General features: G+C 42.3%; 5 protein-coding genes and 2 long non-coding RNA genes across 9 annotated transcripts in view; 3 read left to right on the forward strand and 4 right to left on the reverse strand.

Annotated features, from left to right (window-relative positions):
* Positions 1 to 8,957: 8,957 nt before the first annotated feature.
* Positions 8,958 to 43,228, forward strand: jam3b (junctional adhesion molecule 3b). The gene is made up of 9 exons (XM_064351065.1): positions 8,958 to 9,082; positions 36,387 to 36,455; positions 36,620 to 36,733; positions 36,975 to 37,127; positions 37,984 to 38,193; positions 38,741 to 38,833; positions 39,224 to 39,353; positions 39,818 to 39,872; positions 40,106 to 43,228. The coding sequence occupies exons 1-9, from the start codon at positions 9,034 to 9,036 to the stop codon at positions 40,139 to 40,141; spliced, it is 909 nt and encodes a 302-aa protein (XP_064207135.1). The 5' UTR covers positions 8,958 to 9,033; the 3' UTR covers positions 40,142 to 43,228.
* Positions 13,034 to 39,340, reverse strand: LOC135263271 (uncharacterized). 2 transcript variants are annotated; one of them, XR_010332422.1, is made up of 3 exons: positions 39,188 to 39,340; positions 14,755 to 14,953; positions 13,034 to 14,337 (listed from the first exon to the last, which is right to left on the reverse strand). It is a non-coding gene; the product is annotated as an uncharacterized LOC135263271 (long non-coding RNA). The 2 variants fall into 2 exon arrangements; XR_010332423.1 differs by lacking the exon at positions 39,188 to 39,340 and adding an exon at positions 17,097 to 17,346.
* On the reverse strand, positions 43,227 to 70,793 carry ncapd3 (non-SMC condensin II complex, subunit D3). 2 transcript variants are annotated; one of them, XM_064351064.1, is made up of 35 exons: positions 70,593 to 70,793; positions 69,659 to 69,813; positions 69,342 to 69,508; positions 68,714 to 68,885; positions 68,265 to 68,438; positions 67,760 to 67,821; positions 67,554 to 67,641; positions 67,234 to 67,367; positions 66,307 to 66,379; positions 65,864 to 65,989; positions 65,023 to 65,275; positions 64,740 to 64,778; positions 64,359 to 64,454; positions 63,971 to 64,044; positions 63,496 to 63,630; positions 62,614 to 62,834; positions 61,941 to 62,132; positions 61,563 to 61,660; positions 61,322 to 61,431; positions 60,360 to 60,473; positions 59,767 to 59,875; positions 59,007 to 59,105; positions 56,813 to 57,051; positions 52,954 to 53,033; positions 52,672 to 52,809; positions 52,182 to 52,315; positions 50,272 to 50,471; positions 49,598 to 49,708; positions 48,974 to 49,168; positions 46,704 to 46,825; positions 46,289 to 46,413; positions 45,838 to 45,918; positions 45,275 to 45,337; positions 44,811 to 44,871; positions 43,227 to 43,491 (listed from the first exon to the last, which is right to left on the reverse strand). In XM_064351064.1, the coding sequence occupies exons 1-35, from the start codon at positions 70,642 to 70,644 to the stop codon at positions 43,419 to 43,421; spliced, it is 4,365 nt and encodes a 1,454-aa protein (XP_064207134.1). In that variant the 5' UTR covers positions 70,645 to 70,793; the 3' UTR covers positions 43,227 to 43,418. The 2 variants fall into 2 exon arrangements, with proteins under 2 accessions (XP_064207134.1, XP_064207133.1); XM_064351063.1 differs by having other exon boundaries at positions 59,767 to 59,881; positions 60,366 to 60,473; positions 70,593 to 70,792.
* A 1,020-nt stretch (positions 70,794 to 71,813) lies between these two features.
* On the forward strand, positions 71,814 to 77,941 carry vps26bl (vacuolar protein sorting 26 homolog B, like). Its single transcript, XM_064351067.1, has 6 exons — positions 71,814 to 72,452; positions 74,752 to 74,908; positions 75,227 to 75,391; positions 75,869 to 76,044; positions 77,014 to 77,156; positions 77,562 to 77,941. The coding sequence occupies exons 1-6, from the start codon at positions 72,230 to 72,232 to the stop codon at positions 77,694 to 77,696; spliced, it is 999 nt and encodes a 332-aa protein (XP_064207137.1). The 5' UTR covers positions 71,814 to 72,229; the 3' UTR covers positions 77,697 to 77,941.
* An 11,959-nt stretch (positions 77,942 to 89,900) lies between these two features.
* On the reverse strand, positions 89,901 to 92,844 carry LOC135263274 (uncharacterized). The gene is made up of 2 exons (XR_010332424.1): positions 92,022 to 92,844; positions 89,901 to 91,617 (listed from the first exon to the last, which is right to left on the reverse strand). It is a non-coding gene; the product is annotated as an uncharacterized LOC135263274 (long non-coding RNA).
* fez1 (fasciculation and elongation protein zeta 1 (zygin I)) lies at positions 91,330 to 101,215 on the forward strand. Its single transcript, XM_064351068.1, has 9 exons — positions 91,330 to 91,631; positions 93,695 to 93,794; positions 95,788 to 95,874; positions 96,079 to 96,247; positions 96,799 to 97,073; positions 98,688 to 98,768; positions 99,948 to 100,023; positions 100,336 to 100,401; positions 101,010 to 101,215. The coding sequence occupies exons 1-9, from the start codon at positions 91,330 to 91,332 to the stop codon at positions 101,024 to 101,026; spliced, it is 1,173 nt and encodes a 390-aa protein (XP_064207138.1). The 3' UTR covers positions 101,027 to 101,215.
* Positions 101,216 to 102,628: 1,413 nt separating this feature from the next.
* esama (endothelial cell adhesion molecule a) overlaps positions 102,629 to 144,179 on the reverse strand; it is a 42,046-nt gene continuing 495 nt past the window's right edge. Inside the window, exons 1-7 of the mRNA XM_064351069.1 lie at positions 144,144 to 144,179; positions 109,443 to 109,585; positions 107,745 to 107,946; positions 107,382 to 107,537; positions 106,999 to 107,121; positions 106,345 to 106,474; positions 102,629 to 106,035 (exon numbers count right to left, since the gene is read on the reverse strand). The exon at positions 144,144 to 144,179 is cut by the window's right edge and continues 495 nt beyond it. Of these exons, the coding sequence (XP_064207139.1) occupies positions 105,597 to 106,035; positions 106,345 to 106,474; positions 106,999 to 107,121; positions 107,382 to 107,537; positions 107,745 to 107,946; positions 109,443 to 109,585; positions 144,144 to 144,179 (1,229 nt within the window). The 3' untranslated portion in view covers positions 102,629 to 105,596. The remainder of the gene's footprint in view (positions 106,036 to 106,344; positions 106,475 to 106,998; positions 107,122 to 107,381; positions 107,538 to 107,744; positions 107,947 to 109,442; positions 109,586 to 144,143) is intronic.

The following is a 144,179-nucleotide window of genomic DNA, read 5'->3' on the forward strand; positions in this document are numbered from 1 at the left end:
AAATGTATATAACTAATCTACAGAGTAGAGAGAGTTGGCTTTTCAGTGAGAGAGGTGGGCTTGCCAGGAGGAAGTATGCTTCAGGACTGTTGTTTGTAGCATAGGAGGGAAAAGAGTGGCATGGCACACTCAGGTGCTACACAGCATCTGTCAGCCTGGCAGGCTTCCAGGGCATGCGCTCCTTCGCCCAGCCCACTCCCTGCAGATGTTCCCCACACGCTACCCCGAGACCCAGCCCTGGCTCCATGCTGTGAAAAACTGAAGTCGCCATCTCTTCATCTGTGCCTCGCCCAGCCCAGCCCAGCGTGTCATGCACGCCTGGCATGCGGGGGACAGCGACAGCTGTGCCCAGGATGGGAGCCACTTGGCCAGGCCACGCAGGGGCCGGTTGGACAGGTGGGCGGGTTTCATCCTGCCGCACCCGCCCACTGTGTAAGGGGTCGCCAGGGCAACCTGTTCTGAAGCCCGTCTGCCTGTCTCTCTTAACACCGCACACCAGAAATCCCAGGCTTGGCTGCCCTGGCTACTTGTTAATCCACTCACGGCTAATTCCTGAAAGCAAAAGACAGCTTTTAGGGGGAATGGGGGTGGGGGGGGGGGCATGAAGCTTGTTCTTACGGCCCGACAAAAATTATTTCTCACCCAGAGAAACCATTCTCGCTGGACAGCTCTCACCACACTTCTGAAACATAATACACCAATAACAGGAATCTGCCACAGAACCATGAAATTGGTGCCTGCAGCAAAAGACATCAATCTTATTGGAGGAATGGTAAGGAATGCAAAAAACACACAAAACGCCATGAGTCTCTTTGCATGAAGAAGTAGGGAAGAATAATACAGATAGGGGCATCAATGCTAAAGTTCTAACACCTTCCCTGTATGTAACTGAGAAAAAAACTTGAGAAAGACTGCAGGGAGATAGCCAATCTCAATTAGTTAGTCACATGAAAAAAAATCCCAACACACAATCCTACTTCACATTAAGAGCTTTAAAAGAAAGGTGTAAGAGGTTTAGCGCTTTTAAATCGCTTCGGAACTGCTCCGCTCATGTTCTCCAGTATCAGCGCCTAAGAGCTTCTGTGGCTTCGCAGCCACACAGAACCCTGATCCAGACATAATCAGCCGCTCCCTAATCCGTTTCAAATTAGACTCCTGTAAAGCAAAGGGAGCTCATCGTCCCTGTGACCCTTCCGGGCCGACCTTCAAACTGATTCCACTGTGACACCTAGCCTCTGAATGTTAGATGAGTGGGAGGCACAAGACGTCAACTCACACTCTCCCTCCATCCATTTTTGATGCCCGCTGCGACGTGCACACATCTTACCTCTGACTTCTCCCCCCTCCCCAAGACAGACCGGAGGTATCAGGCTCCAGATGCAGGCCCTTGTCTGTCTTCTGGTTTGTCTCTTTATGCCAGGGCACTGTCAGCTCCCATTACATAATTGAAATTGAGATTCAACTGGACAGGGTTTTTCTTTTTTTTCTTCTTTTTCATCTGAACTGCACTCCTGGCTTAGGAACCACTCGCACACCCCCTCCAGTGCAGCCCCACGCGCAGGGGCAAAAGTCGCCAGTCTTGACCCATTTACTTGCTCACCTTCCTCACCCACTGGTTCTCTGTCCTCCCGTGATCTTTCGGTCTCCCCGAAGCCGTCGCACTTGGCAAGGTGCGGATCCACAGTTTAAGCACATTCTGCGCAGAGAGAAATCTGACTCTGCCCTCAACACATCTCCAGCAATGCGGCTACTCCTTAACACTGGCTGGAGAATTTAAGCAGGTGCTGGGTTTCTCAAGTGCTCGCACTACATTTTGAGGTTAGCGGTTCGCCGACGTTGAGCAAACAGCAATGTAAGGGGAGGGCGAGCCACTGCCTGCCATTTTAACCATTCCCCCAATGTCTCATCAGCAGCAGACAATCTGATTGCTATTCTCTGATTGGATAGCCTTTGTTTTTTTAAAATAGCCATACATCTGTGCTACATTACAGGACATTATTGGCATTTGGCAGAACCTATCCAGAGCGACTTACAATAAGAATACAAGTGCATATATCGGGGTTAAGAGGAATAGTAACCCTAGAGGCGGGTGGTAAATACTCAGAGACCATGAATGTGAAAACCTAGGATCGACTGTGAACTAGTTAAGCCTGTTAGGAAAAATACAAAAAGATTACACAAACGTAAGATGTACAACTCACCAAAATAACAAGATGGCAATTCAAAAAATACCAATAAAGCTGTAAAAGCAAAACAGAAGCACAATCAATTGAAGTGTAATTACTCACGACCGCATTAGTCATGCTCTTGGCAGAAGTGCTATAGAAAAACTAAAAAATGTTTTGTTTTTTGGTGTAGATGAATATGGGGCTATACTGTTGCTTGGTGGTAGGAGAGAAGCTGGTGTCCAACATCTTTGTCAAATATGTAAAGTGCGGGGGACTCGCTCTAAACGTGGGAAGGATATTTGCACCCTACACCCCACCCTTCTGCTGGGAGACTAATTACCCCATAATGGGACACTACCATTTTTGAGTGTTTAATTATGGGAAAGCAAGCACAATAGCATGAGAATAGACAGATAAACAGTGCAGGGCCAGCTGCAACAGATAAGCTTACTGCTTTGTTGTGTCCACAGGGACCTGTCTCTGTCATCTAACCCCTGAGATGGGATGCAGTCTCCGTGTGAGCCTCAGGCGAGTGATTCACAGTTGTGTCCGTTACACAGAATGAGAAATGCTACGTGCTTGCCGGTGATCGTTTCCACTGTCCACTCAAAGCTTTCACTCAACCCCTGCCCCAGGCTTTTACTTCCCCTCCCAAACTGCACGGAGCTTTAAATATAGAAATGATAGACGGCACTGCATCATGCTGTAATAATTCAAACAAAAATAGTGAACAAATTAACCCCACCCCAAGGAAGGTGAACTGACTGCGAAACTGATCAAGTTTTTCCTTGAAGTACAGTATATTATCAAAACATTGAAACATTAAACTGGATTTTTTTTTACTATTTTCAATTAATTATACAGAGTGGATAACCTGCCAGTGACAATGTTGCAGCTCCACTGGCATTTTCTGTAAAATATGATTTACGAAGCCATCAGTTTGGAAGAAATTCCCCCATCAGATCTGTGATAAACAGCTGTGCTGTCTCTGCAGTCACAATTCAGAAACAACCTGGGATTACTCACAGGGACAACTAACCCACATTTAATACAGAGACAATACAGGGCAGCAGCTTAGTCTGTGTTTTGTTGGTGATAACAAGGGGATACTTGACCCTTACTAATTTACTGACAAAGAAAGCACCACTGCTCGTAAAGCACAGGTGCAGTTTTGGGTTGCACACAGATGTTTAAGAGGTCTGTAATCACACAGCTTTTTTGAGGCTCCTTTACAGTCGAAATCTGCCTTTGATATCTAGGTAGCGTTTGTTATATCTATCTCCACACTCACATTTGGTGCACCTAACAGTCTGACTGACGTGAAGTTATATGGCCACCCCAGCCAGGTTTGTGACTGAGTTTTTCTCATGAGTGAAGAACACAGTTGCCGGAGCACAGGATTCGGTTTGTCAATGTTACCAATTGACCTTGCCACAGGCCGGTGCGACACCCCTGGGGGGAAGAGACAGCAGTTCCGGGTGTGCACCATCATTCGCCGTGTGGAGAGACAGAGTGCAGCAACACAAACACAAACTAAAATAACCAAGACAAAAATGTACAATACAGCAACAACTTTTCAGCTCCCGCTGTCTCAGCTGGCCAACTTTTCAGTTTCCAGTTTCTGTGCTGGAAAAAAAACACAAATGCAAACTCAAAACTAGACTTGCACTCTCTCAGTCTCGGTCTCATACCATAGAGAAGAACACACCTTTAAGCACCTGGGCTGATTAGTTAGCACAACCCAGGCGTGTGTCTTCTGTCCACCAGTAGGCGTGGCCGAGACAAATCCAGTTTTCCGTCGGACCGAATGCTACAGACCTACTTCGTTTTCCTCTGTTAAAAATAAAAATGCTAACACTTCCTTTCCTTAAACAGGAAAAGAGTGCATCATGCTGATGGCTCGGACAGATGGAAGTCACACATCTGGAGGAAAGGGAAGTGATTGTTCTTACCATGTAAAAACATTTTTTTTAAAACGTATTAACCCCACATGCATAGGGTTAATATGTGCTGATGGAACTTTGTAAAGTTTTAGCTATGGTGTTGTACTTTTTACAAATTAAGGTGGAAAGCATGCTTTTTCTTCACTTCATCTTGGCTTGATCCCTCTTGCTTACTCAATAAAACATTCCAAAGCTGAACTGTTGAGTAGCAGTCCTCAGTCTCATGCATTTCGAATTAAAGTAAACAATATGATATGAAACAGTTTTTGGGAGTTTCCTAATAATACATTGCTAATTATTTGTAGGCGTTTTACTCTAGTTATAAGGATTCAGAGGCTGAAGTTTCACCATAAACGTCAGATGCTGGAGCACATCCTACCTCATATCTAAACACTAGCTTCCTGTGGAAAGTGAGTAATTACTTGTTATGTTGCAGTGGGGAAGCGGGAGTCATCGGTAGTGCCAGTGAGGAAGGAGTAGTCATTGCCATCCGCAAGTTGGTGTTCCATAGAGAATAGCAGGAAGACAGCAGGATGATGAATGTGCCAAAAAACTGCTTCTGGGCACAGGGACTGGACTGCATAAAGATGGCCAGACAGGAAATGCAAGATGCAGCAAAACAAGCCATGCATATTTCTGGAGAAGTATCCCAATTCATTATATAGTCAAACTTCTGAATCAGCACAAAGAATATAGATCAACTTTATATATGCTGGAGAGCATCTATTGATGATTGGCACCACTCAATGAATAGATCTGCAAAAACCGATTAAGCAGCAATGTCAGAAGTCAGCAAGGTCTCTTTGGAATAGATGCCTTTTAAAAAGATGTTCAGCTAATACACTGTATTAATACACTGAATTGGCATGTCACTATGACCAGGGTGGTAAAATCAAACTGCTGTGAGTCAATCCTTACCTAAAAAGTGACTTACACAACATTTTACTCAGTTATGGTCACCATCAAAGTCATGTTTGGTCATCTAACTGCCACTGAACTTTCATTCCAGGACAACGGTCTGACACTGTGACTTTGCCTGTTTTGGATATTGGATATCATTTTTGGCATATTTGGCAGCATGGAACTGTAATCCTTCAGACCTAACTTTGTGCCTCCCTTTAGGAATAAGTTGCCCCATGGCCCATGGAGAAAACAGGAAGCATGTGCCCATAATCTCTGAATTTTCTCAGGATATACTAAAATGAATTATGATTGTGACACATGATTATAGAAATGACATACACACATTGTGTCCCTTGTTCCCTCTCTCTCTCTCTTTTATTATAATTTATTAAAAGTATTTTATGTTGTTTTCCTTTCTTCTTTCCTCATGAAATTTTAAATATATTTCATAAATTTATAGTGATGTGTTAAGTTCCTTGGAAAAGTAAATATATTCATCAAATAAAATACATTTGATTTTAAGTACACATGAGAAAGGTTTAGTCATTTACTCAGGGGTATGCAGAGAAATTTCAGTATTTGTATCTATATCGATATCTGTCCAACCAACAAAATATTATCTATCTGTATTCAGAATGCCTGTTTAATTTGCGCACAAAATAGTTGTTCTTTCATTTTTCCTTTCAAGCTCACTTTTCCCACTAATCTCATTATCTCAGATGTCACTGGTCCAACTGTGGAAAGACAAATTATGCATATAACGCATTACTGTGCATTTTCAAATGCATCCTCATACATGCAACCTCACACACCCTCCAGAAGAATGGACATGGAGAAAATAAGGAAGTGATGCAAAGGAAAAAAAAAAAAGAAATCTTCACACAAGCCATATGGCACCATCAAAGAAGAACAATATCCAACTGAATGTTTTGTCATCTACTGCATGTTTGAGATCATTGTTGTTAGCCTCAGTCCCTCCTCATTGTTTTTCATGTTGATGCTTTTTGTATTTATGTGTTATTTATGAGAGATACATTTATTGGAGATTTCTCTGCTGTCAAATAGAACTGGAGGGCCATCTGGAGCAAGCATTAATGATGGCAGCATCTATTTATCTTATGACAGATTACCGTGTGTCTCAAGCGATTGCAAGAGATGTATGTGGTCCTCTCGGAACAAAATTAACTATTTAATTTAATTTGACTGTCCTGTTTCTTATACAGTACTTGTCATTTTTCTTTGCTTGATCCAACTGGGTTCCAAAAAGAAAACATAAATATTGAATTATGTAAAAATTGCTATTTATTCATTCATTTGTTTGTTTGCACAAAGAAATCCCACTCAAACAGGTTTAAAGAATTTCATCCAAAAGACAAACACCCACAAGTACATGAGGAAGCTGTCTTACCTCGGGTAATCTATTTGTAAAACAGCGATATAAATACACTGGTTTGACGCCCTTGTCTTCAACATTCATCCAATTAGCTTGGCCTTTATACCTCCATACAAATCCATGCAGTGCTGTAAAGAGCCGTTTGCTTGGAGGACTTGTGCGGGTCTGACTGAGTCACGTGAACGCCATGCTAAACTTCAGACTCATGGCTGTCCTTGAGACTGATAAACACGTCACAGTTGCTGTGTTCTTGTTATGGACTGAGGATCAGTAATGAGCACTTTCCATTTCTGGGGAGCGTCCTACACAGCCTGTCTGGACCAGACAGACACAACAGAAAGCATTATCTAGATTGTTTTCTTCCCTTTATATACTTGTGATATAAATTCACTTGAATTACGATAATAACATTAACACCTAGCAAAAAAGGAACTTGTATTTTATTGTCCAAGTTAGGGACGAACTCACTTGTTGGAATATTTTGGTTCTGAGTTAAAATGTAGGCTGAGAAGATAAGATGGGTTGTCATCATAGTTTCTAACATTTTTACACAATAAATGCAGTGACCAGCTTGCCCAAGGCTAAATAATACCAAATGTCATGGTAAATGATGGTCTGGTGGTACATATCTCTGGCCATAAAACTGAGTCCAGAGATTTAAACCTTTTTAAAGTGCTATCAAGGTCATACCCAGGCACAGAGCAGCTCAAGGCTATAGCACCGGTGGTGAAGTAAATCCCTGAGACAGCCACAGTGAAACCGCACTGAAGCTAAATGCTAAAGATGACCCCTGTTCGTTTAGCCAAGTAACTTACAGCACATGAACAAAAACGACAACAACTGGTTGACAAATGCTGGTATAGTGCTAGGGTAGGCTAGCTTTCATCAGTGGCATCATGGATTTCATGCCTAGTACATTAAAATATTTGACCGTGGGATACAATTTCAGTGTGCCACTTGAACTAGAATATGTAGAGAGAGCAGTATTGTTTTCAATTTGTGTAACAACTTTGTCTAGATTTTTGTGTCATTGCATTTACATGAGATATACAATGATACCTGTCATTAAATCCATGTTTTATATGCATTTAATTCATGTAATTTGTATGCTTAATAACCAATTATTTCTTTGACATAATTAATTAACAGAGCATTAAGTTGATAAATTAACACAGTATTTGTTTCTGTATGCATTTGTGAACCTACTGTATGCATTAACATCGTAAAACTTTTTTTTTTTTTTTTTAACAATTGGTTGGTAATGGCCCAAAATGGAACACTGTGCATACAGCTTCGTTGGACACATGATGGGGTCTATAAAACCTGGTGGAGTGCATTTACTTTCTCATGAGCTCACTGACCATCCACCTTCCTGGACCTTGCTGCAAGGAGTTCTGCTTTGAATGTGACTCAGAACATTGCAGTTGCATATTTATAAACAAAAACAGTTCAAGCAGGGAGAGTGGGAGATATGTAAAACAGACTTGAGGGCAAAACCCTAAAATATATATATATTTTCAACCATGAAAGTCAACTTTTTTCCATGACCCCTTCTGTCTCATTCTAAGCACAGTCTAAAAGACACATTTCACATCCACCCATGTAAACTGGATGTGATGGCCATGACTGCAAAGCAGGCTGTGGGGCCAGATGATAAGGCTTTGTATTATTTTAAAAGCAGGATTGTTCTGGAACCATTTTATACCTTTGATCCAGAAATTCAGTTCGAAAGCTTTAGATGGTTAGATAATTAGCAAGCATTATTGCAGTGTTTTCTATTGTACATTATTTTAAACAAGCAATATGAGTATTGGACTCTAAAGTAAAATTGTATTACATTATCATCCCATTCCAATGTGTGCTACCACAAACACGCATTAACTAAATTTGCAAAATGTAAACAAACACAACCTTATTATTGTCTGGCATTTTAATCCAGAAATCCACCACTAGAATATAAGAAAACTAAAGCTGTTTATTATAGCAACCAGCTGCCACACGAGGCATGAAAATCTTATGATGTTGAATTTGAGAATTTTTTTTAACCAAGGCAGTTGGAACAATTTTCATAGTAAAATGTAGATTATAGATGCTATATGAATATAATGTGCTTCAAAGCCACAGAATGCAGAAAACAAATTGCTCAATGTTCTGTATATATGATTGCATGTTCATCTTCTCAGTTGAAGTGATGCCAGATTAAGGAATGAATGAATGAATACTCAAAACTTCACTCACCACAAAACTCAGATCATGAACAGAAATACTTGGCTAAAGGCTACACCTCCAAATCAGATACAGTAAACCCAAAAAGAGAAATTTTGTTGATCCACAACAAAATTTTAAAGAAATACAATGTGAACTGGATATTCAAATAAATTGGTTGGCTAATACATTGTCAAGACAAATATTCATCCACACATTAATCTCCACAGAAACGTAAACGGTGCTCTTTTGTTTTGAACCCAAACCGCTGTCATTTTCATAGAAAAGATGCTCACTGTAGCCATGGAAACTCGGTACAACAGCTTGATCTCCACCTCTCTCCCTGGCCTGTCCTACCCATCCTCACAAAGCGCTGTAATTTGCGCATGTACATTCAGACAGAACATTCACTGGCTCCAAGATGGCGATAACACGACTGGCTGGGTTTCTGGTCCTCCTCTCTACTCACTGTGAGTCAATCTAACATTGCACTATTTACGCGTTACAGTTCTCTTATTTTTGCAATCAATAGCGCTTGATTTAGGCCTATTTCTCTTTTTCTATGAGATAGCAAAATATCCGCTTGACTTAATCGATGTGGTAGGAGAGAACCTTGCCGCTTTGAATCAACCAGCTAAACTTAGCTTGCTTAGGAGGGATGCTTACTGATCGCAAAAAGTCGCGTTAGTCCGAAAGATGGCTGGATAGTTACTACACGTAGTAAGTGACCGGTTTTCTTCCAGAATGTACAAAAACTTTTAATATTTTTTTACGGTCATCTAAATAAACAGAAGGCTGACACATGTCTAGTAAGTGCGCTTGATGCCACAGTCGTACCGGACATCGTAGGCTGCTAGCAAGCGAGCTAGCGAACTGTTTTGGTCTACTTAGAAATAAATCTCAGAATTCCCTAATTTATAAATCCGATGACCAGTTATCGATAGGCAGTTACATGCTTGTTTGTTGACCATATTTTTGAACACAAAGCCGGAGAGATTTCATAACTCTCGTTTATAAATGTAGGGGATAATTAATTGATATCTGAGAGGAGTCCGTTTCTTTGTTCGGAATCCAGCGCTAAATAGCATACTCCAAAAAGTTTTTTAATGTTGCAAATAATTTAGTTAGCAGGAACCGTGGCTATGAATACTTTGTGCTTATAATGTATGGATGCCAGCTACTCTATTTCTTTGTTTTTTCTTAAAAGCCATTAAGCAGTTCAGAACGAATGGGGAAAAGTTAGAATTCAGCGTAAGCGAGATAGTGGTTTTATCATGTGGGAATTGGACGCTGGTGAAGAGGATTGGAGTCGTCAGCGGACAGGCGGGCGAAAGGCAGCATGCGTCTGCCGCTGAGGTTAGCGAGGCTGTCACACTTAGAAGTTCTAGTCATGTTTGTTCATTGACTTGGATGTTGTATAAATGTTTACAGTTCGCACATTTTAAAAGTTTAGGTCAGTTAGCCTATATAATAATAGCGCTTATTGTGCACTTATTTAAAGCCTTTTAAATGCGCGATCTAAATGATGTTGATAGACAAAAAATGCTAAAACGGTCATAAACGTATCAAAAACTGTTGTTAGCCACATTGACAAATTGCATTGTGTCGTTTACTCACAGGCTCATGATTAATTCGGTACATGTAAAATTAGGCAATATAGCTATATAATGTATTTTGCTATATTTTACTATTCAAATGAAATTAGTTGGTTTTTATATTAATTTATTGTATAGGCTATTGATTTAAAAATTAAAAACAATTTGAAAATGTTGAAGGCATTCAAATAACCTATTTTGAAATTAAACCATTTGCAAGATGACAAGAACAAAAATAATAAAGCCGAAATAAATCGGCTTCTTTAAAATCGGATTGGCACAAAGTCTTTTTAAAGCCAATTAGAAGTTTAGTTAAAATGTAGCCATGTTTGTGTTTACTGTCGTTTTTCATACCATGTGCGATCGTGTATGCTAAATAAAATTTTATTCGGCCCCCTAAACCTAAGTTAAATGAATATGCGCACAGGAAAATCATTAATAACCCCGGACCCACACGAATAAATCTAAACAGGATCAAATTCGTGGAATAAAGGTTGGCGTTTACCCAGAACTAACTTGTAGCTTGTAATGCAAATGAAGACAGACTGCAGAACAAAAGAAGGCATAGCCGTCGGATACAGTGCCCACAGTCCTTCTGATCAGTCAAGTGTACCAGCAGGCTTTCACCGCGGGGTTAATTAGCGTTTGCAGTGGTTTAAAACGCTTTTCTTCCATCTTAACTGGCCTATATATAACTTTTTTTTAACCAATATATATAACCAGCTATATAACGCACAAATGCGGTTAGTTATGCGAAAATAGTCTAATACATTAGGTGGTCTACTGTGGTTATCAGTACAATTTTAAAAGTAACTGTGATGGATATTTCTGACTTAAAAAAAAGCATAGATAAATGACAAGTTTACAGTTTAAAATAAACAGAAATAATCTTTATAGAGAGATAGATGGATTTGCCATTTAAGATGATTTTTAAAATTTGAGGCGTTTTCCCGTGTTAATTGTGATTCTGCAGAGTAGTGCCGCAAGTGAAATGTCAAACGTGTTTGCTCATGTTCGGCTATCCTTTCATGCGTTCGAAGGTTTTGGTGGTGAACTTTCTGTTTTTGGTTAACAGGAATGTCAGATCTTGATAGAAGAAATCAGTGTTTTTTTTTCTTCGCAGTGGAAGAATTTAACCGCAAATGAATGTAATTAGACTACACGCAATTGATTTTAATCAAAGACTAAAATGAATCATTTAGTATTATTGGTGTGCCACATTTTAAGCCAACAACGTATTTGAACCACCTATGAACCTAAATTCAATGAACTGGTTAAGCTCCCTGAGGCTGTTCTGTATTACATACTCTACAGTATGTAGCCTACATTCTCCCTGTTTCCATTCCGAAGCCTTTGTTGTAGACACTTTCCTTAGTCTACTTCATATAACACAAATTGATATACATAGGCCTATATATATATATATATATATATATATATAGAGAGAGAGAGAGAGGGAGAGGGAGAGGGAGAGAGATGAAGAAACCAAATAGCAGTAAACAACCTTTTTTTTTAAACTTCAATTCCTTTATCCAATGGGAGGGAAATGCTTATTTACCAACTAAAGAATATTTCTGCCAAAGCCAAAGTGATGTTGTGCCAGAAATATTTTGGTTCTGTATGATTCAAAATATGGAAAATTTCCAAGTTTGTAGAAACATACAAATTTATAGTCTCAGAAGAAGCATCTGGACAAATGTGTCCCTGAAACTTCAGTTCAGTTTTTTGCTGTCGAAGTCCAAGTTTTCAGCTCTGTTTTCCTCAGCTGTATCCAAATTTGGTTGCTAAGGGTGTAAAGCTGCCACTCAAAAATAACAGCAGTATGATTTGCAAATGAGAACAGCTGGTAATAAAAGAACACTGCATGGCTGGCAGATTTTTCTGTCATTTTTTCTACTGAATGTTTTATAGGTAGAAACGCTGTTGGTTAACCAGGAGTGCTTCCATTGGATAACATGTTGTGTGCTCAGCTTTTAGCATCACATCAGGGTTTGTTATATTTACAAACACTGGAGTCATACGAAAGAAAGAGGAGGGTTTTGTGTAGCTGTGGGCCAGCTGCTGTACAATGGTAAATATTTGCTCATGCAGTGCTGCCCAAATGTTGGAGCAAACAGAAGCGGAGGCCTCGGGAAAGCCTTACGCTGAGGCCAGTGGCATCATTACCGTCACATATGGGAATCACAGATGGCACCAACATGGTTACCTGCAGATGTATACCTCGGGCTTTGAAATCAGACAGTCAGGAAAGACTGTGACACATTTCTGAATGGTTCATTTGTTTAATCTGTGGTTGAGACACACTTCATCAAGTGGTTTTCTCTTTGCCAGTCATTCGCGGTGTAACGAGCCCTGTCTTGGCAGCGTCTCCGGTCGGCCTTTGGGAAGCAGCGGTGGCATGCCTGTGGGACGTGCGTGCCATTGAGACGCCTTCCGCCCCTTCCAGGGCTCGCGAGCAAACGGAGGGGTCAGGGTGAAAGGCCCGCCGCGGGCCCGTAGGATCCGGGTGGCACTTTTACGGCGGGCTCAATAAAAAAAACTTCAAGAAAACCGCACACGGAACACGGAGGGAGGGCGGCTCGGCTCCCCTGTTATTCACGCAGCTCAGCACGGGAAAAGATTCCGTGCACGAAAAATATTTTGTGTGTTTAAACCGCCGAGGAATTTTAGATGAAGTTGTCAGCTGCCTACTGTATGCTTGGGTTTTGAGGTGGAGACGTTTATGGGTTTTGTAGAAGGTATGGCAGATTTCTTCCCTGGGGAAAACCTGTTGTTGACATGCAGTAGGAAAGGGAGGTGGTGGTGGTGGTGGTGGAGGGAGGGGGTGGGGTGCAAAGCTGGCAAATCGAAATGATCTCAGTGTTTTTGTGGATAAAGATGACTCTGCATCGAGACTTAGATTTCAGTAATCCACTTGCGCACAGATTTGGAATGTATGCATGATGAAACAGTCGGAGGCTTTGGGTAACACTGAGCCACAGAGGCTCTTGTAGGGCAGTGGTCAGAAACAGTTGAGCAGAGATGCGTGGAAGTGACCATAGAGGAGGCGGGTGCAATCTGAGGGCGTGCCCTGGATCTGTATGTCAAGAGCTAAGGTGACATTTGGCCCCATGCATTCCTTTAAATATGAGAACCTTTCAACAAAATATGGTGCCTCCTGTCTGGAGATGGAACGGTTCTGTTTATTTAAAAATGTATATTTATTCTTTCTTTTTTGCAAAGTTAAGATTTAAAAAAACAATTTGAAGACATTTCTCATGTTTTATGAAAGCTCAAAAGTGCTTAAAACTGTAATGATCTAATGTTGTTTCAGTGGGAGCTGAATTATTTTTTTTTCTCAACATGTCCTAAACATATTTAAATTTGCAGAGAATTTATCTTCTCAAGATAAAGGTCACAAACACATTAGCTGTAGGACTTACGAAGAGAGTTTTAATGAGCTTTCATGAGATGGAATCTTGATAAATTCCTCCTCAGTAACTTGAAAGACTGGGATTCATTCAAAGCTTTCCTGCTTTCGTGAATTTTTTTTTATTCGTGGCAAACAGTAGCAGATGCAGCGGGAAAGGCCTAAAGACTGAAGTGGTGGCATTTGTGGAATGGAAAACATGTGCATTCCCTGAATGTCAAATAGACTTCCATGTGCAAGATGGGCATATTAAAATAGTGTGTGACCACTGTTCCGAAAATACTGGCCAAAGACTTTCAGCTGTGACTGATTCACCAGAGGAAAATGTAGTCTTGTGGATCATAGGAATTTAATTGGAGCCTGATCCGAGGAGTTTTATTTTAGTCTTTTTTATTGTTGCCATAAGTCCATAAGTATGCTGGTAAAAGAAGGTAGCCTAGGTCTAATAGATAACAAGTAACGGTTAGGATAAGTAGAACAAACTGCTATTTCCTGGTCCTATGCAAATGAAAATTTGTTTTGCTTGGAAATCGTAACACGATGTTTACTCAGTGTCAGGATGGCAGTTTGTAAAAATGCAGTTTTACCGTCAGTTGAGGATCAGTTGAGGAACACGCTGTGGTTGCTTCCTGTCCGTTATCCATTTCCTCTGTCATTTGACCGGGTTGGAAGGCGGAGATGGATCTATATTACCTCCGATAGTTTCTGCCTGATATGGCAGCTGAAATTTAGAGAGAACGCGGATAGTTCAGTGAGGGACGGCCATTGATCCAGAGTATCAAAATACAATAATTAGAATTAGCCTAGTCATACGGGAGCTCTGTGTGTGCCTGCCATGTGGCTATATTGAGTGAACATTAGTGAAACCCGAAAAGGGGAGAGCCTGCAAAATTCCTGTTTCATGCTTCATGGCAGAGCAAGATAATTTCTTAGACTAAAAGAGCATTATTTTTAGAGCCCAGTCACTGTGGCATTTGCTCTTTCATATGACAGAAATGCACAACTATTATCCGATTGGCCGTCGTGCCCAAGTCCCATTTGTTTTAAATTAGCACTTAGCTTTAAATAAAGTGCCAGTAAGTAAACAAGCCAGCTCACATTCACAGGCAATGAATTGGAATTAAATGCAACTTATTACCATGCTGGATGTGGTGTGCCAAACCCAAAGTTGGCAAGTTGACAAGGGCACAGAAAAATGCTGGCTGTTGGGAGTGTGCCCTTCATCCATTTTTGCTCCAGTTCTCATCTTGCTTGCTGTGGCGATGAAGGACTTATATCTTAAATCCATTTTTCATAATCCTTACTGGTGGAATTCTCCACCTCCTCATCCTGGCCAGCTGTTAAAAAAGTAGAGGGCCAGTTAAGCTTGATGCACACCATGCGTCCATCATGTCTTGCCTCCCTAAAAGGATTATTTAGGCAGTTTCTGGAGCTTCTGGAGTTCATCCTGGAAATACTCATGAACAATTACAGCTGACAGTCTACTGCTTAATTTTTGCTTCCTGCCTTTAGTCCCTTCCATTACACCTTTTTATATTATAGTCATTTGACAAACAGTTGTGATGAACTGTCCCTCCATATGTGTATGTGTTCACTTGAGCATAGGTATGTGCCCAGGCTACTTGCCTGTATACATTAATGCAAACAAACCAGGGGATTTTTTCATGAAGGACTGTTTTGTACATACATTACTATGTATTTCATATATTTTTCTCCTTGACATTTATTTCATGTCTATTTATGAAGGGATGATACATGTGTTGTTGGAATCTGTAGTTGGATTAAACTGGAGTTTTATTTAAAGTGGGGAACAGAGAAGTGAAGAGTAAGCAGGTGGGCTGGGGGAGGGTTGCACCACTCTGGATTTCATCATTCCTCCATTTGACACCAGTGGTGTGACTAAGTAAGGACTGGAACACCTCTGTTTTTATTACCAGTGCAGGAAACCTCTGTATCATTACTCATCTAAAGGAAAGATAACTTTGTGCAGATCCTCCCTTCACACTCTTAATCTCTGATGTTTATACCTTTATTCTTTTTTTAAAAACACTTTGGTTTGTGGAAAGATGAGTGAGCAACGATTAAGTACATTATTACACAGTGCAGGAAGCATCTTTTCTGTGAGAAGACTTGAGTTTGCTGCTGATGTAATGTATCCCTGCTGTAACAATTTTTTTTGTTTTTGTTTTTTATATAACAATAGATTTGATTATTTTTATTAAAGGTTATTGGTTTGTATTTAAAAAAAAAAATTGACAGACCTGTATAGCTGTTCAAGTTGTATGCCTTGGTCAAAGGGTTCAACAGCTGTGTAAAACACCAGATTGAAGCTGGCAACCACCTGGTTACTGTAAGTATAGTTCCCTAACCTCTACTCCACACTCGTACTGGAGGTCACAGTTTCTGCTTCTTACTTTAGTTATCACTGGGCTTTGTTATAAATGTACTCATCCAGCCTCCACCTCACAAAGCCATTATTGCAAAGATTCCAAGACTGAGCATAGAACAGCTACACAAGGGGTAAGCAACCTAGGTCCTGGACTGCCAGAACTGTTCTTGCTCCATCCAAGCATTTACCTGCATAATTGTGTTAATTATTTGGCTTAATGAATGCAAGTGACCATATGCTGGAATTACACAGTAGTTCACAATTCTGACTATGAACAATCAGGCTTAGAAGCTTAATAAACCATCAAACTCTTGTGATTAAACTTGGATGGAACCGAAACCAAAACGTTATTAAAACTACAGAAACCAGGGCTGCCTACCCATGAGTGAGAACTTCCTGGGCTGGCTTCAGTACACACTTTGGCCCACCTGCAGGTGCCAGGAGGCAGATTGCGCACTGAAGGCAGCTCCGCTCTGGGGCTGAACCTGGAGCCCCATGACAGTGTGAAACCCACCATGTGTGTCAGATGTGCAATGTGCATTTAGCTGAATGGTTTTACACCGACCAATCAGATAGCAGTGAGACCATCTGGCAGTCCGTGGTTTGAGCAAAACAGACCGTGCTAAATACCGGTGGCTGAGATTGCATGGTACATGGTAGGAAAAGTAATATCCTCCTAATACCCAGCAGTTAATTTGTCACATTTTTGTCCCCTGTAGGGGACATGAGTCTCTAGTCTTAATCTCAAGAACCATATTTTCAACTATGTTGAAACCTACCTACTGAAAGACTCATTCCGTTAAAATAAGTAATTTTTCAAAATATTTTCACTTTATGTAATCCAATTTTTCAAGACACTTAGTATTATAATTTTAGAAATCTAAATAAACATTTTTATGCTGGGTCTCAGGAGGACATTGCTTCGCTGGAAATTGAGCTGAATTTTAAACAAGGCTCGATATTTTTCCAGCTCAATAAATTAAATGCTTGCTTGAATAAGCAGGTTTACATGCCAACATGGCGAGGACCTCCCCCCTCTTTCGAAACGAAAGACAAAAGATGAAGATGGAGTAATTTAGTCGCTGACTAACCTGTTGACGCGGAGAGCTTTAGCCGCCTTCTCGAGCAAATTTAGAAATGAGGAGAGCCTAGCGAGGAGAATGCAGAAAAGGTCAAACGTCTACCACGGGTACAGGCCTGCACTGCTCTGCCATTAAAAGCATTACGTAAGAAAATTAAATGTCTGTCGGAGAGGCTCGCTCACGGAGCCGAGACCGAATATAAATATTTGTATTTTTTATTGAGAATCTGGAGACACCTGTGGTGCCTCCCTACCTTGGACAGGCACAGTGCGCTTGGGCTTGGATAAATAAAATGTGAAAGTTGTTTTTATAATCGTGTGTCATGCACGCATGTGACTCTCGGGGTGTGCGGGCTGCGCAGCTGCCTCTGGCCGGAGTGCGTGCCCGGGTAAGAGCATGCTTGGCATTTTTTCGTCGGGGTGCTGCCGGTAGCGTGTGGCTAATAGAGAAGAGCGACGCCGTTTCCCCTTCCATTTCCTCCAGCAAAACAAAAGTAGCGCGCAAACCGTTTAATAGCGTTTCCGTAGATTCCGGATTCTTCCGCGGCATGCGACGGTGACTAGGGGTTTTGTAAGAAGATTCCTCCGTGTTCTAAAGCGGGAGAAAGGCACAGGGTTAGCTCGCTTGGCTCGTGGAGGGATGAGGGTAATTTTAGTAGCACAGCCTTGTGCGGGGGTACTGTCGGGACGCTGCATGAACAGATGACAAGGCCAGATTTTTCTTTCCTGAAAAGGCCAAAGTGAGGAAGTGCGTTGTTTCGGGAATACAGTTTCGTAAACAGTGCAGCGTCAGCTGGGCAGCTGTGGAGTGAACGTAACGTTAGCACGAGAATAAATGGAAAACAAACAGGGGAATCTTCTTTTACCCACATCAGGATTTTTCCTCTCATCTATATGTTAAAGTTATTTAGCTTGCTAGTTCTGATGTTCCCAGAGGCCCCTCAGTTTGATTTAAAATGAGGTAAAAATACGGGGTGGTGAGGATGTAATCTTATCCCCCCTCCAGTGGAACGACAGTACTATCTTTCCCAACCGAGTTAAATATGTTCACACAATGGCTGTTATCAGGGCTAACAAAATTACCTTAAAAGGAGCCGCTAAGGCCTACGAGATGTCTCATTTGGGACAGTAATTCCAGTAGGAGCTTGGAAGGTCTATGATCACTATCAGATCAATTACCATTATAGGCAGAAATAATATTTCTCATGGTATTTGCAGAAGTGGGATTTTGATGTTCCAGGCCTTTTGAACTTTTTGCTGGCTTTTATCAAACTTGGCCGTAGATAGGGCTTCCCCAATGACAAATGTGCTCAACCTCTTTGTTGCCAACTCCCGACATGTTCATTGTAGAGCAGCTGTGTGGATGTCGTAGCATTGCGGATATGATTTTCTGACGTAATGGGGTGTGTTCTGGGGTAGCAGAAATGCTTTCCTTTGCTACTGCTCATGGACATCATGAATGTAATTGGCAGCGCGAGCGCTTGAGCAAGGAGAAGCAAAATGCAAAGGTAAATTTGTGGTCCTGAGAATGATCCCTTCACGGAGCACGCATAACATGGCAACAACAGAGATTAAGATGAAGATGGATTAATGCTGACTTTAAAACCTATGTAATCCTGACTGAAGGAACAATGTTTCTGAAGTCAGGATTACCGTAGGTTGTGTCAGAAAATGGGTTTCTGCTCCTTTTCAAATTTCCAGTGTGGGACAGTTCCAGATCCAATGCTTCTGCAGTTTCACTGCTTTTTCCAATATTTTGCTCCTTTCTATTAAACATTTAGAATGTAGCCTATTAATTACAAATTAATCTTTCCCAGTTGTGTACAAGCAACAGAGCCATATCCTCTTTTCCCACCACTTGGATTTTATGTTTGACCTCTTTATCAAACACATAGACTGTGCATGACGTCTATGCAAAGTAACCTTAGGGATGCTTTGCTTTTATAACTGTGTTTTTTCAAATGGCCTGTGAGGATTTGTACTGCTAAAATAAATCATTTTGGCTGTATGCGTCAAATGGCATATCAAAAACGGAATTTAATTTGCAATGAAAACATGAGCCTTGTGGGGCGTTCCAGTGCAACATTATCGCCTTGAGGTTATGTGGATCCTCATGGATTAAGGCATAGATTAATTTAGAACTCTGACCCGCCCACTAATGCCAAACATGATATTGACAGCAGATTGTTCCGAGTTGGAATGCAGCCGTGTTACTGGAGAACCATCATGTATGTTGGATTCAGATGCGTTTCTGCTCAAAACATTGTACAGTTTTGAATAAAATGGAAACCTGCTTCAGCTTTATGCCATTGTTCAGGTCTTAGTTTTTAGTTTGAGCCAGAAAGAAAGCTGAGGAATAGAAACAAAGCTTTCTGAGATAACGCTATTTGTGCTGATAGAAAAAAAAAAAAGAGTAAAATGGGATTGAGTCATCCGGATCACGCGCTGACAACCCTGTGAAATCAGGCCTCTACAATCGTAGTGTTGAAGCAAATCTGCACCCGCCTTACAAATGGAGAATTTTCCACGCTCAGGGAAGTCCGGACTTAGAGAACCTTTTTAGAAACAAGAGTCTCCTGTTTGGCATGGACGTGTCCACTTCTCTACCACACCGTGAAAATGTGACTTGTAGCTGTTGAGGATTTTAAGACAAAGAGAGCACAGATGTGTAGAGAATGAAATATTAAAAACCGAAAACACCAGAGACATAAGGCAGGCAACAAATAATTTATTGGGAAAATAAATCAATCCAACTTGAAGAACTCAAGAAGAAAGGCTTTTTAGTTGAGACCACCTAAGTTTAGGGCGGTTGCTTCCCAGAGGAACTGGGATTGTGTAGCCTGGAGGGTTCATAACAGGAACAAAGAGAAAAGTTCGCTTGAGGCCAGAGCTTTTTGAGGGTGCCTTCAATGTAGGCTCCTTTTTTTCTGCCTCTTTCCAGTTTTGGCAGGAAAGCTAATCTTAAAGGCTCTCCGCACATCCATGGCTCCTTCCCAGTGAATCTGCAGTACCTGGAAAAAGGCGAGTGGCGGGAAAGCATCCGGGCGCTTGGCGGTGAACCTGCGTGCCTGAAGAGTTGTTCATGCAGAAGTGCCCAACCATGCAGTTCTGTTTCACATCGGCCTCATTCCACACTCCGCATCAGCCTCCATATGTCTGTGGGCAAGATCCCGGGGCTCTGGGGGCAGGGGTGGGGTTGGAGGGGCAATGCTGGGCCTTTGCCCCGTTTGCATCTGCATGTCCACGGGCCCAGATGTGTTTGGCGAAGGTAGCGTATTTAGGTTAAAACCAGCGAAGCCGCCTTGAATTGGCATCTCTCCAGCGTCAAATTGGACCATTTTCAGAAAATCAGACGAGCAATTAGCCAATGAGCTGGAGCCAGAGCCGTTACTGACTGTGCCGCTCATCAGGGGTGGGGCTAATTGCTCTGCGCAGCTGCGTGGGTTCCATCAGAATCTGGGCATTCCGTAAGTGGGGCAGTGGCTGGGTTCTGATTTGCCATGTGAGGCTACTCTCATTTTAGCTTTATCACAGTAGATGTATCGAAGCAGCACCATTTTAACCACCATTTGTGGTTGAGTATCATGAGATTTTCGTGTGTCTCTGCAGATAAAGAACTCTTAAATTACTATCTCAGAAGAAGCAGATATGGGCGAACGACTGGGCTGTGAATTAAGAACAGGAATTAAGAAGCAAAACTGGTTTCTGGAGATCTGAATTTGTCTTATGGTTTAAACTCCAGACGTGTGCTTTTTTATTGTGATTGCAACTTAGTATGCAGTAATTTAATGTCTGTTAAATGAAATGCGACTGATCTGTAATGCAAATCTCTTCAACTGTCTTGAAGGACAGAGAGAAACAATTTTGAAATGTCCTTGGCTTGCAGTCTCAGTGGAATTGAAAAATAAATTCAGTGTGAAGCACCCTATTGTTATTAAAATGAATAATTAATTTCTTGCCTGTAGAAATATTCAGAGTGAAATGAGAATTTTTTTTTTTAATTTCTTCAACTACAGAAGATAAGACTCTCTTAAAGCTCAGATCTTAATTAAAACACAGGCCACCTCATAAGGGAACAATGATTGTCAAAGTGGATTTGGGGCAAATCTTGGAAATGTTTTTCCTTCTGGAATACATCGGGGACAAAAAAAAAGGTAGACAGCCGGAACAGTAATAAGGTTAACAGCTGCCTCCTATTCCTGTCACGCAGAGGACTTCCGGTAATTTGCCATTGTTCTCCCGTGGAACGGGGCCCACACTCGGTGGGTGACGAGACGGCCCGTGCTGGCGAAAAAAAGCCCACGGCACGGTTGGAATGGAGCGCTCAGCGCTTTTTCGGAAGTGTTGTCAGAAGGAAGCCGGTGTTTCCCACACCACGGAGTTCCTTCTGGAGCAGGTGACCGCAGAATGCTCTCCCGGGGAGGTCAGTCCCAGCACTGGGCTCAGTGCCCCCCCCCCCCACCACCCCCACCCCACCTGTTACCCGGCAACATTCCCCTCAGGGGGGTGCTCAGACGACCAATGCAAACTATTTGAGTCTGGAGTATGCCTGCGTGCCCATTTGTTGTTTGGGAGGGATGTTGAGGGGGTCACTTTTTCCTGGCCAGTCTTATTGAGGGGAGGAACCTGCCATCTTCACTGGTACATGAAAAGCATTTTCCTTGTCATTTAGTTAGCTATGCCTGTCAGACAGTATCTTATTATTGTCCTTCTGAAATAGTCTCTTCATTCATTTAACACTCTATATTGTGTATGTGGAATGCTTTCCTCTCAGGAGGCTATTCAGATTAAAAGCTCTCCTCTCTTAATGTTGGTCTAGCCAGGACTCCTTTAGCAAAGCCACTGCCAACTTTGTAACAAGGAGATCTTTAAAAATGCATGAGTTGGAATTTACTGCAGAGCCAATGTTAAACCCACTCGGACAGAGTACGGTTTACTCTGAGAACATTTGATCCCTGTTGGACTCATATAGCCAAAACTGTTAGAGTTGAATCACCAATGAAGATTTTACTGTATTACTATTTTCAGGCATTCTGTTTTTTGATAAATGACACCACATTATGTCAGTGAAATGAAACAGCTTATGAAACAGAAGGGCAGAGCTTGTACAGCAGCAGGGCAGAAGGCAGATGAAGAGGCGAGGCCGCGAGTGCCGCGGTAACCCGATCTTCCCCCGAAGGTGCCGCTTTCTCCAGGCGAGAACGGCTTCCGAGTGACAGCGGCAAGCTTGGAAAGCTACCCTTTCCCCTCCGGTGGCCCGACAAAACTCCGCATCACCTGTGACCCACTGACCATCCGAGGGACTCTCGCTTTCAGAAGCCCCTGTGGCGTCATCGCGGTGCCCGGTGGGGCACCCCGCACTGCTGCTCGCGTACGGAGTCGCGGTGGGGGGTGGGGGGGGACGGGGTGCAGGGAGGACAAAAATAACCATGCATTTCAAGCCTGCCGCTCATCTGGAACTCTTGGATGTCCTTCTGTCAGAGCGAGCCGTTTGTTGAAGGATACGCCCCGGTGAGCGGATGACTGCCCCCACTCCTGTACCCCACCCCCGCCCCACTATGTGAGGACAGTCTGAAGCATGCAGCAGCCTGTGGCCCCCACCCTCTGGAGGAATGACTCAGGACCGTGGCCGTTTTTCATGAAATTAGTTAATTTTAAGATGTTTTAAGACCGTTTTTGTGAATGCATGTACATCTCAACAGCATGTATGAGGTTGCCTAGGATGCTGTTATTGCTGTGGAGGTTACTGTACTGTATGAAGCAGTCATGTATGAAAAGCATTTATGGCTGACTTCCGCATAATCAAAACAATTACAATGCAATTACGTAATGCATATTCTACAGTGTGAAACATTGAATACAGTTTCCAGTCAAAAATGCTGAATTGCTTTCATTTTAAAGAATTGAAAATATGGATTTAAAATATTCATGCATCCAGTAGAGAATCTGCGGAATCAAGTGATCAGAGTGAATGAGAATTTCAAATACAAAAGTCCCAGGCCAGTGAATTCACTCTTGAGATTAAATGATTGGCAGCCAAACTGCCAAAACCTCCAGTGAGCTTGGCTACTGACCTAAGAGGGGAGACTCATTGAACAGACTTGTTCCACAGACAAGTCCCCTGCATTACAATTTTCTACTTACAACATGAGTTTTGTCCACTAGTGCAAAGAATGGGCAATTAATGGAATCTTTTATTGCGAAAGGGGGCGGGGGGGGTTTGTCATACACAGGACAATGGAAGTGGCATAGTCTCCGCCAGGCCTGCTATTCCCCTGCACTGATACGATCTCCATGTGAACACAGACGGCTGCGAGGTGAATTATGGACTGCTTCATGAGCTTCCTACTTCTGATTTTCTGATGGGTTCCAGGCAGCGTATGCTACAGGAAATAAAGGGACTTATTGTGGGCACGTGAGCCCATTAATCACATTTTTAAACCTCGTCACAACCAAGGCTCGGGCCGCTCAGTTGTCGTTTAGCGATGGCTGTACTCGAGCAGCCTCACTCCCCCTCGTCTGATGCGAGGAGGTAAACACAGATTGTTTGTATAATTGGCAGCAATCGAAGACGTCTGCGACTGTCTTGTTGTGACTGTCCCAGTTTTTATTTATGTAAATATTTATTTAACCTTTAATTAACCAGGGGTCACATTGAGATTGGCATCTCTTTTGCAAGCCAGCCCTGGAGCCTACATGTCTTTGGACTGTGAGGCGAAACCAGAGTACCGGGAGGAAACTTGCATGCGCACGGGGAGAACATGCTACCTCCACATGGAGAGAATCTGGCCGGCCAGGACTTAATCCCAGAACTGCCATTTTATGAGGCAGCATGCTAACCACTGCACCACCGTGCAGCCCAGGTAGCGAAAAAAACCTTGAGTGTGAATGGCGGAAGTCAAAAAAGCAGCACTCCTCACAAAAAAAAACACACCCAAAAGTGTTGATGGCTATGAGATATGGCAGTGACCTCTTCCACTCAGCTCTTTCCATTGTAGAGTATCATTTGGAGCAGGAAGTGAGACGGATTACTGCTCTGCCCCTGGCTAAACTAACAGTCCCCTCTGGCTGTGCAAGGCTGCATTATTCAGCTGTCAGTTGAGAGTTACCTCACCGGTGTCTGCCACACCATCAGTGCTTTCAACGGGATGCTTATCAGAGGACAACATATCAGCACTACGGACTCAAAAAGATGGCAAGCTTTGTGCCGCCACCCCAGACCACTGAAAAGGCTGCGGGAGAAACGGACGCTATCCCCGAGTTGGCAGGGGCGGGGCCACAGCGCTTGAATGTACGCACATGAAGAAATTCCTGGATTGGAATTGCATAGGAAAACGGATTTATGAAAGAGTTAACATCGGCCGCTCTACATGTCCTAGGACCACGTTGGGGGTGAGCGGGGGATTACAAGCTCACGTTCTCCAGACTTTAGCTCTCACTCGCAAACCCACACATGGATTTGACCCATATAATGTGTGATATTATTGTATCACCTTGTTGCCATGAGCACTGATCTCAGGTTTATACATGGCTAACATCCCCTCCATCAAATTAACTCTAAACCATGAATACTTTGTAACCTCTGACAGAAAGATGTAATCAAAAATAGAATGGCCATCCCATAATATTTTGCTGAGAATCCGATTAAAGCCACAAAAGGCTTTTTTCCTCAAAGGGAGGAAGCCATTTTTTCACACACTTGGAAAAGGCGCTCATCAAAATTGCACTCCTAATTAGGATTAAAGAAGATCTCAGTCTGCCTGGACTAGAATGTGAGGCATTTGCAGTGAGCAGAGCTGAAGCCATCTGTGCCGCTAGCCTAGAGCAGCTAATTCTGGCACCAAGTACAACACGATTTACAGATTTTCCTAGCGCCGGCTTCAGCCAAGAATATAGGGCTTCTCTTGCAGCTAAAAACACTGCAGCAAGTCAAGTTAGGCCTCGCATCTTCTTACGCTCAACACGGGAAACGTACTTAGTTATTTCAGGGGCCAAAAGTAAAATGGATGAAAATGGACTGATATGCGCTAAAGATCATGGTGAAAACGGTGCCTGCCGTCCCCTTGTAGTTTATTTTCTTTAAGAAGAGACCCTCTGACTTCCTGAGGTAAGTGAGTTGAAAAATGAGGTAGAAACAGATCTTGTTAACGCAGACGGGTTCACGACCCTCCTGTGACCACAAATGACAGGAGGTGCGGGACCCGCGACTCCTACGTGGAAAGGGAGCCAATTAGCGTGGTCTGTGGTCGAGGGCCAGCGCTGAAGGGGCCTATAAATAACTGGTGCTCCTCAACACTAACCTGTTCTCACCATCCTGAAGGATAACCCAGCGATGGATCCGCTGTCTCCATTTGTCTCCCACTCCATTCCACTGACACAAGCCCAAGTTTCTATATCAACACAAAGGTCTGGTTGGGTCTAACGATTACTGTAACCTTCTTAAAGATTGCCTTATTAGAGCTGCTTGAGCTCATCACAACTTTAAAAAAGTTACAATACGCATTGTACGCTACAGTATGAACCATATTTACCTACAGATGGTGCTCGCTGTTTATTGGTTCAATCTCATTTAGTCTACTGAGACAGTATCATACAGTGTAAGCTTTGGACCGTATGAGCTATTAGATGATGGCAACTTCATCCAGGAATGCAGGCAATCCACCAGAACCTTTGATATTAGAAGCTGGTGGTATTCTGAATGCAGTCCCAAGGGTATATTACCAATGTTGAACAAAAATGTCAACCAAATTGAATGAACCTGCCCAGAAAGAAGCTTTATTTGCTTCTGACTTTATATATACATAACTGAATATTATCTCGATTGTGCACATTCAGTTTGCACATTCTTTTTATTATTGCAAGTGATTTTTACTTGTTACTGTATTCAATATTGTTTATCTCATATTTTAAAGTGCAAAACAAAAATAGTCATTGAGCTAAAACTGTGGGTGTACCGATGCACTGATAAGTGAACCCACAACAAAACAGAACTCTTAATGTTGCAGTTTCTCTGTTAAAGAGAGGGAACAGAGTTCCACCCTCGTAGCCCGTGAACCTCTCGATCATTTGACCAAATAGGATGCGAGGGTGGGGTCTGCCGTTCCACGCGGCATGAATCTGGAATGCTTTTATTTGAAAAAACACAATAGCCCTCCGCTATTGTTCTTTCAATTTAGCATTCATTCACTCCCACACTCTGGAAACTGTGTCACCTAACAAAGGTCTCGATTGACAGACACGGAGGCCAGGGCTTCACAAGCCCAGCAACGGCACACCAGATAGAACGCTGTTTTCATCGAGGGAAAACCAGATGTCAATGAACCAACAGTTCCCTCCGATGTGCTAACTTGTGCCCTGATGTTCTGTTCTCCCTGTCCTCCCCCAGGCCCCCTGACCTTTTCCCCCCATCAAATCCCACTCATTTTGTTTTAATGCTCTTTTTTTTCCCAAATCTTTCTGAACTGAAAACCCGGACACGCTGAACATGGATTGACTGTGAGCTGATGTACCGTTGCCAAAATCTGTGCGGCGTGTCGTCCGTAGCATGCGGGGGTCCCGCGGTCCTGCGGTGGGCTCTGGCGAGTCGAGTCTCATGAGTTGGAAGCCCGCTGGCGGACTGGCAGACAGAGCGGGCCCAGCGCACACGCTGACGCTGACGCAGAGTGACATTTTCCCAGGCGCTCCGTGACACAGCCCCCTCTCTCGCTCCCATTGGTCAGGAGGGGCTCAGGCTTCGACCTGCATGGAAACCAGGAAGCGCTCGCTCCCCGTGTTCGAGCTGCCGGGGATCCGCGGTGTTGCTCAGTCAGGCCCGTATGCAGTCACTTATTCAGCATAAATGAATTAAACATACCTCTTGGGGATGATAGAACCATGCTGGGTGAGCCCTAGAATAAGTGCAGAGCAAATTAAATCGCGTCCCTCCGGATTCCGTTATAATTGAATTTTATACATCACGCAACCGATGGAGCGGTTCTATTAATTGTGCAATCAGCTTTGTGTGCATCTGTTAAGGAGCAGGCCATTTTAAGTCTGGTTGAAGTCACTGCACGTTAGATGGTGATATCCCCATCTTCTGCACTTAACTTTAAGATTAAGTCTGGTGACGTTTACTCTGCTGCTACAGGAATATCCAAGTTATTTTCATTTAGAGCCTTGAGTTATCTCAACGGGTTGACTATATTTAGACGAGTCAGAGGACTGAATACAAAAGCACTTATATATTCCTCAGTCCTGTCAGTATAAAGATGTATTTTTGTGTTGCCAAACTAAAAAGGACTAAACTTTTAACACACGTGAAACACTGAAGATGTGGAAAGTGAAAAAATATATTTTTTCTAAAAGGTTCCAAGTCAGACCCTAAACTTCAGGAGAGATGGGAGAACAGGAGCCAGAAAACATGTTTTCCATAACCTCAGAGGCCACGTTCTTCTGACCTCTGGTCGCGTGAGTAGTGGGATCATGAGAGCTGAGAAGCTCCCAGACATGAAAGCTTCTCAGTTTCCCTGGAGCGGCAGTCTTCCTAAAGCTGCCTGAAAACACCCTTAGTGGCCAGTAAGGAAGGACAGAGGCAAAGCCTGCATGTAGAGTGTAAAGAAGGCTATGGGAAGGACATGAGGGCCACATTGTAAAAGGGTTCAGATGGGCTTCCAGCATTTCTGTGACCATAATCTTTTGCAAAGAAGCTTGGTGAATCCTGTCTCCCTCCACTACTCCCCCCAAGGGAATAGAGCTGGATGTAAAAATAGCACGAGATTGTAGGGTGAAAGAGTTGAGTAGTTCGATCAGCTGTATGGGCGGGAGGGGACCAGAGAACTGGAAGTCAACAACTCTCGCTGCCGTCGGCAGCTGCGATAACTGAACCTGCGGTTCCTCAGGCCCGGCAGGTCTCCTGACAGGCTGCTGCCGCCGCCGCCGCCGTTATTTTTACCGAAGGCGTGTGAACCCCGTTCAGAGAGGCCCGAAACAGGTGAGGCCCAATGTCCGCGGGCGAACGAGGGGCCGGAGCTTCCCCGGCGGTGTCTTCGCACCGCTGTGAGGATTGTGGGTGGGATTTGTTTCCGGCGCACAGTGTGGTGGTTGTTGTTTTTTCAGTGGTACTGAGAGCTTGGTGAAGAGTTTGGTAAATTTTATCTGATTTGAAAGGGCCATATTGTGTGTGGTGTTCTCATTGCTTCCTTTTTCGGGTGGGATGCATGATTATTCAGGCCTGGTTAGAGAGTCTATAACAAAGCCTTTTTTGTCAGAAGAAAGAATTGGACTATGCAAAGTATAAAGACACTGTCAACCTTTGTTTCAGTTCCGGATGCAGAACCGTATTATAAACCGTTAAATGAATAAACAGATTTTAAGTTTGGCATTACACACTATTTTTGTGGTCACTATGAATTTGATTAATGCTTCTACTTCCCTCCACTCCCTTTTTAATGACCCCCATTGATTTCCTGCCACTAAAACAGCAAATATTACTGAATTGCTCAATTTTAGCCGGCAACATGCAGCACAGATACATTTCTTACAGTAAGCAATTTAACATCCAGTACAGGCTATTAGTGGCACGGAAGGCATTATTGGGTGGCAGGCAGTGCTTGTGTGAACACAGATGAGGGTGATATCTGATGCCTCGATTTATTCCCAGATAACACGTTCCTACCGTTTCCCTCAGCCAAGTACAATAACAACACCTTTAGCCAATCCACATGGGAAGCATCAAGGAGTGCCTACCCCAGTACTTATGGGGAATATGTCCCTTTGCCAAAGTGAATGGTTCACAGGAATAAGGAAGCGGAATCTCTTAAGGCAGTCTAAGAGGGCTTGAGTTTGGGAGAGAGCCAGCCCTGGCAAATGGGGGCCCTTTGGTCAACTGTGGCGTGCAGATGGCTCACAGAGGGACCTGTAGGACACATCCAATCCAATGTGATCCGATCCGATCCAATCCCATCCAAGCTGCTGACAGGGAATAATGGATTTCTCTATGGTCACCAGTTCATCAGCAAGTGCATGGTCCTTTCTCTTCCAGAGGAACCGAATCAATGCAGCGGTTTAAAAATAACAAGGAATATTATCCGCTTGGTGTGTTCACTGTAGTGGATACTGTGAATGTACCCTGGCCAGTTGTGATCAATCAGATTCTATTCCTGTCCACTGCTCCCCCTTCCCACCAGCCCATTCTGTTGATTGCAGGTCATGTGTTGACACAAGAGAAGGGTGTGGAACGTATTCAAAGGCCTTGCTGAACCAGTGGACTTTCAATAGCTTTCAACTGCAATAAAGTCTTGTCTCAAAGGATTTGGGATCCCTTATTTCTCATGATTCTGGCCTATTTGCCCATCCCACAGAAGGCCATTTTATGGGAAAAAGGTGTTTGCCCGCAGTCCATGGTAAAGGCCTTTGTGCAGGCATTTTATCTGCATTATTTGGGAATGTAACACACATGGGTTTTATCTTGGCAATACAGTGAGATTAGCAGCGAGAGCGGGAGACGGGAACTTCATCCAGATCGGCAGATTTTGCGCACAGCTGCTGCTCGGGGCAGGAAGAGAGGAGAGATGTAGGTCGGCGAACACCTGCACGGCTCCAGGGATCGGGCAACCCCACAGACAGCCCTGAACCCTTCACACCCCGCGTCGGGGGGCAGCCAGGCCTGTAAAGACAGCGGAAAGCAGGCAGACCGCCTGGCCTGTCCGTCCGGACGAATGGCCTGGACGGGAGGGGAAACCCGCGCCGCCGGGCACGCCGCGCTCCGCCCGGCTCCCCGCGGGACGGCAGGACGTGGCGGTCGCCAGCGACGCGGAGGGGAAGCGAGACGGCGGAATCCTGCTGTGCTCAGCGCCCTCCTCTCTTCCTGCTACTTTACTAAACTCGTCCCTGCTGACAGATTCTCTAAAAATCGCAGCTGTCGCGCCGCCAAACACCGAGGAGGCTGCGATTATTTTGATTCATTCTACAACGGTGATGTAGAAATTTTCCCCAGCTTTGGTCTATGACTGCCAACCATGCCAGGTTCCTGTGGCTTTCAACAGGCTGTCACCTATTAAAAGAAAGACTTTTCAGACACAGTGTTTTCATGACCATAATAATAATTATTATTTTATTCAAATCCCAGATGAGGCATTGCCATGAGTAAGAGACGTGCAGAGATGACACATCTGTATTTGTTCAGACAACAAAATTATTTGTACCTGTATTTGGATAGAAAATCAGAAGTGGGCATAGCTTTAAGCAGAATTTATGTAATGCAAATTTACATCTATATTTCATAATGGTCTCTTTTATAAGGCAACACTAGTGCTCTCCCTAGACTAGCCAGAGACTGCAGGTGTTGTGAGAGCAGGCAGCAAAGTCAAGTCTCTATCAACCTCAACTGTTTTATCTTCTGAGTCCATTGCTAACAGTGAAAAAAGCAATATTGAGCTATGGATAGTTCTATTATGGATAGTAACAGATCATTGTTGGTTAGTTAGTCAATCACACAGGCTGGCTAGTACCGCTAGTTTCCACCAATAGATTATGTTAGTGCTATGCATGGATGTTTCAAGATAAGAGTAACTCTGTATAACTAAAAGTTGAAAGGAGAACTCTACTGATGTTAGAGTTGCTAACACCTGCCGATTTTATATTTGGTAGCAATCAAACTGTCAAAGATGTATCAATGGAACTATGCTATGTGTATGTGTCCACAAAAGACCCATCCCTTGGTCCCCTGCCTCAGTGTAATCTCAGACACGAATAGCGATTATTATGGAACTCTGAAATGCTATAACTTTGAAAGTGAAATCACGCAATTTTAAATTTGAAACACTCATTGGAGTTGTTTTGTGCATTACTCTAGCCTCATTTTTTTTAAACATTTTAAAACATTTTTACCTATAAATAATTGTATAAGTTGATAAGTAATAAATTGACGTGATCTCATAAGAACATCCTTTTTTCTACCTGAGCACCGTAAAAGATTAAACATAAGATGCAGAGTAGCCAAACATCCTGTCCAGCCTTTAGATGACAACTGCTCGCAAAAAAATGCAACCCTTTACGAATTCTCAAAAATGAAAACATTAGATTTAGTTAATATCAAATAATGTAATCTGTGTTTCTATAACAGAGAACCTGAAAGCTATTAACTTTGAAAACCACTGGAAGGACACAGTTGGTAAACTATTAGTTCAAAACAAGCTTGGATGGATTTTGCTTGCTATAAAGACATAAAAGACCCTGCATTGGCATGGGCATGTTTTATTGTGCACATGAAATTTCTATTGTTTTCTTTTTATCATGCCGCTCCTTCGAAACCGTCTGATTTATATGGACTCATATGAGCTATACATGCATTGCCAGGTTTTCTCCATCGTTGGAAAATGTGGCTCAGAGCTTTTTATTGCTTACCTTTTGTGTTTTCTAGTAACGGGATTTCCACGTTACTATAGAAACTTACCAATCAATAACAAAATGTTTCAAATATCATTAGTCAGCTTTTGTTAGGAAAAACATATCTGCATGCAGTGCATTATTTGTGACATTTTAAATAGGGTTGGGATACTGCCCTAGGAAGAGACTTAACCGGGTATAGGATAATAGGACAATATTGACCGTCACCCTTTAAGGGAATCAGATGCATTAAGTTAATAACAGTGGTAGCAATACATTTTTATTGTTACCACTTAATCTCTAAGGAATAGAAGATCAGTATAAATTTAAACACAGTGAGGTTTAGACATTTGAGGCATTAAAAAAAGGACTACAGCACTTCCACAGTAACTGTAGAAAGTGAAGGCAAGCTGCACGGCAACATGTAAGTTGTGCAACGTGCTATGACAAAACTATGTACATGCACAACAATTTTTCATTTTTTTTTTATTTTAAATAAAACACTCCTAACTTTTAAATGAATGGCTGCCTTCTGAACAGGGCCTGGCTACAGAGAAAAAGCACCCCCCCGTAATCTCCCTGTCTTTCTGAGGTGTGCGGGTTTAACACTGATAGGTTCTGAGGTATTTTTTGACCTAGCTGGGTTTTTTTTAATGGTTTTTGTTTTCCTCGAGCTGCCCTGGAGTAGTGCTGTTTCCGGAATGGTCTTCACAGCCTTTTAGCGCAGGGTCAAACCCGCTCAAGCACCAGTCCTACGGTAGCGCTGTCCGAGTCGGAGGGGGGGAATGTAGGGCAGAGGTTTGCCTGGCCACTGAGTAGCCCCACTCCTTCAACCAAAATACATTTCGACAATATATGTGACACTTGGCTATTATTAGGCTGCATATTTTGCGATTGGCTAAGCATTTAGGGAATGTGTGAAAAACTGAACTTGGGGTAAGATGCGAGACCTTTGGCTGGTAACTTAAGAGACCGGAGTAGGACTTGCTTGGTATGAATTTTCTCTGTGCTCAGAGAGTATGTGTACATGCATGTGCGTATATCGCCCATGTGTATATGTACACGAATAACCCTGATGTAGATGAATAACTGCAGAATGGAATTGTTTCTATTTAAATGCGTTTTGGATACTGCGCTTGTAACAAAGCACTTAATTTCAATGAGTGATTTTTGCCTCTCATAAAATGTTCATGGACTGCACATTTATTAAAGCCATGTAATAATTTTTCCAGACACAAATATACTTGGTTCAATTTATTTGAACACATTCCGCCTAACAAAATATTGTATTTAGGTATAAAATCATCCAGGAGAGATTCTATTTAAAATGTTTTTTTAAAAAGAGAACCATTTAAAAATGTTTGGTTCAATTTATGACTTACATGTGGAGAAATATAGAAAAGTGAGTGCTTGTCAGAGGGCATGAAGAAAGACCATTGCTCAGAAAAACAATGATTCTTCAAATGGCTGCCAGAAACAGTCGGTCTCAATAGAATGTGATTATAATTAATTGTGGATCAGACAAAATATGCTTCAGCGAGACACTTTGCATAATATTTATAATGCTAGTTAGAAACTTGTCAGAGGAATGGAGTCATAAAATATGATTTATGATTTCATCTTGTTAATCGGAACAGGCTGTCCACTGTGTTTGTTGCTTCCAGCATGCCGTCACCTTCTGTTGTCTGGTTGCTTGGCAACAGCGAACCCAGATCTTGGATTGATACGCTCGGTAAAAGATTATTCTTCTTAGCTGACTTTTTTAATCAAGTGGATGCGCTTGACATTTGGACAAGATGTTCTGTCACACGGCCGCTGTTACGAGGCCCTGTCAGAAGCATTAAGTGGTTGCTAAATTTGGGAAGAAAAAAAAAAAAAAAACCCCTGTCAAACCGTATTTCTTTTACCGTTACACTCTTGCTTTTATTTCCAGCTCAACACCTTCCCTTGGGGGTTTCTCAACAGCTTCGCGCCGAGTGTGTAGCAAACCTGAAAATATTTTGCGGGGTTTAGCGAGACAGCTCGAGGTGCTAGCATAGCTTTGAATGTCAAGCGCCGTTATAGCAGCTGAGGGCAGAAAACCGGCATTCCTCAGAGAGACGCGCGGCTTTTCCACAGACAGCACTTTGTGAACTGCCTGCGAATGCATTCAACTTAAAGGTACAAGGATTTCAGATTTCGGGCCTTCACAAGTTTCAAAGGAGCATGCAACAGAGCCAGATCTGAGGTGTCACTGACATCTTTCACTGTAGAAAGCAAGGCTTGGTCTGTTGAGCATGTAGAACAAACTACAAACACAAAAGGAAGAAAGAAAATGCCCTTTTAGTATATTTAATATTTTAGTATTTAACCACAGTTTATACATTATTCTTAATGTTCAATGTTGTCTATACGTAAGTAAATAGATTTTTTATATTTAATGATGTTGCAATCCAGCAACAATATTAAATATGAATCACAACATAAATTAACCAAAAAAATATAGATATAAAATATTAAGTATGAAGACACATTTGCTATTTAATATAACATGAGCCATTAAAATAAAACGCAACAGGATAAGTAGATAAAATTACAGCATACAATTTATCATAATTCAATAAATCTTCAGTCTGATAAATAAAATAAATTCAAACATGTTTAAAAGTGATGAATTGTGTCATTTTTTCCCTCCATTGTAAATTGAATTGCAGACAAATTAATGGTTAATGTTCATTTTAAAACTGGGTACTACAGGCAGATGGAAGCATGGAACTTGATGTTTAAAAATAAAATAATCTTCCACAACAGTTTCTTTTAGAATATCTTGCAAATCAGTGTGAATTACACCTCAAGTCAGACATTGATGGATTTTAATCCTAATAATACTGTCAACGACAGTGTGAATCAGAGTGGATTTAAAGCATTTGTTTTCTGTTAATATTTAGCCTACTGAGCTGTAAGTGTAAGCATATTTTTATATATTTAAGCATGTTCCTTTGATTTGGGAAGGTGTCTGATAAGGAGTTTCCTGATGAGAATGGCAGGTGTTTGTGAAACTACAGATCACGGCTGCCATCATTTAAGCCTTCCAGCTCGAGTCGGTTAATGTCAAAGATAAATAAATAGTCTGAAAGACATCAAAATTATGAACGTCAGAGTTGAAAACATGCCCTGCAATCTCTTTTTAATTTACAAGGAGAGCAATGGAGATTACAATATGTAAGCTAAATCTAAATCTACGTTAAATACCTTAAAGGTTTTTAAATGTTCTTTACATTATTAAAAATGTTCACTGACCCTTTAATCTGGTCTCCAACCTGGCAACGATTCACAATATAAAACTACGCAGTCCCGACAGATGCACACAGGTTTTTCAGTTTGTACGGAGACAGCTTTATTCGTTCAGACTGGGGGCTTTTTGCTGGTCTTAGTGACTAGTTCTTATCAGAACATCAGCATTAGGTGGACAGTGATTTTGTGCATTTTATTTTTATCTTTGATCAATTTTTTGGTTATGGAAGCATTTCTCTTAAAGATACAAAGAAGTGAACAGCTACCAGTCAAGGTCACGGTAATGTTTTCGGCGAAGCAGCTGGAAATAGTCAATTCCAGTAGCGAGGCACGTGCCCAGATGAATTTTCTTTCGGGGGGGCGGCTAATTTAAGGGCCCGGCCTCAGTACGGGGAGGAGGCGGCGAGGGGGGCTGGAGGCCCGGCAGGTGTTAAAACCGAAATGACGGCGGAGTTAAGACCGCGCTGTGAAAACACGGAGCGCGCTAGCCGAGAGGCCCGCAGTGATACGGGCTCCTCAGATTAAGCGGATTACACTGTTTACTTCCACTGCGCCTCGGAGCCACCCCGCTGAACTTCCACTACCGTCCCCGCCGCGGACAGACAGGGAGCAGGACTGACCCGTCTGGCCTGCTGAGAGGAAGGGCGGGGCTTATGCGGTTGAAGAGACCAGACCACATTAGCCACAGCTCAGACTTCTTCCTGTCTAACCCTGGTCTGGGTATTAGGAACAGAACGAGGAAAAAATACACCCGCCAAAATACAATTTGCTGGACAGACAGATTATGCGCTCTAGATAGTCTCCTTGTGCAACTTTGAAGTCTTTCATTGGCTATGGTGTTAAACCACAATGGCCCCTGGGACACTAATACCTTTTCTTTTAAAAAAGAATGAATGTGTGAATTTTTAATGGGTCTGATGAAAAAGGGTTTTGACAGTTGAGGGAGATGTTATACCAGGAGATTACTGATACAGTCACATGATTTTGGCATGTGTGTCTGGGCGGGCCCCTGATCAGCCTGCATGATGTCCGACCTCCTGAGTCTCTGACTTCTGGGAAGCGCACGGGGCGTGGCTGGGGCCCGGCTGGCTGATGGGACTGAGGACTCTTATTGCACAATCACGCTCTGTTAAATTTAACCCGCTGCCCTGTCTGTGCAGCCGGGTGGCAGGGAGGCCAGGGCCTCGCGAGCGTGCGGAGAGACCGGACTCGCTCAGCCGCCCGCGGGTGCCAAAGGCGGCGGCACCCTGCCCTGCCTCGCGCCCACTCACCGCCACGCGGGCCTCCCGCCTCCGCTTCCCAGAAAAAGGGGCCGACGTGCCCTTCGGCAGTTATTCGCCGCTCGGGAAGACCGGGCCGCTTACGCAACCGCACATTGGTATTCAGAAACAGGCTAAAAATGGATGGCAGGAGATCCTGCCAGCAGTACAGAAAGAGCAGAAGAATGTGTCCCGGGTGGGGGATTCCAGCACGATCGCGCTGTGCTTTTTCTTCTTCTTTCGGTTTCCGAAACAACGGGGCTGCTGTCGTGACGCGCATTAACACTGTGGTGCAGACGTCATGTGACTAACCCATCTTAAGGAACATCAGCCCTCATTACTAAACGGTGCTGTGGTTTGTAGTTCACTGTAACTAATGTTGTTTCTTTATCTTCCTCGTGCAGGCTACATCACCACCTTGGCAGTGATACTCAAAAGTGCAAACAAGTCGCCGTGGGCCAACGAGTTTGAATGTAAGGGCCAATAAAGATAATGTGCCTCAGTAAAGCACTCAGGTGCCATTCCATATGGGGTTTACGTGAGGAATACATGCCATGTGTAGAGTTAGCTTGAAATGAAACCTACCCATGATCCTCTGCAGTGCTTACCAAATCTCTCATTCCTTTTACCTTTTCAGCCATTGAGTTATCCTGTTTGATAGAGTCCATCACCACGAGCAACCCCAGAATCGAGTGGAAGAAAATAAAGAATGGCGAACTCAGTTATGTTTACTTTGAGAAAAAGATTTCAGGTGAGCCCAGGTTTCAAAATCTGTTATTCTAACTTCAGCTCTACGTTTGAAAAACAACTCTGTATTTTGCTCATAACAAAATGATCAATCAATTTCATAAGAAGAAACAAGATGTAAACATACATTTTTTTGTGTTAATTAGGTCATAAATCTTTTTGTTTTTCAAAACCGCTAACTACAAGATAATAATTGGTTTGTGTTTTGCCTGTTAAATGTTTTGAAATGTGTTTTTCTCCAACAGGGGACTTGGAAAATAGAGCAAAAATCAGGGAGCCGGCGACTTTAGTGATATTCAATACGACCAGATCTGACACTGCTCAGTACCGCTGTGAGGTCACCGCTCCGTACGACCCAAAGTCCTTCGACGAGATTTTAATAGACCTTGTTGTACGAGGTACGCTCACACTCCCGATATCATTACACATCTACATTACAGATCAGATAATCAAGTCAAGCTAATTCACCGTCTTTCACTTCACTGATCATATCGCGTTCTTGTTTATGCCATCTTGTTGAGGACTATGCGATGTGATCTGTACTGTGGGATATAAACCACGAGCTTCCATGCAACAAGCATTCTGCTGGACTGGAAAAGCTGCGCCTCACAGTGCCCAGCCCTGGAACTGCAGGCAGTTGCATGAAATTCCGTTGAAGGGAAAAGCCAGTGTCATAGATGCCTGTTCTCATGCCAGGCACAAATATAAATGTGCTTTTGTGGTAAATTACTCAAAGTGTCATAATAGATTTCAATTTGGCCTCGATTCTGAAAGTTAGCATGCTAGGAGAAAGGGTTCACACTTGAAATTAGCGAGGAGCCACACAGCCGGTACAGACAAACTGGGTAACCCCAGCCTAGTTTACTCAGGCTTGTTTTTGATTTCTGTCCTTACACACTTGTGCTAACCATCCCCATCTGGGAAGCCGTAAGCTGAAACTGTGTTGCATGTCACGGCAATTCCTGGCTCATGCCTATGGCGCGTTCAGAAGGACCTCAGCCAGAGGCCTGTTCTGGGCTATATGGGGAAAATCTCTGAAACAGCATCCGAGTTTAATCGGGGGGCTAAAGTTGGAAAGCGCGAGCACGTCGGGCTGGCAGGGATAGGTGTGGGTAACAGCGAGAGCGCATTCCCTAGCCGCCCTAACCACGCTCGTGTTTACCAGTCTGGCTTCCTGGAGGGTGCCCTTTAAAGACCGAAAGGGTTGCGAACCGGCGAGTCGATCCGAGCCGTGCTTTTGTCCCGCCCCCGCAGTGAAGCCCGTGGTGCCCAGGTGCAGCGTGCCCAAGTCGGTGCCCGTGGGGAAGGCGGCCGAGCTGCGCTGTGTGGAGGACGAGGGCTTCCCCCGGTCCAAGTACCAGTGGTTCCGCAACAAAGAGGAGATCCCCGAGGACCCGAAGAGCAGCCCCAAGTTCTTCAACTCCACGTACACTCTCAACATCAACAGTGGAACGCTGGTGAGGAGAGAGCACGTGGATGCGGGCGAGGCGAGGCGGGGCGGGGCGGGGCGGGGTGGGGTGGGGTGGGGGGTGTTGGCGTGGCCCTGAGATTGGAGAGGAGGGGAGTGGAAGGGGAAGGGAGGGCAGAGGAATGGGGATATTTGGATATTTTGGGAAGACAGTTGATGTGTTAGGGCTCGGGCCACATGGGGAATCTGCTGTCCTCGTTTTCACATTCCAGAGCCCTCACACCGCCCCGCCTGTCACCCTCGGCGGTGACACGGCCCTTGCGCCCGCCTCTTAAGGCTGCAGTTACCGCCGCTACCCTCCAGCCCGTCCCAAAGAGGACGGGGGGTAACACTACGCTGTCAGGCTCCCCACATAGAACGTTCCGGGCGTGTTCCGAGCGTCTTATTTGCACGTCGAGCGCTCCCTATATCACCCACCGCCGTTGAACGAATGGAAGCAGGCGCGGCCGGGCTGGAGCAGAATCCCAGAATCCGCCGGCGTAGTCGGAGCGCGTGCACTGACTGGCACTTTCTGTCCGCCGTGTTCCACGTAAAGGCATTCACGCGCGGTCAGGAAGAGGAATGCAGGATACCGCAAGGCGAGGAACGGAGGCCGGCCATGCATTCTGTCCCCCGTGATGATGAGAGTCTGGGTAAGTCGAGCCGCGTAGCACGGGGGGGGGGGGATCGTCCGGTCCCACCCATCAGCCCTCACGTGGCGTCTCTCATGAAAACTCAAACGCCTTTAAACCCTGTGACCTCAAGCTTTACTTTCCTCCTCTGTAAATAACTTCCCAACTTTATATACTTTATATATACTTCCCAAGTTCATATATCGATATACACATTATAAGGAAGTATAGATTGATGCGTGTGTTCATGTCTACAATATATAAAGTTTATGTCAACCCTCATTTTAAAATTTCAACATAATATGATGGTTAAAAACGGTTTATCAAAACAAAAAATAACATTTGTTCAGCCTATTTGGAGACACTATCCCCAACTCACCTCCAAATTCCGCCCTTTCCCATCTCTTCCCTCCAGATGACATCAACGTTGCCGGGATCATCTTGGGAGTGCTGGTGGTGGTGGTGGTTCTCCTATGTATAACAGTGGGGATATGTTGTGCGTATAAACGGGGCTACTTCGCCAGCCAGAAACAAACAGGAAACAAGTGAGTGTGCAATCGAGAAAACCCAGTGAGTCAACTTCTGGGGCTCAAGAAAATCATTTGTGGATAATAAAATTAAATGCTTTTCAACACGGATAAAACATCCGCACGAGAACACATTTAATGCCTGAAATACTTTCCTATTAATAAACAGTACATAATGTCTGTAGAGTCAATTGCTTTTTTGGGGGGGTTTTATACTGTGTGTATGTATATATTGTATAATGTCATTTGTTTTGGAGAGGAAAGCATGTATGGTGATCATGAGTATAGTTTGCTGTACCATAGTAGTGATGAAATGAATAGCACTCAGTTAAAATGGCTCCTTTGATTATTCTTTTGTGACCCAGCATGCATTTCTTTGAGGTAAAAATGTATTTTTCCAAGTGCAGTGCCCACGGTAAATTTGTATGTTGCTCCAGCAGAAAAATGTAAATATTCCTTTTTCACTTTTTCTGTCCAATCAGCTACAAAGCTCCTGCGAAAGGAGATGGGGTTGACTACGATAGGCCAGAGGACGAGGTGAGGCCCTAGCGCTTTCTCAGCTGTATAAACAGTGTTAGCCGAGCCTTCCATTTCGTTTTGCGAAGTTCGGCTCGTCACGTGCAAGCAGCACGCCAAACGAAAAACCAACATTAAAACGATTCAAATTTTGACACAAAATGAAAACACAGAATGATACTGCAGGCTGAATGAACACAGCATAAAAACATTTTTCCCATGGCTCACCCTTCTTAAATCCTCTCCTTTCGTAGGGCGACTTCCGACACAAATCCTCATTCGTCATTTGAAGAAGACAAAAAAAAAAGGAAGATGAAGGGAGTGAATCCAAGTCGAAGGCGTGCTACCTCCGGCTGAACTTCCGAGCTTACGAGACAACCGACGAGCTGCCGCAGCGTGAGCCTGGCTCCCAGGCACGTCTGCAACGAAATCATTTGAGTTTGCCAAAGGTTACAACAGTTATTACACCATACATAATAATAATAGCAGCAGTAAAACAAAAATGTTTCATATGGAACCCAGTTTAATAATATAAACTTGGTTTTCCTTGTCCCTTTGAATATAATTTTCATGTCCTCACCAAACAAAACACCATGTTTTTTACGTTATGGAGTTTCATTTTACAGGAAAATGCATGTTATTAATAAGGATCGAACTGACCGAAAACCGGAATAGGCTTTCGACAGGACAAAAAAAGAAATGTAATCGAAGGCTGGCCATTGTACTCAACAGACTGTATTACGGCTTACAAGACGTGCATTGCTACTGTAAACATCTCGATCCAAACCTATTGTTGACATTTCTATAACTCACCATTTTTTGTACCAACAAAATTTGTCAAGATATTTTTGATGGAATATATTTTGAAATGCCTATAGATAAAGGTTTACTTTTTTAAATATTTGTAATATACTAACATGAAAGCCAATTTTTTTTTTTTTGGTTTTGAAAAATAGTTAACATTTTTAACCGCACAGTATTCAGTTTACAATTACATCCCCCTCCAAAAACCTTTTCCATTACAAAATTATTTGCATCAGCATATCAAGGTTTTCCCCCATAATTTTGGTCTTATTTTATTTACTGCTGGGATTTAAAAATGTTACTATTCAAAAGAAAGTTATGTAGATAGTCTTAGTAATGGTATTGACTACAGCAAAAGGCTGGTGGACACTATAAAATCTGTCAGTGCAGTGTGCTATTGATTTAAGTGACCTTCTGTTTATCTTGTAAATACTGGATATACTGTCCAAGTTGGCTTTTTTAGTTTTGAAGCTGAGAATACTTTCGATATTTAGGAAAGTTTTTAATAATAACACAGGGTTTTTATGTTAGCTAACAATTGTATTGTATTGGTTGTATATAGATAAGATGTGCGAATAAAAAGCTTTTTCTCAAAAAGGCAATGTACAATGAAGACTTGGTAAATTAAAGTGATAAGCATTGGAAGAGGCAAAATGAAACTCTTTACGTAGTATTATTATGTGAAAATAAATTCCACACTTGCACTTGGTAGAGAGAGGATATGCCTTAGTTGGTGCACTGTGCTGTGTGCAAGAATTTCCATTACTTAGGAACGTTATGATTTTTGGCGAAACTGAATTCGACTGCAAAAATAAAAATAAAAATGAAGTGCAGCAACATTTAGGAAATTGTTTTTATTTCCAGTGCTTATGGATAAAGTTTCAAGACTTCAGTGTTATCAGACGACAGAAAGAACTTGCATATTTTTGTTCTGTTCAGATGCAGGGGAGAAAATTTAAAAAAGAGAACCACTTCTGATGTTTTTGTATTTATTTTCTGTATACAATCTTGATTTAAAAAAAAATAATTATAATAATTAATTCAGTTTTAGAGTTTGTTTTCAATTGGCTCACAGCTTATGTGTGGTATATTTAAAGATGTGTCCAGACGTTTCTGATGATCTGCCAGTTTTGCAGTGGCTGGTGTAAGGGCACAAACAAGATGGTGATTTAAAGCATTATCGGATATATCCTTTGCCCGAGCAAATGGTGTGTGTGGGCCAATCGAAAACATACACCAACATTGAAATTATACCCAATAAATCCAGAAATGTGAACTAGCCCTTTAAGACATTCAGTAAAACGGAAGCCACAGGATGTTTTACTGTTCTGGTATGAGATGTATTGATTGTAACAGAAATTAAACAATCAGCTCCTGCTTGTAGCGCACCATTGCAAATTATGAAAGCCAAGAGCATTACTTCAGAATATGCAACGTGTGGTTTTGAATTTTCTTCCCTGATGTTAGCCAAATGTAGATCATTCCTCTCAAGTGCCTTATAGCCTTAGGTCGAGGGGGAAAAAATCTCAGGAGTTCTATAGATAAAAATGGTAAACATGTTAATGGATATATAGCTCTGCCCTAAAACCATTATTTCTTTAGTTTCAGAGGTTGTTGATGCAAAGTTTATAGTCTTTGTCTTCAACAGTCAATCATCGTGTCAAATGTGTGCATATTCGTTTTATACTTAAGCAAGCATAAATCTTTGATCATCTTTCTGGAAAATGCGTAACTTTGGACAGTGTTAGAAAATACTGTCCAGGCTTTGTATTTCATTGGGAAAACAAGGTTAGGTGTTTGAGAGGAATGATTTTTCAGCATGTGACTGTTCGTATTTATACTTAACTCAGTGTAACTAATCTTTCCCTTCAAATTGCTATATTGTCAATCAGGAGAGTTAGGTTCATAAAAATTGAAATCATGGGTCAAGCCAACTGAAGATAAATACATTTTTCCTTTTGCCTCCAATAACCATTTCAGCATATATCAAAAACTTTTTTGTAAATAATTTTATTTTTCTTTGAAAATTAAGACTTGTTCATTTGAAGTAGAGGTAGATATTTTTATTATGTATTAGTGCCTAAACCTAGTGTAAAATATTTTCGTAAAGATGCACAGCACTAGTATCCACAGAAACACTTGGGCATATACTCTGTTCATTAAAACTTTCACAATACACAATTCAGCACTTGGCATCTGCAGTGAACCTGATAAGGACTACGCCACGTGCCAAACTAGATTTCACAAAAACATCCAGCTTAATTATGAAGGATTCCTTCACTTCCACAATATAGCTGTGTTTTCAGAGTGCCGTTGTCATAAATGCTTTGAGAAGTTTTCATTTGGTGCACATCTACAACACAAATCTGCAACACTGAGGAACCGTGTTCGATAATTTGAGATTAGTTCACAAACTGTTTTAACTTGAGGGTTTACTATATAAATATGTAAACATTAAATTCCAATTTTGTCAGCAGAATCCATGTAATGACCCTTGGACAGAGGGGTCTGGTGAAAATCCTGTGTGACTTCTTGAGCTGTATGTTTGTGATTAATAAAACTCACTTCTAATACATTGTCATTTTTTATTTTATTTACACAAGCGTTAACAATGGCATGCAATATTTAGAAACGTGATACAAAGTGCAGAGGAAATGACTGAAGGTGGTATACAAACAAAGGACAGGCAGAGAAGAGACAGGACAGACTTTTGGGAAAGCACAGAAAGAACACAGGCATTTTTAAAGTCGTTTTATTTTTAAACTACAGTCTTTGCCTTCTTGATCCTCTTCGACAGAGAGGAGATTCCACGTTCCACTGTCTGGGTGGGGGAGTGCTGAAATAGATTGGGAGTAGCAGAGATCTCTGTTGACTACAGACTTACTCGTCCAGCCACCAAGTGTGATACTGAGCATTTCCTCTGTGTAGTCACTGAAGAACTGAATAGGTGGCGCTAACCTGAATATATGCTTTGCGCCTTCATAGTGTTTTCTAGATTTGCTTTTCACATAACATCATATCAGATGGCAAGAGGAATTAGAATATTATTGTGAGTGGCTGTGAAAGGTTCTCGCGATTGCTTTAAAATAACTTCCTACTATACACTATGAAACTAAACATACTATGAAGTATTTTATTTGATTAAACTATCATTTATCAAAATAAAAGTTTCCTATTCTACATGTATTGTATGCTATACAGCAGACCTCAAATGATGGCTTCAGAAAAGGGAAACAATAATGTTTAAAAAGCAGCTACATGTTCTAAAAGAACATGAGGTAATGCCTGTGCTTCCTCCAGACATTCCTCAAGTAATTTCCAGTAATTCTCGGCCAAAGGAAGGCAATTTCTTGAGTGCCACCATGACAACACATGGGTCACTGGAGGAAACCTTGAGTTGAACTCTCCAACTATATTTACACCAGACAGCATACTTCAATCACGGCAAGACTTTGATTGTTGAAACTTAAAAGGACCAGGACAGAATTTCGCTTCTTACTGATACAGCTAAAGCAATATTAGCAGTTTCAGTCTATTGGCTGAAAATCATTAAGGAAAGACTGATGTTCCTCACACGTATTGTGCACCTGTTCACTGGCATCTTAATAGGCAGTAAAAAATCCACTTCAAAAGAAAGTTAAAATATTCAAATCTAAAAATAGCTTATAGAAGTTGTAATTGGATTTCATGAAGCGTCATTCTGCTTCGACTGTAGCTTTGGCTGCATGGCAATATGACAATATGATGAATTAGCGGCTAGTGAACTATCAGATTAGGTCTGCACTTTCTAGAAGAAAGGATGCATCTCATTTGTGCTTGGGGGGAAAAATCCATTTGTGCAGTATATTTAACTTTTGCATAGGAAACTTGAATGATCCTTTGTTGTCACAGTTCAATCTGAAATTTTAATGTCAGCAGAAGCCAGATTGAGACTGAACCAATTTACCTGAATATTATGATAAATTTAAAATATTCAAATATATAAATATATTTACAAAAGCCTTAAATAATTAATAAAGGTTTATTCCGAACTATTTCAATGTGGGGTTTCAGAGGCTTTATCAAACATATTTTACCAGCCTTTCTGAGCAGAAGAGCTTTCTCAGAAACTACCTACCAACCAACATACCAGTACTAATGGAGCAAATTACTCACGGCTTATCTGGTGAAATCATGTAGAGGACGTTGTCATCTTCCTTCCCAGCATTCTTTGGTTCTGTGAAGAGGTAATGCACGTCAGGACAGATCCCCTGAGCGAGAAAAGGCTGGTACGTTGCTATTTTAAGCTAGCGATAGCACAACTTGTTCACGTGACTGGTCCGCTTGTCAACACGGCAAACACACATGCCAAGCACTGGAAATTTGTTCAGCTGTGTTGAGCACATCTCCTAGTTTTCTTTGGTGACGCATGTTTATCGGAACATTTGGGAGTTTATATTTGATTTTCAGTGCCTGAATCTGATTCAGGGATCTCACCTTAAAATGCCACAAATTTGAACAAGACTCATTTTTTATGCAGACCATACTATGGTCCTTGTGCATTTCACAGAGTTCAGCACAAAAGCCATCCAAGTATTTAGGCAACTGTTGCACTTGCAGTGCATGGAATGGGGGGATACCTGTTCTGCAGGTGCTGAAAATGGCGCTGACTCCCTCTCCAAACGTCAGCTCATTCATGCTCCCTGAAGGGACACAGTAAGCAGGGTCAGGACAGGAACCGGGAGGAAAACAGCCATTTCTCTACATTCTCTTCATTTGAACACATTAAAATTACAAAACTTGGGTTTTCCTTTGACTTGCCAATAGTAGCAAACAATACGATTCCCCAGTGCAACAGGAATGAGCAACACACAGGAATATCTAATCACAGAAGCAAAGAGGGAAAAGAAAATATGGGCTTCTCTTCTTTGTGTTTCAAGACAACAGCAGCTCTAGAAAGGTATTCCATGTTGGTGAGTGATGCCATTGAAGCCTCTTATCTGCTGTCAATCACTGATGTGCTCTAAACACTGATCTCTGCAAGACAAAGTGTTCAAAGCTGCACGCGTCTGACAGCACGTGATAGCTCCGCCCACCTGGGATCCCTGACGCCTCATTGGCTCTGACCGTGTGCAGGCGGTCCACTTACCACACTACCCGCAAGACGGGAAAAAAGCGAGAATAAGAGAGTGTTGGGACTTACGCTGTGGGGTGCTGATGGCCCGATTTTCAAGGGCTGACCCTACCCCAGTGGAGCCCAGACGAAGCAGGTGCTTGGGGACAGCTGTGGACAACAAGAAAGGCTCATTGGTCAACAGCATTGCCATTTAAAACTTAAACTGCCATGAAAAAATGAAAATTTCAGAATAATGCTTTCACCGGAAAACAAAAACCTGGCTTCATAGACCCAACATCACCATGCATATAAATGGCAGTTTTAGGGGTATAAAGAAAGGAATTGGAGTAGCTGTGTACATTAACTAGAATTATACATATAAATTTTAAGTTCCTAACTTCAGGTAAGAAATCCAGCGGACCACACTTTTATTATAACTGGTGTAAACAGAGCAGTGTTCATTCAAATAATTTCAAACTCAATCCAATGCAGGGCCTCTGTCTCCATGCAGTTTGTGGGGGCGGGGGGGAGGGAGCACCTGATGGGTTGAGGGGCGTGGCGTTCTCGCTGCTGGCCGACGCCCTGCGGTTCCCGCGCAGCCCGCTTCTCTCCACGGCTTTGCGGGCCCTAGTCAGAACCTCCGAGGTGCTCATTGGCCGTTGCCTGGGAGACAGAGAGGGCGCGGGGCATTCAGAATACCCCTTCCTGTCGGACACCCAAAACCCCGCTCCGGAAACAGGAGCTCCACGTCACCCGGCCCTTTAGTGTGTATCGCACACTTCACATTGAAATACCTCATATGGCTGATGTACAGATGCTGGGAACATCCCAACACCACCTGGGGTTTACTCTATAATGTAAAACACTGCAGAGACGGAGCAGACCTGGCACTGACAGAGCACTGGCGAATGAGGAGTGAGAGCAGTGTCTGGCTCTACGAAGGGCAGGCTTACTTGACCGCGCTTGTGGGCCTAGGGGTGATGAAGCGGGGGGCGGAGCCAGGCGGCAGGGGCGTGGCCTGGGCGGAGCGTTCACTCTGGCCTGCCGTGGGCACTGGTGATGCGCGAGCGGAGTTCTGCAGCAGAGAAGGGGGGGATGGGGGGGAGGTTTTTTTAAACAATGTTGAGTGCCTGTGGGCAAATGTTATTCATTTTCACATGCATATTTTCACTAACATTGCCAGTTTAATAAATACAGCTCCTAAAAGACACTCTGAAAACAAATTCTGGATCAAATGACATTATGAAAGGCTGCCATTCCATAGCTGACCGGATAGTATGTTTGTGAACCACAGTGCAGGAATGAGCTTCAGTGGTTTACAAGCAAACATCAACATCATAACAATCTGAGTGATAAAGTCATCTGCATTCTGTGAGAATGGCTTTTTATAAAGCTTTAATTAGTTTTGATTTGTCTATTGGTCCCATCAATTTTGCCACCAAAAACGGTCCATGCAAAGCACTTCGACATTTCGACCATAAAACGAAATGCACTCCATAAATAAAATATACTCTTACTCAATATGGAAACCGCATACGTTAAGAAAAAGTGTTTAGAGGATGGGGAACCCATCCGGCTCAGGTGATTTCTCACTTCTGAATGAAATTTATATCTGCATAACCACCTCAGGATTTCCCCCAAGAAAGGTTTTTTTTAAAAGATTCGGTAAATTTAGGTAAATACACTTTAGGAAGAAAAAGTTTTCTTCAGTGGCAGAGTTACTACACAAGTATATTTATTTGGGCGAAAATGCTTAACTGACCACCTTGTCACCAAAATGCCTCCTCCATCTGTCTTTAATATCAGGTGTTAGAACCTAAACGGTTTAAAGCCATTTTGGCATGATTTTTAATTCTGATAAAAGAAACTGCGATAGTGACATATGAAATATGTACATGAGTTTTGCATTCTCACCCATTTTGCTTGCTATTTTACTCCAAAATGCAGGGACGTACGTATTAGATACCCATATCTCCCATACTGAACCGTAAGGCGTTTCGCCACTGCACCTGACAGAGAGTAGTTAAGAAGGCCACTCCCTTCCTGTTTGATGGGCAGGTGGAGTAGCAGACGTCAGTCAGTCTCTCCTCAGCTTCACGCGCACACGATCATTTCAATGCATTACCTGCCGTACTGCGGTGGACACCCTCATCTTTCAAAAACAGTTTTCCTTTTCGTAGGGTCACAGACCCCGTGGACATTCAGTGAGAGCACATTGAACAAATGAGCTTCAGTCATGTCTTACCCCACGTACGAGATAAGATGTGAAAGAGGGGACAGAGTGAGCCAGCGGTGATGGTCATGGACAAACCATGTGATCAAAATTACTGAACGAGCAATATGTTAAAATATGTTGCGGTCCAGCCAAAAAGAATTCATGTACATGAAAGGGGTACGAGAAGGTTAGACAGCCCTTCCCTGCTTCCCACTGATTTAATCTGTTCTTTGTTTCTTATCCAAAGAAACTCCTCAGGAATCAATGAGGCATGCACTTATTTGGGACAGCAGCGTTTGAACATTGTAGGCTCTCTCCCTAGTCATTTTATCGCTGTCAAAGGTCTTGTTTGTCTGTACAGGTTTTCTCCTCCTTCAATTTCAGTCTCGGAGTCCTTTTTGAACATGCACATTCCAACCACAAATCAGCAAGACACTGGCAGCCCACCGTTCAAAAATACCCGGCAAAGGTCTTTAAGAGCGATAATTCTGTGAATACCTGTGCCTACTCACCTTTTTAAATATAAAAATTAAATATCTAAATATATAAGCCAGAGCAGTGTTTAGTTTGATTAGCTCTAGCAGGTGCATAAGGGATACACATGTTTTCCTGTGCAAAAAATGCAATTTATAAGGTATTTTTATATTTCTTAAATAATAATCAAGTCAAACTTGCGTTGCAAACATAAATAATATTCACATTAAATATTCTCATTTAAAACTGACTTGTCAGTTCTTTTAAATATTTAAATATATTAAATATTATATAAATAATAAATAATCACTTCTATGGATTTCCCTTCAAACAGCAAATATGCAGCACTGATTTTTTTTCTTCATTTGTTTTTGTTGGAGTCCGTTTTTGTCTATACTGACATTCACCTTGACTCACTGTATGCGGTATATTGTACATCATTATGAGCATGAGTATCTGCAACATAAATAACTGAATGAAACTTTGCAGGGGCCAGTGTGCTTGAATGGGAGGGGCCCAGCGGGCCCGGGTTACCGTGGCAGCCCTCGGGGTGGTGATGACGGCGGGCGAGCTGGCGGAGGTGCTGTCCGTCACGGAGCAGGCGGCCAGCTGCTGCTCCATCTCCTGCTCCTTCTCGAAGCGCTGCAGGTCGTACTCCAGCTCGGCGGCCAGCTGCTCGTCCGCCGCGAAGAAGTCCTTCACCTCGCTGCGGTAGCTCTGCATCATCACCTGCCGCAGAGCACCCGCCAGTCAGCCGTACGGCAGGGCCCCGCCTACCCACAGGACTCAGAGGCAATGTGCCACGCCACACTCTGCATACAACTTTCCCTCATTACCATTTTTCCCCCATTGCAAACTGTAAATTTTTTTCTTTCTTCAAGTGACACTGTACTGACAAATGAGCCTGGGCCCAACAAGTCAGTTCAGCGAACTAATAAACAATTAATGCAAAAATGAGTCGCTGTAGTTAATAAAACATACTCATTAATAACGTCTTATATTTTTTTCAATATTTGGCCACTAAACTATATCTGTTATTGCTCCTGAGTGTAACAGGAAAGTTCAGGCCTGTGTGCACGAGGGCATATGTGTGCGCATGTATGTATGCATGTGTGTGTGTGTGTGTGTGTGTGTGTGTGTGTGCATGTTCTACCACACCTGCAGATATCCCATCAGGTCTTTCAGCACAGGAAAATGCTTTTTCTCCAGCCTGGCCTTCAGGCAAATGATGATGGGAATCACGTTCTCAATAAAATTCTTCTTCTGGACCTGGGTCGCAAAACAACATGGAGCAAAGTTAACAAACAGCTCCCTCTGGTGGACACATTTAAAAAGCTCACCAAACTCTCATTCACAGTGCTTTAATAAATGGTTGCAGTGTCTTCCAACAATTCCAATGTGAGTGAAAGCACGTCAGGCCCTATGAAACTAGCTTGGGGCAAATCTGGACCGTGCCAGAGCCGAATGCGGCCGGTAGCTCCATAGGGTAACGCTGGCGAGTGAATCACCCAGGGGGTGACAGCAATCAGTTGGATAGGTTTCACATTTATCACTATCTAGCAACCCCTGCTGGTTGACTAGACGCCGTAGATTACAGTCAAAGCCACATATGAAAAGATCTTCCTCTGACTCCGCTCTACGTAAGCTTAGCTAGTCCGCGGTATGAAAAGAAGCAGCAGTCAACGCTCTCCTAAATCAGCAATGGGGTTTGCAGCATGATCGTGGTGGCGGCTGCAGATGATTGGCTGATCCAAATTGGGGTGGGAATCGGATATGATCAGCCCCCCGTTGGGTGCCTTGATTAAGCCCAGTCCAAGCGGAAGTGAGCTCACCTGCGAGATGAGCTTCTTCTGGGCCACCTGTATGACGGCGTTGGCCATGGCCATCTCGTCTCCCTCCTCCAGCTCGTCGCGCTCGGCGGAGCCGTGCATGGCCGACAGCTTTATCTCCCTCAGGCTCAGCACCTCGAAGGTGTCCGACAGCAGCTCGCAGCCCTCAGAGTCCAGGGGCAGGACGTCCTCCACAAAGCACGCTGCAGCAGGGAGAGGGCGGGAGGGCGTGGCCAGAGAGGGAACACGGTCAGAGAACGGCTGCTAACAGGGAGAGAAAGCGCGCTGCAGCGGGGAGAGGGCGGGAGGGCGTGGTCAGAGAGGGAACACGGTCAAGGAAGGACCGCAAACACAGAAATGAATGAAAAAGAGAAAGCACTGGTGAAAGAGCAATCAACATGGGAAGCCTTTGAGAGAGTGAGTGACAAAGAAAGATGAAGTGACAGGGCAAATGATCGAGAGGAAGTGAGGGAAAGAAAATGAAAGAATGAGAGCAAGCAAAAGACGGCAAACTCCACAAATAGAGCAGAAAAGGGAAAAGAGCAAAGGGAGCGATAAAGAAAGACAGCAACTGTCAGGGAAAAGGGTCAGCAGAAAAAGCACTGAGAATTAAAAGGGCAGTTCACCCAAAAATAAAATAAAGCTATCTGTCCTCTTACCCGAAATGCTATCAATCCATCCAGATAGTTTGCTGAGATTTGACATGTTTTCCAGATATCCACTGCAAATCACCCTAATACAACGGAGCAAACGGGGGCAGTGTTTTTTTTGGCACTCAGATCGCCAGAGGTTTACATTCGAAAAACTCAACAGCAATTTCTCTTTCCAAATATAGTGACAGCGTTGCTCAAAAACATCCAGACCTTGTTGAGCACAGATTCATTGATTCATCACTTTCTATTGAAGTATGCCAACTGTGTATATCCGCGTGAAGTCTCAACCAAAAGAAAACCAATGCTGAAACATGCTTTAAAACAATGCTGACACTGTACTCCAGAATACTGGTGTGCTTCAGGTTCAGACTTGGCTTAAATATACAGTTTGTGTACTTTGGTAGAAAGTAGTTTTTGATGAAACCGTGCACAACAAGGTCTGGATGCTTGTGAACAACCACCTCGTTATATATTTGGAAAGAGACACTGATGTTGACTTTTCCAAATGTACATTTTTGGTGTTTTGAGTACCACAAACATAGTCTCTGTGGAGGTGCGTTGTAACAGGGTGAGCTGCAGCGAATATCTGTAAAACTCGTCAAATCCCAGTCGAACTATGTGGAGTGTTATCCCACTCTGAATGAAGTGGAAATGCAGCTTTCTTACTTTTGAGTGAACTGCCCCTTCAGAAAAAAGTGAATTATGGAGAATGTGAACAACATAAGAGGGATCAAAGCAAGTAGAGAGCCAGAGCGAGGAACAGAGAAAGTGTGGCAGGATGGAGGAGGTGAAGCGAGGGGTGGAATGGAGGAGGAGAAGCGAGCGGCAGGATGGAGGAGGTGAAGCGAGGGGTGGAATGGAGGAGGAGAAGCGAGCGGCAGGATGGAGAAGGTGAAGCGAGGGGTGGAATGGAGGAGGAGAAGCGAGCGGCAGGATGGAGGAGGAGAAGCGAGCGGCAGGATGGAGGAGGAGAAGCGAGGGGTGGAATGGAGGAGGAAAAGCGAGCGGCAGGATGGAGGAGAAGCGAGCGGCAGGATGGAGGAGGTGAAGCGAGGGGTGGAATGGAGGAGGAGAAGCGAGCGGCAGAATGGAGGAGAAGCGAGCGGCAGGATGGAGGAGGTGAAGCGAGGGGTGGAATGGAGGAGGTGAAGCGAGGGTATGGAATGGAGGAGAAGCGAGCGGCAGGATGGAGGAGGAGAAGCGAGCGGCAGGATGGAGGAGGAGAGCAGCAGAAGGCACAGGCACGGGGGCCCCTCCTACCCAGGACGCTCTGGCTGATTTTAGTGGTGATGCTGAAGCGCTGCTCGTCTGTGAAGTGCTTCAGCAGAAACCTGTAGATCCTCATTCGCCTCTCTTTGTTTTCGGAACCCCTCAGGGAGAACTTGGCCTTCTCGCTGGAGGGACGCAGACAGCAGGCCGAGGTGAGAACGCCATTATGTTCACTTCACTCATCACCATGTGCTCCTAAGGCACAGCAATTCACTTCTGTCCCCTGTGGGGGACACGAGTCTCCGGCCTTAATCTCAAGAACCAAATATTTCATTCTGCTGAAACCTACACAACAAGGGACATTCATTAAAAATGAACAATATTTTTGAAAATATTTTCAGCGCAACATTTTTTGTCATCAAAGACAAAACATTTTGTCAGAAAATGTAAATACTTATTTGCCTACTGAGTCTCAGATTGATATAGCTTTAAACTGCATAAAATGAATTAATTCATTAAGAAACTGTGCCCAGCACCGCACCTGTCTGTTTGGGGAAACTTGTTGTACTTCTCATGCTTCTCGTAGCAGTTGAAGTGGAAAATGCACTCGATGAAGTGCTGGGAGAACATTATGGGGTTCCTCTTCAGGAGCAGGTGAACCAAGCAGAATTCACAAAGGCTAAATGTGGAAAAACAAAATAACAAATGCACTTCCACTGAATAATCACAGCTGCAAGTTCACTATCTGCAAACAAATCAGTAAATCAGAAAAGGAAGAGAAAGAAAATGAATGTGTGAGAAAGAGAGTGAGTTGAGAGGGTACCTGGCGATCCGAGGTTCTGGGTCCACAAGCAAACTGACAAAGCGGAAAAAGAGGGATCCTTTCCATTTGACAAACTCCTCCTGCAGACAGAAACACAGATGCACTCACGGTGAATGGAAACAGCTTCGCATGCATCTTCTAAAATAGTGTAAACCTATCCAGCAGGGGGCGCTAGGGGGGCACTTCTCTGATTATAAGAGTTCCAAAGTGGCACAGGCCAAGGGAGAAAGGCTACTACTGATCTTCTCATAAGGATTTTAAATTTTTTATTTTACCGTCACTATTAAAAATTGTTTGATATAAGCTGTGGAGAATCTGGGGCAGGATTTGTGACATGATTCTACATCTACCAATAACCACAGCATTACAATAAATTAAATTCTAATTGAAATATTTAAAATCATGATGTACCCAGTTTTACAGTTGAAAGTAGACTGAAATCATGCCACCTGTTTAAATTCAATGTTGCTCTGCAGATAATGCTGGACCTTGAACATTTGACATTTTCTGAAGAAGAATGTGGTTCTTTGTTAAAGCAGAACAGACACATTGTACCTTATCTAAATTTACATAAAGTTATTGGCAAGATCAATTTGATTGATGGTCATTTTTGTTGCAATGACACACAAACCAAAACCATTTGTTTTTATTTTTTCAGAGGTCTAATATTAAAGCCAATTAATGATGAAAATGTGTAAGGGGAAATCAATATACTTGACCCTTCATTTAACATAAGTCACATAAAAATTGGAAAAAAAAAAAAATTCATTCATTAAAAAAATATATTTATCAAAGCATTTATTGATTAATCTATATCTGAATTTTTTCACACATGTATTTATTTATATTGCACAGACATACTGTATATTTACTTATTCCATCATCATCATCATGTTCAGCTATATAGAACTCAACAGATCAATTTCTTCAGGAGCCTGAGAGGCTTGGCGATGATGACATCACTTCCCCATTTCATGCAGTATTTATATTCCCTCTCTAATTTTGCAAGCCATCGCACATTACTGCCATAAGGCACCACTGTCTCCATGAGCTGCATGATACATGGGGGTAAGAAATGACATGAGAATGACCGCTGGTAGAAATCAATCATTACAGATCCTGCATTCCCAACAACAGTTGCAACACAGAAGCTGAGATACATTTGATGTATTGTGTTTAAAGCAATATATTTCATCACAGGATTTCACAGGGTTTCACAGTAAAGGGGGGAAGGTCACCTCAAACTCCACCATGTGTAGCACCCATCTGGCCATTTTGCAGAAACCAGTTTGGGCCAGAATGGCTATCGCACATCAGCTGAGATGTATGTACAGAAACCAGTCTGACCCAGAATGGCCACCGCACATCAGCTGAGATGTATGTACAGAAACCAGTCTGACCCAGAATGGCCACCGCACATCAGCTGAGATGTATGTACAGAAACCAGTCTGACCCAGAATGGCCACCGCACATCAGCTGAGATGTATGTACAGAAACCAGTCTGACCCAGAATGGCCACCGCACATCAGCTGAGAGGGAGGGATAAGGCCACAGCACGTCCTCAGCGCTGCTATCTGGGCGTCTCCCCGTAATAACCACCGGACTTGAGCTCCCTGATAAAGCCTCAGCAGTTAAACGGCTCTGTGTAGCCTGGTAAATCCACCCTGAGCCGACCAGAGGAGGATGGGTTTCCCCCTTGAGCCTGGTTCCTTCCAAGGTTTCTCCCCATCTGCCACAGGGAGTTTTTCCTTGCCACTGTTGCCTTAGGCTTGCTCCTGTGGGGGTTTAGGCTAGGGCTGTCTGTAAAGCGTATTGTGACAACTGTTGTAAAATACGCTATATAAATAAAATTTGATTGATTGATTGATTGATTGGTAAAGGCAGCCTGACTAACACCCATGGGCCACCTGGCAGAATTTGCTTATCACTGTGGTTAAAAGAAGGAAAGCCAATGTCAGTTACGAAGAGACAACACAACACAGCCAACCAGGACTAAGAGCAAAGGGGGGAGGGGGGGGTTACACCTGTAGCAGATTATACAGGACAGTGAGGGGGGGCGGGGCTATACCTGTAGCAGACTGTACAGGACAGTGGGGGGGGGCAGGGCTATACCTGTACAGGGTTCATACACTTTTTCATCAATGATTTTCAATGACTTTTCAATGAATTTCCATGACCAAAACAAATGACTTCATCTCAGCGGGACGATTTAAAATTATTTATTGTAACACTAAGGAAAATTAGGTCTGCATCTGAAACATATGGTGCCTCTCTAAAACAAATGAACACCAGACAGACACACTTAGATAGATTCTCTCATATTTTAATTCGAATAGTTTAACATTTTTGTCAATGTCTCAAACAGGGCTCGAAAATGCGACCATTTTGGTCGCATATGCTCCCGAAATTTAATCTGTTCGACCTCGAAATTTAATCGGAGCATTTGTGAGAGTGCAAATAATTGGCCTGGTGCCAACTTTTTTTTTCTTTTCTTTTTCCAGTCGAACGTCTCTTTCTCTGTACATTCACTAGCTAGTACACTCAGTATGTGCCTTGTGAGCTGACGGTGACCCCTCTAACCTATCGTGAGCTTGACATTCTTACCTTTAATGCTGATTTTAAATTGGTTAATATTAGCCTTCAATCTCCCCCTTTCGCTGCACTCCACTGTCACGCGACACAGAGAGCTAATACGTTAACTAATGTTACCTGAAGACAAAAGTTTATGTGTAGCGTTATCGAAAGCTTAAAAGTTGAAGCGAATGATTACGGCATTTTTTTTAAACGTTAACGTAGTGTTTTGTGTAGCGACCCGGTGGAAACAGCTAATTTCTCCGATGCAGTTTACTAGCGGTTGATTTAATTAGCGGTATTAATGTGACGAGAAACGCTTTGTCGTTTGAATGCATAACACGCAATTCCTTGAAGAGTCGACACATTTCAGGCGTGACAGTTTAAAAAATCTATTGCATATATTGCTGCTGCTCCTTACATTTTGGTGGGTGCTCCTAACTTTTTGAAGTTGGGAGCACCAGTGCTACCAAGTAAAAAGTTAACTTTGAGCCCTGATATATTATTGAAGCTGCACTTCCCTGGCATATTGTCGGAATAGTAGGGCCTACGTTTACTAACTGCTACATCAGCAGAAGCGTGCCTGTTGGGCGTGCCTGTAAACAGACTGAGCCGGACCGAATTAACTTCTCACACCACCAAAATACCGCGAAGGTTACGTGCCAATTACCGTTTTATTACTATACATACTATTTTTATGATTGGATTAATTAGTAATTATATTTGATGCAACTTTAGCTATATTTCCATTACTTTTCAAAAAATATTATTTTACATAACTTTTCCAGGGCCTGGAAATTGCATTTTAAATTTCAATGACTTTTCCAGGTTTTTCATGACCGTACGAACCCTGCCTGTAGCAGATTATACAGGACAGTGAGGGGGGCGGGGCTATACCTGCAGCAAATTGTACAGGACAGTGAGGGGGGCGGGGCTATACCTGCAGCAGATTGTACAGGACAGTGAGGGGGGGCAGGGCTATACCTGTAGCAGATTGTACGGGACAGTGAGGGGGCAGGGCTATACCTGTAGCAGATTATACAGGACAGTGAGGGGGCAGGGCTATACCTGTAGCAGATTATACAGGACAGTGAGGGGGGGGGGGCGGGGCTATACCTGTAGCAGATTATACAGGACAGTGAGGGGGGCAGGGCTATACCTGTAGCAGATTATACAGGACAGTGAGGGGGGGCGGGGCTATACCTGTAGCAGATTATACAGGACAGTGAGAGGGGGGTGGTGTTACACCTATGGCAGATTGCACAGCACAGTGTGGAGACATTCATACCTGCAGCAGGTTGGTGAGCAGGATCAGGGTCTGCTCGCGGATGAGGGGCTCCGGGTCCTTCAGGCAGGCGGAGATGTTGGGGATGTAGAGGTCCACCATGGTGGTGTAGCGCACGCACAGGTCGCACATGACCACCACCACGTTGTTGCGCACGGCCACCTCCTCGCTGACCTCCAGCTCGCGGGCGAAGGCCGGGATGCAGCGCTTGGCCAGGTCCTCGTTCTGCAGGCAGAGCTTACCTGCCAGTCCAGTGACAACAAGGTCAGAAGCATGCAAGCAGCCACCACACCCAAAGCACCACCTTCTCAAGGTCCAATACATGAGATACACAGTTCACCCTTTTTAGCAGTGAAAATGTCCAATGGTGGGGCTTTGTGTGGCACATTCAGCTGAAGCCCTAGCTCTGTCTACACCAGGGCTGCCCAACGAGTTCCTTTATATCAACCATCCTGTAGGTTTTCATTTCTACCCTGATTTGGCACAACTCACTTTACAAATTAGCAGCTCAATGAGATGTCTAACTGGTGAATGAAGTGTGCTTTGTGAGGGCTGGAGTGAAAACCTGCAGGACAGTAGATCTTTAGGAACAGGGCTAGGCAGCCTGGGCCTGCAGCGATGCAGCCCCACAACAGTTGAGCCGTGAGAGGCTCCGAGTCACACAGGGCTACGGGCATATGGCTCCAGCCTGGCCAGAGCAGGGAGGACTGTGCTTAGCTGCTTAGCTGGGTGTTCCCTGACCCACAGTGCAGCAGAGATTCTGTGGAGCACCGAGTGCACAGTTCAGCTGGGCTCCAGAAAAGAGCGGGCAGGCTGGCTGTCTGCATGTGTCTGCACACTTAAAAAAACTAGAGGAAGATTTGGCAGCAATGGGACAGGGCCAACAAATCTGACCGCCAATGACAAATTTGGAAAGTAGATAAACTGTGGATAAAATGCATATACACCGCGGCCCCTCAGGACTGGGGTTTAACACCCCTGATTTAATGTGATCAAAAACCATTACAAACCATAACTGTGATGGATTATACTTAGCAATCTTTGGCGTCTGATGCTGATAGTGTGTGCGTGTGTGTTAGCGTGCATGTGTGTCTGTGATGTGTGTGTGTGTGTGCTGCCGACCAGTCAGTGTTAATGAACCATTGACTTACTCAGCCATACTTGTGCTCGGTTCCACTCAGGAAACTGTGCCCATTTCCCTCTTAAGCTGCTAATAACAGATAGCACTGATAACTCTGTGACATCTGCTGCAGCCAAGATTCTTTCCAACTGAGCTCAATTATTTCTGCATGCCTTTTTACCATCCTCTCAAGAGCAATCGAATCTCACTATATATAACTATACATTAAGGCCAGCAGCAATAGCGTTCTGTAACATTGTCATGTGAAACAGCTGAAGCTAAGCTGGGGGGGGCTGGGCTTGCTTAGTGCATGGATTGGAGACAACCCAGGAAAAAGGAGTTGCTGATGGAAAAGTTGTTTGTGGGCCAGTAGGGGGTACTTTTCACACAGGAAGAAATAAACAAATCAAAGGTCCCAGCACAGTGATGTGTTCCTTGGGTAAGACATTAAATCCAAGGCCATAGATAGGCCACTGTGGCCAGTAAAGACACTGTACCATTTTATTAAAAGGGATGTTAACCTGTGTGCTGGTCAAATACCCATAAAAATGACATCTGGTAGCCTAATTGCCTCACTGCTTCTGATTGGCATCAGGATGTACCGCATTCCCAGCACGCTTTGATTCCCCAAGTCCTCACAAAATGAGAACGGAGTTCTCAGTCAACACTCCTGCTTAAATAAAGGTCAACGATAAATAAATTCCATTTGATTCCAAGTTCTATTTTATCATGAGCTTAATAACTTGACTTTAGACGACTTCCAGTGTGCATTACAGATGAGACCCGTACAGATTCTATGAAACGTGAAAAGGGCTTCATGACCTTTCCCTTGAATGTTGTGTTTAATAAAACTCAGACCAACTCTCTTTAGGATTGGCCATAGCACTACCAGTGATTAGCAGTGTGAGCCATTGCTAGTCTAGGTTTTGGTAGTGAGTACGATTCACCAGCAGGGGGCTTCTGCTCAGGATGTTCACCTGCACCCATTAAAACCTGGAACGGCTGAAACCCCTGTGGATTAGGAGGGCTCTGCTGTAGTGAGACGGTGAGACGGGGCGTTCCCCGGGGGGGCCGTACCCAGAGTGATGAAGGCGTGGGCTCGCACCAGCGTGGGCATGGAGGACGGCTTGAACTGAGACAGGGGCTGAGTGGCAGGGAGCTCATCCGACCCATCGACTGTGCGAAACAAAACAGAAACGATAACGCCACAAAATCAGACTTTTACCAGCGATGCAAATGGATCCCAATTTAAGGTGTAAGACATTGTGCCACATAACCTCTTAATAATAAAATACTAATTATAATAACAATACATGATACTAAAAATAGTAAGAAATAACACATAACATGGACATAGACACAACATCAAAGTAAGCCATTATGGAAATTTTATATTATTGCATCGCTTATTTTCATGGAAAAGCTGACTGCAGGAGAGGAATTTCCATGCAATGGACTGACTGACAGCGGAGGAAGTAGTGCAGGCTGCATCCCTTCTTAAGGAGCCACATTGACTAGGGATGTGAAAAGCACTAATGAAATGTACAATTTCTGTACCAAAGAAATCTTCTCTATTCAAACAGATCACATAAGGCCATGCAGTGGTAACCAACCCTGTTTATGGAGATACACCATCCTGTAGGATTTCATTTCTACCATAATTTGGCACATATAACTGCTAATTAGCAGCTCAGCAAGATCTCTAGCTGTTGAATGAGGATTGCTTTGTTAAGGTTAAAGACAAAACCAACAGGACTGTAGATCTCCAGGAATAGGGTTAGTTATCATTTTACTACATAATACGGTTTAAACACCAGAATGCTGAATTTGAACTTACCCAACTGCAGCTCCTCGTTTGAAGCCAGAATGGACTGAACGAGGAGGAAGATCCGTTTGCCCACTCTAGCAGGGCACTGCAGGGCCGCGACCCCCAGAGTGAACAGGTGCTTCACCTGCCAAAGAACAGCATTAGAAATGAAGTAGGCTGGATAATCAGTCACGTGACAAAACTCTACCTTCGTATTAAATTCAGGCTATAAATTAAATGGAATATGTTGAAATAATAGTGATATATAATTGATATAATTCTGATATAATTGAAAATGATTCAAAGTGAACTGTTGGCTAGCTGTGAATTTAGGTCATTTCTTTGGTGTGGCCCAAATTATGCACTCCTCTCACAAAACCAGAGGCTGGAGACCTTACTTTCTGGATAATTATCATGTCTGCACATAAGAGAAAAAGTATTTAAGGTCTTATTTTCATGTGCAAACTCATTTAAAGAGAAGGGAAACCATTACATTACATTTATTTGGCAGACGCTTTTGTCCAACGAAACAATAAATGCATACCAAAGGTCATTGGAACTCAGGACCAATAGGGTACAATACTAATTATGTAACAGTTATCTATAGCCATTAACGCATAGACTCGTACCACGAGGTCTTCGTTTAAGTTCAGAGCTCCATCTTGGCTCAGCATGATGCCGGAGAGGTAGGCCTCACAGATGGACACCAGCTCTCCACAGTGCTGGTTCAGGAACCTCTGCGTGAGCACAGCACAGCATTCACCTCGCGGCAAGTTATGGCAAAAGCCAGAGCTACAGGCAAATGGACAGATGACTAAATTCATGCACAATTTTTAAGCCATAGGGAGATAGAATCAGTATTTCTTTACATTTTACTAGTATGCTGTAAAAAGGGGGTGACCCAGCTATCAAACACACTGAAAATAAGAGTACAGTGACAATCCATCTGTGTTCCATTAATCCAGCATACACAGGAACACAGCTAAGGAAAGTGGATGAAGTAAACAGTCAATAAAGCATTGCTTTAGCGTAGGTAAAGAAAAAATAACTCGCACAAAAACTATACCAGCATTTCAGACAGCTGACCTGCACATATCCCAATATAAACAGCGTCCTTGAATATTTTGCATACAATTATGTACAAGGACTATTTTAAGTGCTGATCCAAAGTTATTCAAATGAAGCTAAGGGTTCTGCTTTTAAAAGGGTTGTGGGCTGCTCACTATAACACCATAAGCGTAGAGGCTCAGTGACCCTCAAAATGGGAACAGAAATCACATTAGCAGTGATTGATTTCTCTGAACAGCGTACAGGTGCTCTGAGTAAAGCGTTTTAATTATTTCACAACCGAGCTACAGACGGCATGTAATCATCAAGGGATTCATAAACCTCGCTCTCCTCACGCGTGTCCAACTGCAGCTCAGCATTTAAGGCTTGTCAGTTGTGTTAAAAATAAAGAGCCGCAGGGAGAGTGAGTGGTAAGATGCAGTGAGCACAGGCCAAATCTGTAGTCCTTGAGCGGCAGCCAGAAACGCTCAGCCTATACAACAGCAGCCTCTCCCTGGAACCCATCCCGCGGGCTAACCTGCGTGTCCTCCACCTTCTCCTCCCGCCCCAGCTGGTACAGCGCATCCACGCAGGCGCTGACCACCTCCAGGGGTACGTCAAAGCTCTTCAGCCACTTCATGATGTCCTCTGCGGGAAGAGACGCGCATTGAATTAAGACAGCGCCCCAAAGGCCTGGAAGACCAATATGATTTCGGGGACCGAGCCAAAAGGAAATGTTGTGGCCTTTCCCCGTCACCCTAAGCACAGCAGCAACGCACCCACGATCCTGCTCTTGGTGTCCTCGTTGAGGTGCTTGGCAATGTCCCCGATCACACACAGGATGTGGCAGGATGTCGCCACGGCGACGTTGCTGTCCCTAAAGGAACAAAAAAAGAAGCAAATGTCCTTATTTTTACCTTGAAAGGGTGCTATATAAATATATTTATAATTATTATTAACATTATCATAATAATAATAATAACAACAATAATAATAATTATGATTATTATTATAATTATTATTATTAAAATGAGCTTGAACAAACAGACGACAATGCGAGCAGTTCCCAACGCTAACGGTCGGGCGAGGGAACGTAAGCAGCCCGCTGCGCTAGGCGTAAGAGGACAGGGTTCGGGGAGCAGAGCCGCGGCGCTGACCTGACCGTCTCGTCCCAGGCGTCCAGGATCCTGCTGTAGTCCAGCCGGGGAGAGGAGCCGGCCACCTTGGACAGCAGGAGCCAGGCCGCGGGGGCGTGCTCGGCCCCCGTGTGGGAGATCAGGCTGTTGACGAAGGAGGAGGAGAACTTCTTCTGCTTGGACCAGACGGCAAAGGCCTTGTTCAAGTAACGGCTGAAAGACGGACGTAAAAACAGAAACGGAATCGATGAAAACACGCGATGGAACGTACGGCCTGCGTGTACTGGCGACGGTTGACACCATTTCAGACCCCGAAGGCCCTGCGATGTTTCTTGGCTATGAGAGCTTAAGAACATCTGGCCCATTTCTGCAAAAATAATCCATCACCCTTTCATCTCAAAGTGTGTGCTTCAGAGCCACTCGTTACTATGTGCCTCAATACAGCAGCTTTCAGTTTTAAATCAGATCAAATTCATGTGCAACATGGTTATAGCTTACTTACTTAACAATTACAGCTGACCATCTCACTAGAGGCAAGTAGCAAAACTATTTGGCATGCCAGATTGCATCGTGAGAAAGTGCACTTAAATTTTTTTAAATTTTTGCCCCCCAGGGACTCCATGGACACTAGTTTGGGAAACCGTGCTCTCGGCTCCCTCTGAGGCAGTGAAGGGGTGCAGCTACACCGGCGTACCCCAGGTCCTGGTTCTCCCTGCATAGCAGCCCCAGCAGGTCCCAGGCCAGCTTCTGGGGGATGTCCTGTGAGCTGTAGTCTCTGTGGTTCCTGATGTTGGCGAGGATGGTGAGGTCCAGGCACTCCAGAGCCTTCTCCTGCACCGAATTCTCCGAGTCCCAGATCGCGGGCACCACGCCCATCAGCCAGGACTTCTGGACCACGCTGTCCTCCGGCTGGGCCTGTGTGTGTGCGTGCATGTGTGGTGTGTGCGTGTGTATGTGTGTGCATGTGTGGTGTGTGTGCGCATGTGCGCGTGTGTGTGTGTGTGTGTGTATACGCAGGGTAAAAAGAGGAAAGCCTAAATGAATCACCAAGAACATATTGCGCTGGGAAGAACACAGTAAGAAATGTTCAGGTATGTATTGAGATGTAATGAGGGTGTAAAATGACTCACTTTGCTGCAACTAAGCACTTCTGTTCCTCACTGAATGAGTGGCTCTTGCAAGGTAATGTTATGCTTTCATGTAACAGCTAGATAATGGAATGGCACTAAAGTCAATGTATTCAGCCACAGCCCTAGAAAGGTCGGCCATTAAAAAACACTATTCTGAATAAGGTAAGAAGCCAGGTGGCATTCATCACCATGGACTGAGTTATGAATTTATAGTAGCACAGCATATTTACAATTCACAACATTATTCATTTCAGTGACCGCAAACTATCGAAGGTCAACTGATACAAAAAGCTGAAATAACATTACACAAGCAGAAAACATCAGCAAAATAATCTAAAAAGGATCTCCAACACCTCCTAAAAACCATTTAAGAATCCATTAACACGTGAGTGTGTGTGTGTGTGTGGGGGGGTTGGGCCAGGGGAAGGGCGCGGTAAAGCGCTCACAGTGAGGAGGTCCATGAGGCACTGCAGGGCCTTCTTCTTCACGGACACTGCGGGGTCTCTGCAGCGGCCCGACAGGATGGACAGGTTCTCCTGGCTGCAGGGGATCACCCTGTGCTTCAGGAGACTCATCAGAGCCTGGACACACAACGGAACGAACAGGTCTACGGATCCGGCTAAGGGCAATACTACACAGAATAAACACATACACCAGGAAGTGGCTTCATATGACAAAGTCACGCGTGTTAGGGGGATGGGTCATCCATAGCTCAAATGCAGAAGGGCACAGGTGAGTGTGCTTCTCCCATCCAGCCTCTCACCAAGCAAATGGAGCCCATTTCTATCAAATCTCATTACTTCACATGCAACATGTTGTTGTCTTATTTACACGATAGATCAGTTCCGGTCTCTCCTCTCATCGTGTGTATGGGGCCGTTTATGTTTAACACTGATGACGGGCGGCTGTGGAAGCTGGTACCTGCAGGGCAGACTTCCTCACGTTGGTCTTTTCATCACTGACTCGCCGCATAAGCAAAGCCATCGTCTCTTTAGCTGCATTTAAAAACATACCCTTATAAACCGACTTACATTGCCATGAGATGAGTAATAATAGTAGTCAATAATAATATCTATGGTATTGTTAATGCTTAGAACAATACACCTAGTTTTTTGATTTTCTTTACAACATAAAGGAAGAGGAACAGTTCACAGGAAATAAAAACAAAGTAAGAGCTAAAATCAATAACACATATAGTGATATTTAATAAGATGGTAAAAGATCATTTTACAACAATACCAAAACTGCACAAACCATTTTAGCGTGAAAACAAGGTGAGTCATAATCCACATAAAGTATCCACACTTACTATCAAAGGTGCTGATGTCTGCTTTGTTGGTCATTTCAATAGTTTTAAAGTTCAAGGCAGTTTTTTGTATGTTTGATTCTTGGATGGTGGGCAAACCTGAAAGAGAGGGACAGCACAGGAATGCAAAGTGTTCTTATATTTAATATTTCTTCATTTTAATTTAGCTTTACAAGGCGCTTGTACCATACACTAAATTTAGAATTCCGTTTTTTTAATGCAATGGAGAATTGCATTTTCAATACTTTCCACCACTTTAAACAAATAAAAACATTTAGACATTTCATAGTACTGACAAATATATACTTTATTTTTAGACACATGCACTAGTGAAGGGAAAAGCAGACATTCTGCATCCTGACAGTGAAGACGGGGCAAACTTACCAACAGATCTCCCTCCTTCCAGAATGGTCTGTGCAGAAGCTGAAACACCAATCACAAATAATCAAATCCTGCACCGCAGTTAACACTCCACCCAAGAGTACACCCTTTCTTATGCAAGGACTGTGCAAGCATGCCTGCATTTCAGTTTGCAGCAGTTGTAGTCTTTTGTATATACGCATCTGCGCATATCAATTATTTGTGCTGCTAAGTTCATGGTCGACAGAAAAAGCTGCAGAATTTCTGTGTTTTTCTAACAGAGGTCAAGACTGAAGGAGGGGCTCACTGAAGGAGAAGAGCTCCTGGACGCTCTCGGTGGCGTTGGGCGACTGCAGCTCCAGGCACTGGCCGAGGTAGGTGAGGGCGTGGCTGCGCACGGTGGGGGCGCGGTCCGAGCGCCGCCCGAACACCATCACCTGGACCAGGAACTTGTGCGGGAGGAAGGAAGCCAGCTCGGCCGACAGCGAGGCGTCCGCCTCCCGCTCGGGCCGCTCCACCAGGGCCATGGCAACGTCCAGCGCAAACATGCGGTACGCCACCTGCCAAAGACCCCCCCACCAACAGGCACTGCTAAAGGGGGTTCCGCCTCTTCTTCGCATTGTCTTCTAAAACTTGAGGACAGCTTTATGATATTCAAGGGCTTTTTTTTCCAATTTCATTTTACTGCTGCAAAAATGTAATTCCTACAAAATTGGTCTGCTTTGAAGATGGTATTGCAAAGGGGGTGCATACATTTTGTCAAACATTACTTTACAAATATTCCGTGTCAGCACGAACAACCACTTTCGGATGGCAGTGAACACCATTCATCTGTGATTTTGGTAAGGTGGGAAAGCTAATTTGACAGAGACACCAAAACACAGTTGCTTTAAAAGCTGATAATATATCACAACAAGCCAGCGAACTGGCTGGAATGGCGGGTAAATTTCACGCCTAAAAGGTCACCCCCGTTTCATTATTAGACCGGGGCCCATTTTAAATGGCTTTTGAAGGAAAGTGAGAAAAGACAATGTTTCCATGACGTCCTGGATGGAAATGTTTCCAAAGACACCGTTTAAAAATCTGTGGAATGCCTGAAGCAGACACGCTGCGGCCAATCCCAGTAGGGGCCGCCATGTCGGGCTCACCTTGGAGTGCAGGGAATACGAGTACAGCCACTGGATGAAGGACGCGTACTCGGCACAGGGCATCTTGGCCAACAGTTTCACCACAGTCTGCGCCCCGCTGGTGCGATACTCCGCCTTGTCCACCATCTGCAGTCCAAGTCAAACCAGCCAATAAAATTAGCGGAGGACACGATTACCTTCAGACCTCCCAATGTACAAAAAAGACAAGAGGTCTTAACTCATCAGCTTGCGACAAAGTGAGCATTTTGACATGTAATGTTGCAGAGCATTGTGGGGAGTTTCTGTCCTCACAAAGAGGGACCAACATGACATTTGGATGCTTTTCGACAACCGCCATTATCCCAAAGAAAGCCAGTTTGTTCACATTGGCATATCATCAATACTAAAGTAGCTCCCACTGTTTAAGTGAGCACACCCCCCTTGAGGGCCTCTTTTCCACCTACCTGGACGCAAATGTGCTGGAGAAGGATTCGGAGAATCGGCAGCGCGGTTTCCTTCAGCTCATCAACTATGTGACTAAGAGAAAGGAGACACAGGACTCGAGTTCCTCAACCTGTAATGTTGTGCTTCAAACATCACCAGAAACGTGCCGTAGATATATACAAGCCTCTCTGTTACAGCATGTTTGGGTTTCATTTTCCCCAATACTGGGAAGTGCTAAATAAGCCACTGTCGCTTGCAAATCAAATACAACTATCATAATGTGGTTTGAACTGGGAAAAAATATTTAAAGTGAAACTACTTCCATACTGAAGGAGAATTTTACCATTCTTCAATCTTTTTAGGATAGTCTATCATTCTTACTGCAGTGCGACTTCTAAAGCATATACCTTTTTTAACAGATACACAAATTATTCAAGCTAAAATGAACAGAACATATTTTCCTCTGCAACTTCCCCTTCAGCTTACAAACTAAATTCTGCCAGAGTTCATCTTTCTCTCTTGAGCAATGGCTTCATAGACTTACCCATCAACACAGCACCCTTGTTCATTTCAATGAGCACCAAACTCACTACTGTTTCATTAACATTTGGAACAAAGGACAAACACAATGTGACCAAGATAAATTTCACACAGTAAAGACAGTCACGTGCACATCCAAACTTATTACGTGCAGGGCCAAATGATGGAGTGATTAACCCAAGAAAGAAATAAAGTCCAGAATCTGCTTTTGCATACTCATGCAAAAATGTTACTTTTTATTGGCATCTACAGGTACAACATTAAAGTGCTCAAGGATTGCACCATTACTGTAACACTGCTGTGTCCTGTGTGTGCATGCACTTAATCAGGGCGAGAATAGTGAAGAGTTCTTTCTATTTACATTATAGCCATTCGCCAGGCTAGAAGGACGCTGGGCAGAGCCTTACCTCACAAACTGGATGGCCTGCTCTCTGGAGGCCTGATTGGCCTGCGTGGCTGCCAAGAGGGAGGGCTTGGCGCAGTCTTCATTGCTCATCATCAGGATCACATACAGGAGCCGGTGGAACACCTGCCGCACAGACTGCAGCCACACCAGAGAAACGCACTGGCGCTTTAAAAACATCACAACCAAGGCTACGGAGAGGCGTCAGAACATTTCATTATCTGGCCAATCATACGCCCTCACAGAGCAGGAATGGGGTGAACGGACACGCGTGCGGTGCGCGAAGCGGTCCCGGGCCGCAGCGCGGAGACAGCCGCTGCTCACCTCGCTTCCCTCCCCGTGCTTGGGAGAGCAGAGGAGCCGCAGGCCGTGATAGGCCAGCTCTGGCAGGGACTTCATAGCATCAGGGTCCCTGGAGAGACAGAAGCATCTCACTGTAACGTGCATCAGGGCTGCATTCAAAAAGAACGACAAAAAGAAAAGCTATACAACCGAGTAAAGTACAACAAAGATGAGGCACAAACACTTACGATCCCTCTGCAAATGTTAGTACGCCGATCACTGGTTCAAATCTGGTGAGATCAGTGAAAACCTTGAAAAGAAACACATGACACAGTTATGAACAAAGTAGGTAGGCCCATTTCATGCATTTTGAAATGTTTGTTGGCTTGAGAATTTATACAAAATCCTGACAGCGTTGGTGGGAAACATTTTGATGAACAAAATGGTTCCTTTTCACTCAAAGGCTAAAAGACAGTGGGAATGACAATATAGTAATCCTTAAAATATTCTTGTAGTATGCAACTGGTGATGAACACCAAGGTCAACATCTGAACCATATTGTGATAAGCAAATATAAAAAACATTTTAACCCTTCTATAGACTATCTAATTTATGAGTGCACTGCCCATATATGTTGAATACATATTTGAAAATGATCTTTTTTGAGCATATATCAGGCTACATTTGAATATGCAGCAGTTTTGGACCACAAAAATCTGGAATGCCCTGTTGTAGGCAGTGAGGCATACCTACCTGTGCACAGTTTTGAACACTGTGGGACTTGTCCTTCAATGGTAACTTTGTCAGGAGTCTAAGCAAGGTTTTGACAAGACAGATAATTCCTTCCCTGATGTACAGGAGATCCTTTGCAGAAAAAAACATCTCCTCCTCCTCCAGGTCCTCATCGTCAAACTCATCCACCTCCATCTGTAAGGATTAAAAAGACACTCAACAACATCTTCTCGACCAGTAACATATGCATGCTGTCAATAAGGAAGACCACGCTTTAAGATAATTTGGTCAAGATTTGGTCAAAGTTCAAACAATGAAGCTGTTCACCCAATAGGCCTACATACACTTCCTCTTTAAAAACAGAACCGATCCCAAAGATGTTTGAAGAATTTTCAAGGGCCCTGGTGTAAAAATAATGGCTGTACTACAAGCTATAAAGGCATATAAGAAAACAAAGAGAATTCCTCAACCGCTTCATTGTCCTTCCTGTTGGGTTTCCCTCTTTTTTTGCTCTTGGGGTCTGACTGGGAGCTCCTGAATGTGTCCTTCTTGCGCTTCTTGCCTGTATCCTGGGGCCAGCATGTCTTCACCAAGTCCAGGCATGCGTCAAACAGAACTGGGTGAAACACTTTGTTGGCTATGCTGCCTTCAGTGGGAAACACACAAGACAATAAAACCATCACCTATAACACCCAAAATAAACAAGCCCCCTCCCTTTATTTATTTATTCATAATTAAATTAATGAATAAATAAAGAAATTAATAAATAAACAAATACATAAACAAAGAAAGAAAACAAACAAACAAACAAATAAATAAATAAATAAATAAATTATAAAAAATTATAGAAATATACTGCACAAAGGAAGGCCAGGTCAGTATGGTTTATTAGTAAGGCTTGAAAAGAATTTTAAACTATTGCAATTATTGAACATCTAAAAAATGCATTGATTTCAACTGCCATTTACAAAAAAAAGTGTATTTAATTTGTGGTAGTCATTCCTTTTGAGTCCATCTGAAGAAACCCCTGGTAAAAGCAGCAGTCACAATCAAATCAACCAATAAAAAGAGAAATTTAAGTGGCACAGAAGTGGAGACTTGCCTGGTATTCCCAGGAGCAGCAAGTAGACAGATCCTGCACGCAAAGCGTTCAGCCTCCGAGAGAGGCTGGCTGTTCTGGCTTTCACGCCAAGGAAGAAATGAGAGAGCACTGCTACGACTGCGTTGACAGAAACTCCGTTTTCTGCGAATGTGGTCCAGACATTCTGCGACAGTGAACAATGAGTAAATTATCGAACGTTAACGTTGCGACGCTATAGCAAATTAGCGATATATTCACCTAATGTAATTAAATGCACGTCTTATCAGGTGGTTGACACATAATTCTTCTGTCGCGTTGGGACGGCAGAACTTACATCAGTGCTACCTGCGGCATCTGTCGCAAAAGGCAGCAGGCCTTTGTAAACTGCTTTGAACGCATCCAAGCCATTTCCAATGATCTCTTCTTCAATGACAGGGTCTAATGGCTCCGCCTCGTAGAACTCAAAATCCCAGACTGTGTCCACCCACACTGTACAAGGGCACAACGTACCAGAAATATTGGGCCGGTTTCACAGACACAGATCAAGCTTAGTCCTGGACTAAATAGAATTTTATATGGAGAATCTCTAGGACTAGGCGTAATCGGTGTCTGCACTGCCAAACCGGCCCATAGTTAGCGAACCTGCGAGCGCAAACAATGTCAAGAGAGCGCAAACAATGTCAAGAGAGCACAAATGCCAGTTCAACTTATAAGTTAACGTATAAAATAACATACGTTTGCACCGATATGTAAAGTTGAGCTAGCAATGTTTCGCGTGAAACGACTGGCATTACTTTAGATACATAGCTAACACTTTATTTGGGTAACGTTAGACATCTAGTAATGCAAGCTGCAGCTAACATTTATAGCTAATGTCATAAAGGGCATTATTCAGTTGCTACTGTCGGTAGGTAATGCTAGGAGCAAGTTGTTGGCTAGACTAGCTAGTAATACGTACAAGTAAATTCGGCTTACAATTATCTCGTATGTTTTAAACCGTTAACGTTAAATAACAAGCTTACTTAACATTATTTAGCCCGTACGTATAGTTTAACTAACGCTAAAGTTACGCAGCTAAGTTAAATTAACTAACCTGACAAATTTAACTAGTTAACGTTAGGTAGCTACTAACTAGGCTAGTTACACATGCCGGCACTTAATGTTTCTCTTACAGCACATTCACATCCCTGACATTGAGGTGTCTCTTGTAAAATAATTTGGTAGCTGCTAATTAGCTAGCTAGAAACTGAAAACCGACAATAACTTACCCCCATTTACAGTTTTTATTTTTAGCAATTCCAGTGCGTTCAACAACTCCATGTTTCTCTTTGAATCCACGCGCCAAAATCCAAACAATTGTCTACACGCATGCGCATGTTTGAACTACTGACATATTACCTGTATTTCAACAAACGTCACTTGACGCAAAACATAATTGGACAAAAGGATAGCTAGTGAACACTTGTTTTTATTATCTGTGTGAACAACGCATAATGCACATTTTAAATAAATTCCTGCGATATCTGAGAAGCGTCAGAAAAGTTCACAGGTCATAGGCTGCATGTGAGGCAACATGGTGGGTAATTTTGTTTTTCTCATCTATCACAGCGCGTCTGAATGTGATTGGTCCAAACGCACTGCAGGGTCTCTAGGGTTGGACTCGCTACCCATCTGACTTTACCGCTTCTGGGTATTTTCTGTCACAATAAATGTTGCAGGTTCTGCAGACAATAGCCATCACTACTGTGGCTTCAAATCGATTACAGTGTTTTCAGAATTGTCTTTTGTACTGGAATCTTGTCAGAAACCAACTTTACCAACTTTAAAAATGTAGATACTTATGCATTTGAAAGGCATGGTGTAATCATAAATACAGGATGCAAGTAAACTCATGCATACTTATTGTAAAAATACTGATGCAAGGGCTTAAATGGAAAGCTGTTACCTCGATATCAAACTGATCTTTATCTGAGCCATTACATTTCCGGTCCTTGAATGCTGATCTGTAATGCAATTTGTAAATACAATATACATTAATGCACAGAATTTCCTTTAAGAAAACTGATTAATTATAATCATCATTTTTTTATGTTTAAATAATATATTTTTCCCAATACCATCATATCCTTTCAATAGAACATCAAATTACAATTGAATAATTTACACGTTTATCTGAAGAAAAAAGCAAATATAACCAGTCTTCATTTACGTTTTATTTAATTCTACGTTATTTATTAAATGATAGCCATTTTTTTATTTTTCGTGAAAACTTTTATTTTGAAAACGCGTTAAGTTGAATGTTCCAGCCTCTTAACAGGAAGTTATTCAAAAATAGAGGGCAAAAACAGTTCGAATGTACTTTCTTTTATCTATAAAAGTAGTGCGTCTTCATCAGGTCGGAATTTATTCGTGTCGCTATCGCTTTTCAGTGTCATGATCCCTTAAAAAGAAATGCATAATTCCAAGGGCCAATATGGTAGGCTATATAGTCGATATAAACGTAACCTCCGAATAATGCACCTGATGTGGTCGTGTGACTGTGTTGTTTTCTTCAAATAACGGTCACGTATTTTACATTTAAATAAACTGCATGGCTGGCTGAGAATAAAAATGAATGATGCCACTGTTCCTGAACGATGTGGACAGCCTCCCATATTTGTGGCACTGTGACTCTTGTATGCTGCGCATGCGCATAATATAGTGAGCTGTTCGGAAGTGCTACCTAGAACGTTGTCACAGTCTTGCAGTCTTAAAACAATATTCATTTGTAACAAGTTGAGCGAGTTTATTCAAAAAAGAGAAGCTTGACGTAAGTGAGACCCAGATTCCACACAAAGAAGAAACACTCTTAATGAGTGATTGAACTGGGATTTGTAACAAGGGGGAAGCAGACCAGGGTGCAGTGATGAGCTTCTTTAGTTTTGGTCAAAGTGCAGAAATTGATATAGTCCTGAATGACGCTGAAACGAGGAAGAAAGTCGAACACAAGACAGAAGATGGGAAGAAAGACAAATATTTTCTGTTCTACGATGGTGAGACGGTTTGTGGAAAAGTAAACGTAACCCTGAAGAACCCAGGCAAAAGACTCGAGCACCAGGGCATCAAAATCGAATTTATTGGACAGATCGGTAAGTGGCAGTCATATACACAGGCCCATTCTAAGAATGTAGCTCGTATGGAGACACGTTTTATGGAGAAATGGTGCATTGTATTGCAATTTGGAATAACCTGATTTCAGTGGAAACGAAAGGAAAATTGGGCAGTGAACCCTTGTATAATCAACGACCATACAATTAGCATAGTCACATAAAGAATCAATTGCTGACACATTCTTGCCTCATTTGAGTAACAAAATGCACAGCTCTTAATTGCTATTGGAAACGACAAGGAAACCAGGATTCCAGTCTCATGACAGCAGAGCTGAGCTGCACGCGCCCTGAGAAAAACAGGATGTCTTTGTTTTCTACAACTATTACATTCATATCAGTGTGACAACGAATTACAAATAATTAAGAAATATGTACATCTGCACTGATAAGAAGGAGTTGTTTATAGACCCGTTGACGTGCATTTATAAATGAAACCGCGTAAAACGTGGCAGGAAACGAAAGCAGGGTCGAGTGCCTAATGAACGTATTTGCTTGAACCACATCGCGATCAGCCTGCGTGCACCTGCACTGTTTAGATCTATTTGCCAGCCTGTTGTTCAGTGGAGCTGTTACATTAATAACCGTTTATAAGCATTGATCATTAGGCTACCGTTGTAGTTTTCTCTTGCGAATTTATCAAAATGCAGGGCCTGCCACCATCCTCTTCGCTGCGGGTTTCACAATTTTGTATCGTACTGAACAAAATACCCCAAGTGTTATAATTGCCGCTGCTATGCTTTCGCATGCTGACATATTGGTGGTTATAAGAGAAGCCAGTTCTCCCTGACATTGGTTTGCCAAATGTGGTGTCTCGTAGTAATAATATTTGCGTTACAGTTGCCCTTATGCTATAAGCCGCACAAAACCAAAAAGAAAAATAATACAATTTATTAATAACGACAACAGGTCTTTGTGTTTGCCTGATGCAGCAGATAAAATGCCAGTGAAGGAGTGAACCTCTTTGGGAAACCTGATGAAATGGTGTTTCTTTCCTGGTAATTTGTAGTTTTTAACACGACTGCTTATCATAATGCTTGAAATTCCAGATTTCAGTTGCAACAGGACCCAGAAGTCTTGAGGTATTTGATCAAGTGGACATGAAATGACATGAAACTGCAAAGTTGTGTTTCAAAACAACAAAATAATAAGAAGACTGGCATAACATTTCAGAGCAAAAGGCATCAGGTTTTAAATGACAGGCAACACAATACCAGGACATTTGTCATGTGTCAGAGACATGCTGGCATTTTGTTGTACTTATTGCTTGGCATTATGCTTTCAGATATACAAGATAAATTGAACCCATTGTGATGTCACTACAGAAGTAGGTCCTGTCGGACACAGGCTGTGTGGTTGAACATGCTTGGAGGAAAAGTTAAATGTTATTTTCCAAACAAAACGACATGACACCCTACTTTTAAACGCTGAAAGGAAAGTAGTAAATGCCTTTGCATTTGATCAAGAAAAGCAAAGCCCATAAATTTTAACCCCAGGAGAGGGAAAAGTGCCAGTTAACCACAGCAGTGTTATTGTATACCTGTGCTAATTTGCTCTCATTTTTGCTGACACTGGGAAAAAACTGCACATCTTGCTAGTGCTGGTGTGCAGTTCACTCAACAAGCATGACATTTCAGGTTTATTTTCCACTTTCTTATCATGACACAAAGTCAGAAAAACAACCAAAAAATATACATGATTTCAACTGCAAGTATTTTCCTTTAACCAGTTTATAAACCTTTTCTACTATTATTTTATTTTATTGAGAAAAATGCAGTATTTAGTGTTCAATATACAGAATATGCATGCACAGCAATTACAGCCAGTGGAGGGTCAACTAAAAAATACACGATCAATGAGGTTGACAATAATGCGTACAGTGGCCAACAACTATTAAGTAACACTACTGGCCCTGTGCAGCCCTGCCATCAGTTTCCCCTAAAGCTAAAGTAGATATGTGATGACCTATTTAAATTAAATACAGGTTTCTGCCCATTCCTTCCTTGATTCCTTGATTTCTTAGAAAAAGTCAAGCCTGCCAATGGAGGATATTTGTTCTTTAAATTTAATTTGGGAGCCAGTCCATTAGAAAATGGCAGCACATGGTAAATGTCACAAAGAGTAAACAGGAAAAGCCAAGCAATAAGCCCTTTCCATGAGTTTGGTCATTCATATCAACAAACCTTCATCACGACTCTGATCTCTAATGAGAATTGAGTCTCTTAAATATGCAAAGCTTGCATTTGAAGCTTTTCACAAAACTGCACTTCTGTTTCCTCAGAGCTTTACTACGACAGAGGGAACCACCACGAGTTTGTGTCTCTGGTGAAGGACTTGGCACGGCCTGGTGAGCTCACGCAGTCCCAGACCTTTGACTTTGAGTTCACTCATGTGGAGAAACCGTACGAGTCTTACACTGGACAGAATGTGAAGCTGAGGTAAGGGAGCAGCCCCTTGTAGGCACACTGGAATGAAAACAATATAACCGATCAGTTGGTTTGTTGCGTGTTTTTAACCAGTGCCCTGTCCCTCTGTACAGCATACCAAGAGAGACAGTTACTTGGCTAAACTTAAGGCCAAAGATCCCTCGATTTTGGAACAGTTTCAGCTCTTAATCAGGCTATAGGGGCTGACATCATCTTCTGGAGAACAAGTCTACAGTACATGATGTCTGATATATGCATGTACATTGCCTGTTGAACATAATATTCTACAGCTATTTTTTCTTTTGTTCTGGTGTATCTTTTTCTCTCCAGATACTTTCTGCGAGCAACTATCAGCCGGAGACTGAATGACGTCAGCAAGGAGATGGACATTGTTGTGCACACGCTCAGCACTTACCCTGAACTCAACTCCTCCATCAAGATGGAAGTGGGAATTGAAGACTGCTTGCACATTGAGTTTGAATACAACAAGTCCAAGTAAAGCTGTTACACATACCCTGTTTATGTTTGCTTGTTTGTGTCGGTTATTTGGGTGCTAAGGGAGTTCAGTTTTACAGTATGTTCATGCAGAACTTTAAAAGGAATTGCCAGTATGTTTCTGATAATATTTTTCATTTGGTTTAATGCCATAAACGTTTCCTCATTCATTCATTCATTCATTGCTTAGGTTGTTGAAAGTGAGACCTATCTGAAAGCTAAAGTTTTTAGTTTCATAGTGAAGCACTTCATGTTATCTAACATTGCTGAATTCATAAAAAAAAATTTATTGTCGCCAAAAGTTAGAAATGATAAATATGTGAAGCCAGTACTATTTACAGTTTAAGTTTTAACAACCTTCACTTGTGTTTTATGTTTATTTAAGGTGCAGTGGACATTTCCTGTGTGAAAAGTGAGAGAACCTTAACATTACAAAAGTCCTTCCTGTCCTGACCGAGCCCTCTTTCATTCTTGTAGGTACCACTTAAAAGACGTAATTGTGGGGAAGATATATTTTCTGTTGGTGCGGATTAAGGTCAAACACATGGAGATTGACATCATCAAACGGGAAACCACGGGTACAGGTCCCAACGTGTATCACGAAAACGACACCATCGCAAAGTATGAGATCATGGACGGGGCACCAGTGCGAGGTAACAAGACAGACACTGTACCTACAAGTAGGGCTGGGCAAACATACCACAACGATAACTATCAAATGCAGTAACAGTCTTCATCACCATATGGTGAATTACCTTTCTTTTTGTCTTTTTCTTTTTAATTATATTAGAAGCAGTAGTAAACAAGCAATGTAAAGAGGCTGTGAAATGCTTCCGGAGAAGAAAACATAACCACTGGCAGATTGTGTGTTGATAAGACAGGCAATCAGCAGCAAGGTCATACAGCTTCCATGTGATCATGTGATGTGTCTTTGTCAATCAGATGGATGCTCCAAGGCCTTGCTGCTGATTGGCTGTCTTATGGTCACCCAAAAGATAACAGTGATGTTTTTTTTTTCCGGAAGCATTTCACAGTCTCTGAAGAGTGGCTGGTTACTACTGCATCAGGTCTATAGTTAAAGAGAAAAAGAGGAAAAGAAAGGCACTACGCCACAGGGTGGTGAGGGCCGTTATTGCATTTGATAATTATCGTTGCAATATTTCGCCCAGCCCTACCCACAGTAATGGCTTTCAGGGGGCCAGCAGCACTAACCAGCGAGGAGGTCTTTAGTGCTGCACTTCACAAAACACTGTTTTCATAAATTATTTATACCAGTATGCAAATTTGCCCATTTGGAATTTCTGAAATGTGTTCACAAGCACGCTCTAGACTTTGCACTTCTTGGGGTGACCGCTGTGTGTGGTATATACTACAAAAGTTTCCAGTAAGATGTCTATGGAAACATTGGGCCACGAATCATTTGCTGAAATTGTAGGTTAAAGATTCATTGAAATGACTCATTGAAATGGCTCATGTATTATGTGCCTTGCTTCAGCGCAGGTGAGGATGAAAGCACGCTGTTGTGTAAACACTCAACCGTTGATCGCAGAGTGAATGCAGTGTCAGGGTAGGCACAGGGAAGGGGTGCTGTCTCAATCCCTCACGCAGAGTTCCATTTGTAGGGGAGTCCATTCCCATCCGTCTGTTCCTGGCTGGGTATGAGATGACCCCCACCATGCGCGACATCAATAAAAAGTTCTCGGTGCGCTACTACCTCAACCTGGTGCTCATCGACGAGGAGGAGAGGCGCTACTTCAAACAGCAGGTAAAAGGTGTCCTTTCACTGTGAGCTAGCTTGTAGCTATGGGTGTTTTTTTTTTGTATTTATGTTTAAATTACACTTCATTTAGCTGTTGCACTGTGCATATCTGTGCATATCTTGTACATGTATGTAAATGTATTAAATTGTTTTCCCTTTGATTTATTTCCATATTGTAATTCTGTGTTGTTAGACTAGTTGTATACTTTGGCTGAAAGTACACAATCGGCATAATAGTATGAAGTGCATTTATTGGCATTATTATTATTATTGTTGTTATTATTATTATTATTATTATAACAGCTGAAGCACAGGCATGTTTTCTGGTGAATTATCAGAATGATGTCAGGGAAAGGACCTGGTATCTGGTATCTGTCAGTGTGACTAAATCTTATACCCCGTCCCCTCCAGGAGATCACGCTCTGGCGGAAAGGGGACATCGTGAGGAAGAGCATGTCCCACCAAGCAGTAATTGCATCGCAGCGCTTCGAGGGCTCGTCCAGTGCCGAAAAAGCACAAGCCCAGGCCAAGGAGGACAGCAACTGAGTCCTGTCAGAACCATCCGAGCCAGCCTCTGCAGGAAAGAGACTCTAAGCTACGTATGTGTAAAGGGTGGTGGGGGGTTGGTGGTGTGGGCAAGGATTGGTGTGAATGTGTGTAAGAGGAGCAGTGGGGGCACAGTGCTCCACCCTCCCCGCAAAAAGCCCTTCCAGCCCCAAAACACACTGTCAAACACCGGAAAGGGAAACCTCTCTTTTAATCACAGCTATTAAATAAAGGGATCAGGGAGCTAGAGACAATGCTGTGGGATCCAATGTGATATAATGCATTTTAATGGAAAGAGAGAAACCACAGTTCCACCATGTGCTTTTCATACAAATCTGCACCCAGTGGGTCATTTGTACTTAGCCATCTTGCAAAATGGTAATATACATCAATATATGGATTTGGAGTTTTTAAAAATGAATACTCATGTTGTAAAATATATACATTATTGCCACATATTAAGTATGTGAATATTGAATATATTCTCATTTTAAATTTCTGAATATAAAAAAAATCTAAACAGTGGCAATAATTAATATATTTTGCTATAAATTAAATGTTTTGAAGTAGAAATATGTCTTTCAGTCCTCTTTTTTGTCATATATTGATGTATATTGCCTTTCCTAAGGGGTCTTCCTCATTACCTGCTTGGTTGCATTTACTGAAATCAATGCAGGCATTACTAATCCCGCTGGTTAATGTAGCCTTTGTGTGTATCACCATTTCACACACATGCTGTCCCATGTTCACTTAAGAATTTATGCCAGAACATGAGAGAAACAACAGCGAACACATTTGTTTTAAATTTATGTTTCAAAAAAATGTTTTGTAAACATTTTTATACTTTGTATTACACAAGCTGAAAATAGTGTACACATGCAAGCAACCAACAGTTTGAAAGTGCTCCCATGGTGAGGTCATTGTTCAGTATTTAGACATTAAACATTCCGTGACTACAAAATGTCACGCCCTTAGCATTCCTGCCTCCCTACACTAACCGCTCATTTGTTCCTAAAACAGTGACTCCTTTCCATGTGGAATATGTTGTTCTTTTTGATTGTTTGCTTTTCATTACAAAGTTTGGGCCCAAAATAACACATTTTCCAAGGATATTACAGTATGGCATAAACCTGTATTTTAGGGATGCAGATCAGATGTAATTTTGTCAGAAGAAAATGGATGCGTTCAGCCTTGGTTGTTATTGAATGTAAATATCTAATTACCTTACAAATAAATTTAGACAGTCACCATAAAAGGACCCAATATGGGATGGGACAAGCTAAAAATGATTTGGAATCCCTTGCAGGAAACATGGAAGATGAGAGCTCTGATTGTATTGCACTGGGTGGCATTTCCTCCACAGTTCAACTGCTTTGTTGCCAGTTCTACAACATCAGAGAAAAATGCCACTGAAGTTATTTTTATTTGAAATGGAAGGAAAGTGTAATGAAGACAAAATCATTTAAGATGAAATCATTTAATTTGTTTTTTATTAGTGTAGTTTTTGTTTTGTTTTATAAAAGACTAACTATAACAGTAACAGGTAGACAAAATCTCATCAGTTTAAAAAATGTAAGCGGTGTTTCAACTGGAATGCATCTATAAATGAAAGAAAACAGCAAAAATACTCAGATTAAATCACTTAACTAGTCTCTTCTGCCACTTAACAGGTCTTTCAACAGTTTTGTCCTTTACATCCTGCATCCAGTCTAGTATTGTGAACAAGGAAAACTCAAGTCATGTAATTTTTCTTTATCTCCTCTAAACCTCTCTAATTTTGTAAGGTTTTTCCTCCTTCCATTGGCCACCAAATTTACTAGCATTTTATTGAATACTTCCTCTCAAAACCATCGTGACATTGTACTTAACTGTGAGCATCTGCCAAAAACACATTTTTAGACAAGACTGTCTGTCTTATTTTTATCTTATCAACACACCGTTCGAACCTGAATGGGATGTTGTGCGCAATGATCTCGTAAAGGTTCTAGGGACAGTAAGGATACTATTGAGGCTGATGTCACCTTAAGCTTTGTCACTATCAGTGATGGTAGAGAAGCAGATATCACAATGTTGGGTGTCTTTGTGCAAGATGCTGTCATCATGGGCATAGCAGCTTCTGCCCTTCAGCAGTTCCTTGGTCTGTGCTAATACCGTAAATGAACAAATGTGTCCAATCTTGTTTTTGTTTTCATTCATCCGTTTGTGTGAATTAAGATCCAGAAAAGCTGATATTCAATCAAAAACGCAATGCATTTTGTCTTTAACTTTTGACTTACAAAACAGTCGGGCGATTCCACAATATTATTTTAAGTTTGGTGCTTGATGAGTGTAATGAAGAACATTTAGTAAGTAACATAAGGGAAAGAATGTAACATAATTTTGAGTCACTGTTTATTAATTCTCCATGGTTGAGTACAAAGTGCATTACTATTTGTTTAGTCCCCAGGCCTTTAAGCTTTGACAGTATGACCTTTTATTTATTTTTTATTTTTTACATCCAAAAACCCCTCACCTGCTCTTGAAATCTCTGATATTTAGGGCTTTGTGCATTGAGTGGAAGTGGTTTGATCCCAGTATAATTCAGAAATGCCTTAGTTTGTGGGGTGATGTAATGTACTAGACCTCTCTTCTCTACTCCTGAACTTGAACGGGACGCACGGAGGTGTGAACAGCAGCTAACCAGCTCGCCTGTCGAATAGAACAGCCATGACCTCAGCTTATAAACTGCTGTTGGTCCCTGGGCTGGAAATACTGGAAATATAATGTGATTCAAAGTACTCATATGTACATTTTTCAGTGCATCACTTACTATCTGAAAAGCTAAAATTTTATATTTTTTATTTCTTTGCTTGGCCATATGATTTATTTCCGACTCCTAACACAATACATGTATGATTGTGCTAAATGAAATACTGCTTTATCATGGCATTAGAGACCTACCTTTTGCAATTATATTCCCATATTGTATACTATATATTTACAGATTGTAGGTATATATTATTGAAAAAAGTTTAATTAAGCTTTAAGGTACTAGCAAGTTCATGAAAGGGAATTTCAGCACACAAGAGTATATTAAAATGACTATAGATGTTAATACAGGATATAAGTACACTGTTTACTTGTTCCTTAAATAGTTGTATTTTATGTTTCTGTATTTTAAAATTGTTTTTAATCCTATTTCTCTGATTAAAAAGAGTGCTATCTACAAGACTTTTTAGTTATCTTTTTTTTTTTAGTTTGTTCAGTTTTTAGTTGTTGAAAGCATTATGTGTTTTTTAATGCTTCAGAAAAATGAACTTTAGACTTGATGTCTCATTTTAATTGGTTTGGATATTTATAAATCTGTCATTGCAAATATTATGCAATATCCATCTGGTTGAAGAAAAAAATATATATATATGAGATGTTATTTTGTCTATATATATATATATATATATAGACAAAATAACATCTCATTTCATGTTATTTTGAAATCCCCAATTCTAAAGGCTGACCTGTCTTTCTCCAGCTGCAGGTGGCCCAATCACCCAGCAATCGTTTAAATCCGTGGGCAAAAAAGAGGAAGTCCTCTCTGGGCTGTGGTGTCACTTTCCTTACATCCTTCCCTCTTTAGAATATGCTGATCAGTAAACATTTTAGTTCCCTTTGTAAGACAATGGTTCATAGAATCACTTGACTGGCAACTGGACAAAAACATAAACATACAGGAACAGGTTTCTCTGTTTGTCCGATCAGTAATCTTTTCATTTTGAATTAGGGGCTTACACGCTTTCCTTCTTAATTTGAAATGAATATGGCAGATTAGGGAATGGCCTTAATTCAGTTCCTGTAATAATACATCCCGTAGCACATTCATCATCATTCATCAAATAAAAGACGAAACGATTTCAGTTTTTCTAGAACCTCTGGAAGACAATCGCCTCAGATGACCTGTTCAGTTACACCCTTCCTGAACCTTTGACTTCACTGATGATTTCATCACATTTCCTTTAGTGGTGGCTGATGTTGATCTGCAGATTATTGCTCTTTGCCCTGCTTCCTGCTTTGCTGACCATTGATTAAAGAATTACTTAAATTAGTACCAGAAATCAGTAGAACTTTATTGTTTTGCTTTTAGCTTCAGACCAGATACGCTTTTTATCGCTAACATCACCATTTGGTTAATCCAGCACCCACTTCAGGCTGCAATTAAGTTATTTAAAAACATCGAAGTATTTAGAAATTATGACATCATATACTACAGAGCCCCCTGTAGTATATGATGTATTTGCCCCCTTCCTGATTTCCCGATATTGTATATTTGTCACACTGAATGGTTTCAGATCTTTAGACGAAATGTAATATTAGACAAAGGGAAACTAAGTAAACACAAAATACATTTTTAAAACTATTATTTCATATTATATCATTATCAAACACCCATATCATCCACCCAAAAATGAATGCCTCCTTAGTAACTCAATCAACAAATTAACCAAATTTAACTGGTAATTAGACTCAGAACACAGCCAGGCTTGATTGCAGCCAGCCATTGAATCCAAACCTCACTCATATTGAACATATCAGTGAAGTAGTCACCACTAAGTTTCTACAAACACACTATGCCTCAATAAAAGGACATTCCAGAAGAGAGGAGAAAAAAGTTTTTAAAATGTATCAGTCTGGAAAGGGTTACAAAGTCACTTCTAAGGCTCTGGGACTCCATCAAATGACAGTGAGTGCCATTACCTCTCTCACTGGAGAAAAATGGAACAGTGGTGAATCTTCCCAGGAGTGGCTGGCCTGCCTAAATTTCTCCAAGGGTGCAGCGATAACTTATCCAGGAAGTCACAAAAGATCCCAAAAGAACATTCAAGGAACTGCCAGCCTCTCTAGCCTCAGCTAAGGTCAATGTTCATAACCCATCAATAAGAAAGAGATTGGGCAAAAATGCATTGATTCAAGGGAGAGTAGCAAGGCAGAAACCACTGCTAACCAACTGAATCATCAATGCTTGTCTTATGTTTGAAAAAGCTCCTAGATTGTCCCCAAGCCTTTTGAGATACGTAATGCTCTATGGACAGATGAGTCATTAGTAGAATCTATTGGACAACATGGGTTCCATTATGTCTGGCATAAAGCAAATACAGCATTTCACAGTAAGAAGATCATACCAGCAGACAAACAACATGGTGATAGTGTGGGGATACTTTGCTGCCTCAGGACCTGGACGACTTGCTATTATTGAAGGAACCATGAATTCTGCTCTGCACCATAAAATTCTTAAAGAGAATGTTCAGTCATCTGTCTATGAGCTGAAGCTGAAGCATAATTGGGTTATGCACCAAGACAATAATCCAAAACACAAGTAAGTCCACATCTGAATGGCTGAAACGAAACAAAAAATTACAGCTGGCATGACCTCGTCAAAGTCCTGACTAGATGCTGTGGTAGGACCTGAAATGAGAAGTTCATGCTGAAAACCACGAACTTACCAAATTGTCTGAAGAAAAAGCAGTTCTGCAAATTATAGTGGACTAAAATTCCTCCATAGCAATGTGAAAGATGTGTTTTGTTGCAGTTATTGCTGCTAAAGGTGGGGCACCAACTTTTTTCATTAAATAAATTATATATTTATAAAATATATATTTTAAAAATGTTTCATTTACTCAGGTTCACTCAGGAAAATACTTTTTTACTCAGGCAAATACTTTTTTATGGCACTGTATGAATCTATATCAGATCTGCATTGAGGCTTTTCCATTTTGGTGAGGACCCTCGTCACTCCTTAGTGGACCCCAGTTTGGTAACCCCTGTCCCAAACCAAGAGTTCCAACACACTGCACGAGAACACTACACCCACCACTGTGAAATGCCTGTATGTAGCAAGTGTACATAATGTGGTATAAGTAATGGTTCATACATTATCTATAATCTGCAGCCAAATACTCTTTCCCCCAAAGGTGCATTAACTTAAGTCACAATTTGGTACTAAGAAATTCTCCTGCATACTGCCTCTCAGCAAATTTCATTGCTGATGTTTTGGTCCAACCAAGACCTTCATTGGAGCAACACATTTACAAGCACAAAATAATACAATTTGCTTAAAGTACATTGTTATTTCTAAACATAACAGGTCGAGGTCTGACACAATATCTGTTCTGTAAGGATATTCACTTAAAGTTCACTTTGATTGGCAGCACACTATGCAGTCACGCAATTGATTGGTTAAAATATAAACGGAAAGTTACTTATCCAAGGTTGCCAAATGACCAATACCAAATCATCCTGTAGTGGGCAGTATAAGAACTTTGTGTCTTTCAGGGTAAAAACTAATTTGCAATATAAGCTGAATAAAATGGGCTTAATATGAGTGTTCTTTTTGTTCTTTATGTGTAATGTATGTATTAAACTTATGCTTTTGATGCCGCAGCGGGATCTAGACAATCAAACATATGTATCAAACATGGATCCTGAAGCAATGTGTGTACAGTCTTGTTTTTCTTAGGTATCTTATTTACATAAATTGTTCAGTAATTTACTCAGATCAACATTTTTCTGCATTTCTCCAAATGGCAAATCACAGTCAATGAATGTGCTTTCACTGTACATGCAATACATACTGTCTACAGAAGTGTATTATGGGAAATGCATACTGCTAATTGAGATGTGGCCCCTCTGGGAACAGAAGAGCTCTATAAAGCGACCTCTTAACATTTTATCATCTGTATCGCATGCTCTCAGTATCGCATTTCCAGTTATACTACTCAGTTATATTGCATTCTCATTTATATTACATTCTAAAATGGCAGTGTTTCAGGTAAAATTTATTTATACATTTAGAAGCAACCCCACCCCCTCCAAAACAGAGAAAAATCTTTTTAAAATGAGCGGCTGGATGTGTCTGGCACTCTTGAAGTGCTTGGATGGGCCCCACTAGAGCTGGTGTGGAATCTGGACAGTGCCTGTGCTGACCGTGCCTGTGCCGACCGCGGTCTGCGGTTTGGTGCATCCGTGCACCGGTCTAACCTCACCCAGGGATGGCAGGCTCTCAGCCAGGCGGGATGAGCGTCTCTTTACACCGCAGTGACCCTCGCTGGTCAATCAAGTGTCTGCAATTCCACCTATTAAACGGCAGATGACGTGTCTTCCACCAACTCATGTCTATGCTCTGACTTACAAACTGCAGTGTGATAATTGACAGCTAATTTTGCATGCTTAGGGATTGAGCATTCGGTTGTCTATGGTCCCAATACAACAGTGGAGATTACAGCAATGAATACTGATAAATGCAACAAAAAAAAAATCAACATGGGCCCATGGGACAAAAAAGTGGAGGAAATCATTAATAAATATAAGTAGTGTGAGAATGCATCCACCAGGAGGCAGACTTTTCTTCAGAGAGATTAAAATCATCCTGTAAGCAATGAGAGAATCGTGTATTTTACATTGTTTTTTACTGAAACAGATAGGCTGGAAGAGTCTGTGAACAGAAATGTGGCACAGTGGTTGAATAAATGCAGCCATGACCAGAAAGCTACAGATTTATATCTCGGTTGGCCGACTGCTGTTGTGAGACTAAACACAGTACTTATCCTCAATTACTTCAGAAAATATCAAGCAACTGAAATTGCTCTAGATAAAGATGTTTTTTTTCTATGAATGATCTAGTAAATGAAGTCAAATGCTTCCTATTAACTCCTATATTTGCATTCTGTTTTAATGTTGGAAGAGATCATGTTCAATGCACTGCAATCTCTAATGTAAGAAGATTCCTCACTATGCACCTAATCCTTATCTTATGAAGAAACCGGTTTAATTAAAATGTCAATTCTTTTTGGTTAGACACAATGAATTATTTTCCTGGAGGAAAGTGTAAGCATTTTTCATTTTCTGTGAAAGACTCCCCCTTCTATTATTTATACCTCAAAATGAGATTTTATACTTTTTGCTCTCATCTCACATATCGTTAATCACTCAGGGAAACTTTAAATCATATAATAACATGGTCTTGCCAACTAGATGTTTTTTTTTAAAGGACAGGAAGGATTACATTCTATTGGGAGTTAAGGGTTATGGGTATTGATTGCCAGTAAATTGTGATGACTGCAGCACTCTATTATTGGAAATGAAGAAATGCTACCTTAGTTGATATTGATTATTTTCAACATAGAAGTTCACTATCAGCTAGTTTCTATCACATACAAGCAAATTCACACCATCCCAACCCTTGTAAACTTGAGCTTAAATTATCAGTAACCTCCAGGAATCAAACCAGCATCCTAATGGTTAGAAACACTGTTCCTTAATCAGTATGCCACTTCAATGTTTTAAGTATTCCAGGGAAGTAACTGATAAGTCTTTCCATGAGGAGGTTCTGTATGGTAAAGAGACAGAAGCCAGGACTAGAGCACAATTTGTCCTTTAATTTCAGGAACCATTTAATGTATACATTTTTTGTCTTCAAAAATGCAGTTTAGAGCTCACCCTCAGAATTAAAGTCATTTTAGAAAGTGTATGTTCTGAAGGAGGCCACACTTCCATTTATGTATAAGAATAAATTACAGTATTAACACATTCTGTCCAGTTCATAGGTAATTGTTCAGAAAGGCCTGCATGACAGGATTCCATTGAAGGAACACCAGACCAGAGAACATTTTTCAATTAGAGCTGACCAGGATGACCAGGATATTACAAGGATGATAGGATGACAGGATAAATCTGAGTGAGATTAGTATTTGGAGTCTGCCAGGTCCGTATCGAACACAAACATACAAGATCAGAGCGAGGAAGGGGAAGAAATTACCTCTCCCCTTTAAATTATAACCACGGCAACCACCTCCAGTGTGACATTCTGCTGTGCAGGCCAAATCGCCATGGAAACGAGGCCCCTCAGTCACTTGAAGTCCTCTTCCACCATGCTGTGGTTTCAAGAAGTGGGGGGGGGATGGTGGTATGGGGGGTGGGTTGAGCTTACTGACAACAATCAGGTCATTCCAGTTATTTCCTACAAACGCCATGGGAACTTCAGGCTGAATTTAACGAACAAACCGCAGCTGATAACCGCTAACAACAGAAAAAAGTGAATAAATAATTAATACAAACAAGCGCCTATAACAGGTCTGCATCGTCGTTTGCCATTGACACATGCCTGAGCAGAGGGTTTTCAATTAATCTCGACAAAATTCAACTTGCTTCTTTACATAAACAAAAGACCAGTATGCTTGGGCAAGCAGTCAATAGCGTCTCTGATTGGGTTTCTGGGTAGCTTCCCCGATCCAGCCTTTCCGCTTATTCTCATTTTGCCCAGCAGGTGAATTGGGGGAGTTCTGTGCGATGATGTCATTTTTGGCAGTCAGTTTGGTGGTGAGAACTTCCCCCTACCAGTCAGATTATTGGCTCACTCTCTGGTCTCATTCATTCTCACGCCCATTTGTTGAGGGACAAAGTGCTGTTCTGAGTGCCAGCGCAGAAATAAGGACACCGACAATTTTACTGAGGAATCGGCACATGGACGTAGCGCTAGCCCAGCACTGCTGGCCAAAACCAACAAAGGTTATGCACATGACTCACGTTTATATATTTTCTAATAGTTTCTGTTAAAAAAACATAGGAGCAAAACACCACGTTAGGATTCCACCTAATAGATACTTTACACTGCCTTTTCTGTCTATGCATGTATGTATGTATGTATGTAGGCAAGTAAAAAGTGTATGCACACATCAAATTTGATCAGATCTGTATGTAGCAGCAGCTCAGTATGCATATCACAGCTGGATATATCATCTCCTGTGTGTCACATGAGGAAGCATGTCATTACGCCTACACTGCTTCATTCAAACAGAAGGCTGCTAGGCTGAACACTCATTACGGTGAAGCTGGGGCCAACCATATAAGGAAATTAGGGAAATTAGGGAACAAATCGTGCTAGATATTTTATCAAATGCACACGCGCAAACCTGCGATAGGCTGAAATGTGTTAGGGGTAGCTCGATCCACCATGGTTCTACAAATGCTGCTGCTTGCATAAAAGGCCCTCTCTCTACATCACAGATTAACTCCAGACAGGGATTAAGGACGTCGCTGCGATTGGCTAAGTTAAAAGAGGACACAGCAGTGCAGCGCATTATGATGTGTAATGGAGGAGGTGCAGCCGGTGAGTGATGACTCAATGGACGGCAAAAGCAGGCTGGCAGCTCCTCGCCTCCCTTTCGCTCCATATTGAATCCCTTTGTTTCTCCAGCACAGGAGTAGCTTGAGGATGTTTTAAAGGGAAAACTGTTTTCAGAAGCACGCCCATCAAAGCTTTCCAAGGCATTTTTACAGAAGAGGAGAAACAGGATTGCAAAGTCAAGGTCATCATTCAGAGGGAATTTTTTTTGGAATGGATCAGAGATTCCCGTTGCTATCCTGCTTGTGCTGTACTGTGAAGGAACCCAACAACCCCCCAAACCCCGCCCCCTCACCCTGCCCCCCTCACTTCCTCTCCCTTCAATTCAATTATTCATTCACGCTGCAGTTTCCCTGGCAGATGCTAATAACCTCCTGAAAACGTATTTCAAAGCCTGCCAGAAAAGGGAAAAGGAAGCAGAAAGGCCTGCTCGCCACAGAACCCCAAACGCAAGCCCCTCAAAGGCTAACGTCACGGACGGGGAGAGCTTCAGCGTCACAGCGCTCCGCTCAACCTCCACACGTCCTCCGCTCTGCCAATCATGAATATTCAGAGGACTGGGCCGTGGTAGGAGAGGGGGAGGGGGAGGGGGGCGTGGCCAGAGGGAAAAGAGAAGGAGAGGGAGGAGGAGGAGGGGCAGAGGGGGATGATTCTGACAGTCGCCGTAGTGATGTGCAGGCTCTCTATGTAGGTCTGCTGATTTGATGCAAAAACAACAGTCTCTCGCTCGGTGGGCTCAGACAGGGGGAAGCGGGGTCTAGAAAATACACGGGAGCGTGTCGCGAGACGGAGAGAAGGCGAGAGAGGAAGGGAGGTAAAGAACAAATAAGGAGCAGGGTCGCTGTTGTCTACCTCTCCCTCTCCATCCCTGCAAAGGGGATGCTCGCTGCTACCACTGTTTTGCCAGTGCTGGGCTTTTCAGATGAAGGAGGTGTAGAAGACATCTGAGCCACACAGAAGAGGCTCTCCCCATCGCTGCAGCAGAGAAAGGCAACGCGCATTCGTCCTCCTCAGGTAACGGTCACCCCTCTTCTCTCTTTCTCTATCTGCACCCATTGTTTTTCATTCATTTATCTATTTCCCACATCTGTACCCATCCATCCGGTCTCCCTCTCTCTCAGGCAGAAATGGTATGTTTTAGTTATCCATTTTCGCTGAACTGTGTATATTGATATAAAAACCAGTTGTACAATGAAGTATACCTACCAAAAAACCTTTTTATAATAATAATAATAATAATGACAATAATAATAATAATAATAATAATAATAAACTAACATTTCTCATGTAGGTCTTTGTCATTGTGCACGTGTACTTCATTGTAAAATAATAATAATAATAATGTGAACATACCATCTCTTCTGATTTACCTTGTGTTTTTATCATACTGCGGCTTAGGAAAGTGACAGGCGTACACTCTTTGAAGCTAATGGATGTAAACATATTCATGTTCAGCAGGGGAGGTCACGCCAGGCTTGCAATCATTTGAATATAAACAGCAGATACCATGTGTTCATACAAGACGCCCTAATCCAATTAATCCAGCTCCATTTAGGATTCTCAGCAGCTCAAGGTGTTCATGCACTGAATATCTTTTGCATTCATATGCATTGTGCTATAAAACATTGTTGGAAATCTAAAGCTTTTGCATCACTGCAGAACAAAGAGTATTCATTTCTGGATACAGATGCAATTTATTGTCCAATCCCTTCCCTGTGATTTTTTCATTCTTTGTCCAGTGTAAAATGTGGCCAGTGGTTCGTTGCTGTTACTTTGCCGGGAGTCTCCTGTTAGCACCCCTTCAGTTTCTGCAGGTTTTTTTTACATGGATCTGGCAGCAAAGTAGGAAACAGTGACAGGCCAGGGGCACATTAGCGATGAACAGGGCAGGTTCAGGTGAAGGTTACGCTTAATCCTTGATCCTGGGAATGCTAACTGACACACACACACACACACAACCACACACCTACCCTCCCCTGCACACACTCGGTAACCCCCCCTCAGCCCCCCCACAGTCTCACGCCAGTGCCTTGAACAACAAAAGACTAAGAATGTTCTTCTGGCTCATTCAGACTCTCTGCCTATGTCCGTTTTCAGTTTTATTGCTGAAAATGATCAGTAGGGCTTTAAAACAGATGCAGAAACATGATACAGGCTGTATGCTACATGCAAACATAAAACAAATGAACACATACAGCATTAGCCCCCTTGCTCTGATTTAATTTGTCAGCTGGAGGCTAAGAAACCGTAGAATCCACATTTGAGCTAGAGCCCTTTCACTTGCTGACACACACACGAAGTTGGACGTCTCATGGAGGCACGCATTGCAGAGCAGACGAAATACATCCGCCTCTGGCCTGTTTTAAAAGGGCCCAACAGATTGTGACCTACCGCTGTATTCCCAGTCTACCTATTTGTCTGGGACAAACCCTCATTAGTTTGACCACAATGTCAAATAAGGCTGGCATGAAAACAAAACAAGGGAGAGTGAGGGTGAGGGTCGGTAAGTGAGTAAGTGATTGAGAGATACTTTGATTTCCTCTGCTGAGTAATAATATTGATAAAAGAACAGGCTTACAGAAGCCTCTTGGAGTGAATTAAGTCTACATCTCTTCCTCTGGAGAGGACAGGGATAAGCTTCCAAAAATGGCATTTGTATCATAATCAAGTCACCTGATGGAGCAGAAGCCTTTTTAAATCCATTTGAGTTGCGATCGTTGGCATGCAGAGGTTATATTAGAATTATGAAATATAGGCTACTTACACAATACCATCTGCAAACTGATTGGTCAACAGGGCCCTCACAATACAACTGAGCAACTCTTTGATCCCCTCTAATTGAAAAAGGCATCAAAGCATCAAATAGGTTTTTTTTATTTTTTATGAAACACTCATTTTCCCCATCCAAGACAGGACAGTGTTTCAGAAGGTATTTTACTGTGAGTGTTGATTCCGGAAAGCATGTGCCACTGCTAATGACTACTGAGATAATGCCCCTGATAATAACTGTAATGTACAGTAGTAGCCTGCCAATTTTGTAATCTTTCCCTTTCAAGGCTCTGTCCCCAAGTCCCAAACTTCATCAGCAAAAAAGAAAATCTCTGCCATCCGAAATACAATTCAACCACATTCCCAAAGGAATCTGAATGGATATATCAGTCCTCTGTTTTCCTTTCATTCTTTTTGCATGATTGAATTGCCTATTCATTATGAAGAAAATAAACTACCAGAATGCAATGCATATGTAATATATACTATACAGTTATACATGTTGAAGGGCATATCTTTGAGTTTCTGAAAGAATTATGGCTTATATATATTTTTATCTTAGTAATTCTTTCAGATTCTTTTGAAGTACCAGTCAGGGTGACCTCTTTGATATCATTACTGACTTAACTCTAAAGAAATACGCAAAATGACAAACGGCAGGTGAAGTATTGACACTTCCTCGCTCCAAACAGACTTACAAGCGAGAAGGGCAGGATGGAGGCCCCACTGGTGTGCCTGGACGAGGAGTTTGATGACCTGCGGCCCTGCAGGGCGGAAGAACAGGAGCAGGAGCCACTGCGTCCCTACGGCACCGTCCCGCTCACCCGGGAGGACTTCTCCGAGCTGGAGAACTTCTCAGAGATGATCAGCTTCAAGTCCATGGAGGACCTGGTCAACGAGTTCGATGAGAAGCTCGACGTGTGTTTCCACAACTATGACACCAAGACAGAGGGGCTGGCGCCAGTGCGCAACCAGTCCCACACGGAGGAGGATGAGGAACGGCTGCAGGACGAAGAGTGAGTGTCATCAGTGCCCCTTTCCTACAAACTCTCAGATGGGTCAATGTAAATGATGCAATGATATACTGTTAGCATTCACTGCAGACATTAGTTATTTCTGTTGTATGAAGAACCAAAAACTGTCAACTGTCCGCACGCTGCAGTTGGCCTGTCTTTTTTCCAGATTTATGTAGAGGACATTCAGTGTTTAAACTGCTGCTCCTTCTGGGTAGAAGGCGTAGCCTAAATCAAATGATCATTTTGGCTGTGAACCTGAACCAAGCAGGGAAATGTGTCTTACGCAACCTCACAGCTGAGCGCAAAACGCAGAGAACAGTGAAATACTATAAAGCCGACTACGCCTCACAATTGCGCTTTTCTTCATTGGCTCTGAATTATTAATCGTACCTTCATACGCCTCGGTTGCTCTTGCAGCGTGTGTCTGCTGCACCAGCAGGTAGTCCCCAAAGAGATGAGCCGACAGCTTGGAAGCAGAAACCATGCCTTTTCCACACTCACTGTCTAAAAATAGTAGGCTACTCTTTGTTAGAAATAGCACCGATTGTTTTGTTTTTTCCCCTCGCGACTATATTGATCTACGCTCACTAAAATGCCAGTCTACGACTAGGTTAACGCGAATAGCCTACAACTAGCTAATTTCAACAATGCTGACGTTTAAAAATCATTTTACGCTGACCGGGCGTCCTGTTTTCCCCGTAGCCTACATTTCTTTTTGGAACAGTAAGTAGCCTATCCGTTCAGACAGGATTTCTAAATTCCTAAAATGTCCGGGGAATTGCTCGTTCCATCGAACATATATAGGCTATAAACAAAGAGGTTAGCATTATGTTAATAACGCCCACCCGCCCCTGTTCTCTACTTGTAGGCGCAGTGTAGACAGCATTTGTTCCTTTCTAATGACACAACAACTTGACAGCTGACATGAGCTATAAATTTTGTCCTTAACATTAGCCTACGCTACTTCCAAGCAATTAAAACAAAACAGTACGCTTATTCAACCAGAAAGCACGGCAGGGTAACTGTTCGTCGTGTATCTTGGACCATAAAATTGTTATTGGTAAACTAGTGGAACTAAATATATTTTGTCGTTCTTTCATTCTGTTAACGTACAGTAGTTGAGCTCCTGTTGTTGAGTGTGTGTTATTAGATAGAAAGCTGCTGAGAAGTCAGGGGTGCTGGCGAATATGCACTTGTTCCCCCTATTGTTGGGCGGGAGAACAAAGGGATGTCCCGAGACTCCGTGGTTAAAGCTCATGCCCCCCAGAAGGATTAAGCCATGTATAGTGCTCAAGAACAAGACCAGCCTGGAATTATCTTAGTTCTAATTATCAAACCTAAATCTGCATTTAGAATTTCTGATACAAATAAATAATTCCCTGATATTAATGTAACCATCAGTGCTTAAAAAAGCACACAACGCTTTTTGACCAAAGTAACTGAAAAGGAAAGATTTTTCAGTACAGCACCTGTCCAATACTTGAAGGAAAGATGTGGCTGGTAGGGAGGAGTTGGGTAGGCTAGGGTGTGTGTGGAGGTAATTATTGAAAATTAAAAATGTTAGAAATGCAAATGGTTAAACGAGGCAATATCTATCTTCTGATCAATGAAAGGCAAAGTGACTAATTGTTATGGAGCAGCTCCCTCCTCTTCCTTAATCCACCAATATTTTTTCTTCAAATGTGCTAAAAAAACATCTATATGTGCTTCCCATTCAAACCTGAAATCATGAAAAACACCAAATTATAGAAAGCAGAACATCTTTATGTTTTATTACCACATTTGAAAACAGGACCTCCCACGCAATGCTTCTTCAAAGGTACTGGCACACAGTTTTATAAAGAACATTGGTCAAAGGGTCTCTCACAAGGCTGAAGAAGATGGTTTCATCTAAATGAGGTGGGGGGGGGGGGGCATGAAATAATTTGAGGATGTTTTGTATGGTGGGCAGTGCTGCAGTGAATGAAACACTATTTCTGTGAACCAAATGTTTAAAATGTAAAGTCTTTTTATTATAAACTGCGGCTAATCCTTGTCTGAAAACCCTTCCTTTGTGTTTCTAGTGTGTGGGATGCTCTGACCGATAACTACCTGCCCTCCTCTGGATCCAGCTGGGACAGTCCAAACTCAGAGGTGCTGAACGGAAATTTGTCCGATCAGGAGGTACCGTGTCTAATCCAAAATAATTTTGTTTCCCCGTGCTGAACATTTACATCATATTTTTTCCAGTGTTTGCTGGTCTTTCCTATTATACAGACTTTCATATTTTTCTCTCACAATGAATGTTTGGAAAATCACATAGGGCCATAAAGTAAATTAAAAAAAACTAAGTTGGTGGCTCACTTTTTTATGTGTTATCAGTATTAACATAAAAATAAATGGTGTCTTTATGTGGTTTGTGCTTGGGAGCTCACAGTAGCTGTTGAAGTAGAAGTTTCACAGAAAGGCTGTGGACGTTGTGCGGGAGTTGGGGGGGGGTAATCGTTTCTCTGGCAGCCAGCTGCAGCTTCACTCCCTGTCTGCTGTCAGATTACAGGGCAGGCAGCCGGAGTCTAATTGTCTCCTCACAAAAATCCTGCCAGAAACTTCCTGCGCTCTGCATTACACACACACGCACACACACACACACACACACATACACGCACACACTCTCTTGCCCCCTTTCCAATTAGTTCTAGCAATCTGAAGCTCTTACTCAGGAGTTGAGAATACAATAGACCAATATGAAACACATTTGCACTTGAAACATGGAATATAATTAGCTTCCCGTCATTTGTTTTTCAAAAAAGTCCTTCTTTCATTTGTTTGAGTTTGACAAAATCACTGCAAAGTCTGATGCTCGTTAAGAGTTTCTATCTTTCCCTTCAAGGGGGGCAAAACCAGACAGCGGTGGCCAGTTTTGCGTACTTTGCATTTTCAGCCATCCTGATGATTCCTTTCTTCCAGGATCTGACTGATTTTCTGGATAAAATGGGAATTTCTGTCTGGGTGGAACTGATTTTATTTTTCATATTACTGAGGATAATCATTGTCATAATACAGTGTACACATGAACACCATCTGATCTCTAGCCTCCTGACAGACTGGGGTCTTCAAAGAGTGGGTATTGCACATATAGAACCCAGCTCACATATTAAGCTAAGGTGACGTTATACCCTTATATTATTTGAATTGAGGCATCTGCATTAAGGAATGCTACAAAATAACGGTTTCTTTTGGGATTATCCTTCAGAAGAACTGTAGCAAAATTTAAAAGTAAATGTATATTACATTTTGGTGATATTTCTTTAGAGTGAGTGTAGTGTAGTCTTTTAAGCTGTGGTAGTTGTGGTTCAATAGTCCATCATACGCCGAACCCATTGGGAGCCAGCCTATTCTAAACCACCAAGCTGAAAGGCTGCCCCCCACTGCAGACTTTTGAAATGAGATCTACACCACAGCCTGATAGGATCGGAAGTCTAACTGCTAATTAGTCTGACTGCTAATTGACAATCTTTTATGCAGTACAAGTAAGAGTTATTATCTGTTAATCTCTTCAAGAGCTTTGATGCTAGTTTACAGGAATGCCAGTGCAAATCTAGAAACAACTGGAAGGTTTAAGTGTCATTTAAACCCCACAACTACTTAACAAAGTCACATTACACTACGTGACAAAAGGAGACAACATCATCTGCAAATCTCTCACAAATCACTAGTACCATCAAACACGTCCCTAACAGATGACTCCCTGAGATAGGGTTGCACCTGTTTTATTTGAGATGTGAAAATGCGCCACGTGGCCAGGAGGGATTTGAGCATTCAGTTAAAGTTTCAATGGCCATATTTTACAATGACAGCTGAAGTGGCCCCCTGGGGAGAGGGAAGGAGCGGAGTGCGCAAGAAGCAGGGCGCGGAGGCTGACATGCCGCTGGAGGCGTGCGGCAGCGAGCCGGTAGCGGCAGAGAGAGAAAATAGGGCCCCGGGAAATCTTTCAGACGGAGCTGTCACATACGTGAGCGGGAGGAGGGGAGGGGAGAGCAGTGGACTAATGACCAGCCATTAGCCCACTGACACGCTTCCAGCTGTGACCTCCTCGTTTCTCGACAGCAGACGCTGCCAACGAGCACAGCTAGTGATCTGTTATCGCCCCCACCCCCCTCCCCCCTTCTCATTCCAGATCCACGAAAAGGAAGAGGAGGAAATGAACGAGAGGAACGAGAACGCAAACTGCCTGAACGAGGAGCCGCTCGTAACGGCTGATCAGGTGACTGTGAAAAGGCATTGGCCACTGCAGCCAACAGGGCATTTTTGCTCTCTCAGGACAGGGGCACATGCTTCAGAATTTGTTAGTGTCTTATCTATGTTTCTCTTTTGCCAAAAAAATTTCTTTTGTAAAAACAGAAATAAAACATTTTCAATTGAGAGAGAGAGTGAGAGAGAAGATCTGAGTGAATATCCTCACTACCAGGTGATTGAGGAGATTGTGGAGATGATGGAGAATTCTCCAGACCCGGGGGAGACGGAGGAGGAAGAAGAAGAGGTGGACAGCGGGCACTCCTCACCCCAGTCCAACCCTTCCCTGCTGGAGGAGATCCGCGCCCTATCCCAGGCTTCAAACAACAACTGCTCCTACGAAGGTATTGTACGGCCCTCTCTCTGGGGCTGCTCCTTCTGCTGATGCATGCATTGGCACCCACCCCAGACCCAGCTTCCTGTTAATGTAGGATGCTGGGAAAACTCCCTAGCTCTGGGAAAAAGGGTGATACTTTTCTATCAATAGAGGACAAATAAGATTTGTCTTTCGGTTAGAATGAAGTCATCTTGTTAGAGCTGAGGTGGAAAATGAATTATGGCAGTTGTGGATGGACATAAGGCATAATGGAGAGCTTCTGCTTCACAATCTGGCCCCTCTGCATGGGTGTAAATCATGTGATGTGTTGCACGTGTGTGTGTTTGTTTGTATGTGTGTGTGTGTGTGTGTGTGTGTGCATGTGCATGTGTGTGTGTGGTGATGTGTGCTGTTTTGTGTTGTGCTGTGTGATTTGTGTTTGCTTGGATGTGTGTGAGTGTGTGTGGGTGTGATTGTGTGTGTGTGTGTGTGTGTGTGTGTGTATTTGTGTGTGTATGTCTGTGTGTTTGCCTGTGTGTGTGTGCATGCGTACGTTTACCATCTGTGCCCTGCCCGCAGGCCTGAGCCTGATGCCCAGCTCGGCGCTGGCGGAGCTGCTGTGCCGGGTGGAGGCTGCTATCCGCCAGCACTCAGAGGAGCTGGTGACACAGCTGGCCCGGCGCGATGAGCTGGAGTTCGAGAAGGAGGTGAAGAACACCTTCATCACAGCGCTGATGGAGGTGCAGAACAGGCAGAAGGAGCAGAGGGAGCTCAGCAAACGCCGCCGCCGGGACAAGGGCCTGAGCCTGCAGGGGCCCGTTCGCCCTGAGAAGCCCGGCACCATGCCTCTGAAGGTCTGCGCTCGCTTTCCCACATTCCCTCTGAAACCACGGAGATGCACCCTCTCATAAAGTCATGGACAATTTCCTTTTATGAGCTTCAAATATCCCACAGTGCTTGACATTTTTAAAATACTGTATTATCTTCCTGGAAAATCCATGGGGAGGTTATGGAAAGTTTCCGGTTCTAATCCCCAAATTGTCCATCCACTGTCCAAGAAAACTGTATTTCTTAGACTGGGTCTTTTTTAAAGTTGTTTAAAAGCTATCGAGAAACAATATGTCTCAGAATAGATTTCTCCCTGCAGTTCTCTCCTCAAAGCAGCTTGCGGTCCCAGAAGTTATGTTACTTCCAGAAAACAGAAAAAAAACTGAAAATATGTTTTATCCTTTCATAGTCCTTCGACAAACATCTTCCAAAGTAGTGGATATTTCTGTGGAAAACCTGGCAGATTGGGGTGAAGGTTTAGGGTTGGGGAATATAGCATTGGCCATTAGCATCAAGCTGACGCCTTTGCAAAGGTGAATTCTGCAGACAGTCTGTGCCATTGGCTTGGATAATGGATCTAGAAACCATTAGCCTTCGAGTGCACTTACAGGAAGAGCTGACCGTCGAAGAGAGGGAGGCACTTTTCGCATTATGATGTATATGTGAGAAATTCCAGGAACTGACAAGCTGCTCTGACAATTTGCTTTTACACAACAGCATATTTTGTTCCAGACAATTCATAAATTCACATTTCCTTCATTGCATGTGTTTAACTTACCCCCAATTGCCGTACATTTCCTCTAAAACTAACATTTCTGTAACCATGCAGTTTTAACCAAACTATTTTGTATTTGTTTATTGTTTCTTCTAAAAAAATTAATTTAAAAGTTTTTCAGTAATTTAGGCATTCTGTTCTGCTCTCCATGTGTCCGATTCATTGTGTTTTATATTCTTAAATAGTCCTGTCGCATGTATGTTCTATTGTCATATGTTCCATTCCTTGTGTTAAGTGTCTCATTCTGTTACTGGTTCTGTTCTGTATGGTGTGTGTACTTAACATGTTCTGTTCTTAATGCGTCAAACTCCCATTCTGTTCAAAATTATCATGTTTTGTGTGCTTAATGTTTTCTGTTCTTGTGTATTCTGTTCTATATGTTTTGTGTGCAGTACTTAATGTGCTATGTTCTTGTGTATTCTGTTCTGTTTTGCATACTTAATGTATTCGATTACCCACATGCTCTGTATTCTCTTCTGAATTTATGTCCCTTATGCTCTTCTCTTGATGTGCCCTGTTAATTGCATGTTGTGTCAGGGCCGGCCCAGGGTTTTTGGGGGCCCTAAACAAAAAGTCTATATGGGGCCCTCTGTTTCGGTCGAAAACCACCCCCCAAGCCCCAGCCAGCAAGATATGCTACAATTATTTATTAAAAATATATACAGTATATTAAAACAACATAATGTAGCAGATTTGAACAAAGTGCGAAAACAACAGGCTATAAATCAAATTTTTGGAGGGAGGGGGCCCCGAACCAATCGCGAGGCCCTAAACAAATGTTTATTGGGTCGGGCCGGCCCTGTGTTGTGTTCTTCATTTAACCTGTTCCTTCAGTTTTCTGTTTCTCGTCTGTTTCCTCTTGTAGCGCTTCAGTATGGAGGGTCTTTCCAACATTCTGCAGACAGGGATCAGACAGACGTTTGGTAACTCAGGGACAGACAAACAGGTGAGGACTTTATTGCATCAGAGATTTCACACCTTAAAATAATAGTCATCTTGAAGTTGTAAAACTACACTATTATGACTAAAAGTATCTGGATACCCCTTGGTCTTTGGGCTGTTTTTCATGGTTTTGGTTAGGCCCCCTAACTTAAGTGAAGGCAAATATTAATGCCACTGCATGCAATCATATTCTAGATGATTCTGTGCTTCCCCAACAGTTTTGGGAAGGCCCTTTCCTGTTTCAGAATTGCAATGCCCCCAGGCACACAGCAGGATCCATATAGAAATGATTTTGTCGAGAACGGTGTGGAAGCACTTGACTGGCCTGCATAAACCCTGACCTCAAACCCATCCAACACCTTTGGGATCAATTGGAAAGCCAACTGCAAGCCAGGGCTAATCACCTAATCGGTGTCCAACCTCACTAATGCTTTTCTGGCTGAATATGAGCAAATCCCTGCAGCAGTGCTCCAACATCTTATATAAAGCCTTCCCAGAAGAGTGGAGGTTGTTATAGCAGCAATGGGTGGACCAACTCCATATTAATGCCCATTATTTTGGATGAAATGTCAGATGTCAGGTGTAGACATGCTTTTGGCCATATAGTTTATATTTCAAAGTACATTTCTGATGGGGGGGGGGGGGTGGTATGGTGGTATAGTCAGGAGAACTTTTGCCTCACTGCAAGAGAGTGTTCCTCCAGGTAACCTGGTTGTCCTTGGGGTTTGAGTGTGTGAATGAAAGGTGTATGGGCTCTACACTTGATTGATGACCTGTCAAGAGTGTATTCCTGTCCTTCACCCAATGTCCAAGTGGCAAGCAGTTTAGAAAATTAATGGTTGGATAGATGGATGAATAGATGGTTTGATGGGTGAATTTTTGAGGGGTTCTTTACAACTCTCAAATTGACTGTTTTCTATTGTTCTTTTTATGCACAGTGGCTGTACTTCCATTGTCTGATTACATCTGATACTTCTCACTATATGATTTGAAATTAGTAATATTCTGTGAGGAGTGAGTCATTTTTGTTAATCATATTAATTGGGGAATTATTAGACACATACATTAGACACAGTCTTATGAGTGCCATAGACAATATGTGATTCATTAAATACATTGTTGCTCGCATTTCAATGCCATTTTTTCTGTGTTTCATACATTTCCATTGTCTGTTTCTCTGCAGTATCTGAACACAGTGATTCCATTTGAAAAGAAAGGAACCCCTCCCACTGTGGAGGACCTTCAGATGCTGACAAAAAGTAAGGTCATGTCATGTACTCAACCACAGCAATCTGTCACAATCTGATCACAATGCACACTGTACAGTTGTGAATAAACTACTGTCTTTTGCTTTCAAGACCTACTTCTACAGAACAAATACAGAATATATGTTGGTAATGCTATTTTGGTAACCATGAGTATAAAAAGTTGTTTGTCATCCCATCTTGAGTGTTGAATCATAGATCTCTCTTTGTGGCTATTATACTTTGTCTGGAACAATATTTGGATTTTGTGTCTCAAAAGAGCCTCACATCTGCTTTAAGTGCTTATATTTTCTTCCTGTTCCTCAGTTCTTTATGCAATGAAAGAAAACAGTGAGAAGGTGCCAACATTGCTAACTGACTACATTTTGAAAGGTAAAAAAAAAAATGAATTCTCTTTTCTTACTCTGAAATAACCAAGAACATTGAGGGTTGCAAAGTTGGTGCTGATGACGATGATGATTATGTTGGTGGGTATTGCAGTCATGATCATGGTTGTGGATTATGGTCAGTTATGGTTATTACAACAATAATTGTGTGCGTAATAACTATATGAGGCTAATGATTATGATAATGAAAATGATTCTAATGATGTTGATGGTGACCGGGAAGTGTGGTTAGGTTAGGCATGGTAGTCATGCCCACCTTGTGAAAATACAGCAAAGATAAAACAATTAAATGGTGCATGTTTGTTCATTTACTTTATTATCACACAAAACATAGAGTACATATTTTTTGGCCATATAAATACTAGTAACAACCAACAAGATATGTGGTTCAGAAGGCACTGGATAGGACACACCCGTAAATACGGAGAGGTTCTGTACCATTCCGTTAGCCCTTTCCATAGTATTTTCTTTTGTTTCTGTGCATTTGAATGAGTGAAGTCATGTGACTTCAGAATCACCTTCTAAAGTCACCTGACTTCACTGAGTGTTGATGATGATGTTAATGATCCCCCGCGTAATGCTGTGTTTCTGCAGTGCTCTGTCCTACCTAAGCGTGTGTGAAGGGGCTACTGAGTGAGTTTGAGGTGAGGGGCGTGGCGATTCCAGGCGGCTCAGAGTGCCTCCCCTCCACCCCGAGTCAAAGCTGCATGAGTTCCTATCCATTGCTGATGATGGACCATTACATCTATCCATTGTACCTGACCCATTCAGACCCCCAATAAATGTCTGCCTTTGCTGAACTCTCCTTGTCTTTCTACCTGAGCTACCTGAGGTCCCAACTGCATTGCTCACGTTGGACATTCATGTACAGTAGCTGTCTCACACAGGTTATATTTTAGTGGGTTGGTACGACCTTTTACAGAAAGATGAGCTTTTAACACCTTCACTGTTAGAACATCATCATAACTATGTGGGCTGCTTCTGAGGGTCCAGAAACCATGACTACAGGAAGAAAGTCCATCACTTATTGACTGACTGACTGGCTGACTGGCTGGCTGATTGACTAACTCACCTATTCATTAGTTGCTAACTCTAGTTAAAATCTAGTAATTACATAGATTTTACTGGTGCGGTTTATTTGTGCCTGTTCGGTTCTGTTTTTATGGACACTTTCATCCAAGATGTCCTCTGTCCTGAAGGACAATCAAACAGCACATCCCACTCTGTTCCCCTACAGGTCTGTTAGAGTTCAATCATATCTCATACCACAGATGCAGCAGGTATTGTTGTTTGATGGGTCACCACTGACTATACAAAAAGATGACAGGGGATTCTAAATATGTCATAGTTTCAGAAACTGTTGTGATAGTTACTCACCAATCACTTTCATTCAGTAATACATGCAGTTGTCAATGTGAAATAATGGCAATAAATATATATTGCTTCATATATTTAGAACCATTTCACTGAGAACAAAAGCTGCAAAGACAGGCCGTTTGGCTGTGGCTGTTTAATGCGTTTTCTTTTATTGGATATAACTCTAGTGGTGAATGTGTTTACTGCAGTTGCCGCTCCATCAGTCAGACAGAGAATGAGAGACACTAAAAATTCATGGGACGCTCCTTCACCACAGAAAAATACATTAACCATGCAACTGTAAAACACAGGTGCTGTAACTGCATTGGTATGGATTTTCTCCCAATTTTCTGACTTGCTGGAAGCTCCAAAGCAACATGCTATTTTCGCTGATTGACACTACTGTTGTCGCAAAAACTCATTCAGTGTTGGTAAAATTACACACGATGGTGGAAAATCTAGAGAGCAAAGTGTAAATTTAGTTAAATGAACAACTGAACAAATTGACCTATGCTTGAAATAAGCTTGCTGTGGTTCAGGTGTCTATTCTCAAGGGTACTAAGGGTAACGAGGTCTGTATTCAAAGCTGATGGATGTTTCAATCTCACCTGCAAAGTATCCACTGAAATCCACTACCAGAAACAGGAAACATTTGTATGAAAGAGAGGGTAATAGCAGGTTGATAAATAACTCAGGAATTTACAGTCTGAACATGTGATGGCTTTTACGGGGAAGTAAAATAAAGATCCAAAGCACACTTCAGTTTCACTGTGCTATGGTGACACCTAGTGGACATATATGGTTTAAAATATATTTCAGACAAATCCATCAAAATATAATTGACATTTTCACATACAGGCATTTTGAAATAGAATTTTTTATTAAAATATTGGTACAAGGTATAACTGAAGCTTTTTAAAGCCATATACATAAAAGTTAAAAAATCTCAGAACAGTGCACATGAACATATTTTCAGCAGCAATAATTATATACATCAATTACTACTGTCATGTATTTATAGATTTTCATCATATCTAGGGATGTAAGCTGAAATACAATTTTATAGCATTTTAAGGGAATGTCAGATCAAGAATGAAATAGATATATATGTCAATATATATTTCATGCTAATATCATATGAAAAACTGCTGCAATCTACCCAAGTGAATAACAATGAAAAGAACTCTTTTCCCACAACTCCTCTTTTGTTATAGAACACACATTAGCATTTTGTGCCAAAGCAATTGTCAACAAGAAAGCAAAATAATAAATGTTCTCAAAAGAATTTGTACCAATTTGCTGATGAAACTAGGTTACACAGATTATTTTCTTCTGGCATAAGCTCAGTGGCAAAACTCTTTTTGTCTGGTTGCTTTTTTTAAAAATCTATACAACATGGTGATTGTACTGAATCACTGCTTTTCAAGGAAGTCTGGGCCTGGACAATTCTCTATTATGTTGTGTGAAAATATATCAGTGTTTTGACCATTCCTGATTTTCCAAAAAATATATAAAAATGTAAAACAAATGTAAGAGTCCAGATTAATTTTAATCTTACAGCTTAACACAAAAAATTAGGAAACCCCACAAGCCGAACTATTTATTGACCTGATGGTGCTCCAAATTACATTTCTATTTAAACAATATTGCACTGAATGAAAGTAGCTCAGGCTTTCAAAGTGAGAAAAATAAATATATACTGTGTTTTAAAAAACTGGTATCTTGCTTTCTCAGTTATCTATATATGTAAACAAACAAAAAACATAAGGCCTGATTAAATTAAATTTCATCCACAAAGGAATTACTGTAATTACATACAGTTACATTATATCATGTTTTATACCTATCTGAAGCTTGTGCTGTGACAAATATGCCCCAGCCAACTACTTATGTATGAACAAATGCATAACAAGAAAGTGTAGTCAGACATGACTTATTAGGAGCACTTAATGTATAATGGGACCTGTAGCAGTTTGAATTTTGGATAGAACTAACATTACTCCAATAAGTCAATTAAGTTCTGTCAACACTAGTCATTTTAAGCAGTTGGGTTAGCATTGTAACAACATCCTAATCTGTAGCTGATAATAGAAAGAAACAATCTCTTTGGTTTTGTAACCCATATTTGTTCTACATTAACAATCTTCAGTTCACATACAAACTAGGTTTATGGTATTAATGTACATAGGAGAAACAGATACTCATTCCCATTAAATAAAAAAAGTCACGCAGATTATTAATGATAAGTTATTATTTTTGCTCCTCAATAATTATATCAAATCAGCAACAAAGGCCATAAAACACTATCGTTATTGATAACCGATGAATGAAAGCGATGACTTCCCAAAAATCACATGGAATGTAATGAAACAGTGTTGCTTAAAAAAACAGTTCTCTGACTAGTATTTTAATGCAGTCAGATAATTTGGCCAGTGTTCATAAAGGCAAACAAATGGCACTTTATTGGTCTTCTAACTTCTGTAAGACAACCTATATAATGATTCTGTCCCCATTTGAACTTCTCTGGGTCTAACTAAAGAATTTGAAAAATAACTATTTACAAAAATGAACTCGACATTTGCAATCTGATCTCAGTCAGATTCTTCTGCATTCTAATGACATAAATGTAGTTTGGTTTACAAGGAAACATAACAAATTGTGTATTATAACATAGCTGCTCCAGATTCATCCTGGTGTCACTCAGCTCATATGAATTGATTTTACATGTGTGTCTGCTGATCTTGGACTCTAAAGCACACATGTGATCTCAATTCTGCGTGGCACAGTTTCCAGTGTTGATACAAGCAGTACATTTCAATGAACAAAATAATGTCTTGTGCTGTATGGGTTGTCTCTATTTAAAATAAAATAAAATCTGAAATGTAACATCCAAATCAAAATGAAATCAGGCCACTGTTAACAGTACCATGCAAAGCCACTGCACCATTTTTCCTGTTGTGTAATTGTCTGTGAAACATGCTACCGCTGACAGTAAGGAAAGGCATTGTTCCTTAAGTGAAATAAATGAAATTCAGCTTTAAAGAATACAAAGTAATAAAAAAACATCCTGCAGTAAAGCATTACAATTATATCTGTACATATCTGAATATACCATGAATATAAAAAACGGTAACACTTTACATTGAGTTTCAGCTCCACCTGGGTAGTTAAATGGTATCTAATTTGGTAACAAGAAGTTATTATCGAGCAACTCCAACCAAGGTAACATGGAGCAACAGTTAGCAAGTCGTATTCTTAATAACACACACTTAAGTACAATACAATATTTTAAAATGTCGTATTTACACTCTCAGGTCATATCTTCATGACACATAAGAAATAAACCTAACCTCTTAGTTTCTCAATGTGCCATCATGATAGGGAATGATTTCATTTTAGAAGGAGCGATGTGACAGGGCTGGCATTGTTTCATATGCACATTTAACAATACTGCTTGTTCCATGTTACCTACGTTGGAGTGACTCAGTAATGACCAGTAACGTTAGCAAATTAGTTACAGTTTAACTGTACAGGTAAAGCTGCAACTAACCAAAACTATTACCAAAGTGTTACCAAAAAACTAAATATAAAACTCAGTGAATTCATTGTACACTTAAATGAATTAAATTACATCATGTGACACATCTGCACTGTATGTTTCACCGATACACCTTAAGAGCAAACAACCAGTTATTTCCAAAATCAAAAACACATTTTTCCTCATCACTAATTCAATTCAATCGAAGCATTGTACTGTGTATTTTTTTTTATTTTTTAGAATCTGTACAATAGTTTACAGGGCATGAGCCCGAGCCAGCCGCCACGCTACACCAGAGAGCCGGCCTGGTTTTGGGCGGGCACCATTATGGGCACTCCGCCCATGCGGGCGATGTTGGCGGAGGTGACGTTGGTGGGCACCAGGGGTGGTCTCGGGGCCTGGGGATGGGCCTGATCAGGTCTGTGCAGGGAGCTGCCGTTGATGCTGGGGGGCCCTGGGGGGCCGCGGGGAAGGCTGGCGCTGGGGTTGTAGCCCGGCAGGCCCTGCAGAGGGTTGGCCTCTCCCCCCGGGCGTGGCCGGTACCCCATGGTGCTGCCCGTGGCGGTGATGATGGAGGCGGTGTCGGAGGCCGGGTGGTGGGGGTAGAGGTGGTCCCGTGGGTGGGGGTTGGTGACGATGGAAGACAGGGTGCCGTTTTTGGAGATGATGTCAGAGCCCGTGCCGCTCTTGGCCCACGACACGCGCTTGGGAGCCTGAGCGTCCTCCCTGGATGGGGGGGGGGGAGAGAGAGAGAGAGAGAGAGAGAGCAAGTGAGAGAGAGAGCTACATGATATATACAAGCATCTCCCCCATACACAACAAAGCACATAAAATGAAGAGCCCCCTGCACACATACTCATTCATCCACCCACCAAACAAACACATGCAAACATCCAACACCCCACCACAAATGCACTCACTCACAGACACACGCATGCACGCTCGCACACACGCACACACACACACACACACACACACACACACACACAAACAGTTTCAGGCAAGCGCCCCGTGCACCATGTAGTACAATCTCACTTGATGTCATTGGCTATGTCGTCCTCACTGTCCTTCCTTCTCTTGAGAAAGAAGATGAGGATGAGGAGGAGGGCGAGAAACACCAGTACTGAGCCCACCGTCGCCCCGGCGATCACCCCTGCACTGGAGGCTGCACGGAAACCAGAGAAATGTTCTCAATGTGAACTCCATCTCAGTGCACACACATACAAACATCCACTCACCCACTCACCCACATTATCTACAGATGCAGCATCTTTACAAATGCTTTCCTCATTACCCATTCATACACTCACCCACTCATTAACACATCCACATATCCTTTTATTCAAACACTTCCACATCCACTACATACAGGTGTTGATACACCGGGTAAAGCATGTATAGCTGTTGTTACAGAGAGCGATATGGTGTTGATTAACAAATTTCTGCAAGGATCAATAAAGCATTTGTTCATTCATACAGAGATTGACATGTGTGTACAGGTGTTCATACAGAGAGTAAGATGTTTGTACAGGTGTTCATACAGAGAGTGTGATATACATACAGGTGTTCATACAGAGAGTGTGATATACGTACAGGTGTTCATACAGAGAGTGTGATATATGTACAGGTGTTCATACAGAGAGTGTGATATACATACAGGTGTTCATACAGAGAGTGTGATATACGTACAGGTGTTGATCTCAAGATTAATGTAACAGGTCTCTGAGCCTGCGGTGTTGCTTGCTTTGCACACGTATTTCCCCGACATGTTCTTGGTCAGATTGCTCAGTTTGAGTGTGCCCAGGTTCTCATCTGTAGGACAAAAATAGTCACACACAGTCACACACGGTCACAAATGTGGAATTCTGGGTAACCATCTACAATGACAAGGACAGATGTTAACTGTGGCAGGTACAGAGAAATGAAACAGGGAGGCAAGGGTTAAATTAGAATAAGGTTCTATTCTTCTTCTTCAGAGAACTGACTGGACTGGGGCTTGTTTTGGTACGTTTTACAAAGTTTAATTAATGAAAAATTGAAAATAAGAAATGTTATAAATGGACAGGACTCACTCTGCATAGGAGCGAAGAAGACCTCAGACACTGGGGAGGTCTTGGTCCACCGGTACAGTGGGACCGGTTTGCCAGCTTCGGATTTGCAGCTCAAGGTAACATTCCCCTTCAGCACAGGCTTTCCCACCATTTTACACACTGGTGGTGATGGAGGAACTGCGGAGGACAGGGAGAGCCACAAAACATATTACACTCAGTTTAATGTCAATGAAATGTCTTGCAGTATATATCGTGTCTCAAAATCAAGTGAAATTTTAAGGTAAAGCATTTTTTCATTTTAGATGGTAAATTTTATACTCCAATTTATACAATTGTTGCTCATTTCCACATTTCCTCGCGCCCAGCCTTTGGACCGGCTCTTACCTTTTACGTCGAGCGTGACCCCCCCCATGAGGGCCGTGCTTCCTGGGATGATGACCTGGCAGACGTACAGCCCCGAGTCGGACTCCCTCGTGTCGTTGATGAAGATGGACACGTTGGAGTTGGGCATGGTCTGAGTGAACCCCACCCGCCCAATGAACTGGGGGCTACCGTGACTCGGCACGCCCGCCGTGTTGGAAATGACCTGTGCCCAAAACAAAACACCATGCTGAAAACCCAGAGGCAAACATTCTGCAGTGGAAATACATTAAGCTTTCAAATGAAATTTAAAAAAAAAAACAATAAAAAAAACATTCTTTATGATTAATCTTTGACAGATTCCTAAGAGAAGCTTTCCGGCTTCACCGCGACACAGAAGCAGGCCTTTGAAAAGATTATGCAGAAAATGATGTGCACAGATGGCACTGTGGTGCTGGAAGATTTTCGGCAGTGATAGGCTTTCAAGCAATGGCAAATGAGACTACAGGGATGATCACAGTCATTACAAGGACTCAAGTGGCAATGCAGGTGTCGCAGGAATACAGTAAGTGCACCTTCCTGCCTACCGTTATATTTACACAGAGAAGAGAGCCTCACACAGTAAAATGTCCAGTGTTAAGTCAACACTAACAGTGGGACCAACTGTTGAGTTGAATTAACACCGGAATACAGCACTGAGCTTTAGAGCAGCTGTTTAAGAACCTTGATGGAGATTCCACACCTTTTCCCCATGTGGTTATACACCTGCCCAATGTACTGCATGAGAGACAGCTTGAAATATACAGCATATTTGCTCTGATTGTACCTTGCCCTTTCTTTGTATAATACATATGTTATGAAATTGTACAGTAAAAAATGATTGTGGGTCTACAGTAAAACTCCTGGTCAACATCAGACTCACCAATGTATTACTGGAATGCTGGTGCAAGCCAAGTCAATGTTTTAAGAGCATTAGCATGTTATTAGCAGGAAAAGCAAGATATTTTTTGCTTTTACTCCTTGTAAAATCAATGGGATTTTACTTTTTGATATTCAAAGTTTTTTTCCTATCCTTTGATCAATTGAAATGTGCATATTTTGGTCTTGATATATTTATTACTTGGACTGAAGTAATAAATATATCAAATAGATGGCCTACTTTGCATTGCATATGTCTAAAATGTGTTCTGGGAGCTAATGCAATGCAACATTTTCCTGGCTTGTACAGCTTTTTTATCTCTAACTCTGAGGATGCTGGAAGGGGTGAGAGAGATGATGGTGGACAGCAGACATCTGTCGACGTTCTTCAGGTTTTGGATGGATAGTTGTAATGAGGGGGCGCAGGAGGGTGTTTGAGGGGGGGATGGGGGGAGGGGGGGGCAGTGGGCTGCGTGTTCGTGCCTCGGCCTTGTCTTTCTGATTATGACCGAGGCAGGGACAGGTTTGATTGTGTCAGACAGACAGCTCCAGTGCGTTCTGCCTCCACCTCCCCTGGCTGCTGGTCTCCCCTGACACTCGGCATATTAAATCTCACAGTTCAGCTTAGACAAAGCCTTTCTTCCATCCGCGGATGTACTTTTAACAGCACGACACAAAAACAGGTCTTCCGAAATGAGGAGTGTGCAATGAAGTACCAAGTAGCCGCAGCATATTTACAGGGAGGAAGTGAGGTGGTAAGAAAACAACACAATGTATATTTGGAGTGAGAAAACAGATACTCACCAGCGTGGAAGAATTTCCCACCATGTTCCAGATGACCGTGTTCCTGTTGATGTCGGACGTGGGGCTATACCAGGCCTGTAGAACCACCATTTGACCATTTATGACCTCGATGCGATTGCGCGGTATCACCATCAGTGCGTCTCCTGTAGAGGGCACCACAGAGCACAGCTGTTAAGGCGCAGGATTCCCGAGTCAAATGAAACCTCACAGAAAAGCCTACGGTTGCGTGACACTATCACAATTACACATCAAATTATGCAGCCTGTTTCTAATGTCAGAAAATCTAACCTATAAATATGTATGTTTATAATCTGAGCAAATACAGACCCGTGACAAAGCAAAGGTTCCCAAGATGAGAAAAACAGGTATAAACATTCTAATACAATATGAGGCACCTAGCTAAGCACAAAAAAAGAACAATTAAGATAATTTTTCAAGCATTTTAAGTGTTTTACATTGGCTACATTGACAGTTTCTCAAAATGACATTTTCCTGATGCCTGGCATTGGACGTTATTAATATTTACAAAGTGGTACACCGGGAACATATAGTACATCTATGACTGTCCATTAAAAGATGTAGAACATTTCACAGAGGGAACACACTAGGACAGATAAATGCACCACAACAGATAAAACTATCTGAATAATCCAACATGCAAATCATACCAGTACAATTTGCTCAAACCCATACCCTACATTATCAATTATCAATTATCATCATGTCTGCTCACTCAGGACATAAAGACGTTTAATTACATGAATCAATACTTTCCACAGATTGTAATAGTGATGGACGTCATTTTATTTGGTTTAATCCAAAATACAAACCTTAAATTATTAAATTATTAAATTTATTAATTATTAAAAATCCTGATTTTGGATTATGACTTATATCACCAATGATTAAATAAATATTTGACCGATGGAAGAAAAAGATAACAGTTCCAATGGTGTGCCTACAGAGATGGATGTCTACTGTTGAAGCACCACCATAATTTAGTGGGTCATAAAGAAAGACAGTGAGAGTATGACAAATAATAAAGAATGCGGAGCACAAACAACCCTCCCCATGTCAGCATGCGAGATGCTCCCAGCACAGGCTCCTGTCTTACCCAGCCAGTTTGGAGCTAAATCTTTGCAGTCATGTCACAGAAAAGAATCCCACTTTAACTGCAGCATATTCTTTTTTCCTGTCTGTATATTTTTCTCACGTTGCATTCATAGAATATACACAGTGTCTAGTACACTCAGCTGAGGGTCTACTGCAGGGTTTCAGACTTCTGAGGGGCCACAGTGTCTGATGCCTTTAGGGCACTTCAACACGTAAGTCACTGATTGGCTAAAGAGTCGATGAACCTTGCTTTCAAGGACTAAATCGGCTACTGATTGAAATGTGGGAAAAGCCCACAGCTACTGTATTCTTCCAGGGCTGGAGTTTAACAGCCACACAACACTGTAGATGTCCTGGTCATTCATACACAATGATTCACAATATATTCATATCATTTCCTACATGTAGAATTTCATAGAATAATACAGGCACATCAGAGTACAGGGAATCTGAAACAGTGTGGCAATGACAGCATTTAAAAAATAAAAATAAATAAAAAAACCTTGGACGTTAGTTCTATTGACAAATTGCCATGATATTATCCGTGCAGAATTTGAATCTGCTCATGTTCCTGGCCAGGATACTTGTTTGTCTCGCTAATCTTTTTATTGTAAATCTTTAATTCTGTTTTTCATCAGCAGGGCCCGGAAGTGAGTGAAGAGGGGAAAATAGGGCAGGCGGTGATGTGTGACAGCGGGTCTCTGGGCAGGGAGGTGTGGAGGCGGAGTGAAGAGGGTCGGTTTGGGGCCCATGTTTCCTTGTGCAGGTTTATCTCTGGCACTGTCATTTTCGATTGTTTATCAAAGGGAGGGGAAATCTTCCATAATCCTGAGCTCCACTCTGCCACCCATCTGTGCTGTACAAATGCTGGGGGGTTGGTGGGTGGGGTGGGGGCAGTTCTCTCCTTCCGGAGGAGCGGGAATGAGGAGGCGCACCGATTGGCCAGGGCATGCACTCAGCCGTGGAACTAATGCATGCTGGTCAGAGAGGTGAAATCAGGGCAGTGGTATGCTTCATTCCACAGAATCATACTCAATGGCCTGACGGCAACCGCTGTTCACCATGATTCAATGTAAAATCCACACTGATGGAGTATGTTTAACTCTGACAGAGCATTTTTGATTCCTCTGGGCAAACACATTTTTCTGGGCTCTGAACATTTTACAGTGCTACCCATAGCTCCCTTAAAACACCTTTCCCTAGATATAAATAAAATCTCATTGATATAGCCTTAAAATATTGGATACATTACTTTATTGTCATGCTAACACATGATGCTAATTTATAGCCAGCAATCAAAATGCAAGAACTTAAAGGTCCATTTGTTAACTCAACTAATTTGAAACCTTGCCTTATTCGCTACTCCCAATGAAAATGTGCACCTTACTGGTTGCAAGTCAGCTGTGCCTGGCACATGCTAGGAATGTGTGGGCCAGCTGGGTTTGTGTGCTGTGCGTATTACTTTGTGTTGTGTGTTTTTAATCTGAAGTAATCACTACGTCTAATTTAGAACCAAAACAACTCTGGGGATATTGTAATAGAAGGATAAGTGGTCTTAAAACAGCTTACTTGTGATAATCTGCATTGAATAATCAACAAACATTACTTGGCAGCTGTAGCCGAACAGAGATTTGCAAATGAGAAACATATGCCCGGAGGATGGGTGCAGTGCCCCAGGCCCTCCAAATGGGGGCAGCAAAATGTCAAGAGTGCTGCTGTAAATGAGCCAAATCTTTGATCTCAAAACTCTAAAATCGCGAAATGGTACAGCACCAACCAAAGGCAACTGGCTGTCAGAGTCAGAGAATTTACCAAGACCAAACACAATGCAGTGTGTGTACACTCCAAATGTTAACTCACTGCTGTTAACTTTATGTATTTAAGTGACATATACTGCAATTTGAAGTGTGTACTGAAAAATATGAGTGTTTTGCAGGAATGTGAAATGTAATTGTTAAAGCAGGTGAATGTAGGTCTGTTGCAATTGGCTAAAGCACAATGGCTCCTCACTACTCTGAATTCCGGCTTTTTTGAGCCCTTAAGTTTCCAGCTCTCCCAGAGCATCCTCGTCTCATCCAGGGATTCGCTATCAGATGCCTGGGTAACCAATAAGCCGGTGAGTGATGTTCTGTGGGGAACCTGTGTCAATGTGGGCTTGCTCTTATTAAATGGAGCTGCCCTTTCTAATAATCTTTCTGCTCACATATCCTCCTCTTGCCAAGATCTTAGCTCTGATTCTGCCTTTCATCAGACAATCTCCCCTAGGAACAGGACTCCAAATCACGGGGGCTCACCTGCTCTGACAGCCAGACAAGACTCGGGGCACAGAAACAGATTTTCTGTTCTTTGTTCATATTTTTATCGATGATTGTGTGGTTTGTATTCATGTCTGTTTTGGACTGAGATCATGGACTGAGATAATGACTAATTATATTATTATGAAATTAACAGAAACCTTTGACTGGAAAATAGTTGTGGTACAGCATTTTTTACATCCATTTTTTATTTATCTCAGTACAACAAGAAACATGAGGCTTAGGGTTATTAGGCTACCAAGGTCTAACAGCCATAAAGACACATCTCTGCGACATACATCCACGCTCTCACCATAATATACCGAGACGTGCCTCAACTTCATCTAAATTTTCAGCCTCTAAACTGCCGTCTTTCTCCTTCGTTCGCATTTAAGACCTGGGATTTGTGCATAACCCACGTACTGTATTTAACAAGAGCTTATGCATGCTAATAAACCCTAATATCATTTCAGCAAAAAACACTATTCTACTCTTGACAGTTCCTTCAATGTTAATATTCAGACTCGGTTTCAGTATGAAATTGTGTGTTTTTGCTTTATGCCACATCATTTCCTGTATTCAGAGTGTTCAGAGAGGTAGCAGAAAGAAGATCTGTATATTGGTGTCAAGGTGACGAGGGCTGTGATATTTCTCAGAATGAGGAGCGGTGCTCCCCCCACAGACACCCCCCCCCCATAATAAATATTTGCAGGATGCTCTGTAAAATTGGATTTGTGTAAAGCCCCTGGTGCTATTTCTAGCAGTTTTGAGGAGCTCTGTCTCATCTGACCAGCCTTCAATGGCTCTTAGGTTCTGAGTGACTTTAATTAATACTTTAATGAGAACTCCCTGGCAACAGTGTTACAGTGAAGCACACAGCGTGCGTAGTTAAAACACTCCCTTGAGTGCCCGCGCACACACACGCACACATGCACAGACACAAGCAAACCGAGCCTAAAACCGCGCCCCGAAAGATTTTTTTAGACCTTACTTGAAATGATACCACAGCTGAACGTGCAACACAGCAATTAGGGTTGAAAAATATTCTTATCAAAAAAATGTTCCCAAGGAAGAAGGGTGAAGTGCGTAAGCGAACAAAAAAGGAAGAGAGTGAAAGATAGATGAGGCAAGGCAGAGAGAAGAGTTGAGCCCCATGTTCTGTAACAAAGGAGCCAGATAATTAATGTGCATTGAACATCCTTTTACACTTAAGTAATCTCCTTCATAATGACCCGGGGAGAGCTCTCTCTGCTGGGCTCTGTAGGTTTTAGAGGGGAGCATGCCGCTGCATACTGACAATAGCGCTGCCTCGGAGCTGCCTTCACTCCGCCCATCTGCGACATGCGGACACCGCCTCGCCATTTCGGATCTGCTCCAGAACTAATAATCTACTTACAGCACCTGATTGGATTTTAATTATGAATCATGAATCTCAAGGAGGGGGAACACGACGCAGTGTTTTAAATAAACGTTTCTCTCTGGCCTGCCCCAACCCATTTTCGATTTCCCATTGAAGTTGTTATCAGAACCAAAATGAAGCCACTGAAGAGAACCATGCTGAATATTCAAGTGCAACTTTGCATCGATGGATCATTGGCAGAATCTATCCGTCCATCATCTAGCCCGCTTATTGTTGGTGAGGGTCATTGGGCGGAGGAGGGGGGGGAGGCAGGAATACACCCTGGACAGGTGTATCTATCGAAGGGCACACACACCATTCACTCACACACATACATACCTACAGGCAATACAGAGTCTCCAATTAGCCTAATCTGCATATTTTTGGACTGTGGGAGGGTAACTGGAGTTGCCGGAGGAAATTCACACGGACACAGGGAGAACAGGTAATTCTCCCTGGGAAAGATACATATTTAAATTTCCTTGATTTTGGACTTCTGAAAGACAGAGCACTGGATTCAACCTGTGCCTACGACAATTACACAGCAGCATAAAACGAAGAAGTGAATCTGACTGGCGGGAAACATCCACAAAAATTTAAATCAAATTCACTGGAGGATTTCTCTAACAGTGTGAGGTCTCTGGACTGGTAGGCACCATTATCCATGAGGTTGTGGTTTTGGGTGGGTTGTGGGTGATGTGTATCTGTGGTTTTCGTGTTGGGAGGGTGAACGGGGGGGGGGGGGGGGATGGGGCAGGGGGCTGTGTGGAGCAGGACCCATGGGAGTTGCGCTCTCGAGGGGGACAATGCAATGCGGACAAGGCTCACGTAAGCGAACCTAATGACAGGAAGTGTGTAGATTACACCGTTTACCCTCCTCTACATCCTCTCTTTAAGATGCCTCCCCGATAGAAAAAAGGGCGTTATGTTAAGGCTGACCCCAGACCTTTGAAGGATGAAGCTAATTTGTTTATCAAAAAGGCCCCCACATCAGTCTCTCCGACAGTTAGGAGTTAAACTAACATTATTGTAAAAGTCCCATAGCGACACAATAGCCCACGACCTTTGCTCCATTCTGTTTGCTTACCCCAGCCCTTTTATATACAAGTAAAACGGTCGGCCTTTGAAGGGCGGGCATGTAAACGACAGCGCAAACTGACACGCGATTTCAAAGTCCTGGCATCTAATCGCAATCGCGTTGCGAACGAGCCCCAGTTCAAAACGACACCGACAGGAATGGCGACGGACATCCTGGCATCAGAGGAGCACAGATGAGTGCGGCTGATGTTCGGACTGTTTATCACCGATGGGGTTCTAAGGCCGTTTGAAAAGCCACGCTTGATACACAACAAAGAACGCGGAGCGTTTCGCCCAGCACATTCCATCTTGACCAAGTGAAACGTTCCAGGATACGAATGGAGCACATCGACTCGGCTTCAACATGTTGTCTTGTCAAAGAAGAAAAAGCTCACCATCAGATAACCAGCACGGCTCCGTTCCCAAACTGCCATCTCGGAGAGCAATTAACATAAAAAACGTGTTGGCGGTATCGCGCCATGGTTCCAACCCCTCCTAGGCCTCCCTCCCACTTCATCTGGGGCTTTGAAAGAGATATTTATAAATCATTAGTTTAATTGCAAGGCGACGACGGTCCTTTCATCTCCGGGATCTGTCTCATTTCGGCGGCGTGGAGCGGACCGCGGTGACGATGCTGAGGCAGATAAAGTCTGGGAGAGCTCGGGCTTCGGAGTTATTTGCTGGAGGTTAATTGAAGTTGTAATGACGAGGCTCTGTGATCTGGTGCTGGATTTTAGCTGGGCCGAGCGGCGTGGAATTATCGCATGGTTATAATAGCCATTTAAAGAAAGAAATCCCATTTAAGCTTGCAGAGCTTAGAATGTGGAACATGTCGCACAGCTTCTACTGGGTTTAAAGGACCCTTCTTCCATAGAAGAAACAAATGCGTCCAACAACAACAAAAATGAATATAATAATGAAACTGTATGAGCCATGCTAAAGATAGTATCATTATATACTTCCAGCAATATCCATAATGACATGATTTCAAAAAGCAGTAGGCTATATAAAATACAGTATTTGAATATGCCTTGAAGGTTGTCCCCCCCCCCCCCCCCAATTCAGTTACGAACATTCTAATCACATCCTGTATTTGTGGTCTTACATATTAAAAGTTTAGCCCATACATTTCTAAATGCCTGGTACCAAGCCACCCTCATGGCCTTTAAAGTGTAGCAGAGCCAGGGTGATAACGCACTGTTGATAACTTAGTTCTGGCAATGAGGAACAATCCGCAGATAGAGGTGAACTTGCACAATCTGTTCCACTCCAAGATGTCCAGAATCCCAAAACAAAACAAACATTTGCTCTCACTTCTCACCCTAAACATGCAGAGTTTCCTCTGCATTGTGCAGATAGAGCAGGGCAGGAAAAGCCCGGGCCTGCTGATAACACAGATTGGGCCACGACCCAAAATTAGCAAGGCCTTTTACACAGAAGCAGAGGTCAGGACCGAGGGCAGGAAAGCAGCAGAGTCGCCCCGCGGCCTCACGTACTGCGCACACCTGGACACAAACACACATCCTTGGCAACCCCTTCCTCCAGAAAGCGTCCTGCCTTCACGAATGCCTTTTGCCTCCTTAGGAAGTTAGCAACTGTCGGCAAGGGAATGACGACAAAGGGTAGACGAGAATGAGTCAATGAGTCGAGATTTCTGGAAATTGGTCATTTCAGTCTCACAAGGAAAGCCTACAGTGCAGGAATGAGCGTGCACACACACACACGCACACACACACACACACACACACACACAGGCGGATGCATTACTATACTGTACAAAATCAGCCCATAAGAAGTGCTTGTTAGAAATGGGCTTCAGTGGCAGAAAGGCCTCATTTTGATCAGGTCTTTGAAGCAGAAAGCAGGGAGATCAGTCTGAACAATACTGAGAGGTGGCAGGTGACAGAATCCTCTCACTCCTGTCAGATTACCAAGGTGCAAAGACTCATTCTTGTGGATTGGATAAACAAGATGAATCCTCTAGGATTAACCCAGATATGTATGTTAAAACAGTTCCACGGTGTGCTCATGTGCAACCCCACATCCCGCTGTTGTAGTCTGGCAGTTATTTAAGCTAATATTTTGTATTTCAGCGAGAGTCATTAGTCTTATCACATCATCAGGAGGGCGCCACTGTTTCCTCAAGAACTGCAGCCTGTATTTTTCGTGACAAACAGGAACTTGTCTGAGAGACGACTGAGAGCACAAGTGTAGTGAGCTGCGGTTTGGTATCGCAAATGGAAATTCAGTGGAAAATATAGCTATGGTTTAGTAGTTTGTGTAATTTAGTTTGTGTAGTTTAAGTTCAATAAAGTGGGCTATAGTTTTCTGTAGAGGGCTCTTGTTTAGCTCTTTTAATATAAGTTCAGTAACGTGCTATTCGATCAGCAACAAAATGCAATATTAGACAAAGGGAACCATTAAATAAATATAATAATCATTTTTAAAAATGTGTTTTGTGTTTACTCAGGATCCCTTTGTCTAATATTACATTTTGACTACAGATCTGAAACCATTCACTGTGACAAATATGCAATAACAGAGGAAATCTGGAAGGGGGCAAATAATTTTCATGGCACTGTAGATGCTCTTTTGAATGATCAGAGCATGGATAGGTGGGATCGGGATGGAAGCATATTCATGGGTGAGATGGCTGTGGTGATCAATGTCAGCAGAGAGGTCGTCGGTGGTTGAGGCATCGCAGAGGACAGTGGGATAGCTTGTTTTGTGAGAGTTGACAGAGCATCTAACGGCAGGGTCAGCGGGGGAGGCGCTGTGATTGTGCTCAAAGCAAACTCATGCTGCTCTGGGCCTTCTGGAGGCATGAGATGGCCTCAGTGATAGACCTGGATGGTCTGCTCCCCAGATAATTTCACTGTGCCCTTGCAGACCTCACCAGACTGAGGGCCCACTGTTACCCTCCACTTCCACTCAGATGAAGCTGTAAGCAATGCAGATTCCCTGGACTTCTATTTGGTAACTATTTATTCTAACTGCCTTTCTGGCTGGCACTGGGCCCGTCTAGTATTTTAGTGAGCATACAAAATCCTCCATTAACACCTTCCAAAAATAATAACAGATATGAATACAAATGAAGTCATGAGGTGATCTGTATGGTTTACCTGAAAAAGGTGTAAAGTATTAACGCTGCAGATCAACATTAGTGTTGTTAGTGTCATAAAAACTGAATTAAAAAAAGAATATCTCACAGATGCAATCTCAATAAGCACTTGGGCCCAATGTACCTGTGCTAGTTGAGACTGTACCTGTTCTAGGACATTTTGGCTGAAGGGGAAACTTGGTTGCTCTTAACACTTCTGGCCTAGAGAGTAACTTCTGTGCCACAGAGATGAAAGTGTTTTTGTGTGTCAAATTAAAACAAGTGTGGAAAGTGTGAAGCCTAAAATATACTTTCAGTGATTCTGCCCAGAACAAAATTAGAACCGCCTCAATTCGCAATACAGGGGGTGCATTATGGGAATGGATTATGTTCCTCTGAGGACTCAGCATAAGCCACTGCCTGTCACATCTGTTTAGTGATGCCCCTCTGTCAGCATAGTGCCCGGATCTCAGAAAAAGAAGTCTCTCGCTCACCCTGGGTTAACTTACTGGCTGCAACATCAATGTGCAAAGAGTTGCACATTGTTTTTCAAAGACTAAATTCAAACCTGAGTTTAAAAAAAAAAAAGAATTTAATTTTGATTTGTGTTATTGAAAAGCATTAAGGACACAGAACAGTGAAATATTTCACATACAATTTGACACAGTACAATATGCACAGTACGTAATGTCACTTTGAACAGCTTGTTGTTTTTTAGAAGCTATACTATAAATACAGCTCAGCTCGTTTGTGTGGACATGGCCATCTAACAGGTGAGAGACAGATCACTAGAGCAATTTGAGATCCTTACAGCAGTGGGTGGAATGATCCTATGCGCACATTAGGACTGCTTCTGCCAATAATTCAAATGTTAACATCCTTGTTTACACCCACATGGAACAAAGTGATGCCACTGCATTCTTTCCCCTTTCTCTCGACCTTGACATTCAAAGGGATATTCTGGCATTTTGGCTAGTTACATCAGATTACATTACATTTGTTTAGCAGACACTCTTATCCAGTGAAACTCACCACCCAAAGTTCAGTAATGCATTGAAGAGCAGCGGTGACTACAGAAACAGAAGAGGTAACTAAAACTCTTAGATCCAACAACAGTGAAAATTAGAAATGTTGGAATCATGCACACTATTGCTGTTTTGCATTAGGTTAGTAAAGGGAAATATAAATAATATTTGCATTCTAAAAGGTAATGTGCCAATACATAGTGTATATCATATTTGGCGTTGGCTTGAGAGCTCTGGTTACGCTGTTCTGTTCACGGTGACACTGAAGTTAATCAGGCCAGCAGCCAATCGGAGGCACCGAGGGTCCCAAAGGCCACTGTAAACAGACATAGGGGCCTCGAAGGCACTGGTCATGCAGCACGTCTTTCACACGCTCTTCCTGGAACCACAGACTCACTTCCTCCAGGAAGGGGTCAACTCACAGAAGCTGGGAACATTCCCACTCTGGTATCCCATAGCCTTGTGGAAAAAATACCCTTTCATGCTAGAAAGTTCTCTTCATTATTTTTATTTGTTTGGAGGGAATGGAGGATGTGTGATGGCTATTCTGAGATGTAGAACCATCTGAAAAGCTTAGAGTATGCTGAACACTCAGCTGGGTTTTAGGCTTGAGACCTTTGTTATCTTTAGTCCCAATTCAAAGTGAAACAAAGCAAAGCCAAGCTACTAATGGAGCTTAAAAGAAAAGACCAATAGAACAATCAAATATTTTGTGTTAGCTTATTTCGGGGCCCATCCATCTATGACAATATAATCTTGGGATAACAGCTCCAATATGTTTATGGAAAAATGCTGATTTACTCTGTGTCACCATTTTTGGCTCTGACCCTAAGATTACATCAATTGAGGAGAAAAATCTCCCAAGCTCTGCCCTGCAAAAAAAAAAAAAAAAAAATCCAAAAATAAAATGCAGCGTGGAATACTCTCATAGCTGCAGACAACATCTGGCTGCATTCCAATGTTTCCATGCATGAGAACCTCAAAGGACATGCATACTATTTTACATATACCCAGAAGGAAAACAAAGTCACTCAATTCCTGAATGAAATAAACATTTGTCCTTGTGTTAATTTTCATCTGCGAAAACTGTTTATGTCTGAACTCTGTCAATAAAACAGAGATGGTACAGGCAAAGACTGCAGAGGCAAAGGCAAAGAGGCAAAGAGGCAAAGAGTGAGCAGATTAAGTCATAATTTTATCTCAAAAATGTATAAAGTATATAGTTTTTAGAAGTAATACCAAAGTTTGAAGCACATTCAGGACTACTCTTTTATTTAATTACATTATTAAATCTCATGTAAAAGCTAGGCCAATGGCCTCTGCACTTGATCCCATAGAAATATTTTGTGCAGAGTTGAATAATTTCATTTGGTAAAGGTTTTCATTTAGTAAACAAAGTAAAAAATAAAAAAAAGTCTCAGTTACATGTGAAAAACAGAAAATGACCCTGATCTCCATCTCAAAATGACAAAAGTCACTATTTTTCATGGTGATGAGTCAGAATACACTTACAAGCACAACTTTCTGCCGGTACCATTTCCCTCCCCGCAAACAGAGCCGTTTCTCAGGTCGAGTTTGAATTAACAGTGTTTAATGCACGGCACATCGCACTCCTTAAACACACAACACAATATTTTACACTTCCATTCCCACACCTTGCGGGTCAGGATCACCTTGCCATGCACATCAGCAGGGGAAAAATGATATGTTTGCACATTAATACATACCTCACCCTGAACAGCTGCCGATCAGCAGAAACTCCTGGGTGCAAGACTGCCAAGAGAGCCCTGCCAGCATTTATTTCCCCGCACCGAACATAGCTGCTGAGGATTTGGCCTTACAGAATGGGAACACATGTCGAATTAACGTCCCCTAACAGCATGCAGGCGCTAGTATTTCTTATTTTCGCATTAACACATGGCATGCTGTGAACAACCAGTTTTGAAGAAGAGGAGAGAGGGGATAGAATGAACTGTAACTGCGAGGTATTATGTACACTAGAGAATCAAATATATATGATTCATTTTTATTTTCCTTTGGTGAACAAAGTTTTATTACATTGTTGCCTAAATAAAGCATAAGTACTGAAGCGACAAAACCAGAAGAGAGCCAGTACTGAGAGCCAATGACAACACAGAAAAGTCTGTCTCACTGCACCTGTGTGCACAGAGCAATAAAGGTCTGAAATCTGCTAGGAATAGCCTCACATCTGCAGTAACCATACGCTATCACTGTATCTGAATGCATGCGTGCTGCATGGCTGCAGTGCTGGCACGAGACTGGGCTTTAAATGAAGGTAAAGGAGGACTCGTGGGAAAGTATCTGGGTCACAGCCCTGTGGCGTGGCCTGACTGGCTCGGTGTGGAAGGGAGAAGCTGGGGGAGAGGAAGGCCCCATAGGCTCTGAAGGGACCTCCAGGGTTGGGGGGAGGGGCAGAGCTGGGGGCATTTGGAGCGACCACACTGTCTGGCTGCACCCCCCGAGCACATCCCACGTTGCATCTGGGTTTCCCTGGCGAGACAGGAAATCCACGAATAAGACCCACCTGACAGCCACCACAGCTCATTGGCTCTCCATTGGCTATGACCACCTCATCCTCATGTTAAGTGGTGTGACAAATGGATCTGCATGCCTTTCAAAGTGTGTTACAGCTTTCATTTCCAAACAAGCCTACCGTTTGGAATGGTTAACCTGAAGACTAACCAATGGTACTTGCTGTCAGAAAATGAATAAATGTCATCGCAGTGTTTGAGTGCATGGTGGGGTCTAAGCTCATATACAGAGAGTCGGCAAGTGCAGTTGAGTCAAATGTAAATGCAAACTGTGAAGTCAGAGCTGCAGGATGAATTCATGGTTCCCATGGGAACTGCAGAGTCCCAAATCATTTTAAAAACAGCCACGCGGAAACATAAACATGGAGGGAGCATGGAAAATGAAGCACATTTTGGACTTCCTTTTCTACTCTTCACCAGTAGCACAAGTGACACGCATTTCCCTACGGGTCAGGGAATCACTTCCAAACTTTTCCTCCCAACAGGCTCAGGGGTCTCCAGTTTTGTCATTGCCCCAGAAAAGGCCCAACGGTTAGTGACAGTGTAAATGTTTAAAAAATGCGGTATAACAAATACAATTTAATTTACTACCTGAAATTCCATTGGAACCTACATTTCACAAAAGTAATCTTGAAAAAGTGTCAAAGTTTAGCCCACAGAAAGAGGAAACCTAAAAGGGAGCTCACATGGCTAATCAAGACTGTTCTGTATGCCAAATGAAAATGTAACACCAGCTACTCAGAGAACTTAAACAACACAGCATCCTCCTGTAACAGATAAAGCAGTCTCTCATGAAATGGGTCGGGGTTTGTTAAATGAATTTCCCCCTTCTCCATAGCTGTGGGTGGGAGGTCTAGAGGGGATGTGTCTGAGGTCAGGTTTAAAAATGGAAATAATGCTTTTGTTTCTTTAGACAGGTCTTTGCAGGGTCACACAGCTGTTCACGTGCAGAGACTTAGCTGGCACCATTTAAGAACACAGAAAGCAGGGCACAGATGAGAAAAATGAAACTGAGAGAAAAAAAAGAAATCGAAAGGAGGAATGAAAAACACTTGAGCTCTGGAGAGATGTTCCGTGCTGTCCTTGTAAAACCATGAGGCTGGTAATGGGCAAAAAAAAAATCACTGCTCAGACCACTGGTGCTTAAATGGACCAAGACTAAGTCTGCAGTCTTGTTTGAGTGGCCTTGTGACATTGTCATCAAGAGAATCATCAAGGGGCCCAAGAATAAGAGGTACTGGGGAGAAAAGCTCTGGTATGGAATGGCCATTCCTCTCATTCCTTAGCATCGCCTCAGTCAAAACCTGACAGATGCTGCAAAAGAGGGGGTGGGGGTGTGTATGAACATGGGAAGGAACAGCATGGAGGTGTTCTGGATGTATGGGGGTGGGGACAGTGGAGCATTTAAGGACACATCATGATTATGCGTGAGATTATTTGTACAAATTTAGATGCAGGTGTTCCGATTTCGTGAAAGATTATTTATTCAAAGTGAGGCAGGACAATGGAGGGAGACAATCCTTGCTTCGCCCCCCCCCCACCTCCCCGACCCCACTGCATCCCATTGCCCTCTATAAGATTAGACCAGATTTCTTCTGGCAGGTGGCTAAGCTGTCGCCCTACACTATTTATCTTATCAGCTTTCAAAGCGGTCTTTAACGTGACTTAGGAGCTGGGGACAGACGGATTGTAAGCCGTGTGAAGAATGAGTCTGTGAACCAGGACTCACACAAGTCGCCAAATGTCAATAAATATCAAGACCTAACCATTAATGTAGCGGTTTCATAAATCCTTACAACAGTGTAGGGATGCTGGATACAGTTGTAACACACATACACACACACACTCATACACACACACCTACAAACACACACTCACACACACACACACACACACACGCTCACACACACACACACACACACACACACAAACCTATGTCATTCAATTTTAAAAAACAAAGCCATTCTATATTGGCAGATCACAGAAAGTGGCCTATGTTAGACCACATGCCAGAATGGTGTTGACCAACAAACACGATCAGTCTCTCCCCTCCATTATTCCTTTCCCAGAATCCTTAGAGACAATAAACAATTGATACTGAGGGAGGGGAGAAGGGTGCTTTGGTTACCCGCTTTAAATGTTTTCTTTTTTCTTCTGCGCCACACAATGATCCAATTGCAGGAAGGATGGGTGGAGACTGCAGAGCCTTTCAGTGCTATTAAAATTGTTTCCTTTAACTCTTCATGGATTGGCATTCTGACAGAACAATGCGGGAATTCTGACGTGGTTTTAATTCTGGAAGAGTTTTTAAAGAAATAACCTAAATAATAAATGAGTGAAACAGAAGATACTATAAGTTACACTAACAATGGTAAGACCACTAAAAAGGGTTTAGTTATTTCCTAGCCCTCAAATGTTGCTCTCTCCTGTAGAATAGACAAAGGAAAACATCAAGCCGTCTTTCAACAACGATCATGAGCGCACTGGTAAAGTCCATGCCATGGTTTCTATTCCACAGCATAAGACAGTAGTTGGGGGCGTTGGAAATAACTGACTTTTTTCAACAGAGAGGCTCCAATCTCAAAAAAAGAGGCATGAGGAAAATCTCTTTCAACAACACCCATAATGCACAATGTCTTTCTACACCTACTCATCAGACCACCGGGCCTTGAAATTTCATAGTGGCTTCACGGTTTGCCGTCCACCGCATTCGCGTTTTTCCCGGAGCGCACCGCAGGGCTCCTATTGAAATGCAGAATGAGAGACTTATTTATTTATTTATTTTGGCGGTGTTATCGTGGCCATCGGAGCGCGGAGCGATAGCTTGACGGTGGAATGTGGCGCTTATCTGGGAGTGCCAGGCAGCTGGGAGGGAAGCGGACCGTCAGAGAGAGGAAGGGCCCAGAAACAGCCCCTTTCCTGCTGATAGACGGCCAAAGGGAAGCAGTGCAGGAACAAAGTATTAACTCTCTCTCTCTTTCTCTATACTGTATATATATATATATATACACACACACACACACACACACACACACACAAAAGAACAAAAGAGTGGAGAAAGGCAAATGTATAAATATGGGACACAAGAATAGGACAGGCCACTGTTACCTTGTTGCCTCTGATGTTAGAGAGCAGTGTTCGTACAGTGGGGGAGGTGCTCAGTCAGTTTGCGAGTAAGTGAACATGTCTGATGTGAGCGAATGAATGAGTGAGCGAGTGATTAATATGACTGAATGACAAGACAGTTAATGAGTAACATTAATGATTAATGTGAGTGAGTGACTAAGTGAACATCAATTAAGTGGTTTGAGAGAATGAGTAAGCAAATAAGTAATGCAATGTGCAAAATAGTGACCTAGCATGTATGAAAACATCATAAAATTAGCAAGGGAGTTCACTGCTGGTACAAGGAACATTTCCTACTGGTCACAATAATAAAAAAAGCAGCTAATGAGGACACAATTGACCATATTCAAACTGTAATAAAGAAGGTCGAAGATTACCAGCATGACCCTTAGTTTTCTGACACTTTGATACAATGTTAACACCTTTTTTTACCCTCTGACAAAAATATTTTTGACACTGTAATGAAACCCTGTGCTCATTATTAACTGTGAGCGGTACAGATTTGAATCCCTGACAAGTATAATGCGGAGAGACAAAAGTGCACAGTTCTCATTTACAGTGATGAGGCTGATTCCCAGTCCATACACTGCCGCAGTCCATCACTTTTATAATAATAATAATAATAATAATAATAAAAGTAGCGGTCTATGTATATGTACAAATGAAACAATAAAACACACAATAGGTGAATAGTGATAAGACCAAAGGTGCCAAAATGTGGCTGTTGGAGTGCTCAGCAGCATAGTTGGCAGGCGCAGAACAATGCGCACACTGGCTCTTTGTGTGCCATGCAAACACACACACACACACACACACACACACCTGAATGATGCCTCGCCTCTAACCCCCAGTGCGAAAAAAGAATACACAAACACGTCCAAATATGGACACAACCTTAAGTGAACCAATGAGTGTATTCGTCTCTAAGAGCTGTGTTAATAACAAGACTTTTAGGTGTTAATTGTAGTTATATGGTTACATGAATTCATTAAAAACATTTGTTTTTTTTACCCACTGTTATGCACAAATGGATGATTGCTGTCCAACAGGAGAAGTTCAGATGGCTATTTGACACACAGTAGAATTATTTATTCTGAAGAGATCTCAAAGAGCTCATAGACTTACAGTTTTCACAAGTCATATCCACTCTGATCATTTAGCAAGCCCTCTCTGACACACCATACTCTGCTGAAGTGCTATTTTTGAGTAGATTTACAGTGAACTGATTACATTTTATTACTTTATTTATTACTAGAATGCTCTCCCATGCACAGTGCATTATCCTCCTGAGACCAAGTGGAAAAAAGTATTTTCATTTCTTGACATAATACAAAAGTGTCTTAGATGGAAAAACATATTGCTATGAAAAAGATAAATAAAAGTAAATAATAATCATATTTATTATTATTATTATTATTATTATTATTATTATTATTATTATTATTGTTGAATGTATGTTGTAGTGTAAGTTTCAGTATAATAGAATATATGGGGGTGGCTAGATTAGACCGGTTTGTCTGTATTGGGTTTTTAATCCTGCCTGGTTCTGGGAGTATTACTGCACCAGAAACCCACCTCCCCGTACATTATGGGTACAATATGCAGCAGCATTATCTCTGCATCGCTCCAGTCAATGCTCAACATGTTTACACTTTTCCTGATTTGGGAGTTAGTTTCATAAATTCAATGGCTGACAAAATTCCCCCTGCCTATTACATCAATTCGTTAAATTTGGCTGCAGAAACAACTGGGTTTTAATTATTCTCAATGGCGCTCTGCATCCTGGCCGAGGTTACACATAATATCCATCGCACTGGAAGAACGCTGCCCAGTTTGAGGGCTGTACTTACGACAAGGTTCAGGAAGCAGGCAGACAGGGAAGCCTCTTCCCACAGAACAGATCACGTCACGGGTGGGATGGCATGAGCAGGGAAAGGATTAGACAGTGAATGGCACTGACTGGGAGACAGGCATGTACGGATACCTCCTTTTTGATGTAGGTCATTCAAGCGTTTCTTTATAAACTAGAAAAATGTGTAATGGGGTCAAACATGAAGCCCGTGGGGACTCCGGCACTGACGCGTAGGCACCTGATAAATCGTACTCATGCTCATTGGAAATTTGCATTTATATGGAGAACCTTTGATGGCAGAAACATTCTTTTAGCCACAAAGTTATGAATGAGTTCCTTATGGCAGAGTTTCACTGGCACCATGAAATATGTCCTGGCCACAAGCAGTTTCTTTACCACAGCAGTCTCAGGCACGATTCCCAGTGATTAATTAGGCTATGGAAAATCGTCGGTAGAAACGAAGAAATCCAAAGCACACATAAAAACGCATGTTAGGAGGCTGGCGCCTTACAGGTGAGCTGTAAGCTGACAACTAACGCGGGCATTCCACGAAATGACAGACAAGTGCTTTGAAGACAAATCTCCAAGAAGATGAAGCCAACAGTGGCAAATTCCCTGTCAGCCAGCCGAAAATCCGGTGTTAATGTTTAGGTCAGGATGGCGCTACTTTTCAACTCAGATGAGAAATTCAACACTAGATCCTGCGGCGCTTCCCTTGAATAATTATGAGCTCTCTGGCGTCGCAGCAGAAAAATGTTCACTGCTTGTGTGAACACGGCAGGTCCTTACTCAAACCCACACCTATCCAAATGATGCCTGAACTGTGCTCCCCCCTCACAGCTGACCCACATTGGTCGAGATTTGTACAGCATTGTCAGTTCACCTATGAAATAATCTATGGGCTCTCCAACAGCTATTGTTTTATTTTGTACCTTATATGTTTGCCATACCTAGCCCTTGGCCAAGTCTTTTGTGGATACATCATCGGTGACATAGTGCCACACATTGCTTTCAATAAGCATAATAGGATTTTTTTTTTTTTTTTACATAATAAATGTTGCAATGCGAACCGATTACAAAAATGAATCTACATAACACACGAGTCTCAGGTTCACCATACATCTGCACTGACAATATTTTTAACTTTTCATCCCACAAAAACCCTTGCACTACAGAATATCCAGTTTTATAAACACTTCATTAGAAATTATGATAATGGTAATTATGATGATAATAATCCACAGTGTTGACAGTAGACTCCATTACCCAGAGGGCCTGGAGACCTGTTGTAAATGCAAAGAGACAAGGTGGGTAAAAATAGACTAAATGAAATTTATCTAGCCTTAAGGGTTTGAACACCATTAACTTCACCTTGAGGGTGGGAGACATTCTGAACAAATGAAGGGCCACAAAGTTCGCGAATTGCAAATGACAAACAGAATAATTTGATTTCAGAGCATGCGGGCAAGGGGAAAAAAGGTATTCTCAACCATTTCCAGGAATTTATGCAGTCTGGAGGAATGTATGGAAGGAATGGAATCCAAATGCCATGGATTTCCATTTAGATCCAATTTCATACATCCTGCATTTTTCAGGGAAAAGGATGAAAACAAACAGGGATAAAAGGCTCCTACCATGACTACATTTCAATTAGTAGTAAGCGAGAAAAGTGTTGCATGCCTTGACAGTTCTTATACGCTCCAAGCACCACAGTAATGTGGTATGGGGAGTGTATAAATGCAAAGTGATTTCTTATACAATGAGTGCACAAAGAGCAGTATCCTTCCAGTACCTCAGGAAAAAGGTTTATGCTTATTTTCTAGAGGGCTCCCTGATTTCAACAAGAAGAAAAAATTAATTAATCTTGGTACCATGATAAATGAAGCTAGGTAACCAACTTCTTCAAACACCTCTTTGTGCCATGAATAAATAATGCTCCAGATGTTTTTTGTGGGTTGTTTTTTTTTCTGCAGAGGTGTGCGTTCAGCCATATGAATTGAGTGGCAGGAGACCACAGCCATCAGGGTTTAGTGAATATGCAAAAGAGCAGCCGGACCCTTCACCACGCAGGCATGCATGGCTTATCCGCTCCCAGCAGCTTGCACCGGGCCCTTGGTGCGCACTTTCGCCTTAACCACGGAAAGTCTACCAGCACTAAAGCGGACCGGGGGGGAAACGGAGAGGAGAAAATCTTATGAGAGGGATATGAGAGGTAGGTCATGTGACTGCTCATGGTGAACCGATATTGGAACCGATCACATGGCTAGGAAGCCATGGAAGGCTATTTCCACAGGAACCATCCATTATTATTCAATTTTGAACATTTACTGATTTTCCAAAGTGACTGGATTACACATTCTCAATATCAACAGATCACTAATTATATGTTTCTAAGGCCTTGCTTATTCTAACTGGGTACAAGAGGGCACATCACCTCAGCTGAATGATGTGAAGCAAGGGTCTGCTTAACATGAAGAAATAAATGTGACATAATTAATTCTAATATAGCCAATATTATAGTTAGTGTGTTAAAACAATACCAACAAAAACATATAATTCAATGACGGCAACACATTTTTGGCATAATGACAATGACAGCAGATAAATTATTGTTGAATTTATAATGACTATTATCAACCGACACAATAGGACAAGCGGCACGGATTGGATCAGTGGGAGAAGGAGCCATTTTCCTTGTTATCTTTCCTGAACTTTCATTTCCGCTGGTTGTATGAGAGGAACCTACGGCTTGCTGTGAAAAATTGGAATCTTATTATATCCTGTAATATTTCATGGACGTCTTGCAGAAGAAAAAAAACGTGCGCAGCTACAAATGTTCAGCACTAATATGGAGATATCGGATTAAGCTGCTCTTTCCCTGCTGCTTTACACGGTCGCAGATGTGGGGGTGGGGGCCAATATGTCTGTCAGACAGGGCCCCCGCCCTTCATCTCTCTCTCCTGTGGGTGCAGGAGCTCACTCACGCAACACTCCCATCCCTCCACTTCTGCCTATTTCTCAGATTAAACACCAGGAGCTAATTTTGTTGCTACTTCGCAATTCCAGCCGTAATCCCACCCTAATCCTCGCAGGCTCAAATAAAACTGGAAAGATCTCCCACCAGGTATCTCCTGGATGCTTCGTGTCAGCGTACGCAGGCACACACACACGCACACACACACACCACACACACACATTGTGTTGCTCACCAGTGTGGCTCTCTCCAGCATACTGCCTAATTTACAGCATGCCCACGGGACAGCTTACTTTGACTTGCACATGTCTGGGCTCAGTAAATTCATTACTGTGGAGCAGGCTCCTGACAGCAGAATGAGGCAGGAGGCAGGGGTGGGGGGGTGAGGACAGTGGATGGTGCGGCACTGAACCATTGATGGATTCCCCAGTGCAGAGGAGCATCTAGTGGGGCAGTCACCTTAGATCCCCTTTAAAGACAGACTGACAGTCAGGAAGTTCCTCTGTGCTCACCTGTCATGTGTTGACTGCGAGGCAGTCACTCAGAAATACAGTTACAATTATTCTTGCTGAGAAATATGTCTGTGAATTAACAGAAAACAGTTCTTGTTTTCATCACTGGTCTGAAACATTTGTTTGAATGTTTTTTTTTTCAGTGTAAAAAAAGACTAGACAATTTGGTGACATGTGTTATGTGCAAAATAATTAAACCCTTCATTGGCCTGCTTTATGTGCTAAATAACTAAACCCATCACTGGCGTGTTTTCTATGCTAAATAACTAAACCCATCATTGGTATATTTTACGTGATAAATAACTAAACTCTTCATTGGCAGATTTTAGATGCTAAATAACTAAACCCTTCATGGGCATGTTTTATGTGTAAGAGGACTAGCGGGGACCGGAGGAGGTCAGTTGGATAATCACAGATCTCCAGCACGTACTCAATAATGTATTACATTGTGACTAGGACCTGAATTACCACTGGATTATGAAAGAGCAGGCTGCCCTTGACAGCTGGGCTGTTTTTTTTTTCTATACTGAAGTAAAATTCAATTCCCTGTGCCATTTCGATCACACCATTTCTCTGCAGGTACTGACAGACTTCTGGATTACCTTAGCTTTGACTGATTTGATTCACATGAGCAAAATCACATTCTTGTTCAGTTCCATTACTTGGAAATAGCTCTGAACACGGCAACATAGTGAATCTGACGTGATTGTTCCAATAGCAATTTCTGCCAATTTCTGCCGAAGCAAGAAAATTGGAAAAAAACTACATTTGAGGATGAATGTAATTATGGAGATGATTAGAGTTTGTGGAAAAAGTATGTCCCCTTGCGTACAGAGAATCTGTACAAATCTGCAATTTTTGCACAAAAATGAACACATATTGTTCATGTCCTTGTGCAATTTGTACGGTTAGAAAGAATGGCTTTCTAACAAAATACAAATAACTACTGAACATCAGAAAAATTCAAAGCTCCAGTTTAAGCTCCAATTTAGCTATACATGTAAAATAAAAACCCCACTGGAGTGCTGCTTTGCTTTGGAAGTAAGGGTTCACATTGGGAGCAGAGCACTTTCAGAATGTCAAAAAGAAATCAGTCAATGGCTCACTTTTTGGACCACAGCACATAGGTTTTGCTTTCTAACCTTTTTCATATCTTTCTCAACCTAATGAGGACTTCTTAGCTTTCAAAAAAGAAGTATCTTTGCACTTACATGTGAATGAAAATCTGAATATATTTACAAAGAGATCACAAGGCATACCTGCAATTTAGGCCTGAAAATTTCAGTCAAGAATGACAAAATAAAAATCAAAAGAAAACAACAGGGACCACGGACGGCGTTAATGGAAAGGACTGCTCCCTCAGTGGGAAGTGGACAACCACCAGGAGCCCATGCTAAGTGCAGTCAGTAATTTCACAGGCACAGTGTTCACTGTTTGCAGGGCAGTTTGTCTGGCTGCCAGGCTCAAGCAGTCCTGGCTGGCGGTCTTCCTTATGCTCACACGATCACTTCCACCCTCATGGGAGATTTTTGATTTAAGATTTTATTTTTTATTTTTTCACACTGACCCCTGCTGTCACCACCGCAACTTTTCCCCTTCTGCCAGATTGCCCAGTTTGGTGTGATTCCTGTCTTGTTGCTTTGCGACGCAAACCCCACCACATAAGGCATGCATTCCGTCAACTCGCAAACCAACCCACGCAACCGCTGCTCTGGTTTGGAGTCACAAAGTGACAATCGCGGCTATCACATAAGAATCCACTTTGAAAAGTGTGTGCTGGGGACACCCTGGCAGCAAATCGTCTCTTCAGTGTGGACACACCCTGAGGTAAAGCAGATGAGCAAGAGAGAGCTATGGATTAAGCTACATTTGGGTCAGCATGATGACAAGTTCACGGTCAATGCGATTTCAGGACTACGTGTTTAGGCTTTGCAATGGTGACCCAGACCATGTGCTTTTCTGGCCTTAAATTCTTGATTTCTTCCACAGAAGTATTTTTACCCTGAGATGATCAGGGTAAAAAGAAAAACACTTGAAACAATAAGCCCAACCAAAGATCAATAAACCACTGTCCTTTTGTGTGCAAATATTCAGTGGAAAACGGAAACAGAATGAACGTCCTCTTTACCACTGCTTTCACACACCTCCAGCCCTGAAAAAATCAATAGTTCTAATGATCAGTCACTAATTAATCTGAAGAGCAGGGTTTCAAACTGTCAATGAAAACCCTGGATCAAAGCTGTTAACAGTCGGCAGCTGACTAAAAGCAGGACATGCCTAAATGAAAAAAGTCAGGAAATACTGAACTGAAATACACAGCAACAATTAATGAGGAACAGTCACCATTTACTGAAAACAAACCTTCATAGTCCAAATGGCCCACAACGAAGGAGCTACTTGCTATCTGATTATCTGTGATTGCAAACTGATGACATAAGATGGCTCTGCGGTCACTGGATGGCACAATTGCCTACAATTTAATTTGTAACACTTTTAATTACAAAAACAATGTAAAAAAAAACACAATACAGGGGCAAGATGTGTGGTGCAGCCCGTAGGGCAGTGTGGGATTTGATCTCCACAATAGCACTTTTCCCCCTTTGATCCCTGCTATCCTTAAAAAAAAGAAAAAATAATACAGGACAACAGGTAGCAGAATGAGACCTATGCGTTGGTGACCAATAAAGGGCAAGATGTCAATCACTGTGTTACATATGCAAACTAGCTTATTTGCTAGCCTATGCCAGGGCTGCATATTTTTGAAGGTACAAGATGAAGTCGGCAGTCAGTTTACCAGAAGGGTTCACAACAAGGGCAGATCGCGTTTGAGATTTCATGCCAGCTTCTGTTCTCAATTATTTAACGAGCCCAATCATTTATTTGATATGACATTTGTGACAAAGTCACAAGCTCTGGCCGCTGACTGCACATGTATCTTTGGTGAAAACGTTGAACGGCGGTGCCATACAGGACTGAACCAGCCTCAGTATACAGCCATCTAGAGAACTAAGACAGAATCATTAGTCAGAAATAGAACCAGCGTACACACCAGCCAAGAATGGAGCTGTGCACCCCAGGTTTACTGTGCCTGTGTCACAGTCTCCACACGGTACAGGGCAACTCTCCCTGTGAAAGCATCCTCATGGCCCTCAGACAGCAGGACTCTCCAGGACAGTCAAGGATGACTGACAAAAAACACATTTTTGTCCTGTAGCAAATGGAAGTTGAATGGTGCATCCCCCCCCCCCCCCCCCCCCCCGCCACCTCCCCACAGAAAAAAAACCGAAACTCAGCCAAATGGCCTCAAATCCAGAGTTAATCCATAAAGATCCAGTTTATCATTCACTTCAAAAAAAACCAAAAAAAAAAACATATATTCCTGCTTCCTCAAAGACTTTCAGGGTCGCTGCGGTGGCTGTCCTTAGACAGACGGCTCGCAGCCCCTGCACAAACAGGGAGGAAACTTGAAAGGCTGTGTGCCGGGAATATCCAGATCAGTGGAGTCCAGGGACAGGACAGGGAGGAGGTGTGGGACTGGCCACAGCCACCATTTCAGATACAAAGGGAATAATCTTTTCACACTGTTTTTGGAGGTTTTGTTTTAACCTGTTGTTGAACTCCATTTGGCTCATCCTACATTGCCCTGCAGACAAGAGACCCCGGCTGACCACGCCCGCAGGGAGTGAACCCAGTCTTTCTGAGTATTCGCGTTCACCTCGGGAGCGAAACGTCACCCGCTCATCTGATCCAAAGTGATTGCGCTGTGACCTCAGTGCGGTCGTTCCACACCGCTGACAGAGGCCCGATTCATCAGAGCCATTAGCACTAACAGCTCAAGGAAGAAAAAAAAAAAAAAAACTTGAGAGAAGAGAATGCCAGAAGGGGTCGGATGTTCTGATCGAAAGGCTGTTAAAGGCCTTTTCCTGTTTGTGAGGCCCTGGCCACTGGAGGGACAGGGATGATTAAAAAACTATTTACCAAAAAAGGAAAGACCATACTCCTCTGTTGACAGGGACTTTGGGAAGTGCATTGTCCTTGGAAACTGTATTTCTTAATGAAATATCAGACAAATGTCAAAAACAAGCCACCCACTTGAGATTTCAAATTTAATTACTGTACGCCTGTTCTCACTGAGCTGCAATGTCTGACACATTGCGGATCTGATTAACTTATGTTTATGTTTCACAGATATGCCAGCGAATCTGAAACCATGACAACATGCTGTCAAATTGAAGAGGACCTTCCCATCTTGTTTCTTTGTTATTGTGCACGGAACCGTATATTTCTGGAGTACCCCAAAGACACAACGACAAGACAATGAGACAGTTCCCGCTGCACCCCAAAGCTATCATTAAAAGGATTAAGGCACTATACTGTTACAGAACGTGGTGGCTATAACATCACCCTGGAAGTGATCTGGTAATTACATGGGCTGGGAGAACTGGAAAATAAACAAATGTGCGTGGGAGGTCCACGCGGTCCCAGTAGTCCTCAAGTATGGTGCCAAGCATCCCCCAAGTATCCCACAATACATTGGGTGCAGGGACTATAGGGCATTTCACCCTGTTTTTGCCATAATTTGGACCCAATACTTTCTCCTCTACAACCCTGAAATATGCTAATGAGATGCCTGAGCGCCAGCCAATCATTGCACAGCTGCAGAGATTTGCTGACAGGCAGACTCAGCCTGCAGAGTAAACCCTGCTGGCTGGGTGTTACAAGTGTGTGCATGCCCACCATGATGTCTGTGAGAGACCAGGGCATTCTGGGAAAGAGAAGCTGGGGAAAGAGCTGGGCAGTGCTCCGCAGCCCTAAGGGTGACAGGGGGAGAGGTGGGTAGTTTTTTTTTGGAGGGGGGGACTCCTCTTAACCCGCACCACTGAAGCAACTGCAGCACCAATAGATGAAGACCAGCATTAAATCATACATGTGGGTATTTGCAGAGCACATTGGAAATACATTTTTTCTACAGGGATGGCTGCTGAAAAGGATGAATATATAATCACTGATTACCACTATAATCATTGACACTTTACTTTAAATATCTCTCTCTCTTTGTCTTTCTCTCTCTGCCATCTCCTTCCTTCCCTCTCTCTCTGCCTCCCTCTCCCACCCTAACCTAATGCACAGGCTTTCTGTGAGATATGACACATAGATCCAAACACCAGTCCTCTGTATCTCAGATCAGGCCTAAAGGTCTAATTTGCTCACCCGGAATTCTCCGCATGTGAGACGTGGAAGCGCATGCTTATTACTAAACAACGTGTCTGTACCTCTACGCCTCAAATGACCTCAGAGGTGGCAGGAGTAACGGCAGGCTACTAGGTTTTACCATAGAGGTTATTTTCTCTAAGATAACCCAGGAGCTTCAGCTATGTACGCTTAAACAGCTACCCTTATAACCTCTCCACAGCATACACAGTATAAAGGTCAGTGCTAAATCAACTCAGAGTAAAATGAATTAACACTGAACATTTTACTGTGCTTAAATGGGCACTGAACATTAAACTATATTCAGTACTAAAAATCTAAATGTCAGTGCAGTCATGTTGTGGTGAGGTGACAAATTGAAAATGGAAAAAGTACTCATACATGAAGTGCTATTTTCATCATACATGATTTGCATTTAGGACACGATTATTCGGAGAGGGGGAGAAAAACAATCCGAGTATCAAGCTGGTTGCAGCTGTGTTCAGCAGGACCTGAACACTATAATTAAAACTGAAAGGTATTTTTTATTCCCCAGAACCCACTATTAAGGCAATTACTGTAGTGAAACAAACAGCTTTGTGGCCATTATCAGATTTGCTAAATGAGTGGTTTGCGTCTAATGGCTCTAGAGTGCTCGGTGCTTCTCGTTTCAGGGAAGTTTGGTGTGCCTATAAGCTGCCAGGCTGGTGGCTGCAAAAGACGAAGAGATGGGCACATCATCAGATGTGAGAGATTTTTGGCTTGCTACAATGAGCCAAATTGACAATTCATTTGCATGGAAGCTCAAGTAGACTCATCTGTTCAATGACAGCTAAGAGTGCTCCATGAAGGGTTCAGCTAAGAGTGGACTGGAGTGTTCCGGATACTGGCCGGCCAATATTTTACTTCTGCAAATCCGAAGATTGTTTTGTTTATTTTATTTTTTGCATGTGATATTGATGGAATTAACACTTCATGATAGCAGGAAAAAGAAGACTATCGAAGTCATTATATCATTTACATTAAAAATGCAAAAAAAAAAAGTTGTGATCAAGTTCAAACATACCAACACTGAAGAGCAGATTTATCTGTTGTATAATAGTATATCTGTCCTTGCACATCTACTGTTACGTATTGTGTATTTGGTATACCAAGTATCTCACCTAGGACACTAAGACAGTACATTATTAACATGATCACTATACATACTGAAATAGCAAAAACAATATTTAGGACCACATTGTGTCCCGGCAACAGTTAGTATATACTGTAGGCCAGCTATCATATGAGACACATGAGAAATAATGTATGCCTAAACTTGTGAAACCAAGCCCAGTGCCATATAGGATACATGAATGGATGCATTGCAACAAGATGAATTTCAGTGCAAATTTATTTTAGACAGTGTTGTGATATTATCATCGGTTAGCAAATCCTCTGGAGCAATTAATGCATTCTGAATAGCCTCTCTATCTATTATCAAGTTCAAAGGCTTTGTATCTGCGATCTATAAATTATAGCACATTAACATTTTTACATGATCTACTTATTATTTATTTGACTGCACAAATAGCGAGCGACCCCGGATTGGATCTGCACGCTAACTTCGAGCCAGAATCAGCCCAGATCACAGAGTCGCCTGTAGTCTGGGTTGAATGTCCAGGGCTGCTAACACTGTTAGCATACATCCTAAATTCAGTTTTTCTACATACTGTAGTTGTAGATTATTCAAGTGTAATACCTTACTAGAAGGTACAATGGCAATGCCCCACCTGGGACTTAAACCTGAAACCTTGCTATGAAAGAATGGTACACAACCTACTTGCTACTCCAGTTGACCCCAGCTGTGAATGTTATCTTTTCATGACTGGGCCATGCTAGCAATATGAAGGACAGTTCAATATAACTGGAGAATATGATTTCTATGTACCATCTAACACTCATCTTAAACTCATAATACTGTGTAAAAAAAAAGTGTGACATGTTCTTAGATGAGCTTCTCAAGACATACTGAATAGGTGTTAATTTAGGCATCAGTGATTACAGTATCATCAATGTATATTATCGTATAGATTATATGTATATGTATATATTGTTATGGTATGCATATCAATGATTCAGTATAGTACAGTATTGTCAGAGTATCATTAAAGTCTGTGTTCTGTGCATGCCAAGCTGCTTTCTTGGCCAAATTTTCCTTGTAAAGGATATTCGATATCTCACTGGGGCTGTCTGGTTAAATAAAAGTTAATTTAAAAAATGAAAATTACAAAGGAACCATAATATTACATTCATAACCTTAACTTATCTATATGACAGAGTGTGCTGAAAGAAATTATTAAATGAATCCCATTGTGCTGAAGGGACAGTATTGGCCAGACAGGCTGTGTAGAATCATCAGTGCAAAAGAGGATTGTGGATTGAGGATCCGGAGCCAGTTACATATACCCGCGTCACTCCACCTTCAGCATGAAGGGATTCCTTTAATAGTTTCGCTCTCTTTGCTTAAGCTCCCGCATAATGAACTGATGCGCATCAAGTCGAGCGCCCGCTGTCGTCACCGCATTCTGCCCGTCTGCCGGCTGAGTGGTGACGAGCGAACACCACGCAGTCATGCTTTATGAAAGACGATCTCTCCCGCAGAAAGGCACAGAACAGTGGCCCGGCGTCTCACGGTCCACCATTACGTCTGACAGCAGAGTAAACAAGAAGATCATGACACAGTAAATAAGACTGCTATTTCCCTCCAATCCATCCAGTGTACATCCTGCCTGTTCACGATGACTGCGCTTTTTTGAAAAAGCATCACCCCCCCCAACAAAATAACAATAAATAACATCAGTAACTGTCACAAACTTCACAGTAATGCTTTGAATTATAAATAGAATATTTATTTAGACAAACATAATCTCACCATCTGAATCCGTTAAACAGCAGTGTGCATTATATCGCGTGGCACACATATTTTAGAAAAGTTACAAGTAATGCTATTTCTTCCAAAACTCATACAAGGTTTGTTGACATTATTTTTAATCTAACTGCAGGACTCGTGCTTGACCGCACGTGCTTCATTTTTGACTCCAGGAGAACGCAATGTAACAGCATAAACAACCGTCACAGTTGGTCTAACGGAAAACAAGCCCTTAATCTCTGTCCTCATGGAAACTCATCTGTTCTTCGCATAGCTGTTCCCTAAAGACGATCATACGGAACGTATTTTCACGTCACACCGATGGGGTTTGAACGTGTAACCTTATGAGTACAGGCCCAGGTCATTGCCCACCGTGCCACGCGGGGCATTGCCCTCGGCTCGGGGGCATTTCCTTTGAAAGGGGGAGGATGAGTGGGAGTGGCGTGCCTCTTTAAGAGAGTCCGCCGGCCAGGCGGAGAGTTGGGAAAGTCGCCCGCTGACTTTCTCATGACCCCCAGGCCAGCTCGGAGACCCGCTCCTCTTGGGACGACGCTGCTGAGCGGGAGGGCGGGAGTGACATTCGTCTGGACCATCCACCCGTACAACAACACTGTCACAATGTGGGGACCCCAGCGAGGACACACTGGATCAACGCAGGGGCTAGTCCATCCAGGGCGGTTATATAGCGCAAGTGTATTCAAAGAGCAGAAAGGAATGTGGAGCAGGTAATAGACCCAGTAGAGTGCCCACCATTCATTTATTTCAGTTTGGTCCAAGAGGCTTACGGAATTAGAAAAAGTTTCTCGCACATAAAACAGGATTACATGTAACTCTTATTTTGGTAATAATACAGATTATACAATTGTCATGTCGCCAAACTTCAGATTACAGATATATAATGTTCAATGTATTGCTGTTATTATTTTTAATGCTGTTATTATTCATGTTATTATTTGATAAATAAACAATATTCATATCTCACAACTGTTGCTAAAACAACTATTGCTAATAATAATGGTCCTGATATATTAATAAGTCTAATAGTCAGAGGAGAAACACATTGACCAAACAAACGAGAGGGTGAGGAACTCAAACTCCAAACTGGTCTGGAGATCTGGCAAGCTTCCACTGCCTGTTATTTTAAGAAATTAGCCATTGGAGATAAGGAGAAACTGATGTAAATTTGATTGATTGCATTCTTTCTGTCCTGCCTTCTCTAGATATTCTGAATATTTGGGGGATTTGGGGGATAGATGGAGGGACAGCTAGAAAAAATTGAATAGAGAGAAAGAGGGCATTGACAAATGTCAGCATTGTTAGCCAATGAGAAAGACATGCTACATATCCAGGCCTTATTTTCTGATGACAGCGAGGAAGCTTTTACTCTCGAGAAGGAAAACTGTCACATTCTACCACGTTGAGTGGTTCAATTATGAATAGAAACAAGTGAACAGCAGTGGCTTGCTCTCCTTTTTACCCAGTTCCTTGCAGTAGTTGTGGACTCCAGCAAGGCTCCATAAAACAAAAAAAAATGGGGTGACGTATCATATGTTATCACTGACCCAACAATCTGAATGAATCATAGTGTTCTCATATGGAGAACATAAATCATTTTGATTGGCTGGCATTGGCCAGTGATAGCACACGGTAGCTGCAGCCATTATGGGGTTTATGGGGTTACATTGCAGGTCACAGTCTCACCAGGTTGTGGATGGCAGTTGGCGTCTGACAATTCCTCATTCTCATGTCACATTTGCCCTTTCTCTCTCCTATCTCCAGTCGTCCTTCAGTCTCAGCCTGGCACCTCTGACACTGCTTTGCCTCGCTCTCTCTCTCCATCTCTCTCTCTCTCTTTCTCTCTCTCTTTCATCACCTTACAGTTGCCATCCATTCTGTACATAATCTTTCACCAGCAGTGCCTATAAAAAACTTCAACTGTGGTAACAGTTGCACTTCATCTGATGACAACAGGCTTTGAAAGGTATTGCCTTCTCAGGCAAATGCAGTTACTCCGTGTTTTCCATTTGATCAGGTTACAATGCCATGAGAATGCATTCTCCAGAAAATCGAAGGTGAAGCATGCAATCAAACAACAAAGCAAATAAATACACAAAGAGAACCAACAACAAGTCCTGCAATGTGACTGAAACATGTCACACTAAAACTGAACTGGGTACACAGACTGTTGCAATATGAGATACTGACTTTGGGGACAGTTTATTATTTGGTGCTTATTGAGATGGGGTGCTCCAGGCTATTGGTGCTCCCTCTAGGTCTACATATCGTTTTGTAAATGATGTGCTATTTCATGCCTCACAGGTGGACTGACAGGAGGCTAATGGGACCCAGACTATGCCATAGACTGCCATCACCCCAGACATCCCCTCAGCTTCACTCCACCATCATTGGACACCTGCATGGGACAATTTTGGTCTTACAACATGAATGGATAAATGGTTGTGTGCAATGTGCTTGAATGAGAGTATTGTACACCCCGCACACCTACAGAATAAAGAAGAAAAGAATAAAGACCTTCTTTTTCTCATTTGTGTGCCCAGAAGAGAAGATTAATTGTAGGTTAAAGCTCAGATAAGGTGTATTCCACAGGACATGCTAGATAAGGAGCCAGCTCATTCTGCTTATCGACTATGAGCAGACCATAACCCCTACTCATCACCACTCCACCACTCACAATTTATCCTTAAAGCAACAAATGTATCATTTTAATTTCTTGTATAACCTTTAATAGCTAATTTCAGAAACTACACACTAATAAAGATGTGTAACACATGCACGCACGCACACGCACACACACACACACACACACACACCAGACTGAACAGAGATCAGATATTCAGTAATGGGCTATCTTGTTGATTAATTAGGCATTGTATACATAGTGCATCAAACTGAAAGGTTCGGTGAATTGCACAGTCATTTCACGGTTGATTCACTGTCGTTGTCAGTGTAAGGCCATTCCAATTAACATCCATACAATTAACATTAATGAGGAGATAAGCCCCAAGAGGCTGATATGAACCAGCGGAAGACAATTAGTTTACTAAAACATCCGGTTAATGGACATCACGTTTGGCAAACCAATACATATCATGCTACATATAGGAAACACACAACAGTACACACCATGGAACCCTCCATGCTAACTCACATATCGCCATTTTAAACCTCACTCATTCCTGGACAGGCTACATGCTACAAAAATACTGGTAATTCTTATTGCCTCAATTGAGATACCAAGATACCAAGGGTTAATGACTAGTTCACAGGTAAATTGGTCAGGATGAACACTGACAGCGACAAATTGTATTTCATAAGCCAAAGATGTACATAAGATGCCCTTTTCACAATGGGCAGGAAACAGAATGGGGGGAAAAAGCATTAATATTTATTTACTTATTTTTGTGTAGTGCTTACATGCCACTGGAATCATTCATTAGCCTTTTACTAAAATCCTTAAGGTCCATTTACACAAATGTTTTGAGCAGACAATGGGCTAATAACAATACTCCGATTTTATTTGTGCTTTGAGTATGTGTAGAAATGTGCTTCTATTATATATAGACTGGAAGAGTACTCAAAAAGAGACATCTGAAAATATATAGTGTACACTTTCTACAGAATGCTGAACTACGGCGCTCACTGTTAAGAAAATAGACTGCACGGTGACAGGTTCTGTGATGTCATGTTCTCTATATGGACTCCATTGTGTTACATCCTTTACTAGGACACAGACATGCACACATGCCCGCCCACACACACACACACACGGGTAACCTGTAAGATAGAAAACAAAGTGCAATCATTCTATCCTGTTATGTTATGAAGCCATGGGAATCTAATTTCCTATTATGTCTAATTGCTGAGTGGCTTGGTGACAGCAGACCCGCAGACTTAACATCTTCCCGTTTACAATAGTCTATTCTTCTCTAGCTTCCTTCACATCCACGACGCAGTATCTTAGGACACACCTGGAGCCTGAGGTCATAGAGTCCCCCCCTCCCCCAACCTAAGGAACAGCAGGCCACATCCGCTCGCGTAATGCGTTTTCACAACGAACCTCTTTTAGAAATTCAGTTTTATCAATTACAAGAACAAAGTGTTCCCGTTCACGAACTGAGAAATTCCACTTGTAAATGTCGTTACGTAGAGCACTCCTTAGAATTCCATGCGGGTGTTGCGTCTCCCGGTTGCGAAGCAGAGGTGAGACACAAGAGCTGCTGATAAATTGCGCGCCTCAGCATTTTTGACTGCTTTGGTAACAAGCACACATGAGGGCACAGCTTGGATACTCATCGCATGAAACAAAGATAACAGGGCAGAAAAAAATCTTACTATATCTAAGTAAACATAAGATAAATGTTAAGTCAAATATACATTCTTTTAGCAGCTGTTCATATAGATCGCCTGTGTATTTCTTGTATTTTTTTTTTAAAGACCTTAGCGTTAACAGGTAGACACGTGTGTTTTGGTAGTTTTGCAATTATCTGAAATATTGTCCTCCAAGAAGGGGCTTAACTTTCCCGTACCAAGTCACTTTTTCGTTTTGAAGTAAGTGCAAATGTTTATATTCATATAGGCAGTAGCTTACTAGCAGTGCTGGTGTCACTGTGCATGTCCTGTTATTTTTAACCAACTGAAGGGATATAACCGCAAACTTGCATCACAGCAAGATAAACATAAATGTTCGTTCAAAGCCCTCTTAAATAAGTTACATAGAAATAGTGCAGGCTATCCACACTGTCCCCACTGACCATGGATTAGTTCATTATTTGTGTGAGAGATGTTCTTTGCCCTATATACACTACACCTTAACACCATGACTACTCGAAAGTCTGACTTTGGCCATTCTACTGAAAATGCCATGCTGACCTCTGAATTTCATGTCATTCACATATATACGAGTTAATTTCGTATTTGTGACAGTAGGACGGGGGTTATAAGCGAACAGGTTACTTTAAAGCCGCCCAAATTAAACAACCCTTTTACTGACAACCGGGTCAGAACCCCGTTACCATGAGGTTAAAAGATCACAACACTGCGTAAAATGAACAACTAAAAACGAAAAGGTCAAGTCAAGGTAGCAGTCTATGCCGAACATTTGTTTTCGCTGGCAAACAATTCGAGTAATAACAAAAGTTATTACGCACCACAACCCACCTGTTCTTCTTAAGAAAATAACAAGTGCTTAAGGATAAAATCTCAACGAATAAAAAACAAACACTCTCGCCAATCTCGCTGTGTATACATGTATCATTTCCACATTGAATCGGGTAAAACTATTTTCCGTCGCGAAATACGCGTTGTTTCGCAATGTTTCTCTCTTTGGGACAACAATTTAAGAACAGATTCACCTCGATCCGAATAAAGAAGCTGTTGTTTCTTGGACAGTTATGCCAGATAAAAATAGACACCTTCCAATGCACAATAACAAAGTGCGCCTTCAACAAATAAACAGAATACTTTGCTATTTGGACAATAAGCAATAATAATATTTAAAGAGAACAGTTTTCTAGAAAATCAATAAATACGCAAAAATAAAATGGTTCTTAACTTACCTGGAAATATCCATAGAAATGTCAGTGACAGCAAGG

The sequence above is a fragment of the Anguilla rostrata genome, chromosome 9 (genome assembly GCF_018555375.3).
Source record: "Anguilla rostrata isolate EN2019 chromosome 9, ASM1855537v3, whole genome shotgun sequence".
Taxonomy (NCBI): Eukaryota; Metazoa; Chordata; class Actinopteri; order Anguilliformes; family Anguillidae; genus Anguilla; species Anguilla rostrata.

Bases quoted from the DNA above. Each gene is read 5' to 3' on its own strand.
- ncapd3 (XM_064351064.1), bottom strand. From the start codon at position 70,644: ATGGAGTTGTTGAACGCACTGGAATTGCTAAAAATAAAAACTGTAAAT. The intron at 61,661-61,940 runs GTCAGCGCCGCG...TTGTTCCTTTAG, and splicing joins GCCTGGGACGAGACGGTCAG to GGACAGCAACGTCGCCGTGG. The intron at 60,474-61,321 runs GTTAGCCCGCGG...GTGCTCACGCAG, and splicing joins AGAAGGTGGAGGACACGCAG to AGGTTCCTGAACCAGCACTG.
- vps26bl (XM_064351067.1), top strand. From the start codon at position 72,230: ATGAGCTTCTTTAGTTTTGGTCAAAGTGCAGAAATTGATATAGTCCTG. The intron at 72,453-74,751 runs GTAAGTGGCAGT...CTGTTTCCTCAG, and splicing joins CGAATTTATTGGACAGATCG to AGCTTTACTACGACAGAGGG. The intron at 77,157-77,561 runs GTAAAAGGTGTC...CGTCCCCTCCAG, and splicing joins GGCGCTACTTCAAACAGCAG to GAGATCACGCTCTGGCGGAA.
- jam3b (XM_064351065.1), top strand. From the start codon at position 9,034: ATGGCGATAACACGACTGGCTGGGTTTCTGGTCCTCCTCTCTACTCAC. The intron at 38,194-38,740 runs GAGAGCACGTGG...AAAGGCATTCAC, and splicing joins CAGTGGAACGCTGGTGAGGA to GCGCGGTCAGGAAGAGGAAT. The intron at 39,873-40,105 runs GTGAGGCCCTAG...CTCCTTTCGTAG, and splicing joins ACGATAGGCCAGAGGACGAG to GGCGACTTCCGACACAAATC.
- fez1 (XM_064351068.1), top strand. From the start codon at position 91,330: ATGGAGGCCCCACTGGTGTGCCTGGACGAGGAGTTTGATGACCTGCGG. The intron at 95,875-96,078 runs GTGACTGTGAAA...CCTCACTACCAG, and splicing joins CGCTCGTAACGGCTGATCAG to GTGATTGAGGAGATTGTGGA. The intron at 96,248-96,798 runs GTATTGTACGGC...CCCTGCCCGCAG, and splicing joins CAACAACTGCTCCTACGAAG to GCCTGAGCCTGATGCCCAGC.